At 42.0% G+C, this 144,179-nt stretch overlaps 3 protein-coding genes across 4 annotated transcripts; 2 read left to right on the top strand and 1 right to left on the bottom strand.

The window, feature by feature from the left end:
• Positions 1-80,584: 80,584 nt before the first annotated feature.
• FAM199X (family with sequence similarity 199, X-linked) lies at positions 80,585-93,624 on the bottom strand. Its single transcript, XM_075720844.1, has 6 exons — positions 93,422-93,624; positions 90,253-90,472; positions 88,381-88,530; positions 87,880-88,041; positions 86,501-86,761; positions 80,585-85,101 (listed from the first exon to the last, which is right to left on the bottom strand). The coding sequence occupies exons 1-6, from the start codon at positions 93,607-93,609 to the stop codon at positions 84,931-84,933; spliced, it is 1,152 nt and encodes a 383-aa protein (XP_075576959.1). The 5' UTR covers positions 93,610-93,624; the 3' UTR covers positions 80,585-84,930.
• Positions 93,625-93,856: 232 nt separating this feature from the next.
• On the top strand, positions 93,857-111,890 carry COMMD5 (COMM domain containing 5). 2 transcript variants are annotated; one of them, XM_075720842.1, is made up of 7 exons: positions 93,857-94,031; positions 97,296-97,456; positions 98,599-98,627; positions 102,765-102,815; positions 106,854-106,949; positions 108,774-108,849; positions 111,381-111,890. In XM_075720842.1, the coding sequence occupies exons 1-7, from the start codon at positions 93,857-93,859 to the stop codon at positions 111,480-111,482; spliced, it is 690 nt and encodes a 229-aa protein (XP_075576957.1). In that variant the 3' UTR covers positions 111,483-111,890. The 2 variants fall into 2 exon arrangements, with proteins under 2 accessions (XP_075576957.1, XP_075576958.1); XM_075720843.1 differs by lacking the exon at positions 93,857-94,031 and adding an exon at positions 96,692-97,187.
• Positions 111,891-118,625: 6,735 nt separating this feature from the next.
• Positions 118,626-137,117, top strand: LONRF3 (LON peptidase N-terminal domain and ring finger 3). Its single transcript, XM_075720754.1, has 12 exons — positions 118,626-119,256; positions 120,228-120,346; positions 120,941-121,063; positions 123,237-123,392; positions 124,777-125,020; positions 125,729-125,819; positions 129,046-129,160; positions 129,601-129,722; positions 130,386-130,544; positions 131,596-131,758; positions 132,606-132,755; positions 133,494-137,117. The coding sequence occupies exons 1-12, from the start codon at positions 118,626-118,628 to the stop codon at positions 133,650-133,652; spliced, it is 2,232 nt and encodes a 743-aa protein (XP_075576869.1). The 3' UTR covers positions 133,653-137,117.
• Positions 137,118-144,179: the final 7,062 nt, after the last annotated feature.

Raw genomic sequence — 144,179 nt, 5'->3', positions numbered from 1 at the left:
AAGCTGTGCAAGCATGTCCAGGAAAGTAAGGAATTAACATCTCTGCCTTGAACCAGTCAGGGGAAGTGAAGCACCCATCTGTTCAGACATTTCAGTCTCAACTGCAGGGCTACAGTTCCTGACCTTCCTTTTAGGTCCAGCTGCAATATGTGCCAGACTGAACATTTCAGATGGGCACAAGTGGAGATGATAATGTCATGGAAATCAGACTTTGCAGGTCACCTAGCAAGGTCAGGGCAATACCTACATTAATGAAAGCAGAACTATGTGTACCACAGCCCTTAATTCTTAAAGGAGTCTAAAATGTCAGTGGAAACATCCAAGCAAATAATACAAAGCACAGAAGATGAACCTGAGGCTGAGATGAGATGGGATTTCAAGGAACAAGGTCCACAGGAAAGAAAGTTTCCCAAAAGTAGAGTAGGTTTGAAAGCAATCCTAGAAATGGCACACAATGAGGTGGACAGAAACTTCCCGTAGAAACCAATTTTATCCAGAATACTCTCTATCGATGATGTCAAAAAACATTTTTCAGAACAGGTTTGACTGACTTTGGACAACCTAAGGAGAAGATCCAGTGATTGAAGCTAGGCCGCAATTAAGTGCAGAGGTACGAGGAACTTGCTCAGTGTACTTGAGCAAGTCGGCCACAGAAACCAAGGACCATGGCAAGCCAAGGTGACACTGAGTATGTATGCAGAGGATGGGCCTACATTCAGGAAACCAGGACTCCTTACCACAAAACGGGGTCCTGAATGACAAACAGGCAAGACCAGAGCCAGCAAGAGCAGCAACTTGAGTAAAGGGTTGCAAGAAGGGTAGCCGGGGAAGAGACCAGCAGCGCAGCCTCAGCCGCCACCGGCACTGCCTTGACACGTGCCTGGCAGGCACCTAGGAGCCCACGGGGCCCACGGCTCAGAGCACGGTGCACAGAACAAGCCCCAGATCACCAGACCCCCAACTACTCCTGCCTGTTTTATGGCTTCTGTCAGCAGCGGTGATACTGAAAAAGAGAAACGCATTTTGCCCAAAAGCAATGTGGACCAAGGGGAGTAAAATTTACAATGACATATTTCAGCATTTCCAAAATGATACGTTGCCGGGATATCCAGTTCACAGGAAGTGTCAAAATATTTGGTAGCAGTCTGATTCAAACTGACACAAAATATAATTTAAAAAACAGTTGTTTTACAACATGGAAAATCTGCCTTTTGGCCAGCTCTAACTGATAGCCCAGTGTCAGCTCAAAAAAACTAGGCATGTGTTACTTCCTTCTATTCTTCCCTTATTACATTGCACAACTGTAAGAACAAGGGGGTAGCTTGCCTGTTAGATTTCATCGGGCTAATACTAATCTGTCCCCCATTTTCAATCAGCAGAATTAGCAGTCAATCAGTCAAGTTCTTTTCTAACATCATTGCAGAAAATGCAAAAGCTTCACATTTATTTTATAGTTTTACAGCAGCTAGGCTACCTCTAGAGATTTATGTCTTGCTTTTGTGCTTTACAGCACTCCTTGAAACATTAGTAATATCATCTAGGCAGGAGCAATAAAACGCCAGGATCCTTTACCACATGTAACTCTGTCTGACACCAAATCAAGTTTCTCAAGTGAAATATAGATTGAAGAAAGAAGTGGCGTGAGGAGCGGAATCAAATTCATCTCAGTTATACTCATGCCACTGATGTCAATATATTACATCCCTACCAGGCTAAACCAAGTGTTTCTTCTGAAAGATGCAAGAGTAGAAGTACAGCTTTGGATCTGAAACTAGACTGACACAGGGGTCTGCATCTATTTTTAACATTACATAGTTTTTTACTTTCTAACTCTGAATCAGCCTTTTTTTTTAAATAATTATTTCTATCCTTTCCGTTCAAAGCCATCTAAAAGAAGATTTAATAAGACTGTAGGAAATGTGTGTAGAGGAGGAATAACAGACTGATTTTAACCCTACTATTAGTCAAGGAAAAGATTCTAGATGAAAGACTGCAGATAACCTAATAGTCTTTTCAGTCTCTGTCTCCCTGGATCTTGTGGGAGAATTAAACGTAAATTACAGCCACAGTCTGGTGATCACACTAGATATTTATTTTCCAGACACTGTTGAAAAGAAACATTTACTTCAGCAGCTTTTACTTCTGTGGACTTCTGAGCACCAAGTTGCACCAAGAAAAGACCTTCTCCTTACTGAAACCGAGACACTTCATGTCATTCTGACAATACTAAGAGCACTTAATATGAACATACTTTGTAGCATCTGACATGCTGTCAAAGAAGGGGAAAATACTTTAGCGCAACTGAGAACTGAATTCACAGTGTATTAAAACAAACAAGAATGACATCAAACTGCTATCAGAAGAAAGATTTATATAAAACGCCTAACGGACAGAACTCAAACATGACTCAGGGTGCTGTTTGAATGCCATGATGCACACGCCAATCTCCACCCCTCAGGACGGACCAGCAGCAAAGTATTTACCATGTTGCCCCTCTTGAAGATTTCTGCTTGTTGCCAAGCAGAATTTTAAGGCTTTTCTCAGTTATGCTGTCCTTGACAGCTGTCAAAGAGGAGCCACCTCCTGCCAATAAGGCTGTCCAAAAGGACACACCGGTCAAAGCATCCTGTCCTTAGCTCACACTGCCACTTACTGCCTAGTAGTGTCCAGCCTCTTACTCTTGTAAACCCCTCTTCATACTCAAAAGTTAAATCACTTCTTCCCGAACACACAGAAGTCCAGGGGGACCAGAGCTCAGTACGCCTCCAAGCAAATACATTTATTAAGACATGCATTACTTCATTAACACCTAGGTTAAAAATTGCTTGTTATCCATAGCCAAAAATCTCATGGAATAAGGCCCCAGCCTTCCAAGTACTGAAATGATGACTTTATAATGCAGAATGATCCATAAGAGGCTCTGCTGCGCCCTAGCTGTAGGGCCGATGACAGATCCAACATGCTGCATGTGTTGTGAGGCCAACCACGAGTCCCTGGCTCCAGGGAGGTGTGTTTTAGTATTTAGTAAGGTTCACACTGCACAGTCTCCCTCAACCCAGAATATCTGAACCAAAAGCCTGCCTTTCACACATCCAAACGCCAGGGTCCCCTGCCACATTGATCAAGTGATAATGAGCAACAGCACTTGGTTGTTGATGGAGGCACATTCTAGGCAGGCTTTGGCGTGCCCACCCCCTGTGTGGCTAGGTATCATATCACACGTGCAGCACAGGGTAGAGGACGTTAGTGTTTAGGAAGAGATACGTTGGCTGCCACATACCCCCTGTGTGATTAACTGCAGCCACCAGGCAGGCTCCGCAGCACATCTGCCCCGCTGACCAGGCTGTGCCCCTGGCCCCACACGCTGCCTTATGGCCGAGCCTTTCTGCAAACTGAGAAACTCACCCAAAAGCAAGCACTTCTGATGCCTGGGGCAAGGACTGACCATGCGGACTACTCCCAAGAGGCTTCATTTTGGACCCGCGCATACCTAGAAATTACGTTTTGCCTGCTCTCTGTGCAGTGAAGATTAAGAGATCACAGTCAGCATGCATTGCTTTTTAGAGATCATCAATGACAGTGATTTATGCTTTAATAGTGAATTCCCCATGAGTGCTTAATAATACAGATTAAGCCCTAATAAATGTGTTTCCTGCAGGTTTAAGTGACTAACTCTATGATCTATTAGACTTGTCTCATAATACATACAATTTTTCCTGGTAACCATGGAAATTTCTAAAGAATCGGCAGCATCTGTGCCTGGAGTATTAAAGAAATCTATTTTTTACTGGAGGAATTTTGTACAAATTAATTCCAGCCTTGGATATAAAATGCTACATTTCATATTCTCTGTGAATATCTATTAGAAATATTCAGAACAAACACTTACCATCATTAAGAAAATTAAACTGTTAAATACTCCTCAAACGTTATAACGAATCATGTCAAGCTGCAGTTTTATATTGTATTTTCTAGCTATTTTATCTGTTTCAGTTATACATTCACAGCACATAATATATTCTGTGTTATTCCTCCCAGTTCCTAATATTTCTATGTGTTGATCACTAAAGGAAAGTTTTAACATACAGCTGCTTTTAGTTAGCATCTGTCAGAAAACCAAAAGATTAACGAAGCCGGTGCTGAGTAGCAGGTCCAAACTTCACAAAGCTCCACTAATGTTTTGAGCAGTCTGGAGCAAAAGGGTATTTAAGAATCTCTCTGACAGCTAGAGGGAGGGAAATAATCACTTTGAATGAAAAATCCAAATTCACTCAAATGGTAATGAAATTGCACTGAATATTGGTTCAGGGCTCTAATAAGCTCAGAAGTTCAAAGCAAGCACTGGAAGGCAAATATTCCCTCCTCTTCCTTCAGACAAATCTGTAGTACTACCACAAGGTAGGATTTCACTTCATTCTAAATATATAGGATTATAAAAGAGTTCTGCAAGCAGTCCTGTAATATCTCTCTCTCCCCACCCTCCCCCTGCATTTTTAAGCTGACAAATTTAACATCAACTAAATTTCAACCCAGAGCAGCACTTAAAGTGATTTACATCTAAACGAATAGGTTTCTGTCGCTTGTTGTTTTTCAGAAATTATGCAATTGCCTTTTTTTTTTTTTTTTACACTAAACCAGACTAATCTGAGATTAATGTTCAGCTAAAGCTCATCCTTCATTCCTCCCAACTGTGCCAGAGACATTAGTGACAATGTTAGGAGTTGGCTTTGCAGAGGATTCAAGACACCACAGCACTGCAGGAGAGTTACTCATGAACAGCAGAAAGGGACCTCTTCATATTTTTGTAAATCACTTACCAAATTGTCTTTCCCCAGCAGATGGTGGGACAGGCTACACTAAGAAAGGGAAGGAAGAAAGTCTTTTGGTGAGAGTTTTGCCTAACTAAGGAGTTGCACGTAGGACATAATGATCAGAGGAGGGTTTCTAGTGGTTTGCTTTCCAGCCTGTAACGCACAAGAGATGAGAGAGTGCAATGCCTCTGGGTTAACTCTGGAGACTTCCTGGTGGCAGCAAGGAGACTGCCCCTCCATCTGCTCAGACAAGTGTGATTTGTTGTGCGCAGCCTCGCATTCTGCATGCTGGAGAACACAAGAGGATCCCATGCACTTAAACCTGAACTGACCGCCTATTAGCAGTGCTGCCAATGGGGAAGTGCATGGGGCTGGCACCGTGGAGCTAAAGGCTGTAACCTTGGCTATGTTGGTGACTGGGCAAAGCACCTTGCTGTTTGATATTTTAATTATCTACCCATAAAGTTGGCACGAAGTCCGTTGCAAAGCACTGATGAAAACACTAGGCACCACCTTGGAGTCTTCAGCTGCAGTTAAGTGCCACACTGACAGCTCACAGACCCATTTCAGGCTGCCTCAGCCTTATGCGGCCCATGCTCCTCCCCCCCACACCCTGGTCCTCATACAGGGGGCACTTCATGGTGCTTTAGATCTGATGCTTTTTCAGTAAAGTGTGCATTTCAGGCCATTACTGCTTGAAGTCAAATCATCCTTATTTTTTACCAACACCACACACTCCCATCCCTCCGGTCATTTGTGACAGGTTAGCTCAGTTGGTTAGAGCATGGTGCTAATAACGCCAAATTCACAGGTTCAATCCCTGCTTACTGCAGGGGGGTTGGGCTCGATGATCTCTCAAGGTCCCTTCCAACCCAAAGCATTCTATGATTCTATGATTCTATACCAGCCTCAACCTCCCCATCCTCCCCAGAAGGCACACGCATCTCTCTTCATACCACCCAGAAGCTGCCACTCTCCCTGAAGACCAGGGCACCTGCTCTCTTCCCTGTGAGACCCCACCTCGGCGTACAAATCCCTCATCCTGCCCTGTCTGTTAGGATGAGGACCTGCCACTGCTCAGATCAGCTCCCCCAACTCTGAAGTCTAAAATAGCATTCAGTGAGGAAGAGCCTAGAGGCTGTGAGGAGCACAGGTACCACTTTGTAAGCAACAAAGCATGATGGAGCTCTTCGTATCAGGGAGGTCTCCAGCCACTAGGTGCCAAATAAATAAGAGCAACAATGTGTGCCTCCAGCACCCTCTTTTCCTCCCACACTCATGCTCTGTGAGGCTGTCTGCATCTATGATCCAACCAGAAAGGCAATGTCCCGGAAAAGACTAGCTGGTGATTGAAGTGCACAGGGAGACCTTCCCTGACCACACTGAATGCGTGTCTCAGAATGAAGCCTCAGAAATGACTTCTCAGAATATACCAGGTAATTGAGGGGCAATTTAAAGCTTTTTCCCCCATATCTTCCTTACTCTGGCGTAAAACCTCTATGTGCTAACAATTGCCTCATTATTCTCTCTCACAAAAAAAAAAAAAAAAAAAAAAAGAAAAACCTAAAGATTTCAAAGGGAAAACAAGTCCTCTTGTTACAGCTCTGCCCAATCCAGCCAGGTGTGACAAGGCCAGTATTTCAGCAGATCATCTGAGCATTGCAGAATTGCTGACTGTTGTCAGAATGCCTTTTGCTCCACTCTGCCTCCCTTTCTCTCCTGCAGTAAAAAGTCTGATTGTTTTCAATTGGCAAAATACTAAAACCTGCAGCTCGATCTCTGTGGGAGACTTATTATGGCTGTCATTAGACAGTCTTTGATCTTCAGGAAAGAGAGAGGAGAGCAGAAAATATCTGGACTTATGTGCTTGTCATTAGAGCATCATTGTTGCACGTTACCAAAAAGGAGGTCAGATTGGCTCTATTATTCTCTTCAGTTGAAATTCAGAAAACAAAGTGTGAATAAATACTCCTTCTTTTGTTCTTTAAGGGACTGAACACACACACAAAAGCATATGTTCTTAACCTAGATCTCTCAAACATGTCCTTCACACACCTCAAGGTAATGACCTTGACAGGTGATCACTTCCAATTTTCTCATATCTGAACGTCATATTGATCACTTGCTGGTGCACAAGTGCAGATCTGTGTCCATATCTACACACACCTCAAAAAAGAAGGGAGAAGAAAGCACACATGATGGGGCAACACGAAAATTTCATTGGTGTGCACTCAGAAGAGTCGCACTTCTCATAGGCAGTGGACCTGAGTGGATTCTGAGGAAATCTTTATAATGTACAACACCCTCATGTATTCTGCATTTGCATCACTGTGGGGAATAAGATGCATGAGTGATGCTTTGTACCAGTGGAGACAACCATGTCCCATAAATGTTCCCTTGCAGGGTTAAATTTACTAATATAGATAGAGACACTGTGGACAGGCCACTGGCACCAGTGGAGTTGGAAAAAGGAAGCAGTAACCCAGTGAACTGCTGCACTGGTACAACTGTGAAATCTCAGCAGCTCTGCCCAGAATACAAGTTAGTAGAGGATCTGGGCTTGGGAGCAGCAAGTATATCTCAGAGTACCTCTAAACTTTGTTCACGTGGATAAAAAGGACTGTCTCTTCCTCTCCACCAACTTTTTAAATAACAACCAATCTGATTCCAAAAGCGCTCAAAACTCCATAACTAGCACATAGATCAGACTTTCTTCAGGAAAGTTTTGTTATTTGCTGCTAAGAGCTGGCCTGAGGTTCTTTGCAAAACATCTATTTAAACTCTGCCTAGCTGTAGCAGGACTATTAATTTGCATGGTCACTAAGCTCATTCCTGTGTGTCTGTCTGGTAGGCACATTGGCTACTTTGCTGTCTGTGCGCAGAGCTGGGTGCTTTAACAAAGCATTCAACTATGAAAAAAAATCCAACTACTTCTTACTAGACCACAATCAGCAGAAAGATCAGCAGTAGATGATTAAAGATCCTCTGTCCCAAAGGATTCAGGACTGGGAATTTGGTTTGGCCAATGTTTGTGACTCCAGGCTGGAGGGGTAAGCACTTTCCCACCATGGCATCCTTACCGTCTGGGAAGCTTTAGAGCTGACATGCGTGCCCCACTCCTGCTACCTTCTGTCCTCTCCTGGTAGCCACCATGTTTCACACGGCAGACTTCAGACAGACTCTGGTGATGCAGTGCAGTCACGCCTTCAAATCCAGGAAGTGTCAGGCTTGACTCTGGCTGCCAGCATCTCCCTCCCTGCACAGCGTGACATACCTTGCACACCAGCACATGGTTCCCAATATATCTATTGTTATAAGTCACAGCCCTTTGTGCATGAAGGATGTCACAGGATAGGGCAAGTGAGGAGAACAGACTATTGAATTATGTCTTACATCATGCACTGAAACAGGATATTAATTATTGTAGAAGACACAGCAGGGACTGGGATAAGGGACTGAAAGTTGGGTTATTGTGACCCATTCCTTGCTGCTACCAGTACCTTGTCACATCTTTTTCTTCATTCTCAATAGTAATCAGACTCTGGGAGGGCTGAGACATTTTTTGGGTGCATTGGCCCAAATCCGCCAATACTGCATAGCACTGCCACAGCAAATTGACATCTATGAATGTGTCTTGTATCTGGTAAACAGCAAGGCACACAGCATGCTGCCAACTGCATATGCTCTCTCCATATAGATCAATATAGTCATTGGGAAAAAATACTTGCCAAATCCCTGGATGCAGCATGAATAGAAGGGTGAAAATGAGAGGGAAGCACTACCCACATAAACCAGGCAGAAAGCATCCCCCTACATGTCTGTTAATAGAGGAGAGAAAAAAAAAAAAAAATCTCGCTGCAAGGACTATCACAGGTTAAACCCTACACACACCTCAGACAATGACTGCATCTTCAAGAGTTAGATGTTGTCTGGACAAACACAGACCTTGCTTTGTAGTGTCTGCTTTACTCTTTCTCACAGTCTAGTTAGCTTCAGGATCCAGCCTCAGGCTTGAACTTCACAATCAGCAATTTCCAGTCTAAGTATCCTAGCAGACATTATGGTGCATGGAGCTTAGAGGAGGAAAGGGCATAAGTGGGCAGAGCCCAGGAACCAAACAATCCTGAAACTCAGTCTCAGCTCAGATTCATTTTCAGATTTTCCTTTATAATGTCTCATCTGCTATATATTATGAGGGGTGCAGGAACCAGTTTATACAAGGCCCAGGATATGGATTAACTGCTCGCTGATGACAGGGAGCATCTGGCATTTAAAGAACAGTAGCTCTACCCACCAATTTGTAAACCCCTGATTGAAAGGATACTGTCTGAAACAAAAACTAAGCCACGGTGTAACAGTTGGGCACCAGAGGCACCCCTTTGCCATAGCAGGGGTTTTAATTTTAACTTCTTGAACATTTCATTCTTTGTTACTGCCTTGCTTGAGACAACCACTTTCCTCTCTGTCCATCTGCAATTTTGCAGAGAAAGAAAAAGGATCAGCAGCTTTTCTTTCATCACATACTTCGCATGAAACTAACTTATCTGAATTCTCCTAGCACATACAATGTCCCTGCTGCTGCAAGATAAAATGTGTCACTGCTCCATCTGCTACTCATTTGCTGATGAGTCTGTATGGCAACATGCTGCTGAGCAGAATATTCAAAAAAAGAAGAAACTATGCAGCCCAACAGATCTGGCTTTGACAGAGCTAGGGCCAGGTCTCATTAATCATTTTGCTGTGCTGCTTACAGTACCCGCTGGAACATTAGGACTGCCTCCCTGATTCAATATTTCATGGTACCTTCATACAGTAGCTAGACAACTCCTCATTTGGTGCAGGAATGGAGAAACAGGGGCAGCAGGAGGTTCTCAGTGCTAAATGATTCCTTAGTTCAGTATTGCTCTGATATTCATAGGCAAAAGTCCTTAGTTTTGGGGCAAGGAGTGATGACAATCCAGGTGCAGTATGTACCCAGTTGTCACCCTCCTCCGTACTGTGTTAAAGCTCTATCAGAAAGATGCGCAGTACTGAGGCATTGCCAGCTACTTTGGATTCCTGCCTAGTACCTGCTTACCAAGGGGAAGTCTTACCCCATGTTTTGGAGGAAAAAACTGCCCCTCAACATCAGCCACGGGGCAAAATTCAGAGGAACGTGGCAGGAAACGTGCAACCTTTGGCCACACTCAGTGGAGGCTTCCCACCATGCACAGAGATTGTGCTGGAGACTGGAGGGATCTACCACTATTCTAGCAACAGCCAGGGAAATCTCCTGGGGACCGGCTCTGCCCCAGAGGAGAAATGTCTGCTTTCTTCTCTGGGCTTGCCCTGCTGGGGGCTGATTCGCTAATGGAGGTAGATAAACCTAGAGAAGATGGGGTGTCCCATCATCTCTCAATCAGGTACACAGGCCCCATTAACATCACCTGGAATGTGAAACATCCCACATCACCCTAAATGGCCCCCACTGGAATCAGCCCCATCAGTGTTCCATTGGCTTGGACAAAAAAAAAAAAAAATTACTGAAACACCTGCATCTCCTCCCCTCTCCCCTCCTCTCACACCCTGCTCAGCACCGGGGAGATGCAGGGTCCTGCTCTCCTCCGGCAGCCCAGCTCACTGCCCAGCAGTCCTCTTACTCCATCCTGCTTGTTCTCACCACCTCATCCTCACAGCCCCACCACCCCTGGGTGTCCTGAGATGTCTGAACCTACAAAGCCCTTACTCAGACCCAAGCAGTGTAAGAAAATCTCCTTCTCCTCAGAGGGCAGATTGGAGAAGCAAAATAAATAGCTTTCCCATTCAGGTCATTCAAGTCCGACTGAGTCTCCAGCCAGCTGCATCTGAGCAAAGACTGCTCCATTACCTAGGGCCTGGGGAGGCCTCTGGTATCCCAAGAGCTCTTAACCTGTTTTTTTCCCTGCAGAGGCAGAAATACACCCAGGACCATGTCCTCTTTGTATCAAAGTAACTGGAAGCCACACATTTAGGAAAAAAGTTTCCCACTAGCCATGTCTGTTTAAGTGTATTTTTAAGATTTAAAACCAAAAAAGTCAATCTCTAAAACATAAATGTTATTCTATTTTTCACAATATTTAAGGGGAGGAAATTATGATTATTTGGACTTCATTTTCATTTTTCAAACCAGCTGCAATCAAAGAAACACCTGATCTCTACTGAATTACAATCTGCCTTTGAACTCTTAATGTACAGCTCTTTCCTGTACTTTACATAAATAATGTTGTTATAGTACATGCCCAGTCACAAAGGATACACAGACAGACAGATACAAGAAAAGTGAAGAATCTGAAAGCAAGGTGATAAGATTTTTAAGGCAGAAACACATTTTTCTACTTAACTGTTGCCTAAGGATAACACTATTTGAAGCACAAAGACATGCAGCTCCTCATGTTTGATGAAAAGGTTACTAAAAAAGAAGAGAAGAAGAAACTATGACATTTCCCCCCACTCTTTCTGATTTGAGTCAGAGGAGAAACCAAATATGCCTAAAGGGGAAGCAAGGCAGATGTCTTAAGATACTTTCTGAAATCCAAGTTTTTGCTGTAAAACTATGTGGTGAATTTATAGTCCAGGTTGAAGTTGATAACACAGGATCCTTAAACTTAAAAAGTCAGGTTTCTAAGAGACCTGGTAAAGAAAAGCCCTAAAGGGGAATTGTCAAAGAGAAGCTATTACAGTATACTACAATTTCATTACAAACCTGATGATCTGACAAAGGCAAACATCCTTCACCAATAGAGAAGTGTGAATAACTGATCTTTTTAGACCAGTGGTTCAGCTGGGGAGAGAAAAAATACTTTATGTAGACCTAAAGCAACTTATTTTAAAAAAATATTATTTTATAAAATATTTTTTACATGTATATAAATGTGTATGTGTATATATATTCAATAAATGGTAACAATTTGTTTTGACTTGAACTACTACTCATTTCAACCCCAAATGATTTTGTTTCACTTTGCAGTATTTCAAATAACAGCAAAGAGTAGAAGTTGCCAGCTGCACACTATCACAAAACCAGCAAGACATCATATCTGCTAATTCAGCTAGGGAAAGAAAAAACTAGACAGAAAAGAAAAACCTGGAGACATATCTTTTTTCTACCCAGCTCAGAAGAGGGTTTCAAATCTGTTTATCTGGATAGTTTTTTAAGCACCAAGATCTCTCTGGACAAACTCAGTTCTGTTGAAAATGGTCCACTTTGTAATCAATGCTAGAAATTACTCCTCAAGTCTGCAACATTATTTTTAAACAAAAATCGGGCATTATATGCCTGATTATATGCAATCTCCTATTGTAGTTGTTCTTCTCTTTAGGAAATATTTACATACCACTTAGAGGTAGGGTGTATGGTGACGTTACAGCTCAGAGGCTCAAGCATTCACATGGCATACAAGAACTATCCAAGGTATTCTACCATAGTTATAGTAAACACCGGGCTTGAAAAACTGGGCCTAATCCTAATCAGAACTTCCCAGCTTGAAAATTGCCTTTAGTTAAATTTACCTTGATTCAAAGCAAAATATCTCTGTGTAAATCCCAACCTTTTGAAATGGCTCCATGGCTGTCACTGTACATGGAGTTGCTGCAGGACAAACAAAGGAATCTCCATCTTGATCCAGGATCAGGACCACAAGCCTGTTTTGCAGGGCCTTGTCATCCCAAAAGCAACCTTGGCCACAGCTGGAAGTTTAGCTATACCCTCCAGTGAGGGCTAATACCATAAAGCTAGTCTCCTTGTCCTAGATCTCATGACTGCCTCACTATGCTGCTTCCAGCTCTTCTGCAGTCATACTGTGATTTAACAGGCTCCTCCGAACTCTCCAAGGCAGCAAAAATCTAGCAGCACCTACGTGAAAACTCCAAGAACTCATAACAAGGCAGGAGACAAGGCTAACCCTGGTACATTGAACAAACCAGGGCAAACAAATAAAGCTGCTGTGCAAGTCCTAATTGCTCATTACCAAGATGCAAAGGAGAACAAATTTGGATGGCTGTAAGCAGCAATCTCTTGTTACTATTCCTCCAAGCAATCACCCTTATTCTTACCCATGGTCAGCAATTACCCCACCAGCCTCACCCCCTGTGACGCTCCCCTGGGAACTCATGTACTAACCACGCTTTCAGCCACTTCTTAAAAACTGCAGATGGCAGTGAATTTTGTTGGCTGGCCACTTAGTGGTTTTTTACAGAGAAGGGATATTTTGTAAAAGGAAGACTTTCAAAAGCAGGAGAAATGAAGGGTATTTATAAAAATAACCAGCATCCTTCCCCAAGGCATTCTGAATAAGACATTCCCAGCAGCCTTAAGGTTCAATGTCAGCAATGCAAGGCTCAATGAAGCATTGACAAGGCACACCTCTCTCCATAATTAAAGGATAACTTCATTTCTGATTACTTCAGTGGAGTGACAGTAAGTACGTGATTAACTCAATATCCAGAGAACTACACACACTCGTAACACCCTAAAAGAATCAAGCACTGCCGAGGTGGAATGAAGGTGAAGGAATTTCAACCAAATGTTGAAAGGATGGAAAAGTTACTGACAATTGGAAGCAGAGTTATACAGTGAGAAAAGTTGGGCAACAGTAAAAATCAGTGATAATACTAACTTGCCAGTACATCTGAAAGCATTTTAGGTTGGGTGTGTGTTCTTGCACCAGCTAGTGAATCCCTTGGTCTGTGTAGTTTCCCCCACATTTAGTATGTGCTATTTGTTTCTTCTCCCCATCCTCAACCACGAATAATTTCTGGAGAAAGGCCTAACCTGTCTCTGCTGTCTTTCAAAACCCAGTGTCAGCTACAGACATCTCAATGGTCGAGATTTATAGCAAAGAAATACCTCACAAAGAACAAGGTGGGCTTCTAAGGAATAACGCAGAGATGCCATGCTTTAGTTTAACAGATTTTTTGAGGACCATATACAACACACAGCTGCCCCAGTGCAAATCTGAGGCCAGTTGCATGGGTTACTATTGGTATCAGGAGCACTTCACTGACTTTATCAGGAGCCAGGCATAAATTTGGGAGACCTCTCTAAAAAAACCCTGGTGAACAGCTGTTTTCACTCTGGAAGTTAGTGGTGGGGTCTTTTTGTACTCAGGTGATGAGCAATCCCATCCAAGAACTTCCCCCAGAAAAAAATAACTTGTCTGTAGTGAAGGTTTTATTCTCTCAGACATTGCAAGCCCAGGACAGTGAGAGTTCAACTCCATGGAGCCTGAGAACCTACCGGGCCTGACAGTGCTTAGGACCTGTTTGCTTGCCTGCAAAGGGCCCATCAACATCCCAACCTCTGCCAGAGCTGGGCTGGGGAAAATCAGTTCAAGGGTAATGGACCCAACTAGCTCTGTAGCCACATCCTTGAGGACTTCCTGCCCCAGCAGTGAAAAAATCTGTCTCCTAGTAGCAGTACTGCATTCACAGAAAACCTTTCTTTTTTCCGCAAGTCTTTCTAAAAGTTCAAATTCTCATCTAGTCCTCAGAGCTGTAAGAGCTTTACAAATCCAAGAGATAAACTCTTGCTTTTATACCCATTACAGCTGGTTTCCAAACCTCACAAGCCCACTCACAAGTCTACTTGTTCCTCATCCTCCCCAGCTGGGATACATTGATCTGCTAGTCTTTCAAGCTTGCAGCAGCCAAGGCAACACAACTGTACTTTCACCTAACTTAGCATGCTCCTTTTGCCTTGGCCACAGCTTACATCAGCTTTCTTGCTTCCTTCCTGCTCTGTCCCTTGGGTCCTTGAGCCATCCTACAGGCTCTCACTAGCTTAATAATTTTAGAGCAAAAGGATTCTGTTCTTGCAGGTTTTGCTGGATTCTCCCTGGTTACACACAGACCTCCCTGAAAACCTGGACTCACAGAGGAAATCCCAGTCATGACACAGAGCTTCAGCTTAAGTCAAGAACAGCCAGCTGAATTAGTAACATGTTCTTTCCATACTAAACACACTTTTGTCCAGGGCATCGCACATTCCAGCTCTCCAGCAGGAACAGCTGTAGTTTATGTATGGATTTCAACGCCAGAAAAATCTCCAGCTCAGCTGCCACATGTCCACACATTCCTACCAGAGCCACTGAGCCACGTGCTAAGCTGTGCAGAATGCACCGAAGTCCAGTCTTTTGGGAAGCCCCAATTTGCCCTCTGGGGTAACCACATATCTGAACATTCACACCTCAGACATCCCTATGCCTGCGGTACATGACTTGACCAATTACTCTGCTCTTGCATGTCAGTAAGTCCGTCAGGCCTCAAATTTTGCTTGCTCTGCCTGCAGAGGATCTCTGTTCAAGAGAAATGCCTACATCCTGATGCTACAAGAAAATGCCACATGTGTTCTAATGCAAACCACAGGCTCTGGAGAGTCAGTATCCCCTTCCTGCTGTGGGGCTGAAAGGGCCAGTGGTCCATCAGGAGTTTTGTGCAACAGAGCAGGCAGAGTGGTCACCGCCTGCTCTGCTTCTTCCTGCCCTAGGCAGCTGCACGTTGTGCCCATGCCTGTGCCCAGACCTTAGCAGGCCCCTTCCAGGTCTGGTTCTGTTCCTCCCTTCTCACAGACTTGTGAAGAAGTGAAATCTCAGCTGTCGGGGGGTTGGCGAGAGGAGCAGGGTTTCTAGGTGAGAAGAACAGGCCAAATGCTCTCTTTCTATCACCCTCCAATGTGCCAGCTTCACAAACCTGCTGACAGTCCTTGAGAGCTGATGACATTTTTCAAAACATTGACAAAAATAGACAAGCACTTCCCCCCTGCCATTGAAAAAACTCATCAACTATTTCCACAAAGCCCTTCTGCTCTCTACTCTTTCTTTGACCACCTTCACAGCCGGATCTTCTCTATCAAAACATTTACATAGACTCACCCCATTCGATAGTAAAAAACCCCTGTCTTCTAGGCAGCAGCTGACACCCCAACCCAGTAAGAGATGCTAACATTTTAATGGCAGCTCCCATATGTTGTAAATTCTGGTCCTGTCCCCTTACACAAGAAGAACTCCTAGTGACTCCCCATGAAAAGATTTGCTTGAGTGAGAGTTTAATGTAATGATTTAGCATAATATAAGTGAAGCCATTAGTACCTGTAACTAACACTGGAAATAAAGCTAAGTGCTCATTGAGCTCATAATTTCAAATTAAAAGGAAAAACCCCATGTTTTTAAAAACATAATTCATAACTCATTGCTTATATCTTGGCTCGCTGTTAAAATACTTTTGTGTTTTACATCCATTTCAGTTTAGCAACACTAATAAATCAATTTATTTCTGTAACCTGAGTACATACACTTGCTATATATAGTGTCCTTTGGCAATATGCAATAAATTGAACTGAGTAAGTGTAATACCATTACATTTTTTTTTCTTTTTAAAGATATATTTATTTCCATACTTCTCATACTGATCCTTTAAAACCTACAATTAAGCCTCTGTTGGATGTAAGTGTACCAAGATATTTATTCTAGAGGGGCAATCCAAATACTTTACATAAGCAGGGATTAATATGCCCATTATGAACCATTAGTTGGCCTGGGAATAAACCTGCAAGATGGGAAGCGTTTTGGCTCTTATTCAACTTGAACATAATATATTTATACTCAGCATATGCCTAAGTCCCCTGCAGAACTAGAACCAAAGTTGTTGACCAGATTAGGGGCATGAAATCCAGCATCTTGAAGGATCAACCTGTCACAGATAAATTATGTTCTTGTGGCAAGTACTGTGATATGTGTGAATAATCAGGTATCACAAGCAGAGTAAAACCACACAGGTCTACTAGAACCCAAAATGCAAAGCAATTGAGATTGAACTCTTACAGGGGCTAGGTCTATTTATGAAATATGGGCCTTCTTCCTAAGGTTCTCAGAAGTTAGTTTTGCTTTGTGTGGCTCAGATTTTGAAGAATTCCTCCTGTTTCTATGTCCCTCCAATATCCAAGCAGCTCTTCTCAAGCAAGACATAAGTGATGTGAGACACGTTTACTCCTTGTTCCCTTTGCTAACTAAAAGCTCACCATGCTAAGCCAGAGCTGTACCGAGCATTAACTCTGTAGAATTCACTCAACACACATGAATTCTGCCTTCCAACTGAGGCAAATGAACCTTTAGAAGCCTCCAAAAGACCTCATGTGCAAGCAAAGGATGAAGTCAGCACTGCAGGTGTTACAGTTGAATTACAGTTCTGTAACCTTATCGTGTCTTTGCATTCCTAGGATTAGCTGTATGTACTACCTAGCCTGCTCCAGCAAGTCCAAGAACATGCTAAATCATTGCAAGTGTTACCTGTCTTTAAAATAAAAGGTCACAAGTAAAAGCTATCCATGCTGCAAGCTCACAAACCTGAATGCAACACTTTTCAACTCCACATGAGTTGGTACCATATGCTGGTGCTAGGGAAAATAAGGAAAGTCATGTCAGTGACTGACCAGCTATGAAGCTAGGTAGTCAAGGAGAGCCAGGAATACCCCAAGATTTTCTTTGGGGCTAGACAGCACTGGCTCCATTGGGATTCTCAGTGCTTTATTTGGTTTTATTGATATTTTGGTAGGTTTCTCAATATCATTGTATTCAGCTTATGTTGAACTATATCTGCTATCACTCCCTGTTTGATTCATCTACAACTGAGCAAGAGACTCAGAAGAAGGGAAAGAATAAAATGAGAGAGTTGTGATGTTGGAACATTATGATGCACAAAGTGTCCTCATATAATTATTACAAGAAATACTTGTAAAACCCGCTAAGTTAATATAAAGATTTTCTTAGTTGGAAAGAGACAGCATGAGGTTAACACCTGGCCTCATTAATATGCATGTCAACCTGCTTTCAAGACAAATAACAGCATTCATGTAAACCACTTAATATAAAAGCAATCACTCAGAGACATACACGATCCAATTGATGCCAAGGTTTTAATTTAATGTTTAGATCACAATTCTAGCTGTTTAAATTGAGCATCAAAAATAAAATAATAACCAAACATGAATGCTTACTTTAGATTTGGTTTCATCTTCAAGAGATACACAACCTAGCAGAGGTGGTCAACAATTTGGGACTCATGGCAAAAATACCCCCAAAATCCAGAGGTTCTGTAATTTGAAGAATTGTCTCCAGTTCATGGGAAACTAGATTATGGTTTCCACTTCTTCCCTCTTTATACCAAGACTACCCGTATTTGTGTGAATTTCTTAAACTTCCAGGATTAAGAAACTCTAAATATTCTTAGAAGTGGTCACCCAGGAGGAAAATTCAGAAAATTCAAGAGATAAATCAAAGAAGAGGTCCCAGGTCTCAACCAAATAAAAGCTTCAGACATCCTCCACTATTCAGTTTGGACTAACATTCAGGGTATTAAGACCATAGCCAAGATGGACCCAGTAGTATAATGTAAGGCTTAGTCCGCCCTTGGCCAAGCAAAGACAGACATGGACAAGAAAGGAGACACTCCATCACTGGGACAGGGCTTGCACCATTCTTTGATTTCAACTATAGATCTCATTGTTCCATCCTCAGGTAAATGCTGAGCATCAAGAACTGCCAGAAAATCCCAGTGACACTTAGAGCTATGGGATTTGTCTTCAGGTCTTTGGTAGTTCAGCCCTCCATTCAAGGAGGACTAATTTCATCAACCCAGTGGGCAGCCAGTGGGATGAGAGAGACAAGTGCTTCTGACCACTCATGATATTCTGACCCAAGCAGAAGGCAAGCACTGCAGGTGTCAGGCATCCCTCCATTCACGAGTCCTATCATAATACAGCCTAAAACCACAGAGGATGGCAGTGACAGCGAATCAAGTGGACCCACTCCCTGCTTACATTCCTCTTTGTCACCTTCTTTGGGGATGCTACATTCAGCATCATCTTACCCCTCCTAGAGACTTTTCCATGGGAAGGATGTCCAGTCAATAAAAAAGGAAACAGAATACATGTTACCTCAACAGTTACCTCCAGAAAGGCTATTCCTACTCCTACTCTCACCCATCTCTCAGACTCCCATCTCCAGTGATAACACCCCAATAGCTTCCTTTGTCTCCTCCCTTGGTCCCTTCTTTGAGAATAATCCCTATTTCCTGTAACTACATTGTTATTTCAACAGAGTAACAATGAGTCCACGTTCCACCTAGTCCCTCTGCTTCTGCTATGAGCTTTAGCTCACTCCAACTTGAGACATCAGCCATATTCCAGTACAAAAACCAGTCATCTCCAACCTTTGGTTTTCACATTTACTACGTTTTGACTGGATTTCTATGATAGAGTCAGTGAAGAGATCCAGGAAAAGTCACAGCAGATATTATTCATGTCATACTTAGCAGTTCTTTATGATTAAAATTCTATATTCAAAGAAGTCCCCCACCTTACAGCTTAATCAGAGAAGAGATTTTATTTGCCTCCACAAAGGCACCTCGAATGTTTGTTTAAAAATTCTGACTTTTCAATAAAACACTCTTCTCCCTAAAAAAAAAAAAACCACACCAAAAACACCCTCTCATATAACTAACGTTTATTTTCAGTGTTCTTGTGTTAAGTAACCTCAAATTAATAACTTGTATACTGACATAACACTTAACTGTATCCTGCTCCTACACACCCTGGCTCTAATATTTCTATCCTTATGCTTACCATAAAATTCTTCTCTCCAGTTGAATAACTCAACAAATTGCTATGATGTACATAACACAGATAATAAAGAGCTGGCAAACTTCACATTCACATTAAGGTAGCCAGCTATCTCATAAGCTTTTGTTTAGCAGTGATTGATAGACCATTATTAACAAGCAGAAAAAGATGCTGTAGCAAGTCATTTAGTCCAATTCCACTCATTGCTTATATTCGTTGAGGAAAGATCCACGGAGCACAGCTTGTCCATAAATAAGACTGCTTATATGAGATTAGAAAGCCCTCATTAATGCAAAGCAAGCCATGTAATTCCAAAATAAGCAATCAGAGGAGAAACTTCTGCGTGTGTGTTCTTGCACTGGAGCATTTGCAAATGGAACGAGAATCATCCTTGAAACCTCAACTCACACAAAAAGAGTCATAACTCAGCACCTCCATGGAATATTTTTTACAGCTGTCCAGTTAGGCAAGACATTACAATAAGGCCAGTCAATAAAAGCTGCCATGACAACAAATGGCCAAACCTACTCAGAAAGTTTGGGTAGCTCTTCAAACATTTTAATCAATTTTGTTTGATTGGCAAATGTATCACTTTCACCCTGTTGACAAACTTGTCCTGTGCATGCTACCAGTCTGCACTGGGCAAAACACCCCCACCTCCATGCAGAGGTGGAGTGAAGCAGGCTGGAGATAATACTAACAGTACCGGCAGTAACCCAGAGGGGCCAGCCTGACAGAGGCACAAGTGGCTGTGCATCCAATCTTCTCATGGTTCCTAATTCTCCTGTCATACTGTGCCTCATCGTCACTAAGCATCAAACACAGTCCAAGTATAAACACTTCTCACGTAGGATCAGAGGCAAATGGTCTGAATTTGCACATTGGGATTTTATTTTATTTTCCAGTTCCTTCACACCTCATTTCAGTACCACTTGTGTATTTCTGTTACTGCTCTTGGAGCTACATTGTCCCTGTGTGATGCTACAGCATCTAAGAATGATCTGTTTGCTCAGCCTCAGGCCCTTAACTTTGGGAAACAGTCAGATCCATTTGATGTACTAGCTAAACATTGTACTTCTGAAGTCTGCATTAAAAAAATTTATGGAAATCCCATTACATTGGATAGCTCGGAGTACTGCAATGTATTCAGTGCCTAGTGCTTATACACAGAAGAACAAGCAGATATTGGCCTAATTCTTGGCATGCTGAAAGCTGAGATACTCACATACATTCTGAGCATATGACACTGTGGATTTAGCTAGTGAGGAACAGCTCGGGAATAAGCTCATGAATTTAGGTCTTTTGCCTGGCCACAGTCATAGCCAGGCACTGTATTTCACTCGGCATGAACGAGCCCTTATTTGCTCACCCAGAAACTTGAAGGGAAAGTTTACTATGCCTGATATTTCAGTCTATTTGACTAAAGCAGATTCACAGATTTCAGATGAGCAGGAATCTTCTGCATTGGCTCTTTCTTACCAGTCTATACTTGATTTGTGACGTGGACAACACAGGATTTTCACTGTTCTCACTATTTTTTCCTTCAAAATTGCAAGTTTTAATGAAATATATGACATGAGAAAGGAAGTCTCCACTCAATTTTGTATCTAATTTTCAGCCCGTTCTATATCCCACCTGAAACATATCCAAACAGTGTCAGAAAATAGTTGGAAAATGTTATATGCTCACTGCTGAGAGAAGCTCAGAATTGTCTTGTGTAAGAGCACATCTTTATGTAGCAGACAGATGGATATTGCCTTGCCCTTGAGTGCACAAGCACTGTGCTACCAGCCCAGCGGCTGGAGGGCCTCAGGAAACAGCATAGGAAAACAGAGGAAGGCAAAAGAGAGCTCTGACAGGTGGCTGCCTTCTTCATATCTCGTGTCACAATCTTTAACTACTGTGTTACACCACAGATAAGTTCTCTGTTCAAGACTGCTAACACAGTCTGTAATCCGTGGGCTAGGGCAGTCAGGTTAAAGACTGTGGCAGAGCTAAGGATGTATCCAGGCCACTAGTTTACATTAAAACTGCAAGACCTTAATTTTTGCTAGAATTTTACCTTGGGTTAAGACCTCAGTTTTCCTCAAAAAAATAAGGCTGTGAGGAAAGGTACTCTCATCTAAGCCAGTCACAGTGATTCTTCAGGGAGAGAAATGCTTGGAAACAGAGAACTAGAAAACAGCCAGTCCTTTTACTCTAAGACATGGAATCAAAACTACTGCAGCCATGACTGAGGAAGCAATACTAGAGGGGAGTGATCCTCCCTTCTTCGTGTGCACCTCCCAGCCAAGCTCCTTATTGTTATACCAGGATGGCTGGCCATAGATCCAGCCCACTGCACTCTTTACAGCTTTCTGCATCTCCACTGCCTAGGGACAGAGCAGTCCCTGCTCCCCCCAGAGAGCAAAGCCTGCAATTCTCTGTGCATAAATGGGACAAGGGAAAGCTCGCTTGTTTACTGCAGGCTGACGGGAGAATCAGGCTGACGCTGGCCCTGCTCTCACAGGCTGCCTTACGTGTATAAATAGTCAAGCCCTCAGAAGATGCCCATTATTGCTGAGTCTGGAGAGCAGCTAATTTTAGTCAGTAACAGAGCTTTTAAAACAGAAGTTCTTCATCAGCCAACCCTTCATTGCTGGAAGATAACATCTCTTACACCTGAAAGGCAGACTTACATAGTTCTGGTGATGCTAATGAGTTACTGCTCTGGGGATAGTTCACTAGCTGGCTTGCTTTAAGCTGTCAGCTGCTGGCTGCACCATAACTCCCTATTACTGAGTTAAATCCTCCAGGGTAGCACATTCTCTATGCGCTACGCTTCCTCTATCTGCTTCCCCTCTCCTCAGGTCTTAACTTTATTCTCTAAACTTAGACCCTCCACAGAGCAGGCCATGAAGTGTCAGAGAGATCCTTAAATATGAATCCATTCTCTTCCTCCCACATAACCCTCACCTGCCATCACCTCCCTGAATATAGTTACCTTCACTCTGACTTCTCAATCCTTTACTCACACTTTGGTCTTTTACAGGCTTTGTAAGATGCAGATCTACTTTCAAATGTGGGTCCTGAAATTTTTCGTAAGATTCCATGCTTATTGTCTCTGAGTGACTCCAGATCAGACACGTTCAGTTCATAAGGGGGGTGGGGGGAAGAGAACCAAACTCGGCAAAGTTTCTGCTAGCTCCAGAGTTTGGCTGCTATCCTGCCTTCCTCAAAAGGTTCTGCAGGATGAAGTGTGCCTTTTGAACAGCTCCCTGCAGAAGAAGTACCACTGTTCTCCAACCTTGTCCACAGGACTAGCAGGGCCAAAATCCAATCCAAATTGAGTGCATCTCTAAAACTGTTGGACCCGATTCCATAGGCACAGGGAACAGATCCAGTGCAAACAACAGTCATGCATTTACCAAAGCCCTCATGCTTTAAATTCACAGGACCTAAGCCTTCTGTTTCACCCAGTGATTCTCTCACCCTGAGACTCGCTCCTAATCCCATCCATCTTCCCGCCCTTTCAAAAACATTACCAAAACCAGTGCTGATATTTAAAGCTGTCTATAAATAAACTCCCCTCTGGCTTCCGTATCTGGTACCTACCTCTTCCTCAGCCTGCTTCTTTCTCTCCTCTTCTTTATCTCCTGTGTGTCACCTTCCATTAGTGGAGGCTACTGTTTTAGTGGTAGCGCCTGCTAAACTGCCTTCCAAGTTGTTGAACAAAGCTGTAGGAGAGCAGCAAATGTACAAAGTTTTCATGGATCTTCATGTGAAAACTTACCTCTTTTTTCTTTTGAGTAATGTCAAGAGTTGGACATTGCATTTTTGCAATGCTAAGGGGTCGGTGGGCCAAGTTCTTCATATTGCTAAGCTGAAAACAGTTTTCCAAGCCACTGAGAACTAACCAAATCAGACAGAAACAAGAACTGCACAAGACTCTCGGGGCAGAGAGAGACAAGTGGCTTGCAGGTTCTTTGGTGTGCAACTATGTGCAAGACTGTTTTGGGCTCAATGGTAAGGACATGATTCACTAAGTGAGCTTTCCTTGGGCATAAAAGAAGGACAATACAGACTGATACAAAGCTATAGAGAGCTCTAGAGGCATATGGAGACTAAAACATCAGGCACTGATACGACTGGCAAGATTGAAGTTATCAGCTGTGAACAAATGAGAAGAAAAGCAAAGGGGTAAAATAAAGATAATGCAAGACGTTCAGACAAATAATAATAAAAAATTCAAGTCCAGAAGGCACATGGGGTGCTATGAGTGAAGCAGCCTGAACGCCTCAGAGGGATGCAGCAGCAAGGCTAATTTATCGAGATAGCAAAATGACATTTTCTAAAACAAGCTAAATTAATTATTTGCCTCAGCGCTTCTGAAGGAGAAAAGAAGCTGACAGAAAATGACATGTCATATAATTCTCAGGGTGACGAGGAGGAGAACTAGCAGAGACGCAAGGGTTGAGGCCTATATATCCCTCCTGTGCTACTTGGCTGCCTAGGGCAAACCCTTTAGTTGACGAATACAGACAACATACCAATGACATGCCAGCATTGCTCTACGATGGGGAAGGGTTCTGTCTGATCATTTTTATGAAGCTCAAGACTCTCCTTTGCCACAGCCTTCATGTCTTCATTTCTGCCTGCACACAAAGTGACTATGAAATTCTTTCAAATAAGAATTCTCCTTTTTTCTTGGTGGCAGCTCAACACTCCCTGTTCACAGGTATAAATGTCTAGACAAGGTGCAAAGGAAAAATTCAGGCATGAACTCATGTCACTATTCACAAGGGAAACAGGTCAGAAGCCTTTTCCAAAGTCATATGAAATTAACAGTGGGGAGACCTGGCCTTCGTCAAGCTAGGTGCAGCCCCTGAGAGCTCTTGTTGCCTGGCTGCAGGGTGAAGGGGGTGCTGGCTTCCTGATAGCAAAGGGACCTCATTTTAACACAGAGTGCTGAAAAAATAAAATTTAGATCATAGTCCGTTTTTCTCTCAGCATCAATGTTAGCTCCATTTTTCCCTTTTCATAACTCACTTCCATTACAAAATAGCTCCCCTTAGTGACTGAGGGTACCCATGCATGTATTCTGTGCAATGTGTTATAACTATTCTCTGTTACACGAATGCCTAGAGATTAATGACTGCATCCAAGGGCCTCACTCCATCCCCAGCCTCCAACCAAGTCAACAGCAATACTCCCACTGCAGGAAATGGGCCCTGATATTGGACCTGATTCCATAGGCACAGGGAACAGATCCATGCTAACAACAGTCATGCATTTACCAACGCCCTCATGCTTTAAATTCACAGAACTTGACCTTGAAATTGGACATGATAGTAGAGGATTTACTTAAGTATAACCAACTTACCAGAGCTAACTCTGTAGTAAACAAACTCATTTTGATTAATAAAGAGGGACACATCAACCCACCAAAAAGGAGAATGTAAAATTCTTTGTCTTGCTTTTCCAGATTTTAAGAACTACATCAATGTTCAAAGCTGGAGACCAGTAAAATGTGACCTGCATATACGCTTGGCATTACTGTTGTTTTACTTTCCATACGCATAGAAAGACTTTTGGATACCATGGTACACAGATAATGAGATTGCAAGGTGTAATGTTATTTAGAGTCATTAAGAAGTGGAATTACAGACAAGCCTTATCAAGATCTGTTTAACCACACAGGTAGGGAAATCTTGAAGAAGTGATAACATACTTGCAGTGAAGTTCTTGGAAACTGTAGTAATCCAGAAATTGTCTGTTGTTCTTGCACAAGTCTGACCAATTCATTCGTCAGCTGCCCGATTTCTGCCTACAGTAAAGAAAACCACATTGCATAGTATTATCATCATACACAAGGCCAGCAAGCATAGTTACATATAGATAGATTAACTTAAGGGGGAGGGCAGGGGGGAAAGGAGGGAAATAATGGATAAGCTACAAAATTCCGTAAATATATTTAAGCAAAAGAGCCTGAAATGAGGCTGTTTGAATTCCCTCTTTTCAGACGTCAGTGAGTTGGAAGATCATGGCAATTGCTCACTTTAGACACACTCGAGAGGGTAATCAATAGAGAAGAGAGAGTAATAATGCAATTTAATTTAATATAAATAGACTAGGATAATAAATCTCTCTCTAAACTAAGAGATAAGTCCTTTCCCATTATGTTTCATTCTGTACTTCTGAAACAGCACATGTGTGAGTGTCTGATGAGATATGAATAGTGCAAAACTAAACTACATAGGTATGTGTAGAATTACATGTGAAATGCTATAACTAAGCAAGAGGTCATGCAAGACAAGGATAAATTTTTCCTGGTGACATTTTATAGATGTTCTTTTAGCTTTGAGAAACTGAACTGCACTACAAGCTTCACACAGCAACCAACATACCTGAATCTGTGATATCTTAGAACGGTGCATTTTGGGGCATCTGTAGCAAACTGGTAAGATGCCGGGCCATCCTGGGGTCCAAAACATCCAGATACCCTACATGACCAGCAAATCTTTGCATACTCCTGGCTGCTGCAGATGGTACAAAAAAAAAAATCAGTGTCCAGGGAAGTGAGGTGGCTCTTGTTCCCAAAGAGCAAGACGACTCTCTGAATTGATGTTTGTGCACAAAAATAGCTCTCAACACAGGATCAGCTAGACCCCAGGCTAATCAATAATTTCAGGATGGCACTATGTAAAGGCACGTTGTGCTGGAAAGAAGAGTTGATCAATCCTTCATTATACTCTGGCACTTGATATTGGATGCTGCAGGATGCTCCTAGCTGCACGTGTTACAGTGTGGTGCTTTTTGGCACAACAAAAACTCTCAGTAAAAAGCCAAGAGGAAACAGCATCCATGGGTAACCTGCTGGTCTGTCAATGATTCTTGTCTCCGATATCTTCTCCAAGCCCTGTTGCTGTTTCAGCTGTGCTAACAATTGCTTTGTGGCAAACCAACTCCCTAAAAAAACACACAGTGTCAAATTCTGGTCCTAGCTGTCCCCTCCAGCTCCATCTTGCAGATGAGGCAATGGAAGGAATCACAGAATGCTTTGGGTTGGAAGGGACCTTTAAAGGCCATCTAGCCCAACCCCCCTGCTGCAGGGACATCTTTAACCGGATCAGGTTGCTCAGAGCCCCATCCAACCTGACCTGGAATGTTTCCAGGCATGGGGCATCTACCACCTCTCTGGGCAACCTGTGCCAGTGTCTCACCACCCTCATCGTAAAAAATTTCTTCCTTCTATCTAGTCTGAATCTACCCTTTTTTAGTTTAAAACCATTACCCCTTGTCCTATTGTAACAGGACCTGCTAAAAAGCTTGTCCCCATCTTTCTTAAAAGCCCCCTTTAAGCATTGAAAGGCTGCAACAAGGTCTCCCTGGAGCCTTCTCTCCTCCAGGCTGAACACTCCCAACTCTCTCAGCCTTTCCTCATAGGAGAGATGTTCCATCCCGCTGATCATTTTTGTGGCCCTCATCTGGACCCGTTCCAACAGGTCCCTGTCTTTCCTGCGCTGAGGACTCCAGAGCTGGACGCAGTACTCCAGGTGAGGTCTCACCAGAGCAGAGTAGAGGGGCAGAATCACCTCCCTCGACCTGCTGGCCACGCTTCTTTTCATGCAGCCCAGCATACGGTTGGCTTTCTGGGCTCCGAGCGCACATTGCCAGCTTATGTCCAGTTTTTCATCCCCCAGTACCCCAAGTCCTTCTCCACAGGGCTGCTCTCAATCCCTTCATCCCCCAGCCTGTATTGATATTGGGGGTTGCCCCGACTGAGGTGCAGGACCTTGCAGTTGGCCTTGTTGAACCCACACCATGGAAATGCCATGACTGATCCTGTTGTCTTGCTTCCAATGGGATCAAGACACGAGCTGCAGGAAAAGTAAACCAAGGCAGTAAAAAGTGACCATCTTTTGTATCTTCTTTGCCTTGAACACACAGGAATTAGGTTCTAGGTTAAGTCTTAATCTCAGGTCCTCTAGATTTTTTGTAGCTTTTCCTTCAAAGCTCTCTGAGAGACCCAGCTGAGCAGCAGGCTAAGAGGAGCTCCTGACAATGCACACTGGAAACAGGCACAGGAAAACACAGCCAAAATAGCTCTAGTGAGTTTTGCATACATCTCTGAGACTATGAACATCCCAGGAGAACCCTACTTCACCCAGGAGCAGAGAGAATCCCAATTCCCAGATGAGATGATGTAGTGATAATTCGCTGGTATCTTGACCCTCTCTCTGGGATTTCCACTCACGGAAACATCTTGGGCCACATGTTAAACACTTCTTTGTGCCTTTCTAGTAAAGTGTCTGGTTCTGACCTGAAACCAGTGCTGCAGGATTGCTACTGGATCAGACAGTCTAGCTCCATTTTGCCTGACTTTTGTCCAGCCTCACATCCACAGGTCATAAAGATAACACAGAGATGAGGAGAACCTGGACCTGTGGCTGGTGGTGCAGGGGACAGTGTGCAAACCAGCTGTCTCTTCCACAGCTGGGTTAGCTCTACAGTGTGGGTTCATTTTAGCAAGCCAGAGAAACATATGGGGTGCAATCCTCCATAAACTGGTGCCAGTTGCCTGCAGGTAGGGCACAAGCTCTTTTCTCATAGTCACTTCTCTGGCCATCGCTGCATTTGGAGGACATTTCCTTCATTCCCTTAAGGCATTGGCACTGATGGAAAGTGTTTATAATCCTCCTTGCCAATCTTCCATTATTATCCCACAGCTTATTAGTAATTTCATTATCAAGGAAGAAACAGGCACACACCTGAAATGGCAGCTGCCAGCCACATTGGCAGGAGAGCAAAATGATGGATAGTTAGCCAGGGGACTAGACGGTCCACCAAGGGAACCAGCACACAAGACTGGTTTGTAAAGCACTGACAAACTATGGAGGACAATGAAACAGGCAGTGAGGCCTTGCACAAAGAAAAACCACATTGTTTAGCATTCTGTTCCATGGAGCTACTTCCAGCTTAGTACAAGGTCAGCTTCCCTGAGCTGTGTGCTGAAGCACAACTGGAGTGCCAGACTACTCTGACTTCATTATTCCTGTCCTTTCCACTCCTCCTTGCTTGTCAAATCTACTTCACTTTCAGTAAACAGAAGCGTTTGCACACCATGACACTATCTAAAGTCTCACTGTAAACATAACCCAGGACCTGCAGGGGCAGAGGGTCTGGAAGGAAGGCATAGTTCCTAATTCCAGGCTCTACATCAGTCCAGCTCTCTGCCTAGAATCCCCACCTGAAAGGGAAGGTAATGCATCTGCCGTACAGCTGAGGGAGACTGCAAGATTTGATGTCTGACAAGACAAAAGGCAGTTTCCAGCACAAAGTGCTGTTTCAAAAGCATGCAATGCACATGTCATCGGATTACCTTTTGCAGCTGCCTTGCAGACAGCCAACTCAGTGCCAACAGTGGCAAATTGCAAGTTAAGAGAATTGCAATAGAGCATTGGGTTGCATCCTACTCTACCCTGGTCATAGCCAAGGACTCTTAGCAGAATTCCTTAGGCTAAAGGACCCAAATTTCTGATGACAGAAGGAAAACAAGCCTGCTAACTAAAACAGAGGGCAACCAACTTTTGCTGGGGTCCCCAAATCTATCCCAAGAGTTCAAAACAAAGGAAAACCACTCAGTAGTTTGTGTTAGTTTAACACTGTCAGGGGACAGCAACTCTTCTGCCATCTTGCTCTCCAGGGATACCTGGCTGTTTTGCCTACAGGAAGAGAGAAATACCTTCTATTGGCAAGTTGAGCTACAGAAATCTTTCAGAAAAGCTGCTCTCCATGGGATAAGCAGTTGCTCAGTGGAGCAAACAAGGAATAAAACAGAGTTCTGTTTTGTTCTAACCATCCATGCAATGAGGAGGCACCAAGTTAAAACCTCAGGTTTCTTTCTGATACGAATTTAGGGCTCTGATTCACAAGCACTTTCAGGCTGAGTTGCGGCAGCTGAAGAGGTCAGGTATAAACGAGCAAGAAAGGTTATCTCTTCAGCTGTTGCAGCCAGTTCCACACAGATCATGAATCAGAGGCTTTGGCCACTGCAGCTCCCAGTGTAGCATGTTCACAGGCTGGAATCAGCGGTGGTTTCAGTTACAAAACAGAGCTGTGAACTGTGAGGGCTCAGGAACTGAACCGTTGTCTGCTCTGCTACAAGTGATGCGGTCTCTGCAGAGGAGCAAGGGCTGGCTGGATTACCTCACACCACGCGGCACAAATTGCTGGGGTCATGTGTTCTCAGCATCCTGGATTCCTGCAGCAAGTCAAAAGGATGCTGAGACCTTGACTGCTCAGTCACCTTTGAAAATAAGTAGTGTCCTGGAATGCACAGAGTTTTTTGAAAATGGATTTGATACACGTGCAAAGCCTCTTGTGCTATCTACCGCCAGATGCTTCTGGGATTCAGAAGTTATTTCCTACCCTTTGTGTCTGTTTGGCTGGATGCCCAATGGGTTCACTCTCAGTCTGAGGTGTCACCTCTGTAAGAGCTATTCATATGGTCCTGTTAAATTTTATGTAAGATTCACACCTGGATCCTACTAGACTAGAGACCCGTTATTTTTGCCTTTTTCCTCCTTGGACTTTCTGTAGAAACCAGATACAACATAGTGTTCATACAGACTGAGTAACAAGTTGTTTAGGTAGGGAAGGAAACGGAAGTTCCCTTCTTGCCCCCTGTCCATTTGCTGTTGTTTTTTCTTAGCTACTACCAATTTTGATGTCTGAAACACATTCATTTCAGCTGCTTTCCTGGGATGCTGCAGAAAACTTTTTGGAGGTGACTAAAGCTCCTGCAATCACAAAAAGCAGGTGGGCAGCAGCAGCAATGATTTTTTCAATGCTGCCAAAATACAAACCTACACGCGGAGAACCAAAAGCTCTGGAGACACATGGGCTCTACACCAAAAAGGGGGCTGGCATACAGCGGTCCCATCTGTTGCACGCAGTGCCGCTCGGGCGGGAGCTGGCACCCCACCGGGGCCACCCAGGGCCCGCACTGGTGGCTGCAGGGGCAGGAGAACAGAGCCGGGTGTTGCACAGGCTGCGCTTCCCAGAGCTAGCAACGTGCCTCATCAGAAGCAATGGTGGGAGCTTGGGCTTTCTGAGCTCTCCATCACCTGTCTGCTGTCACCATGAAGCTGAGAGCAGCACTGGGTTGATTCACAGGGAAATCCACAATGAGCTTTCACTAGCCATCAAAGCCCTGGTACTAACTCAAGATGTGACAGCTCACTAATATTGGCATGGCACTAGTGAGGTACAGAAAGCAATCACTCGTGAGCAGAGAGCATGTTTTACAGAGAATGCCACTCCATCCTTCCAGCTCCCACCCTCCAGCCAGTATGACTCTTGCCCTCTCACTCCACAGTGACTCCTTACCTCCCTCCCTCTCACAATTTCTCCGAGCACTACTCATGTTATCGGAAGAAAAGCTGCCCAGCGTGGAAGGTAAAACAATTAAGAACTTCAGTTGCCCCATGATATTAAAAAAGTGGGCTGTGATTTATTGCAGCCCATTCTCTGCCAGGCCAACAAATGACCCGGCTCATCAAGGGCCTATTCAGGCCAACAATGTTTAACAATATTTCTTCCTCTCCTTCCCCTTCTCCCATTACAGGACACTTGGAGAGGGCACTGCACTTTTATGGCTGTTTGACAACTATAGGTAGCTGATCTGTAGCTGTTACCTTGGAAGTAAGAGTTTCCAAGCCAGTCCTTCACTTTGTGCACCTTAAGGTTTACCCTGCACCAGGTTTGTTGTACTCAGGCTGTCAGTCAGCTGCATTCAGCTCTCTCCCTTTACTGATGAACAAAAACATCCCTATATTCAACATTTTAATTAAATGCAATGGAATTCTCTATGTTCAACTCCCCTTTCTATGCACTTTCACTGTCTCAGAAACAGTGTTGGTCTCAAACAGCCACAGGCAGTGTTACTAATATATCAGAGACCTGTTGTGTCTCTAGTAAACTACTTAGGGCTTCCCTGAAACAGGAATCCTGCCCCAGACAAACCTGATCAAGTTCTCCAGACCAGGACAACTATTAGCAAGCCCAGGAGAATCACAGTGTAACAAGACTGGGCAGAGCAGGACAAGGGCTGAGAGGAATGAAGGGCTTCAGGCAATTGTGGGCAGCTGCCCAAGCAAGAGGGAGAGGGGCTGTGGAGCCTGGGGAAGGCAGAAACCCTGCTTAAGTCCACAGGGAGCTCTGACCTGAAGGTGAAAGGTGTCCCATTCACTCCATGGAACAGTGCTAATGCGTGCACGCCCCGGGGACAAAGGAGCTTTAAAACAGTGTGGTTGTGCTCGTTTAGCAAGGTGCTGGCACTACCCACAACATGCATGCCTAATCATGACAAGGGGGCAGGAGGGAAGGCAAAGGAAGCTGGAATGCAGGCTGCATTTGAATTGGGTTAGCTCAAAGCCTGTAACTATGTTAAGGAAAAGCCACACTGAAAATTCAACTGCATGACTAAAATATAAGAACTGCTGGAGTCTAACTCCAGCTGCTGAACTTCAGAGCAAAGGAATTTCCATCTGGTTTTAAGTGAAAAGTTCAGTAGGCTCAATCCAGCCACTTCCATAAACCAAGCAGCAGCTTAACCCATCTCAGAGTGATGGATAAAGCTGGCTTCTGATGGATCATTGCCCAGAGATCAACTGTCTCCAATCCTTGAACCCACAGTAAATGCTTAATGCTGCATTGGAGCCCACAACCAAAGAAGTTCAGACAATAAATCAAAAGGAAAAAGCTTAAACACTTTTCTATTTTTATCAGACAGAGGTTCAGCAAAATTTCTTCAGTGACATTTAAAAATTAGATCTTTGTCAGCCCATCAGGGACTGCATAAAAGTGCAAAAGCAGGTAATTCCCTGGGCACAGAGGCATGTGCCACCACCCGAGCAGGAAACGCCTGGCTCCCCTGAAGGTCCCTACACTGCAGCTGCAAGGCAAGGACCAGCCCTACCCTTGGCCTGGCTGATGCCCTGTGGACATCTCCCAGGGAGGCATCAGGGATCTAGGAAAACCCACTGGTGAGACACACCCCATTCTCAGGGACTTCTTGCTGGAGGAGGGAGCTTGCTTTCCTTCTCCTGTACTATACATCCTGGACAGGGCTGGCCTGTCAGTATTTTGACTTTGGGGTGGTTAGGTTTATGCCACATATATCTCAGTGGTCACTCAGCTGGCAAAGGATGGCAAAACCCTGGCTACAAACCTCTGTCATGCATCTGGACTCAAGACACAGTGCTTGGTGGAGGCAGGCTGGTAGCAGATCGACTCCACTCCACTCACCGGGGGTGCAAGATGGGCATGCACAGTTGGTTTCAGCCAGAAGCAAGTCATCGCTCTCAAGACATTCACTGTAACATTTACGTGGACAGAGGTTGTTCCAGCTCTCTGCCACTCTGTCCCTCCACCTCCTGGACCTCCCCTGCACCCAAGCACAACTAATCTGCTCAATGTCACTGAGTCGATAGGACCGGGCAGCTGAGCACATGTTGCTGCTACCACCTCACAGCCCTTTGTGGGAATCTGTCAGCATCAGTACAATCAGGTTTGGGGAATCACTATTTGTGTGCTGGCTTGCTTCCCTCCCAAACATCGCTCCAATTCAGAGGAGCGGGTATGTTTTTGATGGGGGGATATAGTTGGATTCTCTCTTAAAATGCCTTTCTGTGTAGGAATTCATTCACCTTACCAATCCTGCAGAAGTAGCCTGTGCAACTCTTGCACCTATCTTATCAGTTGGCTCAAATAAAGTAAGCAAGCTTTGAGAACTTAAGCCCTTAATCATGGGGACCCCAAATGGCTTTTCAGGAAAATTCATTTTCTTGTCTGTTTTGACAGAAAGTCTTCGCATAACTGAAGTGACACATCTGTTTGATGGATGCTGCCACAACACTCAGCCTTTTCACACAGCAGATTGATGGCTCCTAGAAATAGGTAAGTATCATTCACCTAAGAATTGGGATCCCAGCTTCAACGGAATAAAGAGACCTTTCCTGCATCTACTAACCGCTGAAGCATTTCCTGGCCACAACAGACTCCATCAGTGCCAAAGAGAGAAGGTCACTGCACAAAGAGAATCTCAGAGCAGCAGTGGGTACTAGCAGTAGCCAGCTTTGCTCATGAAAGTAAAACGACACCTCCTAGAGAGAATCCCTTTAATTTGCGCAGGTCTGGGATGAGTTTTAATTCAGAAGAATGGAGCAGCATTTATAAAACCATCACAACATTGAAATTAACAGGGTTGGTCCTACACGCAGCAGATTTGCAGAATCAGAACCATAACCAGTGTCTTACTCGGAGAGAGTTCTGAAAGGGGCGGGTTATATTTCTTAGTGCCTGTCTCTCTGTTGTGATCTGCCCCTCGTGTCTCAGCACTACTTCTGCATTCATCAGCAAGGCCAGTTAAAAATCGCCTGAACTGCCATTTGACCAAGTGCTTATCTGCGCAACTGCACAACCCATACCATCAGTTAGGGAAAAACAATTTCCCCTGGCTACTAGAGACAGCCTAATTACCTAATCTGACAGGTTATTAATGGTTCGAGTCAACAAAAAGTATAATGGATGCTGATAAGCACAAGCTGCCTGGACATTTGGCACGTACAACCCAGCTAGAAATCACTGCTGTGAAAAGCTGCCACTGGCCACAGGACTAAATTGTCTGATCTCTCAGGGTTTCATTTAACAGGTCTATCAACATGATAAAGAGACAAACTAGCAAGTTTAGTCCATTAATGAGGACTGTGAAACAGCCTAACAGGATAAAAGATATTCATGTTGCATGTTAATGTAAAAATAAATCTCCGCTTCATTTCTCTGTAATTACAACACCCTCCCCTTTTACAGGGCTACTCTGGGGACAAAAATCATGTTATTGTCCATACTAGGAAGGACAGCAGTACACATAAGGGTTCACAAGGAAATGGGCAGCACAAGTCAAGACAGAGCCGGTTTTTAAAGCATTGTCAGCCCTCCCATAACTCACCACAAGAGCTGCACTATTTCATAGGTCTGTTTTAAAGACCCAGTTACTACACTCACATGATCCCATCAGAATCTCAGGTTCTCAGGTTTTCATTTTAAAGAGGAAAAAGACATATCCCTTGCAGTTACTGAGAGCAGTGCACATATGTGTATCCCGAACGGCTCCAAGCCAGAAAGCATACAAAAAGGAACTCCTGCTATCAGTTATTTATTGTAATCGCAGGGTTTTCCAGGCCACTCTTGTAACCATTTGGCACCTTTCTCCTGAGGTATAAATGCCTGGAGCTAGCAGCATTGAGGCCATTTAAGGATGAAGAGAAAAAAACCAGATTTGTCCCATAGGCTTCAACTTCTGGTTCGCACATTCCAACACTGACCATCACTGGAACAACTGCACCACAGTGGCAAACAGCAGCTCGCGCCTCCAGCATCCATGAGACAGGTTTTTCACAGATAACTATTTAACTTCAATCCGGTTCATTGGCTTTTTTTTTTTTTTCCAGTTAAGTAGAACATTTTTCATCGTGTTTTGTTGCTCCAATTCCCTTGTGAGATCCTTTGTCCACCACTTCAGCATGTAGTCCAATTCTCAGCGTAAGCATCCATCCTCTATTGCTCATGCAGCGAAAGGGCTTAAGGGGGCTACTTGAGCGATCAATACCCCAGTAGATCTTATGTATGTTTTGAGACATGTCCCATTATTAAGCAAAACTTTACACCACTGAAATATTTACCTCTGTATCTCTGCAGATCCTCAGCAACATGACAGCAACACCTTGGAAAAATATGAGAGGAGACACCTACCCACTTAAGTGCACCCTGGATAACACGTTTGACTGACACGTAACATGAAGATATTTCAGTTCAGGATGTTCCACATTTACAACAGCTTGTACTCCCTGAAAATAAAAGTCCTGGTGGTTCACTCAATGCTTGCATTGCTTGAAGCACTTTAGCCCTAAAGCCCAGCTTCTAATCCAGATAAAGCAACCATTGATTTCCTTGGACTTTTTTTTTTCTATGCCAGCAGTAAAACTACAGATATCTACATACTCATTCTGCAGCAAACTAAAAGTCTTTAAACAACAGCAAAGAGAAATGCAGAGCAATTTTGATTGGAACTGCCAAGAGAACCACATCAAAATCAGAGTGTTTTGTTAATGTTAAAATCTTTCACTACCTTCTCAAAATCATGATACAACTCACCAGCACCAATGGTTCATATTGCCCACGAGACTATTGGTGATATTGGAGGTTGCAGACATTAAATGGATATAATTACAGCCAACAGAGAAGGCAAGTCATAACAACATAACCTGCAGGATGTTATTAGCCTGGGATACTGCTGTTTAGGCAGTGGCAAACAGTGGCTTCCCTGTTCTAATGTCAGGTAAAACAAGATGCCTGCCTCAAAATGCTCCAAAGGAAGTTGGAACTCAGAAGGCTCAAGGAAAACAGTCCACTGTGGCCAAGCAGGTCCACCTGGCCAAAACACTTCCCCAACAGATAGCTGTTCTGCTCGAAAGACGTTTTCACACCCTGGACCACACATCTGAACACTGCAAAGGAGGGAGCTGACATGAAGGCAGTTCAAAGAGGGTCTTCCCTTAGCAAACAGCGTTGCAGATTTTTTTTAATTAGGTGAAAAAATTAGGCAGTGATACCATCATTGCTTAACACTTAAACTATTATTGGCCAAAAAGGCAATAATTCTGTCGCGTTACGTTCTGTACAAATGAGCTGGACCTGTCTCTCTTTTGTTATAACTGGGTACCACAAGTCATCAGCTGTAACCACTACAGAACTACCTAACTGCTCACCTGTCTGATGTTTCTCACTTGCTTCTCAGTATCTTCAAGATTAGGCTTTGTACCAGTTCATTACTGCAGAGTATCTGGGAGTCCTGGAGGCTCTGCACACTCCCACATGTATGCATGCATGCAATAAGACTGCAGCCCATTGCAAAGATTTACTATGCACTGCCAGTGAAGTCCCTTTCAAACCAGGCTCTTGGCCCCACAGATTACATTGCATACTGCTCCACTATAAATACAAAAAAAAAAGAAAAAAGTCAATTCTTCTGTAAGTGCATAAACATTTCCAGAAAAAAAACATTATCAAAAATGGTATTATGAAGTCCAAGAAAACACATCACCTTTACACAGCATACTGTAACCTGCAGTAATCTGGGGTCTTGTTCTCTGCTGCTATTCCTTTTCTAATTTCTAGAGTACTAATGTACATTATTTCCACCTACAGGATAAGGATCTTCGAACTTCTATCTGAGTGTTTTGTACGCTCTAAGGTCAAAAAAACCCAACAGGGCACAAAATGAATGCATTTCCTACTACTGGATTAGAAACCTGCAGAAGACTCAAGAATATATAAAGGAAAAAATACACCAAGTGGCATGAAGATTTGCAGGAGGTGGCGTAAGAACTTTAACCAGTATTAGGCAAATAGCCCTAAGCTGTTCTTTCATGTGCATATGTAAAAATCGATCAACAGAGCACGTATATAACTGTATTTCACCATTCTGCATTCCCTGGCTGTTTGAAAGCTACAATACAGCACAGCATTTAGCCTTGCTTTAAAAAGCTATTTGCTTCAGGGCTGTGTTCTGATCTCAGAAAACCTTTTACTTTCATGCCATGTGAGGCAATGTCAGAACTCTCCTTTAATTCTGTCACAAGATGCTAAGGAAAACGTAGACACTCGGCTTCCCTCAGTGTTAACGGGCAGTTTTTCCCCAAACTTTTTTCACATTTCTACATCTACCACAAGAGGGAGCAAAGAGTTCACCTTCCTTAAATTCTCCAGTCCAAAGAAGAGGTATAGATAAGCAGCTCGATGGTGTCATTACCTGAGGGAGCAAAGAGTTCACCTTCCTTAAATTCTCCAGTCCAAAGAAGAGGTATAGATAAGCAGCTCGATGCTGTCATTACCTATGACCAAGTTCAGGCTAGGAGTTTACAATGCTTTTGTACAGCATATAGGTCCTCAGACAACTAAAAGGGCCATTTTTTTGCCTCGAGAAAGGTGTTGCCTCACATCCACACTGTGCAGAGCTCTCTTCGAAGCCAGCAGATGCTGCAGAGCTCACCTGAGGAACAGACACACAGAGTGATGCCACAGGCTGGTAAAATCAAGACAATCCTGATGGAAAGAAACCTGCAGCCTCATCACAGCAGTGTGAATAGCATGTTTGCAAGAAATTGATAAGCATTTCCAACTATATCGGTATGCGTGTGGGGGCAGGGGACAGGTGAGGAAAACTACACCCTTCTAACTGCACATACTGCTTTTAATTGCAGTGTACGGTGATTTCTCATTAAAAGACTATCAGAAAATAGCTCCCTAAAAAAAATTTCCTAAACCTCTTCTTCTGAAGCATAAATGACCACAAAGAGGGAACAAGCTCTTTGTATAGGAGGGTCTCCCCCATCAGTCCTTCCTTCTCTCTCTCCCCCCACTCCTACCAACCTCCCCCACAATCATCAAAACTCTTTTTAGGTTCTACTGTTATGAAACTGAATAGTTATAATGATTAGAAATTAATCTTAAATCCAGGCAGTTACAGGTTGCTGCTGAAATATTATGACACCACTGTTAAAAGCAACAGCTAAAATCCCATTCCAGCAGAGCTATCAAGCAGGTGCTTAAGCCCACTGACTTCCAACCTACAGCAGTTGTAACTACACCATTGTCAGCACTGGTATCAAACACAGCAAGTTAAATATCCCTACACATTGCTGGATTAAGATGGACTAAATCCAGATGCAGGTTTTCTAGAAGGAGGAGGAGAAGAGAACTGAACTGAGCCTTCTGCCTCACACTTACCTTCCTCCTGGATAAGGTTACTTAGCTGTAGCCACCCAACTTTTTGCTCAGATCCAGGCTGCATTTGTGCCATCATTCACAATTAGTTTCCAACATGCAGGTGAGGTGTTTGCTCAGCTCAGGTCTTAGACACTTAGTTGCCTCCTTTTGATAATTCACTCCATTCCAATTCCACAAAGCTAATTAGAGAGTAATTTTATACCTCCTTTTGCTGTTCAGAACTGGTTCATAAAATAAAGCAGACAAGTGACCAATAACTGCCAGTATCTCTTCCATGCTTTCAATCTGTGGAACCAAGTTACAGACTTCACAATTTAAAACAACAAACAGGTGCCCTTTTGTTTCTAATATCCCTGTAGAGATCTGGGAGGTCAGCCTGGCTGTAGACCTCGGTTACTTCCCTTTGATAAGTCACAGCTGTCACAAACACCACCAGTGGCAGACTCCAGGTGCTTGCTGTTACCAAGTGTACTACAGCGCAGAATGACACATTTTCAGTTGAATGCAGACCAGGCCTGATTCCCCTCCCACTTGCACTGTTAGGAATCAGAAACAGAACTGCTACGGTCAGAAAGGTGTGCAATGACCCACACACCCAGTCAGACTCCATACCTCAATAAATCCAGCAGCAGGAGTTCCCAAATCAACCTGCTACCAAATGTGGGGCTCTCCGATCCTTAAAAAGACAAGAACGAGTCAGAGAAGCAATCCACAAAACCGTGCAGGAACCTCACTACAGCTACATCTGTTTTGTAGTAAACTTCTCAGCTATTAAGAAATAGCCGTGAGCACACAGACACACTAAAAGAAATGTACTACTACAGATTTTTACCCATTGATAGGCTGCTTCACTTACCGTTTTGTCAGAACGGATGCAGACACTATGGATTTCTACAGTTACGTCTACTATGAAATCTTTAGTGTACTAAAGTGGGTGCATTAAAGGGATAGTCTGATGGTTCAGTCAATAAGGGTGAACATGGGCAATAACTTTATATACACAGAACAGCCCACCACCTTTCCTACATCATTCCATCTCTCCATGCCTCAGCTCCCCATGTAAAATTATGGCAGCAGCAAAAAGTGTTATAAAGAAATAGGATGAAGCAGCACTTATTCCAATTGTGGGAGAGTGAGCCAGAGATAATAGACTGTAGCAGAGCTGTCACGAATGCAGGTTTGTGAATTCTGCTGATTACATTAATTTATTGTGAATGAGTGACTTTACACAGTTTGATTTAGTAGCAGTTTAGAATTCACTTGTAGCAAATGGCAGGATTTGACTGTAATATTTTAATAGCACTCCCTTGCACATTACTGGGCAGTTCACACTCTTCAAAGTTTAGTGACTTCAGTCCTTGTCTGTAAACACTGAAGTGAGTTGGAACTAGTCATAGTACCTGCAGTGTTCGGGAAGAACTGGGTATCTCCATATCTGCATAACGGAACCCTGGAGGACCTCAGGCAATACTGAAGAACACATCTGGTAAAGACTCATTTCTACGGTAGTCATGATAATTAACTCGCATACAGGAAAACAAAATCAGAAACAGATTTTTCAGTGCTCATTTTGAAGCAAATCCAAGTTTATATTTAGGGATTAAAAAGGTAAAATGCTAAGTGTATATTTCATGGGTACAACCCCTTTTACAATCATAAATGGGTAAACATCAGCTATGAAGTATTTTAACCACCCTCAGGTTTCCTAGAGATAATTAGCAAAGTCCAATATTTAGCAAAGACAGTATGACTATTCCAATTTTACATATGAAAAAATGAGGCACAAAGATGTGGTGATTTGCCCCGGTGGGCCAGCAGAGGAACCAGGAACTTGGTCTTCCAAGTCTAGTCCAACATTCTGGCTGGTTAGCCCCTATACAAAGTAATTTGGAAAAAACAGAGTAATTTTCACTCTACGAATGTGCAACCATGATAGAGGATTGACAACCCTCAGAGTCAAAAAGGAACCCTTAAACAGAGACACAAACTGGCTTGTTAATCTATTATCTGGCAGTTCATCTTAAGAAAGCCAAGAAAAAATAAATTAATACTGTTTTTATTTATCCTTGGACTCGTGGGCCCCTAGGATCTACCAGGTTTTTAAGTTTTTCTCCATAAATGCGAAGTCTAGAAACTTTTATAAGTTAAAACGTACATTCTTTACCTTCCAGAAGAGATAAGAGCTTCATATAATTGTGACTCCAAAAGGGGTGGCTTTAGCAGACCCAGTAAATATTACGACGTCACAACAGCACTGCCAGAGGTACCCACACAGTAAAGAGCTCTTGACTTCTCACCTAGAGGGTTTGAGAAATAGTGCATTAAAGCAGCTGCTGAAAGAACATTTAGTGCAGTATGTTTAAGTTGTTCCAGCTCTCTCTCACAAGACTTTATCATATAATTTCATCAGGAACCTCTTACAACCTCTTACATGCCTGCCCTTCATGAACAATCTCCTTCAAGAACCAAACGCACAAAGGGAAGACTGAGGTTCTCACTTTATTTGCCTGCATAAAATAAAAGGCCTGCAGAGGGAGAAAAGAACAGATCTGAAATTAAGACTGCAAACAGATCTGGATGGGGACACAACAGAATGGCGTTTGCTCCAGGCTGGTTGGTCAGAATGAGCACAATGACAGCAGCATCCATCATCTCAACACGATGGCTTCTCCAGAGCTAGCCAGCAATACCCCAATTCTTATCTCATTTGTTTTCCAACTAATATTTTATTGTGCTCTTGAATATGCAGCACAGAAAGGGAAGCTGATTTGCCATGTATTGTACACACATTTTTTTCAAGCAGTCAGGTATGCCTAATCAGCAAAAAGCACTTACATTATTTTCAGAAGTTATTAACTGAAATGGGAAACCAGCATACTGTGATTCCATTACAAAAGAGTTACTGCACTCAAGTGCAGCTGGTGTAACAAGTTATCAACCGGCTGGAACCTAGCTATGCCAGCTAAGGCTCTGTCCCACAACATTCAGTCTTGCAGTTCCCCAGTATTTACAGGATTGCCACACATAACCTAGATCTAAACCCACAAAAAGAAAGCGAGGTGCTGATCTTCAAGTTCACCCAGATCTTCAGGCAGCTATGTAAAACAGAAATACAATGAGATACCAATTGTATTAATAAGAATATGAAGCAATCTGGAGAGGTACATTGGCATTAGACTAGACTAGACATAAGAAAGAAATTGTTTACAATGAGGGTGGTGAGGCACTGGCACAGGTTGCCCGGAGAGGTAGTGGAGGCCCCATCCCTAGAAATGTTCAAGGTCAGGTTGGAAGGGGCTCTGAGCAACCTGACCTGGTTAAAGCTGTCCCTGCTCACTGCAGGGGGGTTTGTCTAGACAATCTCTAAAGGACCCTTCCCACCCAAAGCATTCTATGATTCTATGTTCAGCACCTTTCAGGATCTGGTTCCTAGAACATCAACCAATGTTGACTCGGAGCTCTCATCAAATCACTTCTGCTTTATCCAAGTTCTGCACAAGTCTCTACCAAGCAGTCATCTTTGTTCAAGCCAGTAGAGATCCATGCTGAGCTGTCAAACTAACTCCTTGGACTTTCTTCAAGAAGTTCTTCCTGTTAACCTCGTCACATATTTTATCTCAGAACTTTCTTTCAGTATAGACAGGCTTTGTTTTCTAAGCCTAAATATTAAACTCCATTAAAATACATCTATGTATTTAAAGCACTATAAAGAATGCCAATGCACATAATCAATGTGCCCTTAAAACAAATGAAGAAACATTTCAAGCACAGCAAATACCAGTCCCCCTCATGCAGTTGCAACTCTGCTGTCATCCACAAACATACACATATGCTTCCTTTCATCTTTCAAACACTTTGTGGACAAGGTGAGCTTTATGATTCATCTGTCACATTTTACTTTGTATGGGAACCAAAGAAAACCAAGAAAGCAGTAGCAACAAGGTTGGTTAAACATGAAATGATGAAAATGTCATTTAGATCACACTCTTTTAGGGCATTTTTCAATGGCATTAGGCAGCAACTACAACACAGGTTGTCCAGCTCATGACAAGACATAATACAACTCTAGAATACCAAGTCAAAAAGTCCAGTCAGCAGTGTAAATGTGACTTGCCTGAGGATGTCCAAAAAAATACAGATGTGTGATGAGTTGACCTTGGTAGGATGTCAGGTGCCCACAAAGCCGCTGTATCATTCCCCTCCTCAGCAGGACCGGGGGGAGAAAATAAGATGGAAAAAACTCATGGGTCAAAGTAAAGGCAGTTTAATAAGCAAAAGCAAAGGCCACACATGGAAGCAAAGAAAAACAGATTTATTCTCTACTTCCCATCAACAGGCAATGTTCAGCCACTTCCCAGGAAGCAGGGCTTCAGTATGTGTAGCAGCTGCTCCAGAAGACAAACGACATAATAACAACTGTGTGTCCCCCCTATCTCTTAGCTGAACAGACATCATATGGTATGGAATAGCCCTTTGGTCAGTTTGGGTCAGCTGCCCTGGCTGTGTCCCCTCCCAAGATCTTGCCCACCCCCAGCCTACTGGTGAGGGGGGGAAATGTTGGGGAGAAGCCTTGATGCTGTGCGAGCACTGCTCAGCAGCGGCCAAAACACTGGTGCGTTATCAACACCTTTCCAGCTACCAATACACAGCACAGCACTATGAGGGCTGCTACGGGGAAAATTAACTCCATCTCAGCCAGACCCAATACAATCTCCACCATACCATTTGCATCATGATCAGGTCCCACATAATTTAATACATATATGTATCTTCTAACCATCCCACTGTATTTAATTCTCATTACTGAAATCCCTTCTTACCAACACTTACAACTTATACTACATACTTAAACCATCTTTATACCCAACATGCAGATTCATACATTCCCATTAACTACTATCCCCTATCCTTTAACAGATAGATATTATTCTCCCATTCCATGGGTTTCCTCCACTCCTCCAAATGTTTGTAAGAACAGGCTATGACTTCAGCCCCATATCTCAAGATGGGTGCTCAGGACAGGAGCAGTGTGTTCAATTGTTGGGCACCAACACCGGCTTGGTTTGGGTCATCATTGCACTCGTCCGGTTCCTTGCAAAACTCACTCTTCGTTGGTTCAGGTTGTTCCTGCTATATCACTTCCTACAACATACAAATCATATCACAGATTATTTTTCCCGCAAGGTTAAATCTCCTTGTAGCACACACCAGGTCTCCCCATCCTGCCGCATTACCCACCAAGTACACCCAGGTCCTTGAGCAAAAACAATCCCACAAATGGGTTTGCCTTTTCCCATGGGAGGAGCAATCCACACCACCTTCCCCAGCCACTTCCCCATGTGCACTACCGGGACCTTATCTCCTCCCACAGTATGTAGGGGTTTTGTCTGAGCAGGACCAGGATGTTTAGCAGATCCTCTGGTGTTAACCAGCCAAGTGGCTTCTGATAAATTCATATCCCAGTGCTTCCATGCCCTCAGCATAGTCTTTAACAGTCCATTTCTCTCTCAGTCTTTCCAGAGGCTTGTGGCAGATAGGGGATGTGATACACCCCCTCAATGCTGTGTTTCTTTGCCCAGGAGTTTATGAGGTTATTTCAGAAATGAGTCCCATTGTCTGGGTGCCACATTGGGCACCAAAAAAGAACTGTGGTGGGTTGACCCTGGCTGGATGCCAGGTGCCCACCAAAGCCACTCTATCACTCCCCTTCTCAACTGGACAGGGGAGAGAAAATGTAACGAAAAGCTCATGGGTCGAGATAAGTAAGGACAGGGAGAGATCACTCGGCAATTACTGTCATGGGCAAAACAGATTTGACTTGGGGAAATTAATTTAATTTATTGCCAATCAAATCAGAATAGGGTAATGAGAAAATAAAACCAAATCTTAAAACACCTTCCCCCCACCCCTCCCTTCTTCCTGGGCTCAACTTCACTCCCGATCTTCTCTACCTCCTCCCCCTCCAGCAGTACAGGGGGACAGGGAATGGGGGTTGCAGTCAGTTCATCACACGTTCTCTCTGCCGCTCCTTCCTCCTCACACTCTTCCCCTGCTCCAGCGTTGGGTCCCTCCCACGGGAGACAGTCCTCCATGAACTTCTCCAACATGGGTCCTTCCCATGGGCTGCAGTTCTTCACGAACTGCTCCAGCGTGGGTCCCTCCCATGGGGTGCAGCCCCTCAGGAGCAGCCTGCTCCAGCGTGGGTCCCCCGCGGGGTCCCCAGCCCTGCCAGCAAACCTGCTCCAGCCTGGGCTCCTCTCTCCACGGGGCCACAGCTCCTGCCAGGACCCTGCTCCAGCACAGGCTTCCCACGGGGTCACAGCCTCCTTGGGGCACATCCCCCTGCTCCAGCGTGGGCTCCTCCCCGGGTGCAGGGGGATCTCTGCTCCCTCGTGGGCCTCTGTGGGTGCAGGGGCACAGCTGCCTCACCAGGGGCTGCAGAGGAATCTCTGCTCCGGTGCCTGGAGCACCTCCTGCCCTCCTTCTGCACCGACCTGGGTGTCTGCAGGGCTGTTCCTCTCACATATGCTCACCCTCTCTCTGCTGCTGTTCTGCCACAGGGTTTTTTTGCCCCCCTTCTTAAATACATTATCACAGAGGCACTACCACCATCACTGATGGGCTCGGCCTTGGCCAGTGGAGGGTCCATCTTGGAGCCGTCTGGCACTGGCTCTGTTGGACATGGGGGAAGCTTCTGGCATCTTCTCACAGAAGCCACCCCTGTAGCCCCCCCACTACCAAAACCTTGCCACACAAGTCCAATACAAGATGAAAGGAAGACTACACTGTATCCTAGAAATAATGGTTATAATATAGTCATCCGTGAAAATTTCCAGGTGTAACATTATTCACTTAATCATAAAATAGGAAGAGTGATACAAAACTGCCAACTAATAGAATGAAGCATCTTGGAGTGATGCGCAAAGACAAAAAATAGGGCTGACCTTCTCATCCAGCCATTTTTTGATTAAAAAACCCATTTTTATCTCAGACTCAAAAGAGGAAACACCAGTATAGCACAATTGTAGAAAGAAAAACAGCTTCCTAATAAACAGCTCTGCTGAGGGTGATGCAGGAAAATACTTTTTGCAAAAACCAGCCTATGACAGATGGCTGTTGCTGAACAACTAGCAAGGAGATAATGGTGCTTTATCTGCTGTTCAGGTTGCTCTTGGATTTGGTTTATTTGGAACACAAAAGTAAAAAACTTAGTCACTTTTGACTCTGGGAGATCTCATTGGAGTTCCTGGGCCTGCTCGCCAAGATTCAGGTGCTTCTCTTTGGGCAAAGATACATGTGCAACTATAACCTGGGAAGAAAGCACATCACAGGGTATTCCACAACCAACAGATTTCTCGATAAGGTTCTGACAAAGCTTCTTGTGGCCAGAGGAACTTAGATTGCTCAAATCCTGTTTCCTGGAATTGAAAGAAACTGTATTATAGACGTTTGGACAATAGTATGCATAGAACCACTGATCTTTCCACCACAAATGAGTCCCTAAGCCTTTGAACACAGGTAAGGTCTTCGGTATATGAAGCCAAAAGCTGCCAAAAGTATAATTGCAAGCAGATAAAACAACGGCAGTGCCCTAAGAGGTTGAACTATCAGGGAGTCTGTTAGAAAGAAAAGGGTCTAGAGAATTCTTGGAGGCACATAAGGAAGAACAGGCAGGGGAGGGAAAAGAGGCCCATTTGGTCAAGGAGCCTATGCTCCTTGACAACCTATATGACACCTACAGACAACCACACACACACAACCCCCTCGTCATTCTTTAAAAGAGAGCACTGAGCATAGCTAGTAAACTTTAGTGATTTAACCTAGACTTCTGCAGGACTGGCCTATGACCTCTGCACCGTACTACTCCCAGATCACACCCCGATATCCCTATGATATACTAGGAAATTTTTTCCAGTATGCCCTATAACTGAATTGCATCCCTCCATTATTGCAGGTGACTGTGCATACGCTGGAAAATACATAATTTAAAAATGCAAAATTTATCTGCTTTAATTTTTTATAATTCCCAAATGTTCATTTCTTACTTTAAAAGCTACTTTTGAAGCACAAAACACACCTACCTTCACCAATGATTCAGAATGCTTTAGCAATAAACAGCTCAGAAGCAAATGCAGCAACTGAAGAACTGTTCTGGGATCCAAATTCAGAAACTTCTGCACCTAGCAAAAGCACCAGGGATGTGATTCAGACAGATTTTTCAGCCACTCTGTGGACCAGAGAGCTTTACAGTCATTCCCAAAAGGCAAAGGCAACACATGTAAAATACTTCCACTACTTACAGCACACACATCCTGGTTACCTGTTAGTAAAAACAAGTTATGGTACAGTCATTTAAAACCACAGGAAACACACACCTGACTGTATGTGAACATGGAGAAATTAAGTATTTCATTTTGTTTGATCTGTATGGAAAAAAAACCATATATTTAACATAAGCTCTTCTGTATCAAACAGTGTTGGGTTCCCTCAGCCAAAGGCCCACACCACCCAGGGAATTTATGCAGCAGGAAGCCTCTGTCCATAACACAGGGTATGCTGTTTTCCTTCAGTACGCCAGGTAAACTCGTGGCAGACGGAGGAGACTAGAGGTTTTCTCTCTCCATTCTGAGTTTAAGGGTTACACTTGCCCAGCCCCTGCCCCTCCAAAAGGCTACAGAAGGACCTTGTGTTTTCCACGCACCTCTTGAAAAGGGAAGATGACTTCCAAACCCCACTCCTCTAAAAACGGCCCCAGCTAAAAACTACAGCCGCGTGTGTGGATGCAGGAGTTCAGTTATGTGACCTCTCTCTCCCTTCCTGTGCTCCCCTCAGCGCTTACCGCTACTATATGGCTCTGTGACCTTAGATCTCCTCTGATGACATGCTTCTACAAACATAAGTAGGACCTTACATAGCCAAAGAGAGAAAAAGCAGTCTGAGGTTTGAAGCTGAGGGTCAGGATCTGAACAAGACAAGAATCTGGGAAAGGTCAAGAAAACTGTATGTTAAAAAAAGTACTTTCTATAAATGTTACCCTTAAATATAGTCATCTCTTATAAAGGCAGCCTACTTTTTCAAGAGTTAGCATCGGTAAGTGCTTTCCAAAGCTTCTCATGAAAGGTGCTGCAGGAATGGGTTCTCAAAGGTATTGCTTCAGGCCAAACACAATTTTGTAGCGAAAGGAGTAAAGTTGAGGGCTGATTCAATGAAGAGCCTTGCGGCAGAGCAGTGAGACAGCAAGAAGGAGGTCTGTCAGTAACCAAAGACAGAAGCACTAAAGCACTCTCACAGCCCCAGCAAAGTAAGAGGAGAGGAGGACTAAAGAAAAAAAAAAAATCATTTGTTTGTGGACTACAGTGCCAGAAGGAACCAAGAGATTATTCAGCCAGACATCTGGTACCAGACAGGTCACAGATTCAGGAGGCATCTCCGCACTGACAGCCTTTATGTCTGCAGCTAAAATGTAAACCATCCAGCCTTGATGCAAAGACTGACAAGGAACCCAAAACTTCACCAGCTATGTTGTTTCAAAGGTTAGTTATAAACATACAGATTTTTAAATCTATGCCTCATTTTTAATCCAAATTTGTCTGGCTTCAGCTTTCAGCCACTGGCTTTTGGACTTTATTTTAAGCCCTTTTCTGCTGCACTGTCAGATTCTCTAGAAAGCGGTATTTTATTCCTGTCCCCCAGAATCTACACCTCAGGATCAAGTCATTTTGTCATGTAATTTGTATCATTCTCTAGCAGTACACCGCAGCAAGATCACAGAACTGCTGGAAGTCTGCGTAGGAAATAGTTTCCAGACCTCCTGTTGAGGAATCATTTCTGTAACAGCACCAACAACGGAGTTCTAGCAGGAGGTGAAGTAAAGATCTCCAAGAAAAAAAGGCTCGATCTTGCGTGGTTCTGCGTATCTTCCCTGCACTTGTCGGCACAGGGCACTCTGCAAGGTCAGTCTGGAAGAGCTGAATTCAACAAGTTGAAGTTCAGCAGAAGCAACAGAGCGCCAGGCCCTAGTGACCGAGCGGCCCCTCGCCCCCTGGAGCTGGGGCGGCGGCGGCCGCGCCTCGCCCCCTTCCCGCAGCCGGGCAGGGGGTGAAGCCCCGGCGGGCAGCGGCGGCTCGCACGGGCCGGGCCGGGCCGGGCTCTCCCGCACCCCGGCGGGCACCGGCACCGCCTCGGCGCGGCCGCCCCGAACCCGCGCCCTCGCGGGAGCCGTCACAAAGTTGCCGCCAGCCGGGAGCGGGGCTGAGCGGGCGGCTTCGGCCCAAGGGCAGGGCAACGCCGACCGGGCGGCTCCCCGCCCGCCCCGGGGGAGGCCGCCGCGGGCCCGGCCCCTGCGCGGCGAGCGGGGCCCGGCGCGTCCCACCCCCGGCCTTGACGCCAGCGCGCTAATGAAATGCTAATGCCGGGGCGCGGAGCCGAGCGCTGCCCGCGCCAATAAAATCGGCGCGGCGCGGCGCGGGGGCCCTGCCCGCCGGCAGCCCGCCGCCATGCAGAGCGCGACCCCGCCGCCCCTGCACCTCCTCACCTCCTACTTCATCGACAGCATCCTGGGCCGGGGCCCCGCCGCGGGGCGGCACGGTGAGGAGGGGCGGCACGGTGAGGGGCGGCGGGGCGCTGCCCGCGCGCGCCCCGCTAACTCCCCGCTTCTCTCCCCTCAGGCGAGGAGCGCGCGGCGCCGCCGCGGCCCGGCCGAGCGCGCGCCCCCGCGGAGGAGCCGGAGCCGGAGGAGGCGGCGGGGCGGGGGGGGCGGCGGCCCGGCACGGCGGCAGCGGGCGGCGAGGCGCCGGGTGCGCTGAAGAGGAAGCAGCGGCGGTACCGCACCACCTTCAGCACCTTCCAGCTGGAGGAGCTGGAGCGCGCCTTCCGCAAGTCCCACTACCCCGACGTGTTCACCAGGTAGCGGCGGCCGGCGGGAGGGGGCGGCCTGGGCGGGCCGGGGCGGCGGGCAGCGCGGCGGCTAACGGTGCGCTGCCCCGCAGGGAGGAGCTGGCCCTGCGCCTGGACCTGACGGAAGCCCGCGTGCAGGTGAGTGCGGGCCCCGGCGGGACGCGGCCTCCCGCGGGCCGGGGCCGAGCTGCGGGAGCTCCCCGGGGGGCCGGGGCGGCCGCGGACGCTAACGGCGCTGGGCGGGGGGGGGGGGGGGGGCGGCCTGTGCCGGCCGGGGCGGTCAGCTCTTAACGGAGGGAGAAGCGGGCGAGTTACCGCAGCGACGGGGAAACAAACGGCGGCTCAGAAACATCCCCAGATCGCACTGCACCCTCACGTGTGCTGCCGTCTTCGCGGGCCGAAAGGCAGGTACTGTCCCGAGTCTTGAGAATATAAAAACAGTATTTAAAGAAAGAAAAAAAATCAGCCGGTTTACAGCAAACGAGGAGTTCTGCGGGGCATCCTAAGTTACTTACCCAGGCTTCAGAGAAGCTCACACCCTTTTCTTGCTCTAAGTTAGCTCAATGAAACAGTGGCAACTTCTAAATGACTGCTTAAATAAAAGATGAATTTGACACTCGCATGACAGTCAGGCACTGTCCAGGAGAATTTTATGGCCTGGCTGGGCTGTAATAATAGCGATGCCCACAGAACTTCAGCATATAGAAACAGACACTGATCACCTCGCAGCCTGTAGTTCTCTTAAACTATGAATGACCCTGGTAGCTTTCCCTGACTCTAAGCACTCATACTTGACAATACCTCTTAAGCAGGTTTTTTAGATTCATCTCTTGTATAAGCTAGAAATCCCTTTTTATACAGAAACATTAGCTTTAAAAAAAAAAAATGTTGTTTCAAAAGATGTGAAGGCTTTCAAAGTATTTTTAAGCTCAAAAGGAAAACTGCACTAAATTTGGCTTGTGCTGTATATCAGATATTGACTGAACTACTGTTCCAGCACAGCTCTGGGTACGCGCATACTGTGAAAGACTGAGAACTGGTACAGCTGCTCAGTGTGCCAGCCCGACTTACTCCTGCATAGCTTTGTTACTGTTGATGCCAGATCCTTGTTTGTGTACGTTGTCATTACTTCAGTCACTGGATCTGCGATGGTTCACACTAGCTAACATCTGTAAAGCTGTAAGTTTCCTTTAGCTTTTTATTTTAATATGCCCCACCTTCAGAAAAGGCCTTCTCAGAAGTACGAACGGTACTTCATGACTGATTCATCTGAGAATAATCTACGTGTACTTTTCATCTCTCTTTTGTGGACTTGGAGGAAAGTTATGTGCCCTCCCTTCTCCCTACCACCAACAATCACTGAAAGCTCTAGTCACTGAAATACCCTGATATCTGGTAATTACACATGGCATCTACCAGTGGAAAAGACGGGGGTGAAAAGCTGTTAACTGACCTGTTACTGTCACATTCGCTTTGTGGCGTACTTGCTCTGTAGTCCATTTGACCTGTGACGGACCGGTGCAACGGTAGATAGCAAAGAGGAACTCTTCTAATGATTCATCTAAAAGAAATGGAAACGTTTAGGACTGATTGAGTCAAAAAGGAATTAACAAGCAAAATAGCAGAGTTGATGAATCCCCAGTGGATGGAAGAAACAGCAGGGTGCTGTTCTTTGTCCCTCCTTACTCCTTGTCAGATCTTAACACGAGTCTCCTGGGCACGAGCACGCAGTCAGCACAGTTTGCTGAGAGTGAACTTCCAGTGCCCGGTGCCTCTGCCTGTGTATGTCCTTGTCCTGGGGTAGATGGGGGACAACTCAGCCTGCAGGGAAGAGGATGCATAGGAACAGCTACTATATAGATGGTGATGTACTGTTCTTAACAATCTTAATTCCCAGATACTTGTCTCGTATGCCCATGCTCGTAGTTGCTCTGTACGGTGTCCTGTGTGAAATGAAGACTTCCATACCTCTCCCATGGTACCTGGCTAAACCAGCTGGCATGAAAAGTGGTATCTTTTTATTTACTCAAGTGTATGCCCAGGAAACTAATTTATCTTAACCAAATGCAATCAGACCGTTTCTTTACCTCAGTGTGTTTTCAAACTGAGCTCTGCTTCTCTCAGAACCCTCTGTCAACCAGCTGAAATGGGTACTAGCCACTACATTGCCCCTCACTCTTGCATTTTTGAGTCTTACATGAAAATGAACAAATAAGAAAAAAAAAATGCCCATGAACATATTCTTATTTCAGCATCACTTCAAAGAGATCCCCCTCACCCAACCCCCATTATTTGCTTGTATAGAGGAAGGGAGATGGCAGCAAGAATCTTTGTATTCTTCCTTACCTTGGGAAAGGGGTAGCCTGAGAGTCTGCAAAACCTTTTCATAATCTGAAGCCATGTTGGGATGCTCTTCAGTAGCATTTGCATCTGTTGTTGCCATCCCGCTTCTCATAATTCATATGGTTAGGATGGGAGGAAGATAAGGAAAAGTTAAAGGAATATTTAAAGGAGTGAAACATTACTTGGGTATTTCAGTGCTATAAACTGCATCAGTGTTAAAACGTTAGCTTACAAATATAACTGATCTAAGCATCCTTGTCATATTTTCTGATTTTTCAGCTACAGCAGGAACACGATAGTTAGTCACATCTATGTGTCTTTTTATCATTGTTAGCTATTACATAGGATACATTTTTAAATTTTACATGCTCACCTTTTTCTTTTTAAAAGACCTAAATCTCTTTTGTCAGATATGTGTGGTGCTAGTATAAGCTGGGTAATATTTAGCATACCATTCAAACTTGATGGTTTAAAACTCATCTTTGAGTATTAGGTAATGCGTTTTTTCCAAAGTATTTTACCACTGATACTACAGTCGTACCATAAAAATCTTAAGATTGGTATAGCAGTTTGTTTAGTTTGGCATTTCAAATGTGTCTGAAAATAAGACTAAAGGCAAGTTAAGCCTTTTATTGGAAGCAAAGGAAAACTGCTTAACAAAAGGTTCAAGATGACTAATCTGAATGTTAATGACTATAATGTACGCACTAAATTTTGAAAGCTGTTTGTCATGTCAGTTAAGGTATGAGGCATGCCTTTGCTCCTTTTATCACTTGCATTGATGAGTTTGTACCAGTAAGGAACTGAAAGCCAGCTTTTTTTCTAAAGGTAATTATTAGATATCTATGCCAGTATTTCCTTACAGTTTGATAAATAGAAAATCTGAGAGATGACTAAATAAGTTTGGTTGTAAACCCAAAATCACCTGTAACATTAAAAAAGTTACTTTGCAGTCAAAGTGCATGTCTGAGTGATCAAATGGATTCGCTTTAGGACAGAGAAAGCAGAAAAGCAGACATCATTTCGTGTTAGGCTTCTTTATGAAGAACAGATTGAAGAACAATGCTAAGATTTAGTAAGGAAATTAATACCTTTGCAGCATTTGTTTTATCCTTTTTAGGAAAGGCTTTATCTGCATATCTGCAGTGTAAGACAGTTCACTGCCTTTTTAATTGGATTTTATTTTCATAGAAAACACTAACACCTTTGAGGTGGTGCTCTTCTCCTGTGAGATCTCAGCTAAGCTCCACTTAAAAATATTCGGGATTACTGGTTAACTGTGATTTAAAGTCATCTGATCCCAGTAATTGAGTTCATTTTTCTTACCAGACCCCCGTCTTGGACCGATACAGACCAAGTGTCTAGTCCTCACTGTTATGCAGGCATAGCCATCTGCTGTCTCACTGGTTCAGATACTCCTTTGTAAGACATCTGATCATTTAAAGCCTGTGGTTGCTGGAGAAATGGCCAAAGAATGAGTCAGAGCACTCAAGAATTTTAAGTACCAACTTCAAAATTTTGATGTTCTGACTTTTCTTCTAAGGGCACCTCCCTCTGCCGACTGCCTATACAGTGAGACAATTCTGTGTTACATACATAACCTGAGGGGTATGAATCCCACCTCCAGGAGGACAGCAGCTTCCCAGTGTAAAGATAATATATGCAATGAAAGGACTAGAGTAGTGATTCTTCAGCTGGCTCCCGAGAACCCCTCAGCAAGTGCTTTGAAAGAGTAAATTACTACTGACATACATAGGAACATCATCAAACGCAGGACAGCAAGGCTGTGGTGTGCTGCAGCTTTCTGGTTTGGGTATCAGCACACTGGTGTGTGGAGGGCTTTCCTTCCAAACACATTTAATATTATTAAAGTGCCTGAAGGTAAGTCACATCACTGGAAATGGTTATATGGCATGCCTGAGATTAAAGCAAGCAGTGAAGCTGGGAACCCCCAAACCTGATTTTTAGATGTTACACAACAGAAATTTAAAACTCCTTTGAAAACAGTTTTTGACTGAAATAAAATTGCAGCTACAAAAAACAACTATTAAAAAAAAATCAGGCATCCGTAAACCTTCTGCATCCAAAGATTGTGTCATAATACAGATTTCTATAGAATTTTACTATTTCAGAAATACTAATACCAAAGGAATAACTGTTTTTAGTATCTGTTGTAATTTTTTTTTACTTAAAATTTTGCAATTTACTTTTATGACTTTGGTTTAGTGGCTTTGCTAGATTCTTATTAAGAAGTTATCTACCTTGTATGGTAAAAGACCTTCATATTTCCAGTTTACCTTTGTAAAGTAAATTTCAGAAAGTTGTAATTCTGTACAGGACAGCAGTTGGTCTTTCCAATGACTCTTGTCCCTTGTGTTAGCACTCTCTGCTAAGTATTGAATCCTGATTAGGGTATTCAAGTACTATACATAGAACGTGCTTACAAGCAGCTCACTGAATTTCAACAGTAGTTATATACAAGACTGCTGAATGAGACTATGGGCCACAGCTAATGCCTTTCTTCCAAATCCAGATCCAGTTCAGAATCCGCCTTCAATGGCCTCCACTGCAGAGGGGGCTAGAAGACCTGAGCAGCTGAGTACATTCGGATGTTGAGTGTTAAACCTCGGCAGCATCCATTTTTAAATATCCTTGGTTTAGGTCCTCTCTCCCTTGTTTTAGGGCCAATGCTCTTCACTCTCCTGGGTCTGAAAGGTTCTGTTCAGTGAATGCTAAATAATAATGAAGAGTCAGTTTTCTGATCTGTAGATTTGATTGACTGAAGTCTTTAAAAGATGTTTAATGGGCAAAAATAATGACTAGTCAGGCTTGAAGAGGCAATGTACTCAACGCCTTCCTACGCTAAAGCCCCTTTAGGAACAGCTTGGTAGCCTATTTTAATACTGCTTACTAGATTTTCTAGTTTAGTATTGGCTTTCACTGCAATTCAGTTAATCACTTTCATGTAACTATATGCTGTTGGCATTCATGGTAGATAACAAAAGCTTCTTATTTTACTTTTGAATCCTCTGTATAAAAATGTATGGTCCAGCTATCAGGATAAAAAGCATACACCATATATCTGGCCTAGTTACTCTTACAGTCATGATTAAGTTGCTTCCTGAGGATTCTGTACAGAAACAGCTGCCTCTTGAATGGCTTTGTTGAAATTTAATTTTCAATAAATAGCTTATGAAAGGAAGAATGATCATTTTTAGTAACTGATCATGAGTTCTCAGGTGGTAGGTTTATATATTACAATGGCTTTAAAACATATGGGACTTCAGTCAGAGCTAGAGAGTAGTCAAATTTACAATATTTATAACTGATTTCTTTCTTAATAAGCCCACTAAGGCATTTATTAATTGATCTTTGATATTAAAGAAGTGGGTTTTGGTTTAACAGTAAATACTTTTGCCGCCTGTATCGCTGCATGCAGTAGTAGCTGGTAAGACAAACTGCAGAGTAAGTTCAGCTAATGCCTTTATAATTTCTTATTGAAGGTCTGGTTCCAAAACAGAAGGGCAAAGTGGAGGAAACGTGAAAAAAATGAAATTCTGGGGACTGTTCCAGGAATCTCCTTAACGCACCCACTTGGTCTATTTTTGGATGTTCCACTGAGTCATTCTCCCCTCCTAGATCACACGTGGAGGTCAATGCCTCTTTCAACACTGGCCGTGCCATCCATGTCTCCAGCCTTTAGTCCTTCAACCTTAGGGCCATTTGGCCTCAGCAGCCTTACCTGGACTTCTCTCTTCAGAAATCCTATTTTAAATCCACATTTTGGAAGGTATAGAATTAATTTTTTTTCTAAATGTCAAAACTGTTAAAAATGTAGCATTTTCATTTGATACATGTTCTCAATAAACATATTCCCGTAGATAAATAAACGTACTAAAATGAGGTCAGTTCCTGTGTAGGATCACTTGATTAGGAATAGCAAGATTTAGTTTTAAGTCATGCTGGTAAAAACTTAACATGTAATTGCTGTTTGAAGAACAATTGTGCACACATACTGAAATGTTGGTCTCGAACTCCAGACATAGACTGCTGTAATCTAGGTGGCTCCAGCTCCATCCTTATCTCACAGAATGACACAGATTATACGCCATAAAGATGTGACTGCAGACAGACCTGGCTTGTAGGTGATTTGACAGAATAAAGGTTTTAGACGATTCTTCTCAGGAGACCAGGAGCCTGGCTACATAGGCAAGAGTGACACGGCTCTAGAGAGAGATTGGGAGAGTGCTTCCTGATTCTTACATGTCCTACTAAAAGCCCGTCCTTTTCCCTTGGCAGGTCGTGCTCTCAACACGTAGAGCAAGCCCGCAGCTAGCCTCCTTTTCTTTCTCTGTAGTCAGACACCTAGAACTCCAGCAACTCATTTCAGCTGAACCTGCTGTCTGGGTTTTCTTGCCCAGTGACCTGAAATTTATCAGCAAAACGCTGCTGTTGCTCTAGTGCACCCCATAAGATAGGAAAAAAGCATGTGTGTATTATATACATATAATGGGGTGTGTGTGTATATAAATATATATTAAAAAAAAAAGAAAAAAGAAGACAGCACTCTCCTCTTGCTGTAATCATAGCCTGTATTATAGTTCCACATTAACAGATAGACACGTGCCGCTTTTCACATGGCATAAACTTGTCTGAAACAAATTGGCTGCATGAACAGCCACACAAATTGGTCTTTTTATGAGGTGGTTTATTGCTTTCACAGAACAGGCTGATCTACAGCATCCAAGGTTTGTTTAGAAAGGATTTAGCATTAGGAGTTGAGCAAATCGTTGCTGTTCAAGGTATCTGCATGCCATGTCTGATCATCTCTCTTAGTTAAAAGTGCTTGGTGTTTTGTTTGGGGTGGGGTTTTTTGTTTTGGTTTGGTTTTTTTAAGGGCAAGACACTATACTGCAAAATAAAGCTAAAATACGTTCTGGAAAACAAAATGTACGTTTGGAAGAAATTGGAAATTTTGGCACATTTTTCTCTAATACTTTGGGTGGGGGAAGCTGCAACTCAGTAAATACTTGTTCTCCAAAACAATTCTTAATTTGGATAATATTGACTTCTTTCAAATACAGGTTTCTCAATGCTTTAAATCCTCTCATGACAACAGCTTCAGTACTAATGAAAGCTCCTGGACCCCCGTCAGACCCTGCTCTTACTGCCTTCACTGATCCAGCAGCAGTTGAAAGGAAAACGTCAAGCATTGCAGCACTAAGACTCAAAGCGAAAGAACATTCAGCACAAATCCCTCAATTAAACCTCATCTCCAGTCTTACAAACACTAACAAAGAACTTTGTTAGGAGCTCTCCCACAGACTACAGCCACGGAGGGGAAGTGAATGCCTTCTCCAATAAGTAGCTCCCGTTAGAGAGACACATTTAAAAAAAGAAAGAAAACACACACACACACATATACACACAGAGCTGTAGTTCCTCCATCTTCAGTAACGGACTGAAAGGAAATAACCCCACTAAAAATTGGTTTCCTTCATTACAACATGAAATCAGATAGTAAATTGGCTTGTTACCGTTTCTGACACTACAGAAATAGAAGCAGGAACCACCTCATCTTTGTTAATTCAGGCTAGCACGAATCTGAAGCTTTGAAATCCCCAAACTCACCAGATGGTAGTCCAAAGGTTCGAAATTCTTTGTAGAAATAACTTCAGTTTTCTAAGCAAGTCTTAACTCACTTCTCAGGAGGAACTCTTACGTGCAGTACTTGAGACGTAAGAATCAGTACACAGTTACTAACTTTGAGACCATGCTTCATGTTGAAGTGCAAATGCCAGTGAAATTTTGCATTTTAGACAGACTTAGCAGGAATGAGATGGGGACTATTTTCAGCATAGGCTTCTGAGTCAGAACTAGGTTTGTATAAAGAGTACTTTGTTTGAAACTAACAAATGCTTTATGTTCAGAGTGGCAATGTTTTAATAATTAAAAAAATTTAACCTTTGTATATGAAAACTGTATCCTGTGGAAGTAGGTTATCAATGTGCAGTAAATTGCGTGTAGTTCTCTATGTATGTATATACATATCAATAAGTAGCTCATAGCTGTAAATATGAGGTTGCTGAATACTTTTAGCATGATTACTGGCACATCTTACCAGACCAGTAAGTTAACAGATTACTTGTACATGTCCAGACATTTCGTGCCTTGAGTAGATTCAGAATTTAAGTGAAAACTAAATGTAAAGTGTTAAACTCTTCCTTGGACTGATGTTGGAACGAGTGAAAACAGAGGCCTTAACTGAGCAGGCAACTACAGTTCATCAAAATCCTGGCCTCCCTTTCTGGCCTCAGACAGGTCATTGGAAAGTTTTTGCTGAATTTCCCCAGCTGGGAAATGGGACTGAGAACAGCTCTCTCATCTATAGGTCTGATGCTTTAGTGTAAAGGGAGGGTAAGTAGTATCCTCCTTTTGCAGCTTACTCGCCTACCTCACAGGGCTGTTGTGAGGACCGATTAAACAAACGTGATGCTGTGCAAACTGTAGAATTATACAAGTGCTAACTGTCACTTAGCAATTAGAAAAGAAAGGCCAACAGCTGACTGTACATGAAGATTACCTTTCCCACATCTGTAGCGGCAGTCCGAGCAAGCTCCTCTTCTGTGGGTTGATGGGACAACGTGGAACTCTTCCATTGATGCTGCCTGGTACCTCAAGACTATTTGCAAGCACTTACACTTACACTGAAAAGATTTTGTATGTTTTAGAATTTCTTTCCAGGACTACTCTTAAGACTACACAGATGTTTTGACCAGCGGGGTTAGCTCAGTTGGTTTTCAAGACTAGAGTTTTGCCCGCAGAGCACCAACTCCCTAACTGCTGCTTCTGTAGACTCCTCTGAGCTTGTACTTCGGTACATGACAGAGAAGGCAGGTTGCTGGATCAGAGATATCCATTTTCCATTTCCTCTGAAATAGTAATAGCTTTGACTGCTCTTGAGTTACAGCCTACCACAAGACTGGAAGCATTTCCGGGTTCATAAACCTCATTGTTAGCACCAGTAGGAGAAGGTGGTGGTATGTTACTGTTAGGAAAAGCAAGCCTTCTACCCAAGCTACACTAGGCCTGCACTGTGGGTCAAGCAGCAGGAAGCTTTGTTAGTGATGTGACCAGGCCCTCACACACGGTGTGAGTGGTTCTTCCACAGCAGCTATTTGCTTCCACCAATCCACTCTCATGGCCCAGGCTGCCAAGTGGCAGCACAACACAGTATCCACTCAAGCACTGCGTTTGTTCCAAATTAACCTTTTAAGTAGGTTGATGGCTTGAAAACTGTCATTACACAGCTCATGGTCTATTCTGTACAAGCTTCTGTGGCATCTTTCCTTACCATCAGTGTCTCTCTTGCAATGCAAGGAGGTTCTGCAGGAAAGGAGGCTGTGTTACTGTTTCATTTAAAGCAGCAGAAACTGTCCTGCATTTGCCATGAACCATTCAGAAAAGAACTCTGCAATAAAACTAAAACCTAGGTATTTTTGTCAAATTATATTCCTAGAAGCAGCATGTGAAAAGTAACTGGTGAAGGCTGTTTTAATACATTGCATGAAATAGTAGGTCCTATGTAATGAGCAAAATCTTCATCATTGACCACAGGGCCGCAGAGATCTCACTCAGTTGGGGATCAAATTCGCAAGCTAAAATTCCCTTGATTTCAGCAGTTACATCAGAGATAACTTTCATCTATCAGCGAAGTTTTTCCAATAGCTATAGACACAAATCATTTCAGGGACAGCGATTAACACACAGAGGCAAGTAACTTCACTCATTTGCACGACAGCTCATGCAGGAGCTAGGAGCTGCTACCTCTACCCAGCACAGCACACAGCCACTTTTAATGCCACTCCGGGAACTGCAGGGTTGGACAGCAGGGCTGGATCCTAAACCCTTGCCAGACTGATTTGGTGTTGCTCCTTCCTAATTCTCCCTACGAGAGGGCACCCTTCCTCCAAGACGCTCCTCCTGCTGAAACCACAGCCGGGCACCTGCGCGGTACCACTCCCCTGGCACTGCAAGCTGTGGCCTCTGCTTCTCCTGCCATTGCCACACTGAGGCAGGGGCAGTCTCCACTTCGGTGGAGCACGTTTATGTGTGGCTCTGTGGCTTCAAGCTACTGCGTCCTATTTATACGTGACAGAACTGCAAAGGTGAGTGCATTGCCTATTTTGTTACATTACTGATTAAATAGGAGCTGCCATACCTGGGCCATTTGGGCAGAAGATGGCGTCTGCAATCACCAGCATTTCCCAGTAGGCACAGGTAGAGAACACAGCTTACTGATGTTTCATCTGGTTTTAGTTTGAAATGCAGAGAGGTTTTCTTTAAGCTGATTTCATTTTTTTCTGCTTTAATGAGTCCTTCCAAGAAATTTCCATTCTTGCATGAGAATTGAAAAGCCAGCTGTGAGAGCTAATGATATTATGAAAATAAATATGCAGGACAACATGTGGAATCAGCTTAGGAATCAGAGTGCATCTGTAACCAAAACTCAACAAGCTTTTTATGTTAATTATTACTATCTTACAATGAAATATCACACCAAGGGAAGAAGGTTTACTTATTCAGTCTATTTTAAATTTAAATAAAGAGGCATAATTTCAAGCTATTATGGACATAGTATTAAAATTACATTTTAAAAAAATGTTGGGGAGGATTTAACTGAAAAACCTTCAGCGTAGTTTCATAGCTATACATAGGTCAACACTTACCACAGACCAAGCCAGGGCATTTACTTTCCCAGCTTTTCTCAGGGCAATGAGGAGAGCAGCATCCCACATTCTAAACAGGCCAGCCATTTTACAGAGACTTTATCCCACTGAACGTTGCAATTATTTCCCGACACTACCTTGCCTTATGCACTAAATTCTGTAGTCCTAATTTAGGCAAAGCCTGCACTGATCTGGATTAAGACTGCAGGATTTGTCCCTATGCCTCTCTTCTGAATAAAGAAGGGTTGCAGCCTAATTCTTCTCTCGGTGACAGCAAGATGGTTTCCTGGCACAGGTTTCAACTGAAGCAGGCCTGAAGCCCTGGGTTTTTTTATTGGGTTTGTCTGCTTTTCCTGAAAACAAAAATGTAGGAGAGGATTTTCAAAGCAGCACAGAAGATCTGAATACACCACCCCGCCGATTCCCTTTCTACAGCCACTAGCCCACTATTAAAAAAACCCTCGATCTCCAAATTAAACCTCTTGCCATTACTCTCCATGTGACAATTTTTTGAGGTGTTTTGTTGGAAGATTCTGCAGCATGTTGGTATCTCTTCAAGAAATATTCATAAATATTTTTGTTGGAGTGCTCACATTTCGCTAAACTGTCAGGTTTGTTCAGTTTGTTCCCTGCCCCAAGTTCAGTTTGATAACATAGGGCGTTGGGTAAATTTCCGTATTTCCAGTAACGCAATATCATCAGAACCTTGCCTACAAAGAAATAGCAATTTTGTTGGGGGGAAAAAAAAGGAGAATAATAGGCCAGGTGTTTGAAGAAAAGACAAAGAAACAAGCACAGTAGGGTGTTCTGACTCACAAATCTGTATTGAGAAAGAAGTATTCATGAAGAAAATTAATTTAAGAAGTATGTAGTTCAGGTTTTGAGCCCATAAGTTCCTTTCAAAAACAGATTAGTGATTAAAAACTTTTTTAGTCTAGCAATCTCTTAAACAATTAGCACAGTAATTGGAAAGGGACTACAAATTCAAATCTAGATGGACATAAAAGAGTTTCCCCATAGAGCTTTGCCTTGGTTTTGTGGGTAACTGGCATGCACCTGCCTTTACCATCAGTGGGGTTGAAATACTGAAGAAGTGCTCTGAATAGGGATACAAATGCCCCAAACAGTAATGCCATACAAATTACTTAATTCATGTAAAGTAGAAGTAATTGTATTGATTATGAATGTGTGAGTGACTCCTTTATTTCAAGTTATACAAGATGTAAACCACCAGCTTGCAATGGAGTCCTCACTGCAAATTTACCAACCATAGGGTGGGATGTTACTTTTTTCCCTTATTCTGAACACTAAACGCGAATGCACTGCCACACGGAAATAAACGTCGCCTGACTTTAATCTAAACCGGGTAACTAAGAATTTCTCTGTAAAAATTCTTCTCTCCTCCAGTCAGGTAGTAATTTTGCTCCAGTTGTTCATCCTGCAAAAAAAAGATGCCTGAAATCAAAGGAAAAAGAAGATAAGGGAGAAACATCCCCAAACTTCAGATGTTTTTCCCCAAGGCAGCACTTTTTTTTTTTTTTCTTTTTGCTATTACTGAGATTTTTAACAACTTGTTCATTTTCAACCCTGTCATTAAATGCCATGGATCACAACTAGATAAAGCCTAGACTGCCAAAAGAAAAGAAAAGGAAAAAAGGAAGAGAGAGAGATTGTGCATAGTGTATCCCTGGTAATGGAATTATACTTTCCAGCAAATGTCTGAGTTGTGGCTTCCCAGGAAGCTCTATGAACAAAATACACATAGGAAGAAGCATGGGATGATACACATGCTACCTGTACTTCACTTACATGAGCTATACACCACACAAATTGCATAAAATGCTGTTAAGGCCAGGGCATTTCTACAGACCTTATATTGAAGCAGCTCTACGTATGGATTACAACGAAATCACGCTAGTGGGTTGTGTGACAGTCCACGTTGATCTACACAAAACCATCCCCTGCTCCAGCGTGGGCCCTCGGTGGCCGCAGCTCCTGTCAGGAAAGCCGGCTCCCCGGGCCCTGCCCGGCCAGGGCGGGCTCTGCCAGGGCCGGGAGCGCCTCTTCCCGCCCGGGCCTGGCCCTGCGGGGCTGCTCCTCTCACTCTACGTTAGCGTTAGGTTAGTGTTTCTCTCACTTTTCCCCTCACGGACCAGCAGCGTTTTGCCCTTTCCCAAATACAGCGTCCCCGAGGTGCCGCCAGCCTCGCCGAGGGGCTCAGCCGGGCCCTGCGGTGGGGCGGCCGGAACCGGCTGGAACCGGCTGGAACCGGCCATGTCCGGCACGGGGCAGCCCCGCAGCTCTCCTCAGGGGGGACCCCGCAGCCATGAGTACTTACACAAAGGGATGTGTCACAAGCTCATCTTTGCACCTACAACTTCGCCATGGCTCAAGAAACACCCGACCTTAGCTGAGGCCGTTCCTTGTGCCCGCGGAGCGCCTCTCCGCTCGCCGCCCGGACGCTGCCTCCGGGCCTGGACGCTGTCCTGGCCATCCCTGTGCCGCGTCCGGCCCTGAGGACAGGGCTGTCCCCGCTGCAGATGAAGGGGCCGCAGCACAAGCAGCTACGGCGTTACTGCACCCGCGAGAAGGCAGCTCTCCCAGCTGCTTGTCCTCTCTTCACCCCTCGGCCATGCTGTCCCCACCACCTAACATTCGGTTTACTAAAAAAATGTGAGGTTAACCTTCGAGGATTGAAGATGTTCAGTCAAGCTGTATGCCAAGGCACAGTTCCTGGAAGGAACATAATATTCTCAATTAACTTCATTTGTTGGCTGCAGCAATGTTTCCTATATTCCAGCTGGAGAAGAATTGGTCTGCAATGGCTGGCAGGAAGTCACTGCAAGATTTGGATGAGCTTGCAAAGTCACACTGGTGGAGTAACGAAACTTTTACATTAAAAATACATACTGAATGGGGGATTGTTGTTTGCTGGGTTTTTTAGGGGTTTGGTTTGTTTTGTTTTTTAGAAAACCTACCTTATCAGTAATGATCTGCAGCAAGACTAGGACAAAATACCTGATGTAGCTGTTATAGATAAAAACTTAAGCCTTTGGTGTGAGCAGCATAGTGACATTATTGTGAACAAAAGCAGAAGCAGACAAGACAGCTTGAATTACAGTTTCATCTGGTTCAAAAGGGTTGCTAGTAAAACGTATTTAAGTGATCTGCTAAAGCAAAGAATACATTGCATTTTGTAAGTACCCAGTCACAGCTAGAGATTTTGACAAAAGTTGACTTTCACACGCAATTAAACAAAATAATTTCAGTTTTCTAGTTTCATAGAAGCTGATCCAAAGACTGCCCTATCTCCAGGGTTATTTTGTACTGATAAAAAATCACGGGATTAATGTTTGTGAAAGAAGACAAGAAAGGACAGCATTATTATAGCCTTATTTTCTTTATATCCCAAAGTGAATATAGGAAGAGAAGTGAAGAAGGCTGCAATGTTAATGTATGAGAAGAGTCTGGAGACACCCTCATCAGTAAGTTATCAGAACATCTAAGTCTTACCTCTGTTAGTGCTATCTCAAAATGAACTAGTAGTGAAGTTGCTGACTGCAGCAATAAAGTTTTCAGTTGATGTTTTCGCAGTGATGCAGTGAGAGTTCACCTTCTTTGTACACAGCTAAGCAAAGAGAGAGCGAAGGAGTGAGGGGGCTACATCTGGAGGATGGAGGAACAGATGGAAGGGATACTCAGTTCCCAGCTCCACAGCAGGGTTTCTGCTTCGGCACTGTGGTGAGCACACTGCTCTGAGCCCAGCCCTGGACCTAAAACAAATAACCCTCCCCAAGCAGAGTGGATGGTAAGTGCTAAGGACTGCCAAGGCATGGCCTTGAAGAATATAAAGGAGCCGCTCCAGGCATTACTAGAGCACACACAAAATTCTCCATTTTAACATAATTAAATCTGCATCTCAGTTTCTCATCCCAAGTCCAAGAGAAGGCAGGAAAGAACCTTATTTACTGCTTCCAGCACAGACATGGCCATTACTAATAACTCTTACAGAATTTTACTTTATGAAGGCACCATTTCAAGAACAGTTATTCTTGAAAACATTTAAGACAAAAATGAGTGGCTACGCTGCAGTCAAATACATGAAATTATTCACAGCCTCAACACTGAAGCGTACAGCTGTTTTGCTTGTGGAAGAACACTTGGATCAGAGAAATAAAAAATAGTGCAGGCCATTTAGATCATAGAATCATAGAATGCTTTGGGTTGGAATGGACCTTTAGAGCCCATCCAGCCCAACCCCCCTGCAGTGAGCAGGGACAGCTTGAACCAGATCAGGGTGCTCAGAGCCCCTTCCAACCTGACCTTGAACATTTCTAGGGATGGGGCATCTACCACCTCTCTGGGCAACCTGTGCCAGTGCTTCACCACCCTCACTGTAAAAAACTTCTTCCTTTTATCCAGTCTAAATCTATCCTCCTTTAGTTTAAATCCATTACTCCTTGTCCTGTCACAACAGGCCTTGCTAAAAAGATTGTCCCCATCTTTCCTATAGGCCCCCTATGTATGTCTCTACAAATCCCAGTCCTGTGAAACTTAGACGTGCATATCTAAGGATAACATACCTGAGAATGAAAAGGAGTTTTGATTATTGTAGCAAATCTAAAAGCACCCTCAAAATCCCCACAGTTACTAGTTAAAAACTAGTTATTCACACCCTGCATTTGACTAGGTGGTCTCCATTCACTGTTAAATCTTCCTGGCATCCCCAACAAAACAGTGCTTTTTATGGGAAGTTCCTGTACACTAGTAATGATCTAAAAGAAAGACATATTGCTAGACTGGAAAAGAAACGAAGAAAAGAACAAGAAAAACAAGAAAACACCTAGGTCCAGGCATCAAAGGCCTCAGCACCTGCTGAATAAGAGCCATGGATCACTGTAATTAGAGCTACACCAGCTCAATCTGTCAGTGAGAAGCACAAGAGAAGATCTAACCATAATGAACTGAGTCCTTCTTGTCCCACGGATGTATACTGTTAATGGTACAGGGTTCAGGATGTTCACAATTACTACCATACTCGTAGTAGCCAGAAAGTTGTGGGGTTTTTTTCTTTAATTGACATATTCCCAAAAATTTTGAAATTACTATTTACTGTAAATATCTCTTTCCCCTGAACTGCCCTTGTGCCAGGAAACTAAGCCATGCTAGACAACCCAGAACATTACCCTTCACTTCCAGAGCTTGCCAGCGTTATTTTGGGGTTCTGGTTGTTTGGTTTTGGGTTTTTTTTATTTTTTAAGTCCATTATTAATCAGTTACATTATGCCTTGCAAAATGTACTTTTATAAGTTATTTTCATAAACACAACTGAAATCATGGCTGCATAATAATAATAAAACAAGCCTACAAAGTTACATTCTTAGATAATTCCTACATTAGCTACAGGGGAAAAGGATGGGGTTGTAATGACAGAACATTGTTTCTTCTCTCCCTTTAAAGTTTCAAAGGTGTTACATACAGACTTTGCAGTTTGGCAGCTATACATCAACAGACAGAAAATACTCTGTTCTCTGCTACTATTTCTATATGGAAAGGTCTCATACACAATGCAATAGATTCACAGCAGGTCCTTGGAAAATACTGTACCTTTAGTACCTTTGAGTAAACAGGGGACTTTAGAAGGAAAAAAATGAATACAACAAGCAATCCAAACAAATTTTAAAATAATTTCACGAATGGTTTCCCTTTCAGAAGGATAAGAAACTCTGGCTACTCTCTAAAACACTCAACTGATAGCTTATTTATTAGACAAAAATTAGTGTCCATTCAACCATGAAAAAGACAAGCCATTATATACCCTAAGAGAGATCACACTGACATCAGCTACTGTATGTCTTGACACTGACTACATAATCAAAGTAAACTTTGCTGTATGTGACTGATCTAATGTACCTGTCAGTTATCACTGTCTCTGCTCAGATGAGTTCGTGTGTCACCTATATACATGGGACAAAACAAATAAATAAATTGCAATGTTATCTCTTCAAGCTGCTTACACAGTAAGGGGAGAGTACTTAGTATTCCGTAATGGAGTTAGGAGTAATTTACTGAGAGATAATTTCTTTTGGACCTAAAATCTCCTGCCTCCTGTAGAGCAGACAAATAGAACTATCTGACAGGAAATGGGGCATGATAATACTGCTCTTTAAATAGAACTAACAAAATGGAAATACAATAGGCATTACAAAATATACAGCTAACAGTTATGAAAACCCTTGATGTTTTTATAGCTATTTACTGCAAGAGACTGTATTAGCTGCTCCAGCCCATTTTAATACAAGAAAAGTTTAACATGTTTTTTTAAAACACTTTAAAAAAAAGTTAAACCTCTGAAGTAGTACTCTCAGGTATCTGGGGAATTGGAGTATGAGGAGAGAAAGCCACTTCGTTGATGAAATGACAAAGATTTGACAATCGGCTCCAACAGAGGTGCACACGATGGACTATAGTTGGAATAGCACTGACGGTTTAATCATCCAGAACTAACCTTCCTGTATCTGAACCGGGTGTATTCAGCCGGGTGCAGAGGCAGGAAGGACACTCACCTGGGACTTGAAGGACTAATTCTACTTTTGACTCTGCCCCTGCAGCTCCACACACCTTAGGCAAGATATTTCATCCTTTTGCCACACTTCACCCTGTCTGCAAAGCATGGTCTCCTTAGGGAAAGAAGCATCTCTCATCCTGCTACTTTACAGTGCGCCAGGGTCCTGACCCCCAGCACTGCCGTAGCACAATCCCAGCCATCAGTCATTTCAGAAGTGATCGTCTGGGCCCCCTCTCAACTTGCAGAACTGATCTTCCCTGGCAAAGCTGGGAGAGGCCGAGCCAGCAGAACCAGGACTCGAGGAGCCCTTCTCACAGCAGCATCGCTTACAGATCATCTCTTCTCTGCTGCTCTCTGTGTCAAAGTCACAGATTTCAGACTGCAGTATGCTCTGTCTTGGCATTGGATATCCAATTCCTAAAGACATCCAGTTCAGCTCACTACTTTTACTACCCTTCCTGGCTTCTTTGCAGGGGATGCCGTCCATCCGCTACTGCATAGCCACTAAATGAGACAATTAGGCATTAATGCAGTAGACATTCTTATTGTAACAGGGGACTTTTTTTTTTTTTTTTTAAACTCACCTTCTCTTTAAGCCATACTTTTAGCACCAGTTCCTGAACTTCAAAAGGAACAAAACGAGTCTGGAGGACCGGCAACTCCACCATGGCTCCTGGCTCAGAGTGATGTCGTGTTTAGGTTTCTTCCCATAAGAACTTGTCAGCTCTCCTCCAGTTTGCCAAACACAACCCTTCAGCACAGCACACCTCTGCCCCTTGCCTGCAGCCCCAAAGACAATAACCAAGGTCTTCCTGGACAATTAAATTTGTTGAGCTGATTTTTTTGGATCATTTTACCTTTTTTTCTGCTTGATACATATAAATTCCTTTCATTGTATTCCCTCTCGATTGCATCACTATAGCAAAATCATCTTGGTTCTGACCTCCCTTTTGTCTTTTCTCTTCTGCCAATGATACCTCTCGAACCTGGAAAAAAAAAAAAAAAACCTCTATCCAGGAAGAAACTTGTTGCTATAGTAGAAAGTAAAATGACTGCAGCTACCCAACCCCAGCTTCGCTCTGCATCCTAGGGTCAAGTTGAGTCTCCAGCCACCAAGAATGCTGCTTTATAACAAAATGTTCAGGGCACTCTGTGCTGAGCTTCTTTCCAGACCATTTCTTTTGTCCTTTTGGTTGGTGTCACTTCCCTTTCAGGGAACTTTGTTAGTACAACAAAATATTTATCAATGCTGAATTCTCTGTGAAGTGGAAGAGGTGGGAAGATTCTCCTCAGTGGAAGATACTTTAAATATTTCACTTTCCAAGTAGCTCTGGGAATACAAGGAAGAAATACATAACTTGAACACAAGGAATTACTGACCCAGAAGTGATTAGCATTAGCGTAAAGCTTTCAGACCCTTTTTCATCTTATTGATTCTAAGCAGAATAAATCCGTAAATGATAATAGGGCTCAATTTAAATTACCTACAGCAAGTGCTGCTTTTCAGCTCTGTCAGACAATCATGCTGTTCAATCAGCTCCATTCTGTATGTACAAAGCAAATTAATGTGTATAAAACAGTTGTAACTCAGGCCAGTTTTCAACAAAAGAATCTTTTATGTAGCACCGAACTGCCTTTTACTGACAGGCTTTTAATTGAACCTATCATGCTATGTCCATATTCTACCTAATTATAGCAGAAAATACATACATCTTTCAAAATACTGACCATACCTTTCCCTTGGTAAAGTTTCCAGAAACTTTACCAGGGTAGAGAATGATGTTCTCAGTTAAGCCCGGATTTGTTTAGATACACTAAAAGGGCATGAGAAGACACTTGTGAGCACATTGCAGCCAAGCAACGCCTCGAGGACGATTGCATTAGCACACTGAATCGGCAAGGCCGGTTCCTCACTCCTTGAAGGCAGTCTGTAAACATGCCTCTCAAAAGCAAGTCAGAGGGCACTGCAGTGTGTGACATTGATAGAGAAGCCTCCAGTCTGCAAGAGTTGTTTCTTAAGCAACTCGTTTCTGTTTCAAAAGGGATCTTTAGTGGTTCATTCTTTCTTTACTTGTGTTGCTCAGTTTACCAGGGAACAGGCAAGGCCCAGGAAGCCAGGATACTACTTCTTTAAAGGGTGAACTCCTAGGACAACAGAAGCAGCGATGGCACAAAACAAAGAATGAAAGGTGAACTCTGGCAGATACTTCTGGGGCAGTCCAAGACATTTGCCCAGTGGGATTATCTTTGTGAGGGCAGCGATGCCAGGGGTGGGGAAAGGTTACTTGCACTTGTCTCTGCCATTTCAACCAGGATGGCTTAAAGAGAGCTAGTGGGGGATTCTGCAGAGATGAAGGAGGAGGACAGAGCATAGGCCTTTTATTTCCATTTTGACATTGCCAAGTCCAGACTTTGTTGTGGGTAGGAAAAGTCCTGTTGACAACTTCCATAGCCTTTGCAATAAAGCCTCAAGCTAAGACAACAGCACATAATTCTTCTTTAAGAACATGCATGCCATACCATGGTTACCAGCAGCAAAGAGCAAATAAACCCAAGGCTAAAATCAACTACACTGTTGGCATCAATTTTAACATGGGTAGAACTCCACCTCAAGGATGTACATTGACAATTAGTCAATTTTATTGTCAGGCTCTTCTGACAGGTCTGTGCTCCATTGACACTACGCATGGGATTCCTGTCTAGCGTTTTGCTGTAAACATTCTTCCTATTAACCAGTTATCCCAAACACAGATTAAGGTGAATGACATGAACCCAGCCACTATTACATGCACACAGACGCAGCAAGTAGCTGGGAACGCCACACAGAAAGGCAAGTTCTTTAGCAGTAGACAAATACTCCTCCCGATCAACACAGACACAAAAGAAATCTGTAGTGTAAATGATTCAGCTACGGTTCCTGCTGTACGAACACACTTGCCTGGCATTCAGATGAGCAGCTGAAGCGTGCTAGCCAGTGCTCCCGCTCAGTGCAACAGCTCTATACGTGAGTGACCTTCTCTTCCTCTTTCTTCACTTCTCCTTTCTCAAGAAGTTTGTCAGGCACTGCAATTAAAGTCTGTGAGCAGTGGTAGAGTTAAAGTAAATGGATGTTTAATCTCTCTGGGGAAATATGTAAGAAGTGTACTGAGATGTATTTACTGAAGAATTCACTAATTCAAATAAATCAAGTGAAAATTACAGACTAGACTGGCTACTGTCAGTTTTCTGAAAACCCTTCCATTCAAAAAAAGCAAATAAAACTGGTAAGTTCATTTGTCCTTTGCTTTTTGACTGGGAGCAGAGCTGACATTGATGTTGTGGTGAAAGACATTAGTATTTAACTACTTGAAGAAATTCACATTACCACAGTGTCCTTTTAAATTGCTGTACTTATGTTCGCCACATAAGTTGCTATTAGCAACTGTAAAAAACAAAAAAAACCCTTATATTACTGTCTTGAACATAGCAATGGTTCATTGTACTAAATTCTTTGGAGCTTTCTTCACTCGATATTTGAAATAAAATTAAAATGCTATCCCTGAAAAAGAACTATTTCTTCCAAAGTATATATATCCTTCACTGTAAAAACAGACTTTAAAAACTAATGTAGCTGACAAGTAATCTCCAAGTTTTATATCATGAAGTAAAACAAGTTCTTGTGAGAATACTGACTTGGCCCTTAAACTTCACTTTCTAGCTTTTAAGCTAAATAAGAGCACATTGCTAAAATCCTTCTATTGAAGTGATTTTGATTTCTCTGAAGCACGTGATAATTCCTGTTTGCCCTCCAACACTGTATTTTTTTTTTTTTGAGTATCACTTTTCCAAATTTGTATTACCATAAAGATCTAAAAGAGTAGGGTTTAGATGGTATTTAAAGATGAAGCAAACATCTTATCTATTACAGATCAAACACTTTAAGATAAGCTGTCATTAAATACGTAAGTAACGCTTCTCTAAGAATGAGCGAGTCCACCTGATGTTTAAAACAAAATAATTTTTTAAATATCTGCTTTACTAAATAGAAAACCTGTCTAATGTTCAGATTTGGTGGACAGAACTTTCTATTGAGTTAAACAACATACTACCGAAGCACCAAACAAAATACTTGTTGCTAGTCACACTCATCATCAACCACACAGAGTGACAACACAGCTCAAATAAAAAAAAATGGCAGCAAGCCAGTAGATTCTCATTTACCATACTCTTCACACAAGAGGGTCAAATTAGCAACTCAAATGAAGAAGAAAAGGTCCAATCTGGCAGTACTGTAGTATTAAAGAAGGAATAGATAAATAAGTCAGGAAGAAGGTTGGAGGGTCTTGCTTCCCGTTCTGCTCAACATGTGGCAGGGTCCTGGCTAGCTCACAGCATCTTCAGTTTTCCCCTCTATGAACCGGGGCAGTAACACCTCTTGGACTTGCAGGAACAAACATATGATCACCCAGCTCTGGTACAGAAGCAGCTTTGGTGCTCTATGTATGCAACATACTTGAAGACACCCATCTAACCGTATTTAAGTAACACAAGAAAAACAAAAGCTTCAGAGCATGGAGTTCTTTCGCTGACACCATTAAGAAATGCTTATCTCTCTCACTGCCAATTTATATCTAAAAATTTAACTAGTCTCAAAACTTCCCTTTATCAAGTTTAAATTTTATTGCCCTGCACCAGCACAAAGACAGAATCCCTTGCACATGTTCCACTGGGCTCCAGTATCAATAATATTCTTTATGGTATTTTAGTCAGTGGGACACAGCTCTTTATTAAATAACCATGGGTAAGGAACAAGGTAACAGCGACAAGAAGAGGAAAAGTCGGCTGTGAATGGCAGGAAGTTGTCCACATCACGTGCATCTAGCGGGGTGAGCTTATCAGTTTGGAAGATACACTTCCTTTATCAGTGCCAATGCACTGCACTAAAGAAATGTAGTTAAATGTGCCTTCAGGAATGGGCTCAAATATTGCTGAAGTGGGGCTTTCAGGTCTGACTTCAAAGCATCAAATCCTACTGTATGGAGTTAAACAGGGACCAAAACTCCTTTTTCTATTCCACAAGCACTCTTACCTAGACCACCTCCAAAAAATATTTTTTTTTAACAAAAGTTTAAAAAATTATAGCTGGCCTCAGATTCTTCTTCAACTTTTACTTATTTTCCTGGCAGTACTGAAAAAAAAAATATATATACACCTGTCTAGGTTACTAGATCTTCCCACTTAAGTTAATTTTTCTTGTCTCAGCAGAACAGATCCTAGATTTCCATGCTTTTCTGCTCGTAAAACCTGTTGTTTTCTTCTGGAACAGAGGACCTAGATTTAGTTCAGTCATTACATTCATTTTTCTAATGCATTCCAGGTCTCTGGAGACAGGTGGTTCAGGATGGAGAGAGATAAATATAGCTGCTTCTCCATGGAGCATTCTGTTGTCTCAGGTTTCCAAATCCAAATTAAGTAGTTAATGATTTATGTATACACTGAGCATTAGCATCTTTGTGCCACGTTAGTCATCAGATCACAAGTGGCTCTAAAGAGGCTTTAGTCAAACAAATGAATATTAGCTTGAATGATTCAGCTTACTTCATGTAAACAGTTCCAGCATGTTCACATTGATCATCACTAAACTGCACAGAGGCAGGCAGTCTCAGTTGTAAAGTTAAAGAAAAAAAAGCCCAACACTACTACGGAAGCAGCAACGAGTCCTTGGCTCTTTTTTAAATTCAAGTTTTATCACACTGATATGCCCTTCTCCAGCTGTATTATCCAAGGTTGCAAGCATTCACTGTAGGTAGTGTTTTTATTAAAGCTTCAGATGCCATTTTGAAATTGCAGGACTGTGTCTCTTCCTTTAAAGATAGCTTTCAGCTTCCATAGTCACAAGAAACCCTGAACGCATACCCTCTAAATCCATAACCAGAGGCCAGCTATATTAAAGCCTGCATGCAAGTAGTAATGATTTTTTAAAGTAATTGGCTGGTGCAGAGATCTAACTCAGACTTTTTAGACACTGAGTAGGCAATACAGGGCAGGTGTGAATTCTTCATCCTCACTTTAAACGTTCCAGCTGCACATACTGCTCTTGAAACCAAAGTTTCCTCTGAGGGCTTTTGGGTTGGGTTTTTTTTTTCCTCTCTCAGATCTTATACTCAACATGAATCCCTTTATCACCTTAGCAACATACACAGATCAGCAAAAATATAGTTTTGGATAAGATAGCATCTAGCTATACTGGTGTTTGTAACGTAACCTTTTTCAACCTTCAGTTACAGAGGTGGCTTGCTCTGCATATGCCATATTGCTAAGAACATCTCTCGACTCACAAACAAAATCGACAGTCTTTGTCTAGCAAGTAATTAAATTTTTTTTCTTTTCAGTACTGCCCTACATTATGCAGTCTGTTATCGCATTTTGATATTTCCTACATGTCAGAAAACATGAATTATATTGTGCCTTCTGCCCGCTCTACTACATGGTGCAAAAATAGCTTAATTATAGACCACATAGATATTTCCCCAATATTGGAATAATCATCAGTACTACCTAATCAGGGCATATATCAGCAAAGCCTTTTTGGACTTCTGTCACAAAACACAATATCCAATTATAGCAGCAGTTTCATTTCACTGGGAAACCTTTACAATGTTTTGTATTCTTAACACCCCCATCCTTCTCTAGGCATGTTCACAGCGGGCATTTCTATTATTCTGAAGCACGGTACAAGCACGACTCACCTTCAGCTTCAGTCTTTACTTTTGGTAACGAGCAGAGGCCCTGGTTAAGACTGCGGTGCTGCAATGCTGAGTGCAGTAGAGAGGAGTCTGAAGAAAGAAGCTTCACTTTCAACGCAACAGCTGAATACTAAAGAGGAATAGCAACAAAGCACACTGCCAAGAGATAGAGCAAAAGAACAAGACATGAGCCATGAGCCATGAGGCATCTCCTTTCCAGACCCAGTGCTCTGTTCGCTGGACCAGGGAGGCAGGTCCTTGCCACTATGACATTGGTGATTCAGGGATGCTATTTAAAAAAAAAAAAAAAAACCAAACCAAAACAAAACCCTAACATATTGATTCCTGTTCCTGAGCAATGCAAGTCTTAGCAAAGCACAGTGTAGCTCCTTTTAGACTTTTTTTCCTCTTGGGGGATGGAGTGCTGTTTGCTGTTTCTTAACATAAAGCAATTAAAAGTTTTCTTAGAGACAATGACTATCACTTCCCATAAACACTCTTTAGCAGTGCATTTTTACAAAACCATTCTGATGGCATCCAACTAGAAACGCAGTGCTAACATGGCAAAGCCAAGCATTCTAGTAGTGAGCAAGGGTTGGGTTTACTCTGCAAAAGGTAAAGCAAAATAGTCTCAAAAGTGGAGTTAAGAGTACTTGTTAACTTGCAGAGATGGCCTTAAAAAGAAACATCCAGAAGCAACTAAAATAATACTGATTTTCAAGGTTAAATTAGTTTTGTTTTGCAGATGCAAGATCGTTACTGCAAATGGTTTGGCTCGACCAAGTAGAATAATTAAGTTTCAAGGAAGGGAATAGTTATAAAAAAAAAAAAATTCTTTTTTTCCTTTTTTGTCTATATTCTGCTTTAGGTAAACTGACATCATAAGTCTTTTAACAACAGTACTGTTCAGCTGTATTCCCTGTCCCACATTGACAACAAGGCAATTCTCCGAATGCAGAGAAGATAAATGGAGTTAATGCCACTAAGCAAACATGACATTTTTGTTGTACTGTGATCATAGATGAGTCACTAAGTAAAATGATTAATCACAAATCAATGTTACTAGGCTCATTTAGAGATGATTCTCCCTTTGCAAAGCAGGTAGAAGCTCTAAATTTATAGGCTAATGCGTTTATTCTAGCTGTAGCGGTCTCATTATTGGTCTTAAGCATCAGAGTCTGCAGGAAATTTGTGCGCAATTAAGCTAAAGCGATGACCTCCTTATACACATTTTGGCACTTTTTTATCTGATAGTGCGTTGTGCAAATATATAAATGAATTGAAGCATTACATAGAAATTACAGCTAATGCAATACTAAGAAAAATAGACACATACCAGAATTTTAATACATATGCCAATAAGGTATCTAGACCATAAATTACGCTCATTTTATCAGTCTGCAAATGGGTTTATCAGCCCACAAATGGGTTTGTACTAAGATTTTAGACTGCTTCATTTTCGGTTGACTAACATTTGTAACTTCTACAAACAATTTTATGATCTAAATTGTTTCAGAAGGAAGTGCATGGATTTGTTAGCGACATGCTTATAAGTCATACACACACTGTGAATACCTTCTATTTCATAAATAAATTCACCTTATTTAAATATTAAGCAGAAAAAAAAATATTCTTTCAAACTTCATAAAGGCTTGCTGGCACCATAATGCTTTTTTTCTCACCTTGAATTTAATGAAATTAAATACTCACATAGACTCATGCACAGATCTTTATCTGCCTACCTAATCTGTCAATATAAATTGCTTCTGGAGTGATCATTTCCAGCCTACAAAGGGTAATTTTCCAGGGCAAAAGATTGTGCCAATCCTAGACAGGATAGGCCCTGGATCTCTGTACTACCAGACAGGGACTATTTCAAAGCAGAGCTGGCTGAATATCAAACATGATTTAAAGAACATTAAATTAATACATGACAATTTGATCAACTTTAGCATTCAATTATGCTTTCAGAAGGGAGTCGTTAGTTGAATATAATAAATACACCTGTGACTGTATGGTGAAAGTCATATAGTCAGCACCATAACGCACAAGTTTTTAGACCCTCTTAACACATACAATGTTTTTGCTCTGCTCAGCAGTATTTGTAATACTAGGAATCATGTAGCCATCTGGAAAACACAAGGTTTACACTGAGATTGCGGTGAGATTCTCCACAATGTAGCAGTGTTAATGAAGGGATGTGGTGGCAAAGTCCCCAAGCCGGTCTATCTTCTAGTAGAGCAGGGGACTTGCCAAGCAGAACCATCCAAGAGCTGTGAGGTCCTAAGCAAAAATAATCTATAATAACTGCTAAGCAGCTCACACTGCTCTTGCCAGAAAGTACCAGCCAGGTAGTGAACACACTACCGTGCTCTGGCTTAGGAAAAAGGTCAAGTACGAGATCTTTGGACACGCACAAAACTGTCCTGCACGTGGAGCACACACCTGTCAGTAACAGTTCTGGCTTACTTCCAGTGCTCCTCAAGGTAGTAATTGATGCATTACACTTTCAGATACCTCTTGAATGCAGGCGACATCAAACCTACAAAGTGATCTAAACTATGTCTGAAAGAAGCTGTCCATGCATGAAAACCGACCAGCTATTAAAATGAACTTGCCTCAGCTCTTCCTTCGCTCCTGCTATGCACAATGGAAGGTGAAACAAAACCCTGTGACTAATCTATTTATTTCTACGCTGAACAAAAAAAGCAAGGACTCAATCAACTGCCCTTAAACTAAGAACGGAAGCAAATACCAAGAAATAAGAATTACCCGAATAACTAGGAGGGTCTACAATGAATTAAAAATATCTTTTCAGCAACTCCTATGATGAACTGCCTCGCTGTACTTGCTACTTACTGTTTTCAGGAAGCATAGACAGGAATTAGGTGACAAGAAAAAGAAGCGAAGAGAGCTATGTAGACATTAACAGCTATATGTCACATTTTAAAGCTCTTTACTCTGCAATCATAATTTAAAACTTTAGTCCCTCCTTTCAAGATTATTTGGGCACGCATTTTTCCTAGGGGAGACATCCTAGAATTAGACTTAAGAATCTGCTAGCGAGAGCCTGAGTAGGAAGCGTACCTTCACAGGAGCCGAGTCACAGGCGGGCATCTCTACAGACGTTAAAGTGCTATTTTGAACTAGGCACTGCAGCTTTCCAACCATTTGCTCTATTTTTCCCCATTTACAAGCCATCAATAAGGAGAGATAAGCAAAGCATTCACAAGAAACTTTACAGCGTGGTCACAGTGGAACTAAAAACCCTTCAGATCAGTTCCCCGTTTTCAAAGGAAAAGTGCATTTGAGTGCCAAGCCACCTCACGTCTTCCAGAGCAGAAGCAGCATACTGCTGCTAGACATAAGGCAACTTACAGTTTGATGATATACTGGTATAATGCAGCTCATTAAACTCAGATGGCAATATTTAACCAACCGATATGATTAGAAGCATCCTGTCTTCCTGCAAGGGAGAAAGACAGTGACTGTGCTTATGAAGTCCAGGATTTCACAAGTACTAGGCCAATGACATCGGTTCTCCCAACACTGAAGAAACAGCAGCCAAGGGTGCTGTGAAGGTGAATGTTGCGGGGTCATAGGATTTGTGCGATGATGCTTCTGTGAAAAGAACTTAGAACTGAGAAGATACTGCTTTTTTGTAAGGGAGCATGGCTAGTGCAAGGACCAGACACAGTGTTCCCAGCAAGCTGCCTCCGATCACCCTGCGACCAGCCAGCATGCTCAAGGCCTGCCGACAGCAGTTTCCCAGCTGAACATGAGAAAGCATCTCTCTACTACAGTAATGTGACAATTTTAAACCAAAGACCTTATAAGCCATATATGAGCAAAGATTTGTCTAAATAAGTATTTCACCTGATGACTAGAACTTTATTTCCTTTTGCATTTTGTTTTTACGACAGCAACTGACAGAGAGATAGAAGAGGCCGAGTCACTAGCGTATCTGCACAATCACATACGAGTGCTCCAAGCCTTCCTAATTCCGCACAGGACCGTTAAAAGCTTGATTTCCAAGAATGAACCTGAGATTCCAGGGAGAACTCCTCACATGTTCTCTGCCATTATAATATGCATTAGTAAGCTTTTTTAAAGGTAGAAATAATTGTCACACAAGTAGAGGGGGGTGTGTGTGGGGGAGGACTTAACTACAGAACAGCTCCCGTTGAAGCAGTATTTTCCTTTGCTCCAAAGGAAGCCCCAAAGCCCTATTCAGAAGTTGTTATTCAAAAAATAAAGGTAGTCAAGCTACGTCTTCTCTCCTCTGCCTCCCAAGGACGGGCAGGTACCTACATTATGAGACAGCGCATTAAAAGCTGACTGCTTGTTTTCTGTCACCATCTAGTATTTTCAACTGCAAAACTCTCAGCCCACATTGAGGGAGGCTGAATTTGAAACAGAGACCAGGAAAGGCAAAGCAGCAATACGGTATGCATGCAAAAGTTAACAATGAACAGGGATATACTTCCATCTTGCAATTGCAATAAGCAGTACCAGGCAGGAATTAGCAATCACCACACAGAAAAAGCAGATTTTTTCCTTATTGCAAAACTAACTCTTAACAGGCACATTCCTCCTTCAAAAACAGCGGAAGAGAAGAAGCAAATCCGCCTAATATTTTTTTAATAGGACATAACAGAATAAAGGAAACTGTAGCAAAGCAACGTTGGCAGCTGCAGTGTCGAAGGTGAGTAAGATGACTACAGTGTTCCCTCTAGTGGCAATATACACGGGTGAGTTACCTTCCATTAACATCACAGCAAATTGGTGGTCAAACGCTGAATTTCAGCTACGGCAATAAATCTTCTTTCTTCGAGAAGCTTTGTAGCAATACAGCAGGTACTTCAACTGAAGTAGCATGAGAAAGACTCTACAGCCAAGATGAATTACCATACTTAAACCTCAGGAATGTGGTGTACATTACGAGAAACATGTTTTTACACCAGTGACGCTGCCGAGTGCAAGCCATTGCAGCATGTAGAAAAGAGCATGAAAGGAGGTGTCAGATCAGAAATGTGGACTTGAATTTCAATTCAATCTCAGCACCAGAGAAGCCATTTACAAGAGATTAATGTTCTGGAAGGAGGTGAAAAAGATGTTTTCTATCCGGCAGGATACAGGATACTTGGGAGCACATACAAAAGATCTCAAGAAACCAAACTGTAACAATTTCTGTACTGGAAGGTGTCTGCATCAAGTGTACAGTTCACGCCAGCAGTAAGAGAGGGCTGAGGACAGCAAGATCATAGCCAATGCCATCTTGCCCTACCAATTTAGTAAAGGAAGTTTATCGATTTGTTTTGCCAGTGTGGAATTTTTGGTTTGGCTTGTGCCCAGCTAGGGTTTGGCCATCAAATGAGACTTTCTCATTGCAGTGAAACTTGATACACTTGAGAGAGAAATGAAGAAATGGTTAAGGAGGGATAGTAAGAGATCCGTAACATGCAGTTGGTTGTGACCACATGACCTCACCTGACAGATAGGCAGCTGTTTGCCAGGAGGTGCAACAACTCATCCATGCAACTGTTAACCTCGGTAATGAACTGCTGCAACGGGACTGATTGGGAAAGTTCAAAAGTCCAAAGCACAGCAGACCAGCTCACTGAGATCCTGTGATTCAGAAAGCATAAGCACCAACTTCCCTGCAGCTTCTAGGTGCTATCCACAGAGCAGTAAGTCTTTACTACAAGCAACCACCGCAACGGGTCAAGGTCCTTGGCAACATTTCAATTTGTTTTGCTGCAAAACACTCTGCACTGTCACTCACCTTTGGGTGAAAACACAAAAAACACAAGCAGGTTGCTGAAGTGAAGGCAAAGCAACACAAGAGCAATAGCTTCCGCGGTTACATTCTGCAGCCTCCCAGTCACAGACTCCAAAACAATTAAAGGTCTCTGACAGTTTGACAAGACTTGCTGTGAAATGCAGCGTTCCTGCCCTCATCTGTCTCTCTCCATCCCTCAATACCTACAGAAACAGGCTGGGATAGTAACATTTGGTCAGTTTTAACTTCTGTACGTTTGATGAGAATCAACTTCCATAAGCATTTGATGAGTCTTAGCTGGGATGAACAAGGCAGTTTAGATCCCTGAGATGCTGCAGGAGATTTTCTGAACACTGAGGAATACATCCTTATGCCAGCTATTCTTTTCTCAGGTTTTCAGGATTTTTCTGCTGGATTCCAAAGGGAAAAAGGAATTTTTGTAATATTACACTTCAAACTTCAGTCCTGCAGAAGGCAAATTTGGTTCAGGGACAACACAGAATATACAGGCTGGCAAGAGTCCTCACTGTAGCCTACTCAAACGCCGCCGGTGATTGCAAAGCCATTGCTTCTGCCGTGTCCTTGCTGGTGCTGCACGTCTCGGTATGCATCACTGCAACTTCTGGAATCCCTGAGCATGCCTGCTTCTGCTGCAGCAAACGAGATCTGGATTTACAATAGTGGCGCAGGTGCCTGCATGATGAACTGTAAGAGCATGGTAGATTGTCAGCTTCTAAGTCCTATTAGGGCTTTTAAACATCACATGGTGGTTCGATGGCTATGGGTATTGAGGGTGACAGTAGAAGAAGATTCAGAGTTATTGCTGGCAACAAAAGTGATTAGATTTCCTATGCCCACAGCTATATAGTGTATATATAAAAAAATCCTCTGGCACAGAAATCAAAACTAAGGACAGAAAGCTTTCAATACAAGACCTTGGGTTATATCATTCACAACAAATAATTGTTTTCCTATGAAACAATTCCCATCAGATTTTGTGGATAGCAAACCACACTAGTTAAGAAGGGACTGGTTTGCTTTCTGTCACAAAGAACAGTTAACATGTGCCACTTTATTTGTACTTTCTGCCTGAACAGTGAGTATGCAAGCCCTACAGATGAATCCCCCTGCTCTGAAGAAGATACCACATAGTTTCATCAGAATATCTTTGCTATGTCATCAATTTTAATTCCAACCTGTACTTCAATATGCACATAACTATTTTCAAATACAATGAAAACTTGAAGTCAACAGCATCAGTCACCAGCACTTCAGCTTTCAGTAAATCCTTCACAACTTCAGAAAAATCTCTATAAACATTGTGGAAAGTAGATACAGAATGTACAGAGGAGAGTTTTCTATACAAAAGTGCATTTTAGCAATAGAATTAGCAGAGAACCTGGGGAAAAAAAAAAAACTCAATTTAAGCAGTACCATATACTCTATACGCCCGCCACTCCCCTAAAAAAGGTTAAAAAAAAAAAAAAATCACAAAACCCCAATTTCCCCTTGCTTTGGTTATGAACTATATTCAAGGCTTCAACATTACAATTTTTTTTAATTGAAGAATGTATTTGTAATTTGGAAGTGTTTTAAAGTGAGCCAGATGAGAGAGAATGCAAGTATGACTAATCAGAGCTAATAGTCAAAATAGACAAGCTTTGAGTATTACTAGGATTTGCCCTTGGTAGATTAATAAACTATCTTTGCAATCCTTAAATGGAAAATTATGTGTTGTCTTGTCTTTTCTATGACCAAGAACTGCAAGATCAGTAAGCTAAAGAACATTAAACCAATAAATCTAACAACATTCACCATGAAAATCTGGCTTATAAGAATGAACTTCAAGAGCCCCCCAAAACAGTCAGGTTTATTAATATTTATAGACCAATGCATCAACTGATTTCAAAGCTGAAAGAGTGTTAGCAGAAAAGAAATGGCTTCAAGCCATTCAGCATAGATGAACAGTAAATATTGCCATTTTTATGTTTCTATATTGTATATGCACTCTGATGTAAATGCATATGAATAAGTTCAAGCAGGTTGGTTGGCCTGGTTTATTCCCCAGAGAATGATCTTCACAGGTTTCAAACCACAATATGAGAACTAAAAGTTAAGCCCAGGAAAGCCTTGCAAGGACTTTTCTTGCTCCTCTTAGTAAGCACCCCGTACTGAGCATACTATAACCATCTTTTAATCAGTTTCCCAGATAAAGAAAAATAGATAATATCTTAACAGAGACAAAGGATGACATTAGATACACACAAAAATTAGACAGGTTTGTCAGGTTTTGTCTTCCTCATATTTAAAATCATATCAGAAAAGAATGTTCTCTGTTGTTTACAGTCCTATTGCAATCAGACTTTTAGTGCTCCTTCTAAGCCTTTTTAGAGAAAAAGTTACTATGGAAGCAAACCATTAATGTTACAGAGTGTAAATTGATTACATTCATATTACAGTGGGTACAAAGCACCTAGGTACACAGCTTGAGTACCATGGAGCCATACAACTATGAGCTTTTTCCTGTTTGTCTTTATTTTGCTTTTAAGCTTGACATTTTTAATCTATGAATAAAAAGCAGAGATTTGATTCTTTCTTGAAAAAGCACTAATAAAAATGCATGGTTTTAGCAGTCTGCTACTCTTCTTTATCTATCTGAACCCAATAACCTGTAAATAACTTCCTGTAAAACAAAGTGGTACCCGCAATGGCCAACACTCAAATCAGCAAGGTTTAACTAAAATTCTGAGTGTTCGACTAATGCCGCAGGTATCCAATACAAATTCATAGAATCATAGAATCATTTAGGTTGGAAAAGACCTTTAAGATCATCGAGTCCAACCGTAAACCTAACACTGCCAAGTCCACCACTTAACCATGTCCCTAAGCACCATGTCTACACGTCTTTTAAACACCTCCAGGGATGGGGACTCAACCACTTCCCTGGGTGAGCATACAGCATATTGCGGGGAAAGACAAGAATCTGACAAAAACACCTCCCCCCTCCATGAAATGAGCGTGTCATTAGCTCTAAGAAGCATGTGAAAAGAAAAGGGAAAAAAACCTGAAACATGTGGAAGTATGTGAGAACTCTTGAATCCCACAGCTACTTCAAGCCTGATTCTCTATGATACCAAGTACTTGGCAAAGACAACATTCAGGTAAGCAAGATGTTATTCTGCATTCTTAGCAGAACATTCAGAATTTTGTATTCTTAGATTATAAGCACCCTGGGACTACAAGACTACAGAGCTATAAATTATTACCATGGGACCCCTGGAAATCCACTCTCTTCTATTGTTTTAACCGTCAAGATGGAAATACTATCCTTCCTCATTTCATGATCTCTGGAAGCTAGCAGACAGGTGATCAAAAAGAACTGTACCTCATCAAAATGAGGGGGTCTTCTCTCAACAAAGCCTGAGGGATTTTAAACCCTGAAGAGCTGCTGAAACAGAATAAAGTGGCGCACTTTCATGCTCCACCACGCTGGGATATTGCACCTTTCTTACAATTCATTTCAGAGTCTCAATTCTCTACAGTATTAAGCGTGCATTTTTCTTCAGGAAAAAAAAAAATCACATTTCAAAGTCACTGCAGAAAATAAAGGTTGTACTGAACTGTGACAGTGAAATGTTTCATGATGAATTCATCCATTACAGCCATGGTAAGTTGTAAGAGTTCAACAACTGCACCCTGAAATTAGCTGAACTGACAGCAATTCAATTTTTTCTTCCATCCAAGATATTTAAAAGAAGCTCCAGATTTAAGTCAATCTAAATTCTCAGTAACTTGTATACTGTTAAGAAGGTTTTGGTACTGTTTCTACAGGAGGAAGGGAGGCATCAACCAGCAGTGCAAGCAAATACTGACAGGTAACAATCACTTCTGGTTAGTGGCCAAATAACTGGCCATATGGGATAGTTAACACTCGAGTTTAAAATGACGTTACATAGTTTTTAATCAGTCAATGGCCAAGTCCGGGTACCTGTTGTCTAGCAGCAGTAAGAGTAACTAAGTTCATACATACTAGTTTGACTACGGACCTCATTTATTTCTTATCGAAGCCCTTTCAGAGGCCATTGTTCAGATATTTTACTGGTCAGTTTATTTTGAGGCTACAAGGAATGCCACTTCTGAAAGAAAAATACTTCAGCTGCCAGGGCTAATAAGTCCATGCAGGACATGCAAAATGAATGTGAGTAGTCCTATATAAAGTTGATCATGCAATTCTGCAGGATTGGGCTACATCCTGCAATTACAGGCACCTATGGCCACACTAAACTGCCAAACTCCTTACTTCACAAGAGCAAAATGAAAGTAATGAAGCATCAAGATAATAAAAATTACCTCCTAAACTCAGAACTAGAAAATAGTTTTATAATCTTTTAAGTTTCACATTGAAGTTTAGAAGTGTCATTTTTATCTCAGCTGTGGGGGGAAGGAGTTCTGTAACAAGTAGTTCCAAGATAAAGACAAAAGTCACCTTACAGATTGTCAGAATTAGGAAACAGGATAGAACTACTTTTACCTCCCTACCTGAAAGCCACAATTTTACCTCATTTTCTTAGCAAGAGAAATTTCAAAAGCAGACAACAAAAGGAGAATTCTGAAACATGTAATGATGTAACAACCCACACAGAAGACACATCCTCAGCTAAACATACAATTAAAAAGCACAGCTGCATTAATTAAGTTCTCTTGCCAACAACATGAATCTATTTAGATATGCTTCTGGGGAAAAAAGCCACCAAAGTTGCGTGCCACTTGTTTGCACTTCTGTTTCCAATGGCATTTTTAACTATTGTAAGTAGTGTCCTAGTCAACTTAATTGCAGATTAGTGTACTTTCAATGCATAAAGATGTTTTTATTTGAATCTTTTCATAACAATACTAGGGATGTACTGGTCAACCATTAGTAACAATCATACTATAAGATATTGAGCAGGAAAATAACTTTCTGGAGACTAAGCTTGCAAGTTGTTGTTTTGATTTCTAATCGCTTCCTAAAGAACACATTGTTAGGCATTATTTGTGTTACAGATTCCCTGCATTAGAAGTCCTGCTTCTTGCTTTCTGTGTAGTTTAAGTTAAATCGCAACTTCTAGAACAGGATTTATCACAGTACTTTGATTTTGTGTGATCCAAGAGCAAGACTGAAGAATGCCCTATAGAACTAAAGATTTTTTGCTCATGCTAAACAGTCTTCCTAATAATGGGAAAGGAAGACAGAACAAGCCAAGTGTAATATTAACTCTAAGTTGGAAAAAAACCCAAAAAAGCTGAAGCACAGTAATGCATGCTTAGTGTCATCCAAAAGCACCCCTAGACTTATGTCTTGCAAGTAAGTTAGCCTGTTGGCCAAGTTCAAATTTCCTTAAAATTGTATCTATTCAGCAGCTTTTCAGAAGTCAGTTAAGTTTCTGAAGTCTGTGTTGCAAAATTAGTCTCAAAAAGCTGAAGTTACTCAATACTTAGACCTTCTTACCAAAATTAGACTTGAGAAAAGATCTGGTTTATACTGTTAACACTAATCAAAATTTGGTCAAGAAATATATGTAAACAATAAGGATAATACATTTAAGGCTTAGAAAGAACACTGATAATTCACCCCTGTCACATTAAAACATCCACATCTCCTTCATGGTCCTCCTCAGTCACTTTTAAAGAGAGAACTTCTTCATTAAGAAATAATCCACTCAGTCTTTCCTTACGAGCCTGTCTTTGCTCTTTCAGCTGTCTCTTGCGTAAGGCCTTTTGCTGTAGTTTCCGTTGCTTGGAACGTTTCTGTCAAAGTACAGAAAAGAAAAAAAAAAGATTTTGTTCTGTAGATTAGAAGCCATCTTTAAAGCTGGCAAACATAAGTTAACCTCTAAAATAACATCTGCTCTGAAAAATACCTAAAATGAATTCTCAGAGGTGGTGCAAACATCGATCCAAAATTGTACTTAATACTAAAATAGCAAGACCATTTACCACATCTGAGTTATGAGGCACAACATCACCTTGTGATGTTGCACAGCTGAGTCTTTGATCAGAAGAATCTTCGTTGCAGGGGAAATGTTACAGTCTTACAATAATAACCTGAGATGTTGAAGAGCAAGCAGGAACTGCTCCTCTCCTCCACACTTGAAATTGAAATTATGGAGACGGGACAGGTGCCACAGTGCTACTTTAACTGAAACATGCTTCAGTAGGTCACTCCTCACCAAGTAACCTCATGAGACACGTTGGAAGAATAAACTGAAGAAGATTCAAAAAGCCTGATGAAACTTCTAGTTGGGAAAAAGAATAAACCCACAACAAAGACGGTCTCTACTATCCAGAAATTATGCCTAGATTAGGTTGATCAATCTTGAATAACTTCCTTTGGTAAAACTGTGTGTTCATTCAAAGAATTAAGTTAGATGCCTAAGGCCTTATTCAACCCCACTCACCTTAACCTAAAGTATTGAGAAGATCTACTACATAGAAACATCAGGCTTTCACTTAAAAGACAAGTCATGGGAAGAGAATCATAGAATGCTTTGGGTTGGAAGGGACCTTTAGAGCCCATCCAGCCCAACCCCTCTGCAGTGAGCAGGGACAGCTTTAACCAGACCAGGTTGCTCAGAGCCCCATCCAACCTGACCTGGAATGTTTCCAGGGATGGGGCCTCCACTACCTCTCTGGGCAACCTGTGCCAGTGCCTCACCACCCTCATTGTAAAAAATTTCTTCCTTATATCCAGTCTAAATCTATTCTTCTTTAGTTTAAATCCATTATTCCTTGTCCTGTCACAACAGGCCTTGCTAAAAAGACTGTCCCCATCCTTCCTATAGGCCCCCTTTAAGTACTGAAAGGCCACAATAAGGTCTCCCCGCAGCCTTCTCTTCTCCAGGCTGAACAACCCCAGCTCTCTCAGCCTGTCCCCGTAGAAGAGGGGCTCCAGCCCTCGGATCATTTTTGTGGCCCTCCTCTGGACCTGCTCCAACAGGTCCATGTCCTTCTTGTGCTGAGGGCACAAGTTTAAATTCCTTATGGTCACGTCGGAGGAAACAGTCAGCACTGGTTTAGCTACATAACTTCAGCAGATCCTCAAGTTACTAACCATGCTGCTTCAGTACAAATATCCCAGTTAAGATCACATAAGCACCCTTAACAAGTTAGACAGCTTAATACACCTGTACATAATTAGAGACTTTACTTTTGAATCCCGGATTCTTTCTGCAGCACTTGTGGACAAATTACTATCACTGTGCGCTCGACTCATGTTGGCACTCGAGTTTGACGTGGAGTTAGCAACACTAGAACCACTGCTGCTTGCTGAGCTGACCATGCTGGCACTGCTGCTGCTGGCACTGGCGCCGCTCACACCACTGGTACTTGCACAACTGTAGCTACTCCTCTTCCAGCTTTCCCTTGCAGACCGTTGACGAGGTCCGTGTTCCTTGATATAGTTTCTCACCTTTAGAACAGAGGAAGCAGAATTACTAAAGCCTGATAAATATTGTAGTGAGATACTCCTTTTCATGGAAAAACCACAATTTGCCTATTAATAATGACCAAGTTATTGGATCAGTTCAGTTCGTCTTTTAAAACATTTTGCTGTGGCTGCTTAAATCCAAAGCCATCTGGCAGTCATCAAGAGAACTTAACTTAGTTCTAAGTTAATATTAACTTCATTATGGAAGGAAGAAAACTAAGTAACAAGTTTTGGGGTTTTTCCCCCCCCTCTCCTGCCCCCCAAGTTTTGTACTACGTAACGATAAGTTATTATAACACCAAACAGGAATATCAGTCAAGTTCAACCGAACTAAGTTGTTTACCTCATGTATCAAACCCCTTTATTTTGCTAGGTATACTCAAACAAAAGTGGCTGTAAGAAAGCAGTACTTTCCTACTTGAAGATGATACTTATAAAATGTTTGAAATATGAAATAGGCCAAGCCCATAAGAGCAGTGAATGTTTTACATTTTCAATCTTTACTTTCATCATAATCACAAATACAGAGTAACACTGAGGAGTCCAGCTTATTTGGATACTGCATCTTTTCCCAACAACACATCACAACAGAACAAAGACTAAGACGACAGTAGCATCTATCTACCAATCAGATACCCTTCTTTGTTATAATTTGCATTTTGTAACATCTTTAAAACGCATTTTTCTATATCCCTTTTCTATATCCCCTTTTACATGAAATTTATGGTCTTTCCCAATGAATTCCAATCCTTCGGAGTTTTAAATGCTAGTTTATATTCATGAGCAAATGAAAATCCTCAACCAGTTGATGGTCATGAAGTGGAATGCGCTTTGTCATAAGCAGTACTGGGCCCACAGCATAACTCATTACACACACGCCAGCTTAGGCTTAACACATATTGAGAATATATACCCACAGTCTTTCCTATAAAGGTTTAATACATACGATTTTGAACTCTATTTTCCCTCATTGACAAGGCTGTGCTCTAGTGTGTCTCCCTATATCTAATGATTATGTATAAAAATTGATCACAACTCCGTAAGAGATTTTGCAAGATATTATCAGATGCTGAAACACCAAAGTCAAATGCTTAACTCACCTGTTTCAGTTTTTCATCTGTGAGACAGTTCAATTCAATAATGAATTCACTATCTGTAGGTGAGATCTGAGCAGTAGGATCAATAATTTTAATAATATCAAGTTGCTCTCGAAGGCCCATCTCTGTACTGACTTTGCGACTCAAATATTCAATATATTCCACCTAGGACCCAAAGAAAAGCAGGTCATTTTAAAGTATTATTGATTCTAAGTGAGTGACAGAAAAAAGGAAGGACCAACACAATAAAATGTGCTCAAATATCACATTTCCTACGATTCTAGCCTCATTGAGTATCCTCAAAACTCAGGGTGAAAACCTGAGTACATGTTAAACTGCCTACTACAGATGCAAAAGACAGGAAGAGTTACTTTCAAGAATCAAGTAGTACTGCATAGGTCTACTTTTACACCTACAGCAATCAGTATGTCTTTTAAGATGTGGCACTAATTGAAAGTTCTTCTGTGTATTACAGTTCTCACATAGGAAAAAAGTCAATTTCACCTGTTCATCATTTGTCATTGCACTCCACGGAAGTTCATCAAGATTCCTATGCTTGTTTTTCTTTTTTGGAAGCAGACAAGGAGAGCTCGGAATACTAGGTATAACATCAGAAAGTACATCACTCCCACTTGTAATGTCGCTGCCAGGCAACTTGTAATAGGCAAGAGAAAGAACAAAGCCTTAGAATACAGTAGGCAGATTTAAAGTCATTCTAACACTATTAACAATTCAAAACATATCATCAAATTAGCAAAGCATCGCTTATCTATGTACTCTAACAACTTCTTAGTAATTACTCATAACCCTGCGGTACTCCTTTGAATCTTCCAACAAACAGCAAGGGCAGCAAACTCAGTTCACACTATCCTCTACTTATCAATCCTCTTTTTAAAAAATTGCTGTAAGAAAACAGCAGAATGATGTGGCATTTCAACTATTTCCCTTCTCTATCAATGTAAATTGTGCATTACAATCCAAACCTAAACCTCCCATTTTAAAGCATAAGTCTAGTTTAAGGAAGATCATTTCAAAGTAGGTTTGTAATTTATACCACACCCCATAATTACACAAGACAATTCAATTAAAATCACTGTCATTTTCCTGGAAGCAACTGCAGAACTTTAGCCGGCTTCATTTATACAACTGACATGTAATTTCTGAATGTACTTCCAGTTAAAGTGTGACAGTTGGATTACTCATGATCAGATTCTGCCAGATAACAACATGAAGAGCTACAAAAAAGTCTTTCAAAATTCTACAAGTCTAATCAAGTATGTCTCTTAAGAAATACTTTTTTAAAAACCAAAGAATAATAAAAAAAAAGCCAGTTACTAATCAAAGGTACTGTCAGCTAACTAAGACATGGAAAATTGCTTCTTTTCAAAACAATCGCTGAGTTTATGAGGCAATTAAAATTTCACAACTCAGTGAAGCTCTGAATCTTTGGGATACAATCTGAGTTGTTCCTCCAGGCTGCACTTGTAACTTCTGCGATACAATGTACACAGAGACTAGCAGTTAGACTAAAACAGTAAGAAATTCAGAGCTAATCTCTGTCCATGTTATCTTAAGTTCATTTGCATCAGCTGGAACAGGATCTGCGCTTTCTTGAAACCACTGTTTTCAGTCCTTATACTGCACTTGGAAGACTCTGTACATGCTTTGACTAAGCTTTATGACAAAATTTAAAAGTATTCCTCAGTATATTCTGAAGCACCATGTTTCCTATTTCAAAGTTATATATATACATTCACAGTTGATTTAAATCTAATATATAAAAAGATTTGCATATCATAATTGAAAAACTGCTGAACAAAGAAGACTACCACAAACTAGAGATATCTGACCAGTACTGGATCCAATACGGACTAGGAAAAAGGAGGACATGATTTGCCTTCACACTTTTCCCATCCCGATGAGATAAAGTGAGCTCTGTACTCTTACTGGCGCAGAAGAAAAAAAGATGGAAATAGGCTATGGCAGGAGCTTCTACACTTTACCTAGCTCCATTCCAAAGGAAGATTTAATAAGACCAAATCACTGGAAGCAGACATCTATAACCAGATTTCATTAGCAAGGCAGATCCTCAGTACAAAGGATCTAAGCTCATGGCTACAAGACACATGTTGGTCACCAAACTACCATAACATGGTAAGCGTCCCTCTTTGAAGAGCTGACCTCCAGTCTCTTCTGCAGATTAAGAACGCTGGAATAAAACGGAACAAAACATTTTCTTTACTGCTGAAGATTCAGGTATCTGCTCTTAAGTTCATTAGTTACCAAGAAACAAATGCTGAGGACTTTTCAATTAAAGCAAAACCCAGCACTTAATCGTCTATGCAAAATTTTACATTTACAGTGGAACTAGTTTACCTGCCATTCGAACTCACTGTCTGACCAATCCCAGTACGTGCTGATAGAAGAGGAGACATCACTGCAGACACTACCCTCAGGGAACAAATCAAAAGAGGTGAACTCCTGGTCATCCAACAGAGAGTAACAGTCATCTTGATCACCAACTGAAACCGATGAGAACAGCTCCTCACTGCACTCTGAGCTGGCTACACTGGTTCCACAAGACGTCAAGTTCCACCTGCAAAACAGGACAAAACAAATAAAAAGCAGCAAACATATTGGCCCACGTGTCCTGAAAAATGCTTAGTTCTTTCAAGCCTCATAAAACTACCTCCACTTTGCCTGTCAGTAACATTATACATTGATTTTACTGAAAGAAGTTATAATTATGTAAACTGAAGTGTTCTATTTTAAAATATTTTTAAAGGTCCATAAACAACACCAAAGGGAATTCAAACTTAAAAATGGCAAAGCAAAAATCCATATGCAGTTAGTATAATTACACCTTTATTTTAATATATTAACACTTTCCACCCCAGAGCCATGGTTCCTATAGTGTGTAAATTATCTTTTTTTTTTTTTTGGTTGGTTAGTTAGTTGGTTTTTCAAATACACTGAACTAAAAATACAATTTCCCATATGTTGGAATACTTAAACTTCCATGTAAATTGAGATAAGCAAAATTAAGAAGTAAATCAATTGACTTCAGGACAAATAGGAGTCAAAAAAAAAATTCTAGGTTGATAATCCCACACCAGGTGGGGATAAGGCTTAATAAGGAAACACATTATGGATATACCCAAGGCTCCATTATTCACTACCTTCAACTCTGAATGCCAAAAATACTGGACATGCTGTTGGAATGAGACAGTGCAAAACAAGAAAATGACCTGTGTGAAAATGCTACCATTGCAAAACTAAACACTTTTGTCCCTCATCATTTAATTTAAAAAGCTACTTAATGCTGTTGCTAAAGGAAAGCAATTGAGGACTCAAACTTCACAGAACAGGTTTTTTACTCTAATGAGAGTAAGCCAGAATTTAACAAGCTCATGAAATCAGTCTCCATATCTGGATTTATTTTACATATTGGTGAAAAGTAGGTTGAGACAACTATGAGTCAGCACAGCACTGCAATATGGCCAAGACAATTTGAAAAGGGCTTCTAAAATTCACCACACAAACCCATGCTATCATCTCCTGTTCCATCAGCCTGTCCATCATCCACTTCAGCCTGGCTAACTACAAAAATGTTCCGCTATCCAACTGCAAAAGCTGAGCAATGCCATCGCCCAGAAAGGCGATCATCATTATTATTTAATCACCGTCATTATTTGATCACCATCATTATTTAAGCTGCATAGCAGGTTGGCTAAACATTTGTGATTAACTGACTCCCACATCTATTTGGCCAGCAGTGATTTTATCCAATGTCAAAGACATTTCAAAAACTTTTCTTTTAGCAGATCCAAGAGATCTTGCCCTCCCTCCCTTTCTGCATCCCTTATACACATGTGATGTTTTACTGGTACAGACTTTTGTGGGCAGGGCAATCAATCTGCATAGCATAGAATACGAGCATGGTGACACAGCACACTTTTGAACATTACTACAGTTTCAGTATTCAGAAAATATTGATGAAAGGAAAGATAGTGTGGACAAAGCTCCCAGACCCATCAAAACACAGGATGAGGTAGGGGGGCTCCACCACCACCAAACTACGCACAGGTACTCCAGGTATGCAGTATCATTGCAGGTACAGGCAGTCAGCCCTCACCTTCTCATACCTAGCGGGGCCTGCTGTACTTGCTGGGATGAACTGGATTAACAAGAAGTGGGAACTACATTAAAATTACTCATAACTTTAAAAAATAGAAAGCCTTATGTGAACACCATGGATTGAGCTGTGCATCTGCAATGGCTTAATCAGTGCAGGACAGGGCATGTCCTTGCCCAGAGAAGTGAAATACCCACTCAAGATGCCTGGGTTACAAACCTGGGTTTGTAAGATGAGCAAGCCTGAATAACACACTCGGGAAGTGAAAAGCAATACCAAGAGAAATGTACAAAATTAATTAAATGCAAATTTGGTGAATATCACACATTTATCTTCGAGATATGCTACGAATATGTCTTACTGTTCACGTCACAATTGGGTCATACGATATAAGAACTAGATCATTAAAGTGTATCGTATTTGATAAAGGCTCTTCATGCTGAATCATTTAAGAATCTATAATTAAGACCTTGCCCTTGTGAATGACACTTTCAAAGTGTAACTTTCACGATTTCAGGCAAATTCAATTGAAAGATTACCTGGTTATTCACTCTTCATTATAGTGTAGTAGAAACACTAATAACCACCAAAAGTATCTTGTGACTCTGGAATAGGAACTAAAGCTAACCCGCACATATGTTCAAGACTGAAATCTCACAAATTGTTCTCAAAACAAGCTATTGCTATAGTCAAGTTTAATACTATGTATAAATAGTAGCACAATTAGGTTCTTAGGTAAGCAGGACTGTTTGGTTTTGATTTTATAAGCACAACTGGAATTTCTTTGTAGAGCTGCATTTGCATTTTTAGAACAGACCTTTTCTACAAATTACAGGCGGAATAATTTGCCCTTAATTAGTAGCATGGGATGGAAAGGTTTCTGCAAGAATCGGTGCAGTCAGCAAGCCTCATGACTCATTCTGAACTTCTACAGGTTTGCTCGGTGTCCACGCCAGGCCTCCTTTTAATTATTATAAACACACCACTCTCCAGTTGCCCATCCTACAGCGCTCAAAACTGCACTTTAAGAAATTCGGAAAGGAATAAACACATCTTAAAAAACGGCCAAGCTCACGCTGATTAAGGACCGTAAGGTTATTAGCCAAAACCAGCCTAAGCTCCCACACGGCCCTGCCGAAGGGACGCACAGCCCAGGCGGGGGGGTGCGAGCGGAGCCGCCGCCGGAGCGCTGCCGGACCCCGGCTCGCCCCAGGCAGGCAGCGGGCTGGGAGGCCCGGCCCCCCCGCGCGGGGAGCTGCGACCCCGCCGCCCGCCGCCGCTCAGGGGCGGCCCCACGGCTCCCGGCCAGGGGCGGCAGCCGCCGCCCGCCCCGGCCCCCCCCGCATCCCCGAGCCGCCTCGGGCGGGCGCCGGGCAGCGGGCGGGGAAGCCCGCGGAGGCGCGGGCGGACCTGTTGGAGTGGAAGCGGTGCAGCGGGTCGGTGCGGTGGCAGGACGAGAGCTGGCAGCCGAAGTCGCTGACGTCCAGGCAGCCCTCCTCGCTCAGGCTCAAGCTGCCGCCCCGCGGCGGGTGCTGGTGCGAGAGCAGCGGGCACGGCTCCTCGGGGGCCAGGAACTTCTCGTACGGCTCCTCGGTCATGGCGATGGCGGCGGCGGGGCGGAGGGGAGCGCCTCAGGCACGCGGCGGCCGAGCCGCAGCCGCCGCCATCAGCGGCCGGTCCCGGGGTGCGCCCCGCTCTGGCGGCCGGCGCCGCGCGCTCCTTCCGGCGCCGGCCCTCCGCGCCCGGGCGGCACAGCGCCCCCTGCCGCGGCGGAGGGCGGCCCACACGTGCCCGCCGCCAGCACGCGGGGCGGCGCCTCAGCGGCACAGGCGGGGCCGCGCTGCCATGGCGGCGGCGGCGGCGGGGGGCAAGGCCGCGGCGGCGGCGGCCTACGGGCACGGCGAGAGCGGCGGCGGCCGCGGGTGCGGCTTCCTGGGGCCGCGGGTGCCGGCCGAGGTGGAGGCCATGGCCCGGGGCGTGCAGGAGGTGGGCAAGGAGACCTTCCGGCGGCTCCTCAGAGGTAGGGCCCGAGCGTGGCCTGCCCTGGGCCGGCGGCCGGGGCTCGCCCTGCCCCGGTGCTCCCCGGCGCCTGCCGTGGGCGCGGGAGGGGCCCTGGCTGCCCCGCCGCAGAGGGACGGGGGGGATTTCCCGGACAGAGCCGGCGGGCAGGCGCCGCGTCCCTGGAGGAAGCCGTGGATCCCGTTGGGAAGGGGAGGGCAGCTGGAGGGGCTGCGCCCCTCTGCCGTGCGTGGGCAGCGCTGCAGCTCTCCTGGGACGCTTCCCATTGCTTTTCCCTGCAGGAAGCCAAAGCTGGGGGTTAAGTACAGCGACGGATTTTCTTGGTTGCATTCTAAAATTCTGTAAAATCCGGGAGGGCGAGGCACGGAGTTCTGCAGCTGTGGGGGGCCCCCAAACTCATGCTGAGCACTGTTAAAATCATTCCTCTCTCACCTCTCGTCCCAGAGCCACTGGTCCGGTCGCTGTCAGATTGTGTAGGGCATGTGAAAGTCGGAGGCCCCATGGATATTTTCATAACGTGCGGGAGAAAATAAAGGAACCTCAAAGCGCAGGTGTCTTACTGCAGCTGGGGTTGTAAGACTGAAAATGCTCTGCCTGTTTGATTTTTGCCTGTGAGGCTTCTCCCTGTGGTAAGGCAAGACAGGTGAGATTTTCTCAAGGTACGTTTGACCACCAAAATCAGAGTTAGTTACTGGAGTAAATTGCTGTACGCAAAGTAATCACAGAATAATCGAAGAGTTGATTAGCACAGCAGAAGAACAGCTTGTTTGTGGCCAGCTGAGAGGAGACCGACTGCTGTGCAGCACAGTGTAGTGCTGTGACCCTTACATGCACGTTCTCTCAGCTGACTTCCTTTCAGGCTTGTTCTTCCTGATTTGAGTCAATAAGGACTCAAAGCAGCTGGTAGCTGTTTTGTCTTTAAAAGTGTTGCTGCACAGTGTCAGAAATGGAGCAATGTATCTAGGGTTTCCTTACAATAATTGAAAGCAATAAAACTACATATAGGCAGAGACAATGGGACAAAAGTAAATACAGATGTTGAGCTGTATTTGATGTCTAGTGCAAGAGCAAAGGAGACCAAAAGGTTATACCAGTGCCAGGAAGCCTGGCCGTCTCCTAAGCCCTATCTGGGTTTAATTTCGCCTACCTTAAGGTGTGCAATAAATGCTTCCTACTGTAGAGGGAGCAAACAGTCCTTCAAATCATCTGGAGGCAGGGCAGGGACCCCACTGCGCGGATTCACCCAAGGGCCTGTGTCCCCCAGAGCGGGTGGAGGCAGCCTCCAGATTGTGCAGAGCTGGAAGAAATCTCCAGTCGTCTTCTGCTGTTGCTGCTCTGCGATTAGCAGCTTGCAGGACAGCGGTTTTTCCTTTAAAGGTTTAGTAGTCTTTGAAGACATGATGGATTTCAAGAGAATATATCCAAGTTGCTCTGACACCGGCACCAAATTAGTTTTTTGAGGCTGTTGCTGTTACTCTACTGCTAAATAATAACTAGTATAAAAAATGAGATGCTGCTTTGTATGCCTGCTCAGTTCATGATGTAAAAGTGCATGTACCGATATCTCAATACACTGGCCAGTGTTATTGCAGGCTCTGCTAAACTGCAAGTGTAAGTTTGAGACCACAGGCATCTTCTACTAGGAGCAAATGACCCAGCAGTGAGATTTTCTTGGGATGTTTTTGGGTTATTCTTCTTTCCTCCCCCAGACTGACTGTTAGAATGTTGGTACAGATGATATTTCTGAGTTCCCTGAGCTATACTGAGTAAAAAGTCTTGTATTCTAGGGTAATGCAAGTAGGTTATAAAAGACATGGATTTTTAACCAGTTATTAGGGTTGCTCAACAGAAAGAAGACCAATCTTGTCATTAAACTTGTCTAGTTAAAAACTGTAAGCAACCTGTTGTTCTTCAAAGAGACAGGTCAAAGTTGTATTTAAGTAGGTAAGTAGACAGCAACCTGTTTCCTGCTCTGCGCATGATCCAGTAGACGGGCCTCAGCGCTCATCTGTATTTGGCCTTTCCAATAAATAGGCTGTTCTCCAAGTCAGTTTTGTTGTCATAGAGCAGAGCCTTTTTCAGACAGCGTGGAAAGCTTAGTACTAGCACCTTGCACATCCTGGCTACTCTGTGCAAAACCTGCTGTGCAGATAGTGCCAGACAAATTCAGTCAGCTACATGAATGATCCAGGACTCGCCACTGAATTTGGTGTGCATTTAAAAACATGAAAAGCAAAGAGAATTTAATCAGAATTAGGAGATAGTAACCAGTGGAACTCACCTAATACCAAAAGGAGGGCTGGCAGTTTGATTAAAACTCTTCTTCCCCGCTGCCCCCCCCCCCCCCCCCTCCCCAGTATTAAGCTAATCTCTTGGTGTTGGCTTTCAGTAACACTTGCTGGCCATTTTTAACTTTTCATGTTTTATTCACAGTACTAAATATGGCTCATTATAAATGACTAATCTAATGCCCCAATCCTGCAATGGGATTGTGTCAGTAATCTTTTTTTCATCCACAGTGGGACTTCCTGTGGCTCCAGCAGTCCATCCAGACTGATCAGAGTGCAGGACAGAGGCTGACATGACAACAGAAATTTATATAAGCCGGTGCATATAGGGAAAAAGGAAGAATAACTGAATGATAAGGGTTGAAATAAACCCACACCAGTTATTAGTATACAATACTGCTACCTGGGTTGACAGTGATTTCCTTTAAAGTCTGTATTATCAACAGTTGTGCAAACTACAAGACTTGAAGGTTTAGTTTTGTCTCCTTGCTCCTTTAATCCTTAGTTTTTGCTGACATTGCAAGATTAATTAATTATGTGAAACGTTGGAGAACAGTGTTGAATGCTCTCTGTCCTCTCTTATCCTCGGTATCAGAAGTGTAATTAAGCTGTAAGCAGACTTCTGATGTGAACAAGTTTGTTGATAGAAGCTCAAGGTGGATTTGAACTCGTGAGCAATGAATTTTTTTTTGTTTTTTGCATTATCCAACTGGAACAAATTTCAACAGTGAAAACATCTTCAATTTTACAATGCAAAAGCTTAATCCATCGAAGTTCTTTTGGTAAAGTGTTGTGAGACTGACCTGTGGTGGTGGATGATCAGATGTATATACAGAGACCTGAAGTGACAGTTTCACATCAGGAAAAATGTCAGTACTTGACAGTCAGTCAAGTAAAATCATAGACACATTTGTGTTAATGTTCACGGTCTCCAGGTCATCGTCTTTTTAAAGGGATCTTGTTTTTCTTATTCACAGTCACTGTTAATGCATTGGAAGGAAAAGACTGCAAGGAATCTGTCAAGCTGATTGCAGAAAGCACTAATCTCTCAGAAGAGCAGCTTGCTTTCCTCATTTCTGGCATGTATACCCTTCTCCGAGAAGCATTGAGACTGCCCTTATCAACTTTCAAACAAGAAGTAAGTTCTGGGAGTACTTGGAGTCCTGATAAGTTAAAGCTCAGTCAGATGCAAGTTACCATGTAAACCCTATTTGCCAGGGTGGGGAACTGCACATAAAAATTTTGCTCCATGTTAAAGTGGTTGGAAGAAACTGTTAAAAAGCTAGAGCTTATTGTTTTACTTGTTGAGTAGACTTACAGTGATATTTTTGGAAGAGCATTTAAGCTTTGGGAAAAAGATTTCCTGTATCTGTTTCTGCTTCAGCATCTTGTTTACTGTGCATGTTTGTTGTCATTCTTAAATTAAAACCCCAGAAGAAACCATTGCAAAGTGTTATTTAGTTGGCATCAACTCTCTTTGCTACCCTAACAGTGTGTTCACACATACCGCTTGTTTTGTGCATGCTTACAATTTCTCCTATTTGTTTGTCTGCCTTCCTTCTTACTTCTGCCGTAGAGGAAGGAAGGTCTTATGACCAGAACAATATAGTGGAAATTGGGAGAAAGTGCTATTTCTGCTTATGCTATGGATGTTCTGTGTGACTATGGAACATCTGCCATGTTCCCAACCCCTATTCCTTCTTCATGGCTATTTTCTTTCTTTTTGCATGTTACTTTACCTTACAGTTTTTCTTTTCTCATTTTATTTTTATGTGAGCAAACCACTTTTGGGCTTCCAGCACCTCTCTCTAGTTTAAGATACTGTTTTCATATTTACCCAGGCATACTGGGAAAGCTCATATATTGCAGGAAACATAGTGGAAGTATGCTTTTCATATTCAGAGTTTATCTTTTGCCACTTCCTTTCTGGTGTCATAGTTTAAACAAGTTGCTGCAAAACATATTTGAGAATAAGGACGCATGACTACTATAAAATAAGAATATGTTATGAATAACTACATAAAAGAAATGGCAGGGATGTTGTTTTAAAAAATAAAGGCTTCCAAGAGATTTAGGTCTTTCAAATTAATTTCTCACAACTTGATTAAACACTTCCAGAAATTCTTCCCAGTATGTAACTTGTCATTTTAAAACGACTGGCACTTGAGACTAAAACTTCTGGGCAGAGATGCCAAGCAAGTAATCACTATTAATTCACTAGGTAAGAAATGATCTTTCAAGACTACATCCTGTAAAATTTCACCTTCTTTGTCTTCCTAGGTTTTTAAGGAAGACCTAAAGGAGCTCAGGTATGCCTGTTTACGCCTGGTTTTTAATCCGTTTGCTTTTTCATAACTTTTATGTAACCACTTCCCCAAATCAACTTTTTTACACAACAAAGTTGGTATAAAAATCATCTGTAAATAACACATCATAGATCTGTTGCTAAATGTCATGTGAAGACAGAGGAAAAACCCCGGTGTTGTGTAAGACTTGATTTGGCACTGAGCATGAGCAGTAAATTTCACATGCTGGAGAGATTGGTCTAATTTAGTCCATAATGTAGGTTATGCAAATGTGAGTGACCTTCTCTCTGCCATCCCCACCTTGCCCTGTAGTATTTTTTAACATGTTTGGTAAGACAGTGGGTAACATTTCAGAAGCTAAGAAACTGCCCTACTTTTTTTCTTGTTTGAAAGGCCAGTGATAGAATGCTCATGAAATCCTACCACCTTGCTCAGCTACGATCTCTCCTGCCCATTACCCAAGAAAGCATAGCGTATGTTACAGACTTGGTCAAAATCTGTATCAGTCTGTTCAGAGTAGCTGAATACAAGTTCATATCCTAAAAGCTAGACATCAGATGCTTATAATCTGCATAGGTTTTCCCTTATTTCCGTATTCAGTAGCAATGAGAGAATAACAGCAGTTGATGTTTTCATCGATAGAGAAACCTCTGCGCCAAGACTCAATTATTTTAAAAACCTGATTTTCCATAATTCTTAGCATTCTGATTGCTACCTAGGAGAATAGATATGTTTCTAATTCTGTCTTTTTTCATCCTTATTTGTCCGTTAACCTGCAGATTGGCTTTCTCCTCACACTTTGTTCTGCAGCGTCATAAACATAAGACTTTATGAGCAACTTCAGTCAAATTAAAGCTGCAGAGTTAGACACGTAATCGGGGTGTAATTGGTGAAGGGTGTAATTGGGGCCATGATGAAAGGTGCCGTGCTAGTTGATACAATTTTGCCTGCAGCTCAGTGCTGGAGTTTGCCCTGCCTTTTGTCTTGTGAGCTAAAATGCAAGCTGCTTCCTCTACCATGACATGGAGTTCACACCCAGGTTAAAGTAGGTCAGTAAGAAACTGATGAATTGCTTTTGACCCAGTGGGAGTTGGTGGTGTTTGAGGTGCAAGCAGAATGTGTTCAGTGTGATTAAGGAATAATGAAGAGCACTAAAAGCTCCATGCCAAGTTCTCTGGGGGTGGGTGAATATTTCTCTGTTGAGCAGTGGAGAAGGTTGGTATACAGGAGTGCCAGAAGTCACTGGCTGGGCTGGCTGTGTGCACTGGCTGTATCCAGAAAGACAGACTCCCAGGTCCCTGTCCTTGTCATTTGACCATACTTTAATGCCTTACACTTTTGTAGTTGTTGGGGGTTTTTCTCACTTTATGGTTTATTCATGGAATTATGAAGACACTTTTCAGTCTGGATGATCTTTTTAATATCTTTTATATCTTGATAAATTTTTTCTATCTTGTTGTTCTGGTTAACATGACTGATATAGCAGCAGTAGTTCAGGTAACTGCATTTGTGTTGTTTGCAGACTTGTATGTTTTATGTGCTGCTCGTTGCTGCTATGCTCCCATGGTTCTCACATAATATTGGGACTCTTCCTAACTTCCATCTCTGACAGTCTTATTTCCTGTGAGTAGCTCTCTTCACCTTGTGGCTAAACTTTTAGAAGACTAAATAGCTTATTCTACTTAGCATCTTCAATTCCTATGGGAAATGTCATTTCCTATGTTTCCCAATGCACTTGGGTTTGGAGATGAAATACCTGCTCGTTTTTAAGGCACCTACTAATTACATTCAGGCACTTATCCTTCTGTAGTGACTCCTGTGGGTCATCCCGTGATCATGTGCATGAAGAACACGTGTAATTGGTTGAACAGCAGTGTCTTGGCATTATTGGCACCCAGTGTTTGGACAGGTATTTTGCATTTTAAGGCAGAAAAATGGCTTATTTCCTTTTTTTGTTGTTGGTGGTGTGCCTTCTTTTAAAAAGTTTGAGCTCTGAGCCAGGTTACCTTTTTTCACCTCTCCTGCATTCTATTTTGTTTCCTTCAGTGAAGCTGAAGATTGGACTAATTCTACCCATATAAGTCTTGTAATTCTCCATTTCCTGGTGATGCAGCTGGTCTTGGCTTCTAGTTTTGGTGGAGAGAGAGGCTGGGAGACATGCCCACTTCTGATTAACTAGATCAGTACTACTGGTTTCACAGGGTTGCCATTCTGTGTCCCCTATTTCTTGGCCTGACTGGCTGAGCCACTGAGAATAAATTCACACTAAATTGTGGGTGCTATTTTTTCCCTCCCCTCTCAGGTTATAGAATCATAGAATCGTTTAGGTTGGAAAAGACCTTTAAGATCATCCAGTCCAACCATTAACCTACACTACCAAGTCCACACTAAACCAATCAAGGGTAGACTAGACTAAACCATGTCCCGAAGTGCCACATCTACCTGTTTTTTGAACACCTCCAGGGATGGTGACTCCACCACCTCTCTGGGCAGCCTGTTCCAATGCTTGACTACCCTTTCCGTGAAGAAAAGGTTGTTTATGGCTCAGGCCAGTAACATGGGATTGAGACATCCTCACACCTTCTTCCTTACCCTTTGAGTCCCTTCCTCAGAATGTTCCTTTGAAAACTGGTTGCCATCTGTAGCTCAGGCCTGAGCTGTGCCATGTCCTGTGTCTGATCTGCTTAGTGTGTGACTGGCCTTGTGTAAGCTTCTTGAGCCAGGAACAGAATTTTCAGCAAAATCATTAACTGCACAGCAAAAATAATGCAAACTCAAAGGGAGCGTTAATGCTTCTGGTTTAGTAACACTTGCTCTTACAGTTGAGCAAGTATTGTGATAGGTATCATAATAACCGTATTACAACCCCCTGTCTCCAGCTATTCTACTACATATGCAGGATATTCAGCCATCATCAGGATGGATTAAGTGATACACTTGCACCGAAAGTGTAAGTAATGTTTGCAGAAATAGTCTTGTCTCTTCTGACAGACAGACACATGCAGCCAAAAAAGCACTGTCTAGTCCCTCCTCCTCACTTCCCAGTTTGCCTCAGATAACCACCTTGCTAATATGAATTCAGTTTTATCCAAGCACCATTTAAAAATGTGTTTTAAACCCACTTCTTCCATTAAGGACTCAAGCTCTAATAACTGCTGTTTCATCTTCCCACTGTGTGAGTTGATGAGTTGTTTTTTCTCCCATCATTAGACACTGTAAGCCCTTTAGGACAGGTAACTTCCTTGTTTGCTTTGATTTTTCTTTGATATACCGCTGTGTATCTCAAGCCGCTGGTGAGTAATGTCCCTGGGCACTGATTGATGTTGAGTGCTGGATTTAACTGTGGCAGCAGAAGCAGTTACTTCTCCCACTTGTCCAGCTTGCCTCTCTGTTGGAGGTTACTGTCCCTGTGGCAAAGGCAGCTGAATGGATAGTGTTTGCTCTGCAGTCTTTGCAATTCACCGCCTGATACATTGAACTGAAAATCAACAGCAGCTTGTTTGTACAGCAACAACAGTGTCGGAGGAATGGTAAAGTAGTGGAGAGGCATAGGGTGGAGGGAGCGTGGGTTAGTCTATTTGACCAGTTCTTATGGTCTCCGTGAAATTTATGCTTGTTCTCTCCATCTTAGATATGCTTCTTTTTTAAGTAATCTTAGCTACAAGGGCCTCTGTTTTTACTTTTGAGGGAGCAATCCGTTCTGTCTTCTTTTCATTACACTTCAGGTGAAAGTGAAATGAAATGTGTAGGTTTGGGATTTTTGAAAGCATGCATTGCTGGCCTGCCTTCTGCACTTCTCAGAGACATCAATAAAACTTTTCTTGACTTTACTGAGAGAAGTTAAGCAAATACTGGATTCTTTTGAAACTCACTCTTGCCATACTAGGTAGGACAGGAAGATGTAATACAGTTTTTAGGCTTCTTGATATAAAAACATAGGCTGTCCTTTTGAGAGCCTAGACAGAATCAATACTGAAGTGCTTATGTAAGAGCTGATGGGAGTTTTAGGCAATGGAAGATGGAAAATGTTGACAGATTTTTTTGTGTTCCATAATAGATTTTTTTTTTTCTTTTGTAGCTAAAGCCATATATTTGTGGTTACAAAATACTTAACTATTTTGTATTGCTTTTCTCTTTAAGGATACCAGAAGATTTCATCGCGGACTTTTCCAGTATAGTCTTTGGTAACAGGTTAGTATCTTTGTGTATCATGCGTTGTGCAGCCAGCAGGGTTGCACAGAGCTCTGCTGACAAAAATCCCAGGCCTGTTGAAGGAACAGCAAAATTCTCTAAATTAATGAGAATAAGATTTGTCCCATTATTTTGATTCAACATAACATGATGTCCATCATGCATGGGTATATATGCAGTAAGTAGCTTTCATGCCAATTTTTAATTTTTCTGTGATCATCACCCATCAGTTTTTACAATGTTCTACAGACTCTGTAAGATGCATCAATACCTACAGATGAAAAATGCATTGCAGAGTTGAGCATTTTTATCCTCATTATTGCAAGTTAGAGCAAAAGTGAAAGACAGGCTTTGCTGAGAGAGAATGCCTTCTACATGCTGTGGTTTGTGGGAGCTTTCTCAGATAGCATTTAATCAAGTCTTAATGTACAGCTGAATTGGGAATTCACACTGGGTGACTTGATGCACAGCACTTGATATCTCACACATGTCTAGCGGTAAGTCATTTTCTAAGCAGTATACCTCAGCAGCTCCAGAGGAAGTATGAAATCAAGAACTTTTTGAACAGCCTGTCTCTTTTGTCCATTCTAGGGATTTGTTTTTTCTATATGGTTCTCTGCTCAACCATATTTAGCTTATTTTACATCTAGAAATTGCTTGAACTTTTTGCATATGCAAAACTTTCCTCCCTGAAACTTGAGGTCACTCAGCACATAGCATCACTAACCCAACACTGCTCCAGATATTCTGTGTGGAATCCTGATAATCATAGTTGTGGTATTTCAGTTACCCTCACAAGGATCTGAATGCTGGTATCAAAGTTAAAAATATTTTTCATTTCCTTGGTTAAGATCTTGGTTTCAAGCTAGAGGTTCTTGGAGTAAAAATAAATTCAGCTTTCTCATCTTTTCTTTGCTCTTCTGTTTGAATTATAGGTGTTAAGAATGCAAAATTCATGGTTGCAAAGTGGAAATATTGTTTGCAGTGGAGAAAGAAGATAAATTTAGATGTCATTTGAAGCATGCATGATTGTCTGTTTTCTACTGTGAAATCACGATGCTGGAAAATTTAGCTTTTTCTCATTTCGAAAGCTGTGATTATCCAGTGTAATCTTGCTCTGTGTTTTGAGACCAGAGAAGAGCACCTCAGATTTGATTTCTAGACAGATCTGCTTTTATAATCTTAAATGTAACACTGAATCATACATATGCTTATTGAGTTGTAAATATATATGATTGTGATGGTAAGAAAAGTATTAGCATCTGATCAGAAATTCAGTATGAGCTAGATAAACCAGAAAAATCCATTTTTAATACTTTTCCTGGCATCTTATCCTATTTTTGCAATTTTGTTCACTAAACAACAGCTCTGAAGTACTGGAAACTTAACGTTTGTATTTCTGTATCCTCACAGTTCCGTCAAGCTATATAGACTGAAAGGAAAGAAAAACTTGCCACATTGACACCATCAAATAACTGCATGAAATTAAAACTTGGGTTTTTTTAAGGGAAAGGATAACCCTAACTTCCTCCTCTCTGAATGTTTATAATAAATGTACTGCATTTTTTTCTTAAATAGTGTAGCTTTAGTTTCTACCAGGAGGGGTGCGTTCTGTGTGCCATTTGTCAGCATTTCACACATAGCAATTTATTCATTCTCCCTGTTCAGTGGCCTGCTAGGCATGTCTTGTTATGTGCATAGGGAACCATCCAGAATGTCTTTAGTTTTAATATTGTTAGGTCAGCTGCTGCTCCAAATTCTCTAATCTTTCATTTTCGAGTGCTCTTCTGTTGCATCCTTTGGCAGATGATGTTCTTGTCACCAGGTGTATCATCTTTTCCACGTATAATTTGGATGGTCTCTAGCTGATCCATGGTGCTTTACTTGTTCTAGCTTCTGCCTTCTGCACTATATGATGACAGTATACTGCAGCTGTTGGCACAGAGTGTTTACAAAATGTCATTATAGTCTATAGGGTTTGGATATAAGATCCATTGAGTCTTTTCTGCTCCATTTTGCTGCTACTCTTAGAAATCAATGGCTTGATTAGTGGCCTGTGTAATTTCTGTATGTATGTTGGCCACTATACACATTCTGTCATCCTTACAGGATTCTTGCAATTCCAGTTGCAATCTTGTCCAAGCTGGGAAGCTGCTGACAGAAGCTTGAACTAAGCTATAAAAGCCATGACTCTTCTGAGGGAATGGTACTGAAGTGCAGTCCTGACGAGAGCTAAAGCTTTGTGGTTTGACCACAGAAATGCCATAGCTTAACAATATTCAGAAGCTTCACCTCTGTTTGGGCATCGCTGACCTTTCCCACCACCACTAACTAGAACATCCTCCTGTTTTCTCTACTCTTTCTTCCCCCAAGATGCTGGTGCTGCACTGAATGGACTATCTTCCGTTGATGGGAGTTAGCGTGTCTTAAGGAAGCGGTAGCAGTGTGGCTATTTTTAGGCATTCCCCAAATTAACCAATACCCTGGCAGCAGCTCGCCACTGAGGGAAAGGCCTGTTCTTATTGTTTAATCCTGCTAATGACCATTCTGGACTCCAGCTCCTTATGGTTGCATCCAGCTGTGGTGACCTACTTCCTATCCAGTAGCTGACAGTGAGTAACAACCAGCTGATCTCATTTTTTCTGCTCATTCCTTTACCATACTATTAGGAATGTGTGTCACTTCTGACACCACCCAACCCCCCCAAAAAAAAGGATAAATTCTTTCTTATGTTGCCTTTGCTAAATGCAGGAGTATTGGAGGATCTCCGCCTGTCAGTCCTGTGTACCTTATCAAATCATTAATCTTTCTGGGCAGTTTCTAAAGGCACCAGCTAACTTGCACACAAGAATCCGAGTAGGGATGTTAGACTATCATTCCTACAGTCCTTGATTTGTTCAGAGAGGATTCCTTTCTGATGTAAAGTCTGTAATTAGATTATGTCTAGCACCATGGATAAAGGATGTAATGTTTCTTATCCTGCCCTTAGCGGGAGTACTGGAGTAGCTTTGAAATGTACCATAAATAACTTCCAGAGACATGGGATGCTTAGCAAAACAAAAAAAAAATTTTTTAAAAAAATGGTAAGTAACACGAAGTCCAGACTAGCTCCCAAATGGACCAGCTGAGGGACCTCATTCTGAAGATATTTCTGCATATATATCTAAAAATGGGTGGTTGTTATGTCTTTGTATCAGCTTTGGCCTGTTTACTTACCCAGAGCTTAAGATGCTGTTAGAATTTTAACGATTGTCAACCATCTGAAGTTTAAACACTGTCAACTGGATTTTCTCGCAGAAATAAACTGAGGCTTGATCAGCCTGATTCTTCCTGCAATATGAGTAACAGATGAAGTCCTTGGCTTCTTACACATTAGATTGGCTTCTTACAATCTTGAAGGTTGTGCTGGGGTTGGCAGTGAACATTATATGAGGAACTTAGGGTTTGTAAATTATGTTGCATTAGCAAGAACCACTGTGTGATTTTTTTGTTTTGTTTTGTTTTTAAAGCATGCTTCAAAGTACACTCTAATATTATGTTTTAAAACATTGCTGCTCTCTAACACTAGAGGCTTTCTGCTGAAGGAGCACAGTGACCTTATTCCAGCTTTTTTGCTCAAGTCATCTGTCTCATTCCTGCTTGCCTGTTCCTTTTGGATCTGCATGAAGGTAAAGATATATTTGCAGATCCCTTTCTATGCCTCACAGTTGCATATAATTGAAATAATAGATATGCCAACCACCACAATGACTCTTACTAAACTTTATAGTGACATCAGTTTACTGGAATTACACAGAGCCACTTGGTGTCTTTTTTTTAACATGGACCATTGTTAAGCATAGGAAAAGTGGGCAATCTGAGCACACCTGTCTTAAATACACAAAGCCTCCACTCATTCAGACCTCTCTCAATGAGGGTAGATGTAGGAGAGAAGCAAGTTCTGGACAGGTTTGTTCTGAAGAATCTTATTTTCTCTTTAGATTGTTGTTTCTTTTACAAATTTGCATTTCAGTCTCCCATTTCTGATTTACTCTGTAGGCGTCCTGCTTCTGAAGGCACAGCTCTGATACAAGGAAGTAGGCTGCCAAGTGTCCAGGACTTCAAGTGGAGAGTGGACGTAGCTATATCCACAAGGTATAAAACAGAATCTTGCATGACCCTAGAAATCATTTTGCCCAAGGTTAAACTGGCTTCTTGTGCTGCTTAAAAATGTTAACGGTGTTAAAATGTGTCTTGCTGTTAGGGATTGGCAATGTAGCATTAAATGTTAAGGTATGGAGGGGATTTTCTGAACAGTGTAGAAGTCAGTTTATATACAGGTTACTGCTGTTAACGTGGACCTGCCAACAGTCTGCTACCTTCATCTTCTACTCATGATACTTTTTAGGCTCCTTATTTGTTTTGATCTCTAAAACATCTGTGCTAGAAACATTCCACTCAAAGTTTGAGTCTCTCTCTCAATATTTTGAAACTTAATGGAGCTGATACAACTCCACAGGTCCTCAGAGATGATGGAATAAATTAGATGGACTGAGCCTCACACAGCCAGCCAACCTCTCAGTTTCACTGGAGCAGGGGAGGGAAATCATCTATTCAACTTCTCAAGTAAACTATCATTTGTATGTCGCACATGTTAAATAAAATTACTTCCCATCACCTGTACAGTCTGCTGTAGATTCTACAGAGAGGCTTCAGAACAGCACGTTTACACTGCCATAGTTATGCAATTGGTCATTGATCTACCTCCTAGTTTCTTTCACAAAACAGGAGTAAATGCCTTTGTGATCATCCTGTCTCTGCCTGCAGTGAAGAGCTTCTTGCCATCTGCCACAGCAGAGGCAGCTGGGGGATGGATCTTTGGCTAGAGCCAGAAGGAAACAGAAACCTGTTCCTGGTCTTTGTCTAGTTCTAACCAAGACGTACCAGGGTAAAGAAATTGGAAGATGGTCCAATATTTGTCAGTATCATAAATTGTTAGCATGAGTGACTTCATATTGCATTCATGAATACCTGCATCCGAGGAAGACTGCAGTCTCTTTGCTGCCATCGTTGAGCGGCCTGTGGGTAATCCAGGATAGTCTTCCTGAAATCAAGAAAAAAGGCTCCTAAGTGAAAATTGTAATGGCCACAAGCTACTAGTTCAGATGACTCTCAGATGAACAGTGCCGTAAACACCACACAGGTATCACTATGCAGAAAAAATCTGTACCTATAAGCAAAATGTACAGATAAACATCCTCAGGCACAATGCTTGCAAGCTGCAGGCAAATCCTGTGATTTGTTTTCCAAACAACACAGGAGCAATACATTATCCTTTTCTGTTTTCCTTCCTCTTATTTTCCTTTCCAGTCAACCTCCCCCCTGGGATTTCTTGTTTATCATCCAGCAACAGCCTCTGCAAAGAGGTATGGCTTCTGGCTGTAACGCCTGTCAGTACCTGAGCAGGCTTTGGCAACATCGGTTGATGGAAGCTGCACAAGAATGACTCATTTCCCCTCTTTGGGTCATCAAATAAAATAACAACCCACAAATTTAGGATGAAGACTAGAAGAGCTTGATTCCCCAAATGAGATGGCAGTTGAAAGTATGAAGGGATGAAAAGGACTAATGCAACATGGTAAACGGCGTAAGACGACTGTGCATTATTACTAGCAGTACTTGGTCAGCTCTTATTCCTGTCATAGTTCCACTAAACTGATTATTATATAAAATGAAAATGGTCCTAAACTTGCAGTTACTAAACTATTAAAAAAATGTTTAGTCTCAATACTGAGGTAAATTGGACAGGACCCCTATGTTCATGAGTTTCCAGCCAGCCAGGTACAGGACACTCTGATTGAACTTGCTCATGTTCTATGTAAAGCCTACACGAACATCTTAAATTGTTAATGTACAATGCTGTACTCATCACACTGCTGATGTCTATTGTTGTAATACTAATAATGTAAATAATTTCAGTTCACTGGCCCGTGCCCTTCAACCATCCATTCTAATGATGATGAAGCTTTCAGATGGGACAGCTCATCGCTTTGAAGTAAGTCTGATTGCCATAATAAATAAAAAAGAAACCACTTGAAGTTCTTTTTAGAGAGTTGAATTGCTATTTAAAATATTAAAGCTTTTGTAAACAATGCATTATCATTGGTTGGTTTGCTTTGGAATCCTTCATGTTCAGTGTAGCTGCATACAATAGATAACAAAACGCCAACCAAAATCATTTCATACCTTGTTCCTACACACATTTTGCTGAAACCTCATTTGTTAGAAGACTATTAATTACTGAAAAGCACTGTTGCATAATATCTGGTTTGATTAAAAATTACGGTTTTGCTATCAGCTGTAACCTTCAGACCTGATGGTGGCTCTTGAGGGCAGAAAAATTACTGGGGTAGTTTATGTAACGTATGATACACTTCTAAACCTCCTACATTTGGCAGAGAATGGTAACATTTTCTTTTGTGGCAGAGGTAGTTTTATTCTTTTTCTTCAATACAGTTCTTGCTGCTAGAAAGACAGTAACAAGAACTCTTTGCTTTTTACCTCAGAATTAGTCAGTGGCAGTATTTATGACGCTGTACGTAAAGGCTTGCCAGAAGATGGCATAAACTCTTCCATATTTTTAACCTTTGAAAAGGAATGCTATTTGTTCTATAAATAACACGGTGGTGCATACAGGAATTCAGTGCACAGCAGGCATTGTTACATTTGAACCCTGTAAAGATTTTTGGCTTCAGTTCATGTGTTAGTAGTAGCACCAAAGCACTGTGGGTTGAAAGAGGTGGACTGATTTTACTGTTACAATGCTTCACAAGAAGGCAGCTATTGAGGAAGGCATAAATTCTGTGCTACATTGCCAAGTGTTGAGGGTGTCACTTCACAGGAGATCAGATTCACCCCTCTGTGGACAGTCCAGCTCAGAGCATCCCATACGCTCTGTTTGAGGTGTGCCAGGGAACTTGAATGATGCCATGGGCTTCAGGTTAAGCCTTTACAACATGGCAAGTTTCACTTGTGAGAATAAAAACTAGTATATATTCTTTACTGTTTAGATTGGGGCTTTATTTCATGGTATATAATGTCAAGTCTTGGTCTTGGTGGCATTGTTCCTGGTTGGTTTGGTTTGGTTTTGTGTCTTTTTGTTGTAAGTCTGTGGAAGACCCTTTGCTATTCTGCAGTGGAGATGTGTTGGTGTGCCTGTCCAGTATGTGCAGAAGTGCAGATACCTGATAGCAAAAAATGTGCTGCTCTTAGAATGAGTCTTTGCTGCTGCTGCTTAGATCTGAATGCCAAAGATCTGGCTGTGAACACGATTTCTGTATCTGATGAGTGGTCTTCCCGCAGTTAGTAGCTCTTTAGGATAAACCTGTGTTTTGGTTCAAGGTACGATATGCAAGCAACATAGTCCGCAGCTCTTCGGTTTCCTTTCATTCGGACACGTTCAGAATGTCCTGCTAGCTAACAGGGCTTATGTAGGATGCTATGTCCAGAAAATAATTGCATTATGAACTGTTTTTAAATGTCTATGCCACAGGGAGAAGTTACATTCTTTGGTCTCTTGGGTTTGGTTTCGGTTTTTTAATCGCAGTGTGACTTCTGACAATGAAGATTTTTTTAAAAAGCACTGGGAATTGCAGCATTTTGAGTCTTGTATATGTGTCAAAAGTGAAAAGGACACGATGCCTTTTTATGCATTTCTGATGCATATGGAAAATGCAAATCAGATGTTGGATTCCTCTCACGTAATTGATATCTGTGCTACAGTAGGCAGAAGGATGACAAGGGACTCTGTCAAAAGAACTGTGTGTCTTCAATGTAGTCAAAGTAGAGTAAATTAGGCAGTGCTGTGCAGAGCAGCCTGGGACTAGCTAGACTGCTGTTGGTACTCATGTGAGCACATGCATTTGTGCACTGCACTAATATTAATCTGTGTCACCCAGTCTATGCCTGGGCTCAGGTGTGGTTCTCTGTCTTAACAGATAATAGATTTCCATCCATTTGGCTTCTCAGGCTTGAAATGGCAAAGGAAAGTCCATTAGTCTCCTGCACAGCTGAAAACGTTTTGTATATTTAATCAAAATCTTTTGCCTTCCATGTATAAACAGTGCCCAGTCCTCTTTGCTCTTGAGGTTGCTGCCAAGTCTCTTGGTTTGAGGCTCAATTCCTTTCTCCTGCAAGTTTGGACAAGCAGAATATCTAGAAGTTGTTGCTTGAGAATTCTGTAAGCTCCATGACCTTCCAGGTGTCTTTATCCATGAGTCTCTTACTTCACCAGAGCAGCCATCAGTTTACATTCTGGAGTACTTCCCTTCTCACATCAGGCAGTATAGAAAATGTACTATGTAGCTGTTATTTCTGTTTTTTCCCCACTCTCCTTTTTCACCCAGATGATTTAGCTGAATTAGCTGAATTTTATTAACCTCAAATCCTTTGTCTTAAGTCTAAAAAAAAAAAAAGTATTTTAAGAGAGATTGGGCTGACACTGTGGAATGTTCCCTATCCATAGGCATGCCCAAGTCAAAGTTCCTAAGACGTTTCATGTTTTCTAACATGAATATTCTGTTTCAGGTGCCAGTTGCAAAGTTTCAAGAACTGAGATACAATGTTGCCCTTATACTGAAAGAAATGAATGATTTGGAGAAAAGGAGCATACTGAAGATCCAGGACTGAACACTTTTAAACCAGAAGTTTATGGAACAGATCTGAAACCCTCAGCGTGTTTTGTGAATGGCAAAGCAGGGAGCCATCACCACTTTGCCTGTCTGAACTTCAGTGTAGCATTTATGATGTCTGCTGTAAATATTTTTTTGATTCAAGTGTTGAAAGCACAAGCTCTTTTCATAAGACTTAGGAAAAACAAAAAATGTATCTATGAAAAAGTATAATGCTTTTTGCAAGCATTTTTGCATGATTCATCAAAACATTTTTTTTAAATAACTGTCTTAATAGATGTAAGAGTCATTTATTTCTGATTATGATTCATCACTAAATATTTTTGAAAGCCTGCTACCGGAAGACGCATCAATGTGTATCATAAGAAAGCTCTGCAATATCTCAAATAAAAAATCAAATAAAAAACCCCACTCCTGCGCTCTAGTATGACAAATGTGAACTTGAGTTTTGCATAAGTAATAAGTGACTGAGGTATAGCTACAGATATTTAAAGGCTAATTCTGAAGAAAATTGGAAGTCTGTTGATGAAGAAAGAAGTATCGCCTGAGCTTCCAGAACTATTTCCATGGAACTGCAGAAGCGGAAAGGTGCGATCAAAGTCTTTATCTGGTTGATCAGAATGGGCTAAATAGCAGTAATCTCATGGATTTCTAACTGGAAATGCTTGCCTCTTGTTTCAGGTATTTCCTATATGTTCAATGTGAACAGAATCCTCTGATTTATTACTGGGCAGAAACCTCTGGCACTGCAATGATTGCCAAGAGCAGGAAGCAGTAATCTTGCAGACCACTGCAGCTATATACTCATTAACAGTGCAAGTCGGACCCCAGGATGATGAGGCTGTGTACAGCCTCTTGGATGAAAGTCACAGGTATTGAGGATATCTGAGCCCCCAGGTCAAGAAAACAGTTAAGCATAGGCCGAAGTTCCCTGAATTGGTCAGGCAGTTGGACAAGATGATCACTGTAGGTCCCTTCCAACTGAAATATTCTATTCTAAGTTACTCCTTTGCCTCATGCGTAAACCCTGGAAGAACTCCCTTAACTCAAAGCATATGTTTTAAGTCTCATTTAAATGCCATGGGACCACAAGTATGTCCCTAAGAGTTTTGCCAGGAAGGAATGCATTCCTCAATCATTGCCTGAACGAGTTTTCCCCCAGCAGCAAAGATATGGAGGCTGTGAGCAATGGCCCAAAGACAGCACAGGCCGTGGGCCCTAGAACTACAGGATTTATCTGGCTGTCAAAGGTAGTTCAGAAAGCACATGCCACTACCATTGTTAAGCATTGGCTTATTCTAGCTGCTTTATTCTAGCTGCGTTCAGGGTTTGTACGTCAGTAGTACCACCTGTACTTCTCTCTTTCGTTTTTTGTGATTGTAGAACTTGCCTTGATCTTCCTCACCCCCTGCGGAAAACTACTGAAATTAAAATTGTGGATTCAGGAGGCCTTTTACACTCCCACAGATGTTTGTGTAGGAAAGAAAAGGATGACTCGGCTCTTGGATTTTAAGAATCACAACAGCCATAAAAAGACCTCGTTGTCATACTTTTTAAGAGCGAATTCTTTGACAGCTAAATAGCTGTGGTCCAGAAAGCTTTTAAAACCTGTGCAAGAATGTGTCCTGTAGTTTCAGATAAACCTATCAGCCATGATTTCAAACTGTTCAAAATCTGCATGTTCCATTTGCTTTGTAGACTACTCATCAATAACTTCCAGGTTTGATCCATACTGCATCTTAACTACTGTGTTCAGGTGACACCAAAGCATATAAAGAGGAATTAGCTCCTATAACTTCAAGTGGACTGTAGATTGCATTAATGTGATGTTTTCTTTTTGGTTTTACTTGGTGAAGCCTTGTTCATCTTCTTTCTGGAATTACATTATCACAAGCTGTGAAACAAAACATACATTCTTATGTTCCTTGTTATAACCTTTCCCTTCAGAATGTTGAGGTTTATGTGGTTCCAAACTGGGAAGGTATCTCAACTGAGACCATAAGTGAAGTCTATCCAGACAAACAGAACACTGCATGGGTGTAAAATGACCCATTGCTCAAGACATTTGCAAAGTGTTTTTTTACTGGTCAGAGTAGAAGAATCCATAAGTACCTTTACCTTCTGGACAGAATACATTCATTCAGTTGTTCTGTAACAGCAATTGCCCAAGTTCTCCAGAAATGGAAAGGCTTCCTGCCTGTTTTCCTCATGTTCTCCTCAAGGGGTGATGGAGCTCTTAGTCTCAAATTTGTCTTGCTGCACATTAAACAGGAGTTTCTCTAATTGGAGGTTTACCATGCACACAGGATTTTCATTCCTCTGTGCTTAGAAGAAGAGTTAACTTGGGCTTTCCTTCTGACAGATTAGCTTTCCAGTAAAACAGCAGTTGTTGCCATAATGGCTAGTTCCTCAGTTTTGATAAAATACAAGCCTTCAAATTATTGTGAGGTTTCTCAGAACTTCATGGTAAATTAGGTGTTAAATATTTCTTCATCACTGAAATATCTTCTTACTTCACAATTAAAATACCCTGGAATTTGAATTCCACTGAATTTCTGACTGTAGCCCTTTCATTCCAGTATAGAAGTAACCTTCTAAGAATCTGGGCATGTCTGAACAGAAATTATTTTACCCAACTCACTCTTAAGTTTGGTTACGCTTCAAGGACACACTGTGAATCCCCTTTCTGGTAGGTGAAAGACACAGCTTGAATGGGATGCTCGCTTTGTCGGTCCCGAGGTCTTGTCAAGCTGATCACTAGTCAGTCATCGGTTAGAAAGGTAGGAGGTTTGTGTGGGAAGGGCACTTTTTTTTTCTTATTACACACTGTTCATGGACCAGTAGGTAACAAGGACCTTTCACAGGGTCTATTGGTAGTTTTCCCCGAAAAACAAATGCCAGTGATGCAGTTGCTTTCTGTATTTGATGGTGCCGTGCATTTATTTAAACTGGATCATATTTGTGAATGTCTTAATTCTAGCCATTTTCTAACCCTGGCAAATGAACATAAATTTCTCCATTACACCTTTTCTTTCATTTCCTTTATAGTATATGGAACATTATGCCTTTTCTTTCAAGATTAATGTGTCAAAACATATTTAAACTGGAACTTGAACTTGATTGGTTTTCAGTGTAAATCATGTGTGTATAATAGCAGAGATGCCCAGTGCCTGCAGGACTAGTCACGGTAGGCAGAATGCAAAAGGAGAGTTAAAGATAGTTGCCAGGACTCATTCAGAGATTCAGTGGCAAAATAACACAGAACTCACACATCTTCACTTCCCGTTCTCTAACTGTAAGTTAGCACAACTTCCTGACATAATGGTCAGACCTCCCTCTTTTTTTTTTTTTCTTTTAATTGGCTCAACTCCACGGGCCATCAGTCCAAATCTGTTCTTGCCTATGGACTATTACAGTGTGTGCAGAGCACTTCAAAATAAAAAGCCGTCTGTGGCTATATTTGTGATGTGACTTTTCACATCCCTACTTCCAGTAGAGAAGGAGCTTTGTCAGCATGACTAGTGGGTCAGAATTTCACACTTGGGTTAGTTGTGTTTGAGAGGGGAAAGAAAGAGGTTTGTTGGTTGGTTTTGTGGTCTCAAAGTGTGATGCAGATTATAGCTCCAGAAGAAGGCTGAAGAATGTAGTCATGCTTTCATACTGCCTATTATGCCAGCCATTAACTGCTGGAAGAAGATTGGTATTGTGCTCATTGTCATTAAAAGGAAGAAATTAAACCTCCCTTTGTAGAAAAAATCATACAAGGGAGATGTGCTTTTGTAGAGTGAGTCACCTCCTAGCTTTAACTTCTTCTGTTTAAGTGGAGGATAAATCCGTTCTTGATCTCACGATCAATGCAGGTAGGTAGGGGGTTGCTTTTTTTTCTTTTTCTTTTTTTTTTTGCTTTCTAATCAAGTACACTTCATGACCCACTGCTGCTCCAAATCCATGAATATATGTATGAACGTATGAAAACTCCGTGCTTTCAGGATGTGTTATATAAAAACACCCCAGCATATCTAGACCGAGTATGTACATTCAATTTACACAGCTGTTTTTGCTAAAACAGTCTTTGCAGAGCCAGGCCTGATGTCAGAATCAAATATTTTGTAGTTGTTTGACTTCTAGCGAACAGTAAATTCGTATCTTGGCTTTAAAATATTTTGCCGTTAGTGACTGTACGGCTGGCTCGCTCTGTACCTGTCACACCCCACGAAGTACTAACATTTACCAAACACCACAAATACCAGGAACTAGCAGAGGCAGAGCAAGGTGGTTTCTCCCCCAAGAAGTCACAGAGTTGCTGCCCAGCCCACAGGCCATCCATGATAAGGTCGTAACTGTTTTCTGGCTTTGGATAAAGGTCTGTGTTCTGAACCCTCCTAAGCGTACAGCTGCCACCACAGGAGTCGTTCGTAAGCACAGCTGCCCTTTTCTCTTGAAATGTTTCAGCCACGTCCCTGCTGGTGTTAGAGGATTCCCAGAAGTACATTTCACAGTGCTTTTTTGAGACTCATTTCAGTCCCGAGTGATCAGACTGTCAGCTAGCCCTGCGGATGCTTTCATACATCGTAAATAGAAACTGTGGAAGTTCCTTTCAGAGCACGAATGCTGGTTACATTTTCTATGATAATCTATTTCCATTCCCCGTCTTGAATTCATGTGCTGCTAGAAACCCTCCCTTTATACCATGACTTATCTCTTTAAGTGTCTGCTATGTAACTATGTAAATACTGGTGGCGTATCCCTGATAGAGAGATTGTCATTGCATTGCTACTGGTAACAGTGGTTATGTCACTTTCCCTCGCTTGAATAGGCTTTGACTCATAGTGGTTTTCAGGACAATGGTTATAAAATAACACACTGAGGGGTTGCCGAGACTATAGTTTTGCAATAGAGACAACTGTCAACTTCCAGGCTACAATAAAGGATTTTTCTTCTTTTTTTGTTAAGGGTTTTGTTCTTTTATAGTACGAGTTTTTCTTGCATGGAAGTTTGGAAAACAAGAAGTCTCTGTTAGCAAGCTTGAGTCTGGTGGGAAAACACCATACTTCTGAGCACAAACGCCAATTCTTTCTAACTGTTCTGAAGCATTGCTTAACTGAAATTTTAAGTGCTTCAGTTGTCCTACCTTTCTTTCAATTATTTGATGGCAGGCTGTGCTATACTTTGGATTATTGTCTGACTTAACGTGATGGCAGAAAGAATTACTGAAACCAGCGGTTATTCAATTAACTTTTTTCTAATTAAAGGAATTGCCTGGGAACAGCAGTTAGATGTTGATTTTTATTTATTTATTTTAAAGATTTAAGAGCCCTAGAGACAGGGGCCAAAGTTTTGACAGGTGCAGAATGTCTTAGCATCATAGGAATCAAAGACAATAGAAGGGGCTGATGGCTGGCTTCTGTTTCCAGTTATAGATCTGACTTTCTGTATAAGCTTAAGGATTGCCTACACATGGACACATAAACATCACAAAATTAGCCCTCATTATTAACTTAAAGTGTACGTTATTAAGAGTTAAGATCCAGAATTTAAGTGGCTTTGAATCAGTTTTTTGCTTTAAATCTAAGTTCATCTGAACTTTCTCAAGTATCCTCTCTAAACAAGGTCTTACAAAAGGCATGGTACCTCTCCTTTCTTCCATCTTTTGTCCCGTCCGTTCAAACCCATAGGCAGGGCTTGTCCCTTAATACACACTTAGCTTATGCAGTCTAAGGTGGGGAGCTCAGACACTTCTGCAAGTAGGAAATGGGAAATTAATTCCTTCATCCCCTCTCTTGAGCTTTGTGAGGAGGCCAACAGGATCAGTAATAGGATATCCTCAGAAATCTCAAATTCTGCAGTGGCTTTTAAGACGGTGTGAAGAGCGCCCTATATTTTTGGAGTATTTGAAAATGCATGTATATATATCATGGACATTTCTAGAAACTGTAACTGTAGATCTGTGTAAAACTGCAACAAAAATAATCAGACAACTGCTTTTAAAATGACTGCTTCTATTCTGTGGTAGCACAGGTCATTTTCTTCCTGGGCTACATTTAGCACGAACAGTTACACAACTAGCGCTCCTTTCATTTAATGAAAATTGGTGGGAATGTGCAGATCGAAGCAGTCAGCGCAGCTGGTCTTAAAGAAAACAAGCATACATCATAAGGCATGTGCTTTTTTATCTAGAACCTGGCATGAGCAGGTGTAATCCATGCAATATGCCCGCACCGCATGACCGAATAAACATGACATTTTCCTTCTAACGTTCCGCTTACTTGTCCTAAAAGCACGATTGCCTGACATTAAAATAGCTTCACTACTACGTAGATTGGCTTAAAGAGAGTGATTAACTGCGTAACTACAGCCTTTAAAATCGCAGTTCTAGCAGGAAAGGGCATTCTTGTTTTTCAAAGCGCTTACGAACCACTATCTTTTCTACCGCCTTAGGTACCAGACGCAGGACTTCGCTCCGTTCCTCGCCGCGGTGTCACTGCAGAGCAGCGGGTCAAGCGGAACCTCAGGCACGGGGCGAGCGGGCTGCCCGGGGCAGGGGCTCCCGGTGGCTGCCCTCCTTCGGCGCACGGGCTCTGCCAAGCCCCGCGGCGCCCCGGAGACACGCAGCCCGGGCCGGGCCGCCGGGGCGGAGGGCGAGTGCCGGCTGATTGCAGCTCTGCGTGAGACCGACGGCAGCGGCCGGCGCCGAGGCGGAGCTGCCCCCGCCCCCGACGGGACGCTCACACCGGCCCGGCGCGGCCTGCCCGCTGCCAGCGAGGCGCCCGCCGCCGTCAGGGCAGGGCAGGGCAGGGCAGGGCAGGGCGCCCGCTCCTCGCCCCGGACCCCCACGGGCGCGGCGCGGCGCGGCGCCGGCCTCCCCCGCCCCTGCGGGCCCTCAGCCGGGGCTCCGGGGCCCCTCGGCGGGGCCGGGCCGCGGCCGTTGGCGGCGCGTTACAAAACCGCCTGGTTTTGTAACAACCTGCGGGCGCTGCCCAATGAGCGGCGCCGCCCGGCGTCACGTGCCCGCCTTTATATAAGCGGCGGCGGCGCGGGGCGCTCGCGGCGCGGGGCGGCAGCAGCATGGGCCGGCGGGGCCCCCCCGCGCCCCCTCCGCGCCCCGGCGCCCCGCAGCGCCCGCCCTGCTAGAGCCGCCGCTATGGGCTCCCACCTGCCGCCGCAGCAGCGCCCGGAGCCCCAGCTGGTGCTGCAGCTGGCGGCCGGGGCTCTGCAGGCGCAGAACTTGGAGCTGTCGGGCGGCGGCCTGGGGCCCGAGTGGCAGGTGCTGCTCCGGCGGGCCGACGCGCTCGCCTACGGCGGGCGGCTGCACGAAGCCCTGCCGCTCTACCAGCTGGCGTCCCGGCACCAGCAGCTGCGGGCGGAGCAGCTGGAGAAGCTGGTGGAGTGCCTGGCGCAGAGCGTCCGGATCAAAGAGGGGCTGCCCGCCGCCGGGAGCGGCCCCCCGCAGCCCCGCGAGTGGGACGTCTTCAGGTGCCGCAAATGCCAGGGCTTCCTCTTCGAGCCCGTTTCCTTGCCTTGCGGACACACGTTCTGCAAAAAGTGCCTGGAGAGGGACCGGGCGGCCGAGTCCCGCTGCGTGCTGTGCAAGGAGGAGGGCGGCGCGGCGGCCGGGCAGCTCCTGCGGGTCAACGTCATCCTCAGCAACCTGCTGGGCAAGTGGTTCCCCTGCCAGGTGAAGGCTTCGCAGCTGCGGCACGAAGGGAACCTCCTCTACAAGGAGAAGAAGCTGCAAGCCGCCCTGCAGAAGTACAACGAAGCGGTCAGCCTAGGTAACGGCTCCCCCTCCCCGCCGCCTGCCCCCGGCCGCCGCGGGGCGGACGAGTTGCCGCCGGCCGGGGCTCGCCGGCCCCGGGCTGCGCCGGGGGGGAGCCCGGGGGGGGGGCTCGGGGCTCTCCGGCCCGCCGCGAAACTGGGTCAGGAGAGCAGCGGTTGCGTAAGGCGGGGCCCGCGGCCCGGCCGGGCTCCCCCCCGCCGGCGCCGTTGTGTAACCGGCGGGAGCGGCCCGCCGGCCCCGGGGCGCCCGGCCGCTCCCCGGGCAGGGCTGCGGGCGTGGGGGGGGCCGGCCGGCGCCCCGCGGCTGCGGGGGCCTGCAGGCGTCGTGCAGGGAAAACTCCTGGACGCGGTGGTTCGCGTGCAGTTTGCGGGAGAGCAGCCGGCGCCGCGAGCGGGAGCCCCGGGCGAGGGGGCGCGGGGGGGCTGCCCGCAGCGAGAGCGCTCCCGCCGGGCCCCTGCGGCCCCGGGCCGGCACTCGGCGGTGTCGGGGCTGCCGGGCGCAGCCGGGAGACCCCTGCAGCCGCCCGGCTGTAGCCTAACCGCGTTCTTGCCCCCTGTTTTCCCGTGCCGAGCGACGGCACGAAAAGATCCTCGTGTATCGTTTAAAAACTTTGATGCGAAAAATTGTGAAACTCCTCCCCACGGTCTGACGGCATTCCTCTTGCCACCTTCAGTGTCTCCGGTACGTTTCGCCCAGCCATCTGAGCTGGGAATTTATTGTGCTGAGCGTCTCGGCATTTATTTGTGCAATGTTCCCTGCAGTTATATAATACGTAGCTGACATTTTGTCTGGAGTTTGCCCAAAGAGGTTTCCAGATTTCATTTAGTACATAGATACTGGCTGTTTTGTGGGTTTGTACGACTCGGGAGCACCAGCATGTGGGTTTAAAAAAAAAAATTAAGGAATAAAGCTTATGTAACTGATTTATAACTTACTTCAATCAACCATTTTTTCTATTTCCTACAGCTCCAAACGACCACTTACTATACAGCAACCGGTCCCAGATTAACTCTACTTTGAAAGCTTGCGAAGATGCGTTGCGTGATGCAGAAACAGCATGCAGGCTCCAGCCGTACTGGTTGAAAGTAAGTTCTGACTCCAGTTGTACTTTGTTCTAAAACCTTGATACTGGCCTGGATAGAAAACTTAGAATGGTCAGACAGCTGAATCTGAGGGAGGCTTTAAGTCCTGTAACTTCTTGGACTCCTGTGGCTTACGGATGTTTAACCATGATATTCTTGAGCTTCCTGGGGTGAAGGAAGAGAGTGATAATCCTGACGGATGAGCCAACGCTACTGCCTTTGACCTGGATGAATCTCAAGCTCATGAACTCTCTCTAAAAGTTGAATACTGTGCTTATATCATTCTATAAGGACACAATGACTGGTTTAGGAGATTAATGTAGGGAAGTAGATTTCTCTGAGGTCAGTTGGGCTCAGGTGCTGTGAGAATCTTACTTGCTCAACTTAGACAATATCCCAGTTCTGCAGAGTTTTCAGGACTATTGTGGTTAAAAACCCAGACACTGGTGGTGTCTAGGTATAAGAGATGGTTATAGTGATTCTCCCTGCCTAACTCTTTCTTCTCCAGAAAGATCTTTTGTAATTTCATCTTGCTTTTATTGCATATTCTCATGACAAAAGAACAAAAGCTGCAACTATGGATGTGTTTCATTGCAGGGTCACCTAAGGAAAGGACAAGCATTAGCTAATCTGGGGAAAACAGAAGAAGCTTTAAGAGAGTTTCTATTCTGCCTTGCTCTAGATACTGGGAACAAGACGGCCAAGTCTGAGGCACAAAAGGTGAGTTCCCTAAATCATCTGGAACTGCATTATTGTTTTTAGTGGCCTTTCATAAAGGAGGATAAGAATTTTTCTTCTTTTTCCCCTCTCTCTCAAAGAGCTGTAAAGAGCTGGATGGAAAGATATATCCAGACTGTTGTTCAAACTTGAGTTACGTGTATTGCTTACTTGAAGAGAGGGAAATAGCAAAAAACCATACTCAGGAGGTGCTATGTGGGAAAAGTTACTCATGGCGTTAGCATCAGCAAATTTGAAGTAAAACTGAATTGTTAATAATTGCCACCCGCAGACTATTGTGATTCCCTGTAGTCAAATTTCTAATGTTTCCTAGCTTGACGATGTATTACCCACGACAGAGAGCGGGGGGGGCGTTGAATGTTGTATCAGGCCATTGGCAGAACGCAACGCGCAGCACCCGTCAAACTCCACTTGGGAGCAGCAGCTCTCTTCCTACTGCCGGTCGTGCTGCACCGAGTATCGCTCTGTGAAGGAGGTGTGAAAAGAAGCAGTCAACAAAAGAAGAGCTGGTTTAATTTAAAAGTTGCTAATAATTAATGCTAAATAAGCAATAAAATGGATCTGCAGTGAGGCTTTTTTCAGTAGCAGCCTAAGATGTGGTGTGGGTTCTTAAATGGTTTTTGCAAAGACTGCTCTGTTTTTGCACACCCCTCAAATCCCTGATTTCCTATGAATCGGTGTTTTGACATTTGACCATTTTTTTGTTGTTGTAGCTAAAAGGCTCAGCATGGCAGTAATAGCTTATAGTAATAAAACTCTAATAGTTCCATTTTCCTGGTACTCAGTTTTCTTTTATGGCAGTGCATTCATGCTTTTCTCCATCACTGGTGGGATGGGAACTTTTGGGTTAGTGTGCTGTAATACGTAAGGCTCTCTAAAAGCACAGTAGAATTCTTACCGTAAAGCACTGTTCATGAAGGTCACTGAGCAAGTATAGCCTGGATGGCTGTAGTGCAATCAAATTTTTATCTCATTTTGTATATTGTTGAGATTTCCAACTCCTGTGAGGTTTTTTGTCACTGATACTTGGGGGTTTTGTTTGGTTGGGTTTTTTTTCCCCAGTGGGTTCCATGCAGTCTTTCACTGTCATTGTGTCATGATTTGTTCTCATAGTCATGCTGGGAGACTTCCTGTGCACTAGAGCAAGAAGAGCAGGAGCGAACGGATACATTTCTAAATTCAGACTCCGAATAGCCTTATCCAAGACACCTAATTTCTGACCAGTGGGGTTCTGAGAAAAACTAGGCTTCTTATGACTGAAAGAATTACTTGTGCACTCATCAGACACAGAGTTCATCCATGATGCAGTATTCTACGGGGTCATTTCCAACGCTGTTTGCATAACAACAACGTACTACATTTTACCAAATTCTTTGGGTGCAGCTGTGATGTTCTGCTTATATTAACTGTCTGTCCATGTTAGTTTTGACATAGTGTGATCCTGTGGAATCCTTTTTGGCTTTAAAAAGAAATCTTAGCTGTCATGTGGCTTTCTCAGGCATTGGCAGGATCACCTCACTAGAAATTAGTTTCTGAAGTGTGACTCTTCCATTCAGCTCTGTTTCTTTCCTTAAAAAATCATCTGATAAGCTACGCCGTACAAGTGGCTACAAGCTGCTACTTGATACAGATTCACTTATTTTCTGATAGCAAATGAAGAAATAGCATTTTTCTACTGCCTACAATTTTTTTGTATTCTCGCATAAGTGAATTAAAAATAGCAAAGTTTACAATATCGGAGACGTTTACTTAACGGAACTTGGATTAAGCCTGTGAGATGAGTGCTTTGTGTACTAGTAAACTCTAGCGAAAGCTTCTGATGTGCAGCAAAAAGCATATTTAAGACAGATGTTAGTAATTTCTGGTGAGCTCTGAACTGCAGGACAAGAGGACAAAGGCATGTGTGTGTCACATCACAGAGAATGGTTAATAACTTTATGGGCTTATTTAATGCTGAAAATGTCTCTTGCTGTCTGTTTGGCCTATATTGCATTAGCTCTTACACTTCTTTTTGTTCTTACCCTAGTCTAAAGGAGTCTTTAAATGGTTTTAACAAAATCAAGGATGCTTCTTTTGGCTATTCCCTTACTTGCTTTTTCATTTAGAGGTTGCAAGGAAGGAACTAAGCAGTGAAGTATTCTGTTTTATATCACAGCTTCTACTTAGTTTGTTTTCACTCATCCCGGGAAATGCTCAGGAACACTTACCCGATATCCTGCAGCTGTTGTCACATCACTCTAGATTAAAGGGGAATCTTCTAAATTCAGTGGGATCTGGAGGCACCAGCCATAACCTACAAAGGTTGCTCAAGGTAAAGATCAAGTCTGATGTGTGGTTCTTAATTTGTTGTGTGTTTTATGTTCACATTGGGAAGCCGCCTCTCCTTTGCACCTCTGGGAGATAGGAGGATACGTTTCCTCAGATTTTTACTGAGTGTCAGAACATACAAGACAATGTTGACTTACTGAAGCCTCTTTATCTGGCTTTTTCTTTAACGGAAGTCCTCTGTTGTTGTTCTGATAAAGTTTATGCCAGAATTGAGTGGGCACTGTTCGTGTAACTGTCTTTAGTTCTTTCAAGTAGTTGGTAGTGGGAAAGAGCCTCTGAAGACTGGATTGCTATACCCTCAAAAGGTGTGAAATGCTAAAATCTAGGGTTTCAACTTGAACTGTAACTGATGTCAGTGACAAAATCATCCTGCATTCAGATTCTGTACACTGCTTAGAGGTTACTGTAGAGCCACATAAGGTATATTAGCTACTCTACAGCCATAGTTTTGTAACTGGCTGTAGAGGTTTACATTCATGGGTTTGTAGGACCACTTTTGCTTCACCGAAACCTGAACTTAGAGGATAGGTTTTGTATATACTGTATATGTAGGAGAAAACTTCGCTAGTCCTTAAAAACAAAAATGGTAGGTCTTGAACAGCCTTGTTGAGACTGATAAGAGCAATCAGTGACGCTGCCTTCTGGAAAGGCTACTAGGATATTCTGAAAAGAAATCCTTTTGTATGACCCTTTCATGAAGTCATTTGAGGGACAGTTCACTCATCTTTCTGCATGTTACGCATCACCACAGCTCCTGATCACAATCCACAGTATCTGCTTTCAGGTTCCTCTGGGGAGTTGATGTGACAAGCTGATAGGTGATGTCCTGTGTATTGGATTCTCACAGGTTGTTCTGTAGCCATAATGGGATAAGGAATGGGCGTTTTATCCTTTGCAAAAGAAATCTGTCTCGCTGAAGGAAGCTCTGTGCATTTTCTCTGTTATAAAGTTTGTGTGTTTATACTGCTTCCTTAAAACAAACTTGTGTTCTTTTGGTTGTTTGATGGTTGATACCATCACTATGACATAAACAATATGCATTTTTCCATAGGTTAAGTGATAACAATATATTTAACCTAAAATCTAGCCACATTTCTGCCTGAATCAAGTTTCATGACCAAGCTATAAAGCCACACATAAGGGCTGAAAATATTCAGTGCCATGGTGTGGTGGGGAGGTGGAGGGGGCACAGAAATAGTTTTTATTAAAATCAGGCCCTGACACAGCAATTCTCAAACTGTTGCTTCTTGACCTACAAAGTCCTTCCTGGTGATCCATAATATTAAAGACTTTTGTGACAGGCTTGGTGTTTTTTCCTTACCAAGTTGTTGGAAGATTGGTCTAATGTCAATCCTCTCTTCACACAGGTAAATGTGGAACAGAAAAAGGGATTTCCCATTCAAGAGGAACCAAATGTAACTACTTCTGGTAGTTTGAGGAAATCTATACAAATTACAGAGAGCAAAAAGGACTGCTCAGAGGAGGAGAACAAACTCGTCTCCATGCCAGAGTCTGCCTTTCTCATTTCTGAGAAGTGCAGCCTCATGAAAAGGAAGTGCTGCTCAGAGGAGATGCGAAGTGCTGAGGTACCCTGCAAACTGATGAAGAAAGGTATGTTTAATTACATACGGGATAAGTTCCGTGGCATGCAATCAGTGGAAACTCTGCTTTTGTTAAACTTGAAGGAAGAGGGTCCAAATTACATTTTGGCTTTTATAGTTTCTTTTTAGCCTAATCAGGGTACAATGTGGAATCTCCCTTGTGTGTTTAAAAGAAAAAAAAAAAAAAAAAGAAAATTACGTTAGCCTAAAAAGGGGGCCAAGAAGGTTGGGTCAAGTGCTTGTTTATCAGCAGAGCTCTGAACCTTTTAAGGAACATCAGTGTTGTGCGTGGTCTTAGCACTTTCTGGATCAATTAAAAAAGCTTGTTTAAAAGCACAAATTCTGTTTGTTCATGATATGTGGCCTTGTTTTCATGCTGTGGGATGTATTTACAACGGTATGACCAAAGAATTTGTCCCACTTTAGACTTCCAAGACTAATAAAAAATGTTTTGACATTAATTGTTAATGCAAGGCTAAATTCAACCATATGTAAGTGGGTATAATGTCACCAAAATTAAGGAGAGGTATGCTGATTTGTGCCAAAGCTGAATTTGATACTTTGCATAGAAATTGTTGTAATTATAGTTAATGGTTTGGTAACTTGCAAGTAAATACAATACACATTTAAATATTGGATGCTGCTTGTAGATACACAGAATACTGTTGTCTTTACATAGTTCTGTTCAATCATGCTATAATATGTTTTTTATTGATAGATACAGTTGATACTAAGGGAAATAGTACTGGACAACATACTCCATTTGAATTTGTGGATCCATCAGATTTGGACTGCTCCCTGTGTATGAGGTATCCATTGTTTTCTTGTGCATGTCTTTAGGTTTTAAGACACATCTTTCCCTTTTATGACCTAGAGATTTCTCGCTTTCTCAGTACTTATTTTTCCCCTCTGACTTGAAATTAGCTTTTATTACAATTGTTACTCCAGTGATACATTTCTAGACCTTTGGCTCTGAACACCATTGATGAATAGGAACTTTTTGATCTGCTCTAGGCTCGTGATTGTTTGGGAGAGGACATACAAGGTTGTGTGAGGGTTAAGTGTGTTAGTGAAGCTGTCTGAAGGATTTCCTCTCACCGCTTACAGACGCCCACCCACTGACACACGCAGTGCACAAAACCACAGTTTGTCCTTTGGAATTTGCAGAGCCGTGTATAATGTTACATAATGCACAAAATAGCTGAAGAGACCACATCCTATGCATATTCCAAGTTTGCACATAAAATACTGTGGTGCTGCTATTGCAATAGGAGGAGTTTGCAAGCAAAGAAAAGCGTGTTTTTCCTCTATTGCTTTAGAGATGCGTTCCTTAGTTTATTAAGGGCATCGCTACACTTGCTTGATGATCTCTTCTTCCAGTTAAATAAGAGTTATTCTTGGGGACAGCAATGACTTGATAAAAACAGAAAGAGTTGCCAACTACATCTATTTTACTCCTTTTTTGGTAAAAACACTTTCATTTCAGCAAATATATATGTGGGGTTTTGTTAGTGACTTTTTAAAAGTAAATACTGGGAAGGTGTTTCACAGGGGTCTTGACCTCCACAGTGAGTGTTGCTTAGGTTTGTCTCTAATTACTCAGATTCATCAATAATGTATGTTGGGGTTAGTCTTGCACTATATTTTAAATTCTTAAATAGCAGATAGTCTCTTCATGGATTTATTTCTGAAGGCCTGTGCCTGGAGAAATGTGGTTTTGCTTTGTTTTGTTGTTTGTATACTGGAGGGGGGGGAGAGACTTCAATTTATTTCTAACTGAAACCTTTGGGGGAACAACTGCTGTGTTGTTTGACTTGCTTCTGCTTGGAATAAATCAGATCTGCCCCCTCTCCCTCTGTCTGCCTACAGCTCAAACATGCTCCAAAAGTTTATACAGCTGTCAAAACACTTGATACTGCTAAGAGCAAAACTTTCCTCTAACAGAAAGCCACACAATTAGTCTTAGCTGGTTTTAATGAGTCTGTGTGGTTTTGATCATTATGTTCCCAAAACATTTTTCAGATGCTTTTAATAAAATTAATTAGCCCTACTTCCTCATCCTCTATGTTAAATCAGAAACAGCCAGACTACAATACATTTGTAAGGGAATTAGCTCAAGGATTGCTGGTTCCCTTACAGTATAGAGCATGTTGATGCTGCTCTTGGAATTGCAATCACAAATACAGGCCTTGCATCTAGAAGGATGTTAGCTTTGTAACATCACTGCAACAATGAAGGCTTGTGCTAAGGGAAGCTGTCACGAGATCTTTTTGTTGCTGTTAATGCAGATTGATCATAATTATGTCCTGCCATGTTCTTCAGAAGTATTTTAGGGATTTGGATCTTGAGATACTTTGGACTAATTACCTAGTAACCTACTGACCTGTTCACAATTAACTGCAGGAGCTGTTATTAACCTATTTGTCTGGTGGAGTGGCCAAAATGTTACTGATCTACATTTGCTCCAGCAGCAAGGAGAAAATAAAAAACAGTAGTCAAAGCAACATACTGGTGAGAAATGAAGGAGCATTACTCAGCAGGAGTGAATATTTAGTTTCTGCTGTTACAGTAGCTTAAAGTGATGTCGTGGGAAATCGTGGCGTATAGTATTTCTTTCTGCAAGTCATGAGGCTTGTCCAGGTCTCCTTAGAGTTGTTAGGAAAAAGCTGCTGCTGGCTTCAGTGAGAGCTAGAGCAGAATCATGCATTTTAACAGGAATTTTTTGTCTTTATGTTAACACTTCAGATCAAGTAAGTTGCTACTAAATAATTACATATGCCAACCAGTTCCTACTGAAAAATTGTAGAATTTAGTATTTTACATAGTTCAAAGCAATAAGGTAGCCTTGGTGCAGTGAGGCTTCTGTTCACTAAACAATTAACAAGGATTTTCAATTATACTGTTGAGTTGCAGTGAGATAGGTGTGGTATTTTAGATACTTCTTCATATGTTCCCTGCTTAAATGTCAATATTTATAGTAACTAATGACATTTAATAAACTGGCTATGGCAATCTTGTTAAAAACCAATTATGTTCTTAAATACACTCATCTTGTTAAAGACGCTAATAAATGTGGGTTTACATATTTATAATTTCCACATGTCTAGTAGAACTTAGTGTACTGCTTTGATAAACTAATATGATAAAGTAAACTTAATTCACTTAAATTATAATTGGACTAATATTTGAGACCCTAAAATGCTTATACAGTGTGTTGTAAAATATAGTATACGCCAAACAACTTAATGTCTAGTTTTGATTGTTTTCTATTAAAAAAACCCTTCTATATTATTTATGTATCTTTAAGGTACTTACAGGCAAGGAAACATTGCTTTGCAATATTGGTAATCATAATAATGAAGTCAAAAATCCCTACATGAAAATAAGTGTTCGAGTTACTTGAAATGGATAAAGATTAGATACCATGCTACTTTGATGACTTGGCCTTATATATTTAATATTTTTTTTCTAGATGAAACATGAATCTGATGTCACTTATTTTCCAGAAAAGCAGTCATTGGAAGGTTAAAAACTGTCTATTCCAAACAAAGCCACTTTCCAACCCCACATTAGAGTTGGCAGTAATACAGTTTATTGCAATCACTTATGTGGGCTATTACTGCAGATAGCTATTTTGTGCTTAGCTTTACACATACAAGTAATCACATGATTTCCACAGTAACAGTTGTGCAAGTATTGCTCAATTTCATTAGAAAAAGTTAGATGATCCAACTTCTGCTTCTATTTATTGCTCACATAGAGGAAAAATAAATCCTGGCTTGTTGCAAGTCAATGACAATATTCTCCCTCACATTCACTGAAATCAGGGCTGCCTTTTACATTAGGTGGCAACATGAAAGTCTAAGCTGAATAAATACAAATGTTGGTTGAATAAATGAAAAGCAAGGAACAACTTTATCCCTGGACTAGTCAGTAGTTAAACTAGTGAATGCATACAGCTTTTTTTGGTAATAGCTTTTTCTTTTACTTTGGTACACGATATTGTCTTTTTGGTTTTGGATTTTTCCAATCCAGGCTCTTCTATGAACCTGTCACTACACCTTGTGGACACACCTTCTGTCTTAAATGTCTTGAGAGATGTCTGGATCACAACCCAAAATGTCCCCTGTGCAAGGAAGGGCTCTCAGAGGTAATGATGCCTGGATTTTCTCAGCATAAATTCAAAGGCACAGGATAGGATCAAGTAGCACCTTCAGAAACCTTTGATATTTCCCAACTCAAAAGAAATAGTACATAACTTTAAAAAAGTGTGGGTTTGGTTTTGGGGGTTTTTTTATGCCCTTATGACTTTGAACAGAGGAGACTCTCCGTGCTTTCTAACCTTAGGGCCTGACCTGTACTTGGAAAATCTGGGAAGGGAAATCACGTATGGATTGTCTCAGATAATGCCTATAACACAGGGAGTAGTTCAATAAACATCTCCTCAGTGGCAGTGCAAGGTTAAAAGATCATTTTTTTGCTGTAGATATAAGAAAATGGAGCTAACGGATGACTACCTTGTGCATAGGCACCATACACTTTGAAATGCTCAACATTATCTGTAACTGCTTGTGTGTGTTTTTACTGCAGTGCTTGGCTATGAGGAAGTACTGTAAAACAGTACTAATGGAGGAGTTAATAGCTAGATATCTTCCAGAGGAACTCACTGAAAGAAGAAAGATTTACGAAGAGGAAATAGCAGAGCTTTCCAAGTATGTAATCCATTTATGTAAGATCCAATCTTTAGGACTACTGCTGTTAGTTGATGAATGGCTCCTGCTGCTGTGGAGCATGAGCTAAGATGCTGACAGAGGAGCTTCTTGGTATCGTGTGATCTCAAAGAGAACAGGGTCCAGCTGAAGTTGTGCTTTGAGTTAGCATAAAAACTGGACACTGTGCTAAACAATAACCAGAAGTAGAAGAAATCCAGAAGGTTGCTTTATAAACAAGGTATAAAGCAATGTGGTTGCTCTCTGAGGCCCTCCATGAAAGCCACAGAGCGAGACCACAGGTGGAAGTATTCTCACAGGCTGGGGGGTGGAACGTACTCAGTAGGGAAGAAATTAGATTAAGGAAAATAAAGTACATAAAATCAATAATAGAGATGCATTAATGCTCTCACTAGCAAAACCAGAAAGCATAACTAAAAATTGTGCAAGTAAGTGGTGTATCACTTTCCATAATGTCTAGTCAATTAAGGGGAAAAACAATTTTAGTTTTTACTTACTCCATTAAGAATTATATTCTAAAGATGTTCTAATCTCTATTTAAAGATATCATAATTTTAAAGAATATGTTATTGCATAAAATGTATTTTATACCTTGTCAGTAGTTTGGTAAAATGTCATACCTGATTTGTCCTCTCTTTCTTACAGCCTAAATAAGAATGTTCCTATATTTGTCTGCACAATGGCTTATCCTACGGTCCCATGCCCTTTGCACATCTTTGAGCCATGTTATCGCCTGATGATTCGAAGGTGCATGGAGACTGGCACCAAACAATTTGGGATGTGCATCAGTGACCCTGTTAAGGGGTGAGTGAGCAGCATGCTGGGACCATGTGAGCTACCCCACTTAGTCTGGAGCAAGTCTCTTTGGAGAGGTGCAGAAAGGTCCATGGCTGTAGTATCTGTGGTAGTTCTCCAGTAGAGAAAGTTTCCTCCTAATCATGCCAGTTAAAGACACTGAGACTGAAGTTTCTCTCTTGAGCACTTAGATTCTGACTAACATGGCTGCCCATTTTTCTTGAAGCACCCATAGCTAGTGTGTATTATACAAAGTTGAGCTGCAGAGCTCTTGTAATAGGTGGAAAGGAAGCGTATTTTCTACTGTTTTGAAATCTGTTGAATGCTTTTGCACAAGAAATTAAATTGAAATGGCAGTAAGGTGTGTTGGTGGGTTTAGTTTTTTTTTAAATTCTAAAAGAATAGCTAAGCTATTGGGATACATTTTATATCCTTGCTGTTCTGTATATAGTGGAGGCCGCAGAGGTACACAGGACCTTCAAAAGGACTGGCTGAGCATTTACATTGAGCCATTTACAGTCAGTCTTACGTAATTAGACCTTAATGTCTGCCTCTGTATTTAGCTTTCCTCCCTTCTTTTTATGGTGTATACCTACAGGGTAGGTGTATACCATAGAAAGTATGATGTACACAAAATACACACCTACAAAGTAAAATCTGCTGAAATTGTGGGAAAACTTTTTTCTTTATAGATTTTGTAGTCCTTCCGTAATCCTTATATTCTGAATTGCACTTGTTCTTCTGTACAAATTGACTGAACATATTAGGATTATGGAGAAAATGTGCTGCTGAGCTGTGTAACTTTCAATTTCGTAAGATGTTCCCTGTAGTCCAAAACATGCAGTTAGTGTTAATCAGATTAGACAGCCTGAATCTTCCTGATAGTTTTGAAAACAATTGTGGAATAATTTGCACTACAGCAGGTCAGTACTATGAACAATAGAAATGAGCTGACACTGGTAAATACCTTTGTGGTAGGGACTGGCTGTATGGCTGTTCTGTGGAACTAAGGGTGGAGAGAATAAGACTTGTTTGCTTGCTTTTGTTCCGATTTCAATAGGTTTGCAGATTATGGCTGCATTCTGGAGATAAGAAATGTTGAATTCTTTGCTGATGGTCGCTCTGTTGTAGACAGCATTGGCAAGAGGAGATTTAAGGTGATACAGCACAGCCAGCGTGATGGCTATAATACAGCGGATATTGAGTACATTGAGGATCAAAAGGTAAATTTAGAAATACTTCATTTAAACTGTTACATGTCAAATTTTAAGCACATATGTTTTCAGTGAGTTCTTTTTTTATAGAACAGTTTCTAGTAAAAAAGACTTGTGGTATTTACTAACTGCTCATGGTTAAAGATGGAAACATAGTAGTTACCACAAGCATGCATGCACCCTGCCTATATACTGAAGAGTGTTTTTCCTAGAGGTTTTTAGCAGAAGACAAAATTACGTGAAGCCAGGATGAGATCTTACCACTCCTCTAGACAGAATAACTGCAGTTTATAAGGGGAGGGGGAGCACGGGGAACCTGCCTCCATTTGCATGGAAGTCAGTTAGAAAAACTCTCATTCAGGTAAGAAGGAGCAGGATTGGGTCCACTATACCTCCAAAATTATTTACATTAATTCTTATTAAATATATATATATTTAGGCCAAGTATTCTGGGTGAAGTATGAGCTTTTGGTGTACAATGGGAAGATAAAATGTCTACTCTGAGGAGCTGCTAATAATTAAAAAAGCTTTGCATAATCTTTTCTTCTGTGTTGTATAATAGTTTATGTAAAGGTTTTTTCATATAGCAATCCAAAAAGTGCTTGTTCTGCAAAGAGGTATCTTCGGTTTAGAATATAGGGTAAGAAAGTGAAGGACTTCATAGATGGGGGGGAGGGCAGAATGGGGGACACCAAACTAGCTTTCAGATTTGTCCCAGAACTCTCTTGGCATGCTTTTCTTTATTTTCCTTTGCCCTACCCACCCCAGAAGATCCGAAAAATTAATGTCGTGCCTTCTCCAACATGCAGCCTGAACTAACAGTAACCTTCCCTCCCACTCTGTTTACTCATTTCAGGTGCAAGGACAAGAGTACGCTGCATTACTTGTTCTCCATGATTCTGTCTATGATCAGGCATATATGTGGTTTAACTCCCTCAAGCAAGCACTCAAAAGTCGGATTCTCAGTCATTTTGGTCCGATGCCAGCTAAGGATCCTGACCCACAGGTATCCAGAATCAGTGGCTTATGTAACTTTTAGAGGCAGAAATAGCAGGGATATCTGATAAGCTGGGAGGCGTTGTGTTTTAAGATTAAAATATGGATACTTTTCATTTATCCTGCATAAGCTAAGTATCCAAGTTACATTGCCATACACCAGTGGTAGCACAGTTGTGAACAAAAAGCTCGTATTTAACGTTGGTAACTTCCTGAGACTACTTAACTGACTATATTAATCCTGGGAGACTTAAATGCCTTTTTGCCTACTCTACTTCCCCAATTAAATGACTGAGAGAAAATAGGCAAGAGGAAACTTGGTACTCTTATTCAAGGACTGCAACTGGTAGGGATCCTAAAATAACAGAATATAACAACAGAAACTAAAAATGAAATAGTGTCATAAAGTATGAAGAAAGGAGGCAGGAATCCCAAAGAACTGGTTCAATAATAACATGGGAACAAAATACATTTAAAAAAAAAAAATCTAGAAGGCCCAACCTATAAACTGTTGCTGGAAATAGAAATGTACCTTGCTTCTGCCTTCAACATCCTATTTTTAGAAAAGGTGCAACTTGGTTGTAATTTGTTTCAAGCCAACCTGTAATCACAAACCATTAGGTTGGCAATGAAATGACCTGCTTGCTAGATTGAAAACACAGTATTTTGATAGCAAAGTTAAATCGTCAAAAACAAGACCTTACCTTCTATATGTATCCTAACTTTGGGTTTTTTCCCCTTACTGCAGGCTAACCCCAACGGGCCAGCCTGGTGCTGGTGGGTCCTAGCTGTCCTTCCACTTGAGAACAGAGCTCAGCTCCCTTTCCTTGCCATGAAATCCCTCAAAGACCGCTTGAATGGCATCAGACGTGTCCTTACATTCATGTCTCGTACAAGATCACGGTGATGGTGAGAAGGAGAGCTGTGAAGTCTCCCACAGTACTTGACTGTAGACTGTCTCTTGTAACTTCATCTAACTGCAATAATGTCTTACAGATTTGGGTGTCAGGATGTTTCAAGCCTGAATTTCAAAGAAAATGAGTTGTAAAGAGCAAGGGATGTTTATGGATACTTAAATAGTTTCCATTTGGAACTCTGAGATGATATTCAATCACTGCACTGCTAAATTAGTAACAATGTGATAGAACAAAAAGTGATCTTGTTTGCCATAAACCTTTTAAAAGGCTTAAGAGGTTTTTTTAATTTATTTTATTTTTATTTTTTTAGTGGATAAAGGATAAACTTGTGCAGTTTAATGTGAAGCAGAAATAATAATGTTAATGCATTATTTCAGTGAACTGCAAAGTCTTTTATTCCAAATGGTTCAGGTTTTATATAGCATTGTGTAAAATAATGTTCACAACTTCCGTTTGATAATTTATTTTTGCACTATGATTTTTTTGTTTCAAAATGTATATTATTTATGTGTTCATTCTCAAAAGAAAAGCGAGCTGCTCTATTTATTTATAGTGGTTTTACCCTGTATTTATGACCGGGGGCAAAATGATGATTCTAGCAGTGCACAAGCAACTGCTTTGACAATTTTGCAGATTTTTGTGTTCAAATACTTTGAATGTTTTTCTACTTATCCCCAGTTCTACTGTAGCCCAAGAAGGATTTTTTTTTTCCCCCCCTGAAACAGCCTGCCATGAAGTCTTTGAATACACAGATGATGTCTGAGATAATTCAAGCACAGTTGTTGGAGCTTGATCCTCTGCTTGCAACTAGGTTCCTGTATTGCACAACAGTCAAGCACATGCTTAATCTTAGGCATGAGTGTTTAAGTGCTTGGGTAAATTCAAGTATTGATCAGTTGATGTCAATGGGAATTGGCCACAGTGGTGACAGAAGGTTCTATCCCCTAATTTTTCACAGAACAGAGTAACTTGGAGTTGAATTTATATCTGAACTCTTTCTTGCAAGAATGGATAATGGCTAAAAACAACTGCGAAGAAAGAGCCACAATATATGAAAAGTGGCTTCTCCTAAAGAAAACTGGAAGTACTGGTATCATTTCATTGTAGGTTACTATATAGGGGTTTTTTTACATCAACTCTTGTTGCTGTTAAGATCAGTTTTCTTTCTTTTAATTGTTTGGTGGGATTTGGCTTTGGAGTGTGTGTATGTGGGGGGGAGGAGGGAGTTATTTTGAACTGTAGGACTCAGAGGGCAGTTTGTGTCATATGAGAAGGAATATGTTATAATAAATACTATTTATTTCACCCCAATCTTCAGGTTTCTGTTAGCTTCAACTCTCTACCCAGCCATTGCATTCTTTTTAAGAGATTGGGTAGCATTGCTAGTAATAGTTAACTCCCAAGGAAAACAAGTGAATTTTAGTATGATTACTTCTAGCTATAAAGCAGGTAAAAATAGGGCAGAAATGAGAATAGAAGTATCTTGGGTTTGATTTTTTTTTTTAAATCAACAGTTCATATACTAGTTTTGCTGCTTTTATTGCTTTCAGTGTACCACTTTCTGGGACTGATCTTGCCTCCATCTGACTTTGACTTTCACTGCTTTCAATGTGAGCAGAACTGGGCCTTTTATTCTAAGCTACTGTTTTCCTTTTCAGTGGCAAAAAATAGATTGAATTGAGAATGTTACGGAACGCTACAAATTTTTGTTACTTTTACCTAGGATGGCACTCTGCCATTCCATGCCTTTATGGAAAAATGCAGTAGAATTTAATGTCAATTTTCTGTGTGTAGGTTTTTTCCATCATCATCTCATCAGAAATATTTATTAGTTAAAATTAATTTCCATACTGTTAAGTTTCCATAAAACTACCTTTGTTCCCCCTCTTGTTAAATTCTATAGAACTTTTCCATAAGGGTACCAAAGAAACAAATGGAAGACAAACATGTTTCAACCTTGTGATGCAAATGGAATATGTATCCTGTGTTTGCATTGAGCTATTCTAGAAATGCTACAACTTAGTTCCATACTGCTAGATTGCTGCGCTTCTTCCATAGGTGGTACTTGACATGCTTCTCTGTAAACAACGTATAGAAATACATACATGTTCTGAACAATAAGAAGTGTATGGTGGCTGACACCTGCTGTGGCGTTGGTCTTCGTAAGTCAATAACAAAGTGATTGCTACTTGTTTGGAAGTGAAGCTGCATTAAATGCAATTCTTCCTTAAACCGTTACGTATTACTGCATAACATGAGGGGCCCATATTGCTCCCATAGAAAAAAGCTGTCACTTTGTTACTCTTATCTGTGAGAAAAGGACCCTAAATATCTATTTTAAACTGTTTTCTCACTGATGTCATTGGTCTTTTTTCCTGCATGCTATGTCTTCTCCATACTCATAATCTGCCTATCTTGTTGATTTACAAATTGGCATGGAAAGAATCCTTGATTTTAAAAGTGAATATTGTCTTGTCTATTAGCCTTGAGTAAAGCTGCCAGAATTTCCCAAGCAGAAACTTGTGTACATGCCCTATATCATGAATGCCCAGTGCATTTGTTGCAACCTGGAAACACTGGACCTACTGCATGTAATGCATACAGTTGATCTGCATATGCACAACAAAGCAAACACAGCAAGAAAGTTCATCTGTACATGTACAGTAGCATTCTGTCTGGAACTGCTCTATGGCCACACATCCTAGATTAATGGCTACAGTCTGCAAATTCCATCAGAAGCAAAAAAAAAAAAAAGCGAGAAACAGATTTGCTAGAGAACACAAACCTGTCCAGGAAAAGCTGGACAAGGAGTAACCTTAGCTTGCAGTAAGTTGAGATACTAAAGTTTCAGTAATGAGGTTTAAAACCCCAGAAGTCTTCTAGTTATGCCACAGTGTTGCTGACTTTTTTTCCCAGTTGTATTAATCAGTAAAAGGATGTAAATGCAACATTTATTACAGGCATGAATAAAGAGCTGAACAGATTTAAAAATACCTTCACTTTAATTACAGAAACAGTATTGATCCAATAAAATACTAATTGGGGAGTATTTTATTTGAGCTTCTCACATTTTTCTAGACACCAACCCCAGTCCCATAACCAGTCTTGCTCATTGGTTTTTAAAAAAAAAAAATCAAATCATGCCTCAAACTTGCATTTCCAGTGTGGCCAGAAGTATTGATTAATTGTTGTTGTGAGGGCATAAGTAATGCATAGGCTTCTTGCTAGTTCTTCAGAGAAGTCAATTTCCATTGACCTTAGATCACTGAGTTAGGCTTGCTAAAATCAGTAGAAATTTTTTACTTCCAAGGCAATGTGATCAGTCCCCCTTTAAAAAAAAAAGGGGGGGGGGGGGTACAAAAAGCAAGTCTTCTGTAATGGGGGTGGAGAGGGAACCAAGGGTAGATCAAACTGTACCTGAGTAAGTGCCAGTCTCCTGGGCTTTATCACCTAGACGTCTCTCCAGACGTTTTAGACTTGCATTTGCAAGGTAGGGTTTTGTTAATTTGAAATACTTTCCCTTTTCTGTAAATGAAGTATTTAACAAAATACATTAAATAACAAAGACTGGCTGTATTACCTTTCCAAATCTGTTACATACACATTATATGGTTTCTAATTAAAAACAGTCAGAGAAGTCTTCTGCAGGAAGTAATACTAATTTTTCATTCCCGTATATAGACAGACTTATGATACTCAAAATAACTTTTGTCTTACATGCTCCTTTGTCTAGCAATAACTTAAGGGGATATGTTTCCATGAAAATAGCTGTTATCTTGGCTAGCATGACTTGGTTGAAAGTAAACCTGAGGCAGGACTGGATTAATCGGGGGGAAAAATCATGAAACCTGACAGTGAAGTCAGACGCAATTGTGGAAAGTAGTTTTAATAATGAAATGATAAAATGGTGTGATAGGTTATTATCATGCTAAGTCTTCAAGTGACATTCTGGTGTTAGTTGTAAAAATTCCTTTTTTGTTTTTTTTTTTTTTTTTTTTTAATTTTAAGTGTTGATATCTTCCATTACCTTGTAGCAATACGAGATACCAGCTGTCATACTGAATGGCTGACCTATTGCTTGGCCTATCCTTCTGTCCTGTATGACTACTTACTAACAGAACACCTGAACCATGGATTTCTTAATCCAAAGATTATTTTAATCTAAAAAAAAAAAAAATTATGTGGATTTGGATGTAGCAGGTCTGGCTTAATCTGTGCTGTAGAGAAAGAGCTCTATAAAAGGAAGTTTTGTTTTAGGTGGTCTTTTAATGATTTCTACTTGGTGCTGAAGTTTTACTGGTGTTTAAATTAATGACAGGAGTTATATTTACATGCAATGTTTAGGAATGGAGAACATGTTCACAAACTCTTATTTAAAAAAAAGTGTAAATTAACTGCAGTTTTTTTGTGCATAAAACCCCAATGGAACTATGTGCACTTAGGGTAGTGCTCCCCATTCCCCCGAGTCCTACATCAGATGAACTCAACCCCTGCTTAGTGTTCATTTAATGTCAGCTTCACAACCTAACTTGTAAGTGGTGCAGCACATAGTTTAGGATCTGGGGTTTATTCCAAAGCCCAGTAAATCACTGAAAGTCTTATAGCTACAGAAAAATGGTAGTTCCAGCAAAGTCACTATTTTGAAACACTTTGCTAAATAAATATTGTCTGCGTACAAGAAACTAATCTGCTTAGACAGGATTAAAATGGTGGATAATAAAAAACTGAACTATTACATTGACTTATTCATCCAGGTATCATGTGAAGTGCTTAATAATCTTGGAGTTTCATAAGGTCTAAAGTAACCCTCATATAGAAGTGCCTGTATTCTGTTATTGCCATTCTTGAGCTTTTTAATAGAGTCATAGCCATATATTTTATAAATATAAACATATGCACCTTTAAATCTTTACATTCAACTTGCAGAACAAAGGTTTACAGAGCAGAAGTGTAGCAAAAACAATGTAATAGCTTCTATAATTCCCTGGTGAGGAACGGGAAAAGTACAAAAATGAGGCGCAAAAGACTACCTGTGTAAGATGTCTTAATTTGGCACCATATATTTGTCCAATTTAATTCCATCAAGCTATGTGGTTACAAGAGTGCCAGAAATATATCTATCAAGCCATTTTAAATAAAAAGTTTTGTGGACTTGTATATTCCATTTGTTTGTAAAACATCCTTTTGTGCACTGTAATGAACTTGAAATGAAACTTAAGTTATACTTTCATATCACTGAACAGAGTACTGTTCAGCTACCTCTACATAAGGTTGAAGTAATTTGTTTTTTCCAGATTTGTTCACATCGTCATATAAAATATATTTTAAAAAAATTATAGTCCAAAGAACCTGTATGTGTTTGTAGATGTACTTATAACTATGTTGTACCAACAAAGTCGGTGTGGAGAGTTGTTTGCTAATTAAAGTTTTTGTGTTCTTTACTCTTTGGCTTGCATAACAAAGAACTACAGAGGTGAAAAAACATTACATGTGAGCTGCTTTTTTAGGTGTTTTAAATAAAGGAACAAAGAACAATTCCTAGATCCTGCAGTCACACAACAACGCTTGATGTGAAGGAACCAAACCACAAAAATGAAGTTGTCCAAACCTCATCACCTCTAAGGGACATCAAGTGCTTCTTTTCCTCTTTGCTGTCATAAAGCAAGAATAATGGGAGCTGAAGAGGGCCTGGCCTACAGCATTACCATGCACTTCTCTGGACTTCAGTACCTCTCATGCATTGCTGTTTGCTTTACAGGTTTCTGTGATTTAAAGCTATAACCAGGATACCTTTTCATTTACAGTCTCGGGCAAGAATGAATCCTAGCTGCATTTAAGCTGCGTCTGCAAGGTGATGAAAGGACTATTTTCAGTGAAGACCTCTTAACAAGAAGTTCCCTAGGATGGTCAAAGTCCTTTATAGAAAAAGCTAGAGAATAGTTTTATTCATAAACCTAATGTTGAGAGGAGTGACTCCATATCTTACTCTACTGAAAATGTGTAAGAGTTGCCAAAATTTTTAGAAGAAGGTACCTATGTATGGGCTGTTCCTTTTGCCTTCCCATTCAAGCAAGACATGGCATGCTTGTCCCAACCACCTCTGGTATCAGAGCATGGCTTGCTGGTCTCTTACATAAGCTTGTTCAGGCCCTGCATTTATTTTAGAATCCAGGGCACAGGCTAAGACTGTATATGGTAAGCCAACAACTAATTATGTCAAGACTGCTGTTTTCTATAACAAAATACATGTGTGTCTGAGAAGAGGAAGTGTTTTGGTTGAAGTGCTTTTCCATCAGAAAATAGTAAACAGTCAAAACTGAAGCTCTGCTTGGGAACATGTTGATTTAAACTATTCCTTTTAAGTCATGATTTTAGTTTTGAAAGCTTTAAGAACAGTTATAAAAAAGTGGTGTTTGGATGCAGCATAAAGCAGAGAAAATTTAAACCAAATATAGGATAGCAAATTATTTCCCAACTACTTGCTCACAGTGTTCTCATTCTGTAACAGTGTACCTACACAGATTTATTCAAATGATATTTGAAATAGTCTAAATTCATCTACACTTACATAATGCTTCATATTAAAGTGATCATCCAAAACTGCTAATGATCTCTATCATATAAAGCAGTTCAAGGGAAACTACCTATTCCCATCTGCCTTTGCTTCCCAGGATACTTCCCTGACACAAGAGCCTGCACTTGGATGAGGCCTGTGTGCCATACTGAGCAAAGGGAAGAACATGCCACACGATAGCTCCTGGCTGTTACCTGCTACAGCTTTGACAATGTTGTCATTCAGCTGTAACATGCTTTTTATTCTGTGAATGAGATGCACAAAATTCTGGAGCATCTCTTAATATGCTGTGGTTCTCTGTATGACTGAAAGGCATGGCAACATTTTTATCTTCAAAAGATATAGCTGGCTTCCTAATCTAACAGTTATTTAGCCCCTGCTACAGCAGTCATGGATGGACTGGTCTTTACTCCATACTACACACACTCGATAACAACATAAGTTATGCTAGTGCTCATCCTCTTGGCCGCACGTACAAATGAAGGAAGAACAGAAACTGCGTTACTAAATTATTGCAGGGCTGGGCTTGGTGTGGGGTTTTTTTTTAAAAAAAAAAAATGTATTTCTAATCTTCAAACAGCTTTTTATCAGCAGTCACTAATACCAAGTTCTCCAAAAACTGCAATAGAGGAACAGATTAAGTCATGCTTACTAGTGAAGAGTAATGTCATCAGGCCTTCGCTACCAGAAATGTTAATTTTTAACTAACCAGGTAAATTGTATATTGATACCAAAAATTAATAGACAGAGGCTACCTGAAAAAACAAAAAACCAAAAATCAGAGCACCGACATAAAGAGCAAGATTTGCTATGAAGTATGCAGCCTTCAGCTGCCACACACTGAGCAGGTTACATCTTGCGATAGGCTGGCTTTCAAGTTGTTAAAGCAGAAAATTACTGGCTGAAAGAATCTATATAATGAAAGCCTGCGTGTGCTGTCAATACCGGTTTTATGCCAGTGTAGCATCTTTTGTTTCAGTAGACCTGCTCCTGATTTGTAATGCCATAAATGAAAGGAGTATTAAGCTATTTATGTAAGTGACTTTATTTATATAACTGACTTACGCTGTATTATGTGATGGAAAAGAAAACCAAGCACATGCCTTTTTTGTGTTGTCTATGACCTACAGAAAGATTTTGTAACAGTAATGCTAGTAATAAATAGGTTTCTTTTTGTGATATATTAGAAATTCAGTCTCATCCACACGGAGGTTTTATCATGAGTAGAATACGTGGTAATAGATGACACAATAATGTAGAAGGATTTTAGCAAGTCTGCAGACAGTCCAGAAAATGTGAATGCTGAACATCACAATTGAGACTGCAAGTTAGTTCAACAAAGCAATTGTTATTCAGGCTCTTCCTTGGATGAGTCAATGATTTGTACTGTGACTATTAGTACTGAATGTACCATCTAAAATTCATTTTGAAAGATTACTGAAGTATTAATGATTTAAAAGTGGTTTCTACAAGTATTTTTTTTATCAATGAGAAGCCCAAGCACTACCAAGGCTGAAGAGCATACACGAGACTTCTCAACATAGAGGAATTAGGGTTTTTTTCACATGCTTTTACATTGTTTTTTACTCCTGAGTGAATGATGACTATTTAATATGTAGGAAATCAGGGTCAGTAGAGTAAGTGTTTCTGTAGCAATTTGGCAGACACACCTTTCATAACTCATAAAGTCACTACTGGAAAGGCACAACTGGGTCACAGAAGTGCATGGTGGGATGCTGCTTTCCAGTTATGCAACCAGGGTAACTAAAGGTTAGAGCAAGCACTTGAATAAGGAGCTTTTTGCCAGAAAGAGTAGAACAGAAAAACACAGTGTTTTTAAATGCTGGCTTCTGAGCAGCAGCCGCCTAACGTGTCTAGTTAGGAGTCATCAAACCGAAATAGAACCGGATGCGTCAGAACTTTGAAGAATGGCAATTCAACATCCCAAAAGAAAAATACATCTGCTTGTATTCCAAAAGCGGATCCTACCGGTTCTCTCATTCCAACAGATGATACTAGAACCATTTGCAGCGTGCTGCTCAGCTTTTTCTCCCAGCCCACTGTAACTGGCTTTATCACTCACCTCTTGTCTTTTTACTTTTTCCATCATCCAGCAACTTCTTCGACTTTAAGGAATTCCACAGTTCATGTCTGTTCTCTTTCCTGCTTCTATGTACATGTTACTGGATTACTTCTAACAAATATAATTATTGCAGAATTCTTGCCTAACTTCTGACAGAGGAAAGAAGAGAGAAAGGAAGTTGTGTTTCCAGACTATAAAGATTTTCCAAGGTTTGGAGGGCTAGGACCATAGCCCAGGGGCACAAATTATGACATTAACTAACAAATAACTCCCATCAAGTTTGGGGATATTAGTTACAAAAACTGAACACTGTTGCAAAGGGAGTAAATAAAATGGTGCGCTTCTAATCACAATTGCATGTCCTGTTACAGCTGCACACCAGATAAATATATTAATCAAAATGACCTCATTTTAGGCATGCGTAGCAGTGTGTTATATAACCATGTTAAGTATGCTATTTTATTTCCCTCCCGCCAAGGAGAAATGGTGTTTGTCTTACAAGAGTTCCAAATAAGTCTGGTTATAAAGTGATAGGGAAAAGAACAGGAGGGAGAGAGGAAAGTGAGAGAATTAATAAGCAAAATGACTCATTCCCCAAGTGCAGAGGTGATGTTACACTCCTCTTAAATCTCAGTTGCTCTAGAGGAAGCTAATGTTGTCACCGGCAGTCTCAGTATTCCTAACATGCCCAACATTTCTCAGGATGGGAAAAACAGATGTGTTGCAAGGATGGAAACTACATCTTCTCAGACCTCATCGGTTCACAGCATTCCTGTTTTGTTTTCAAAGCTGTTTGTGAAGGCTGCCTCCATAAACAAGGAGTTTGCAGACTGCCCTGCCATTCTTTTTGTTGCTCACTTCTTTGGTGAAAAGTGGCATTCAATTAATGCTTTTCTAGTGCTAGTAATGATGCTTTAAACAAGCTCCAAAGCACCCTTCAAAGTAGAATACATCCCCCCACACACATAACAAGGCTGAGACTCATCTAGATTTATACTGCACTACAGAAAAAAGGACCAAGAGGCGTGCATTTTTGCAATATAAGATCACTCAGCCAGAGAACTCTGATAAGTGCTGAAAATGTGAAAAACAAATGGCAGGGTATGCATTTCCCATTTGCTCAATACACACACATAAAAGAAACACTGTGTAGGCTTCACTGCAGCATACCAGTGCGTCCAAAACTCAAAGGTTAGTTACATAAATGATAAGGCGTGGGCTTAAATGCTTCATTCAGCTTGTTAATTACTTGCTTTGTGGCCTGAGCCAATGTTCTGAAACAGGTTCATCCAATATTGTGTTGCTTCCTCTGCATTTTCATTTAGTGTATTAAGCTGAAGTGCTGGGAACAATTTGTTGCAATACCTAGGAAGAGTCTGTTTTCTTTTCAAGCAATTTACAGAACAAACTTACTGAAACTAATCCATGGATGCTCTTTAAATGTCCTCGCTATTTCAGAAAATTATGAAATTTAATTCTTAGAGCATTCTCTTTAAATTAGGGAACTGCTGGCTGCATAAACGTATAGGTATTATTGGTGTATGTTTTGAGGGCTCCTTCTTTGTGTTCTTTTTAATCTACACATCCAACGTGGGGAAATAAATGGCAATGTGTTAGAAAACCCTCAAAATAAAATACTTAAGATGTCTCTGGCAGAAAACTAGTAGAAGCTATGTTTTAATAGTAGATGGAAATATTTCCACTTTTAATTCAGTTAACTGGGATACCTAGTTGATGAGGCTCTTTTTAAAGCCATGGCTGCAAACAAGCCTTTGTTATTAAACAGCCTATCCTAAGACAGACAGACACCTATCTGTTTCATGAGATGTGCAGGCAGAAACTGGAGGTTTAGAATTCCTT

The sequence above is a fragment of the Pelecanus crispus genome, chromosome 13 (genome assembly GCF_030463565.1).
Source record: "Pelecanus crispus isolate bPelCri1 chromosome 13, bPelCri1.pri, whole genome shotgun sequence".
Taxonomy (NCBI): domain Eukaryota; kingdom Metazoa; phylum Chordata; class Aves; order Pelecaniformes; family Pelecanidae; genus Pelecanus; species Pelecanus crispus.
Note: the sequence above shows the minus strand (reverse complement) of the source record. Positions and strands in the feature narration are given on the sequence as shown.

Excerpts from the sequence above, each read along its gene's own strand:
- COMMD5 (XM_075720842.1), top strand. The coding sequence starts at position 93,857 with ATGGCGGCGGCGGCGGCGGGGGGCAAGGCCGCGGCGGCGGCGGCCTAC. Across the intron at positions 94,032-97,295 it reads CTTCCGGCGGCTCCTCAGAG|TCACTGTTAATGCATTGGAA; the intron begins GTAGGGCCCGAG and ends TCTTATTCACAG. Across the intron at positions 108,850-111,380 it reads GGACAGCTCATCGCTTTGAA|GTGCCAGTTGCAAAGTTTCA; the intron begins GTAAGTCTGATT and ends ATTCTGTTTCAG.
- FAM199X (XM_075720844.1), bottom strand. The coding sequence starts at position 93,609 with ATGACCGAGGAGCCGTACGAGAAGTTCCTGGCCCCCGAGGAGCCGTGC. Across the intron at positions 88,042-88,380 it reads CAATGACAAATGATGAACAG|GTGGAATATATTGAATATTT; the intron begins GTGAAATTGACT and ends TTTGGGTCCTAG. Across the intron at positions 85,102-86,500 it reads AAAGAATCCGGGATTCAAAA|AAACGTTCCAAGCAACGGAA; the intron begins GTAAAGTCTCTA and ends GTACTTTGACAG.
- LONRF3 (XM_075720754.1), top strand. The coding sequence starts at position 118,626 with ATGGGCTCCCACCTGCCGCCGCAGCAGCGCCCGGAGCCCCAGCTGGTG. Across the intron at positions 125,021-125,728 it reads CTGCAAACTGATGAAGAAAG|ATACAGTTGATACTAAGGGA; the intron begins GTATGTTTAATT and ends TTTTATTGATAG. Across the intron at positions 132,756-133,493 it reads CTAAGGATCCTGACCCACAG|GCTAACCCCAACGGGCCAGC; the intron begins GTATCCAGAATC and ends CCCTTACTGCAG.